The sequence below is a fragment of the Pieris rapae genome, chromosome 4, assembly GCF_905147795.1.
Source record: "Pieris rapae chromosome 4, ilPieRapa1.1, whole genome shotgun sequence".
NCBI lineage: Eukaryota > Metazoa > Arthropoda > Insecta > Lepidoptera > Pieridae > Pieris > Pieris rapae.
Window position 1 is genome coordinate 4295214 of NC_059512.1, and position 143830 is coordinate 4439043.

At 31.7% G+C, this 143830-nt stretch overlaps 1 protein-coding gene across 4 annotated transcripts; it reads right to left on the bottom strand.

The window, feature by feature from the left end:
• Window positions 1-46141: 46141 nt before the first annotated feature.
• Window positions 46142-110028, bottom strand: LOC111003415 (RING finger protein nhl-1). 4 transcript variants are annotated; one of them, XM_045634775.1, is made up of 12 exons: window positions 109969-110028; window positions 106104-106170; window positions 83115-83203; window positions 59410-59562; window positions 57331-58767; window positions 55896-57123; window positions 55627-55799; window positions 55325-55465; window positions 51607-51747; window positions 50762-50979; window positions 47986-48200; window positions 46142-47435 (listed from the first exon to the last, which is right to left on the bottom strand). In XM_045634775.1, the coding sequence occupies exons 4-11, from the start codon at window positions 59542-59544 to the stop codon at window positions 47987-47989; spliced, it is 3687 nt and encodes a 1228-aa protein (XP_045490731.1). In that variant the 5' UTR covers window positions 59545-59562; window positions 83115-83203; window positions 106104-106170; window positions 109969-110028; the 3' UTR covers window positions 46142-47435; window position 47986. The 4 variants fall into 4 exon arrangements, with proteins under 4 accessions (XP_045490731.1, XP_022129610.2, XP_022129609.2 ...); XM_022273918.2 differs by lacking the exons at window positions 83115-83203; window positions 106104-106170; window positions 109969-110028 and adding an exon at window positions 64769-64943 and having other exon boundaries at window positions 55896-56825; window positions 56913-57123; XM_022273917.2 differs by lacking the exons at window positions 83115-83203; window positions 106104-106170; window positions 109969-110028 and adding an exon at window positions 64810-64957.
• Window positions 110029-143830: the final 33802 nt, after the last annotated feature.

Below are 143830 nucleotides of genomic sequence, written 5' to 3' on the forward strand. Positions count from 1 at the left end.
TTCATTTTAGAAACTTGGAGAAATATAAAATCTCTGTATAAAAAAAATCGGTAAAAAGATTCTCTTTCTGGATTATTTTGCGTTCTCGGTGTTCTTAATTGTAAAATTGTCTTGTATTGTCTATTGCAATGTAACACTTTATGTGTTAAGGTTACACGTATTGAATTTGTTGGATTTTTTTGTATAATTAGTTCCGTAAAGTACGCTTATAGTCAAGATGCGTTGATTGGATTTCACAGCAATGATAAAAAAAATTCAAATTAAAAGTTTCATTCAATTAAACATAAAAAATTTAAGAAACTTTTGGGGCAATCATGCTTAATAATAATAATAACAATAAAAGCCCTTTATTTGCTGACCAATTTAACATACATGATATTCTTATTAAACACTAGTATTCTTAAATCGAATTTACATAGCGAAAATAATAATTTATGACCAACCACTTTAGTCAGGTTGTCTGTCGACAAAGGCCTCCCCCAATTGTTTCCACTTCTCTCTATCCTTTGCAGACCTTCTCGATTACATCTATGGGGGTAGATCGTCCTCCCATCTTTTTATTTGACCTCCTGGTTTTATTTTCCCGTTCCTTGGGTACCACTCTATTACAATCATGCTTACAGTGACTTCAATGGAAAAGGATTTTCCAAGGTACATATGTTACATAAAATCTATTTGAAAAATGTACAACATATTTATTTTAGTGACAAAATACACAAGTTTACTCTCAGTACGAGTCGTAATTGGCAATTATTGGATTTGCATATCAATTTGGATGTTTTTTATAAAACTTTCATATTACAGCTAGTACAATTTCGTTATTTTCATGAGCTTATGCCAGTATAAAATCTGATATCTCCCAACAATTAAATTTAAAAACGTATCCAGTTTGTTAGAGGCATTGTTGAGGCTTTAATTAGTCTTTATTTTAAAACGAGATATCTATGTATACGATAAACGCAAAAACATGTTATACAAAGCCTAATACTAACCTACGTATAAAAGTAGGTGATACATAAAACTAACCAACCGGAAGGTCTATCTATATAATTCATTAGAAAAAAATCCATTGGCAGCACAACCTTTTAAGGACATTCCTTAAAATTTGATTGCCTCAGATTTCTGTATCGGCTCCGTGATCACTATTATACTAATAGTAATAGGTAGCTTATGTGCATGTCATATGCCGTCAATTCTTTTGAGTCTAAAGCATACCGATTTCCTCAGAATGTTTTCTGTACCGTACGAGCCGACAACACGAGTGTTAAATGTACACAGACATATAATGCAGAGCCCAGGTTCACCTACAACTCTCAAAATCACATACTGAAAAGCCAAGGCTAACATTTTCAATGAATTTTTAGACGGCACGTTAAGCTCCAACAACACTGGTAGCTAATTATTCCGAGTTAAATATCCAGAGTTAAATATAGTTAAAGTACTAAACTTATTACTATAAATTAAAGGACTTAAGCAAGCTTTTAATTTCACTTATTCGTAAGTAAAAGTTTTATATAAATTTTAAGTTGTAGCTAAAGTAATTAATAAATTTTGTACGTATTAACTAAGAATTAGGGACATTATTTAAGCTTTAAATGTCACAGCTAGCTAATTATTGTATAAAGTTCAAAATAAACTGTTTATAAAATTACAGGACTTAAGGAAGTTATTAATTCTACTAATTAGAAAGTACAAGTTCTAGATTAATATAAAGTACACATTCAAAATTATATAAATAACTAATGAAGACATTTTGTACGTGTTAACTAAGAATGAAGACATTAATTGAGCTTTATATTAAAAATGTAAATCAAAATAAAATAGGTTAGTAATGAAAAAATCAAAATATACTAACTCATGTAACTAAAAGTACAGTTACGAACGTCAGAAAAAATATGGTTACAGTTCTCAAACCTAAACGAACTCGTAATAAACTCTCCGTCATTCTTAAATCACCAAGGTTTTTTCACGCACCTTCAACCTTTATATCATGCTAGTGATCACACATTTAACTAATTATGCTTAAACAATAATTCCCCTTTATCAGCAAAAACTAAAAATTCCGATGAAAATATAATACTTTTATCGTTTCAGTAATTTTGGAAATTATCTACTTTATATTTTTGAATAGGTTAAATGGTAATATTTTGATTTAAAAATACTAGTATTATGCAATGCAAATTTAACATAAACTGTTGAATCAAAGTATTAAAGTTATTACAATTTAACGGTTCATTAATAAAAATAATTGGATTGCTTCATTTTCGAAATTATCATACAAACGAGCAATATTTATGCATTTAAGATTAACATATTATCAAAATAGAAATTACTCGAGCTAAATACAAGGGTGCACTTATAAAACACAAATACCTTTTACACCTACGTTATATGAAAAATATCCTTAATATATCCGCAAGGCATTTATACATCTGATAAAGCATTTTTGATTTATATTCTGGCGTCTGAAGAGGGGAAAGATGTTTGTCACGGGGCAATCTTTAGGATATAGGGGAAGAGTGCGTCACACGTATAGGGTGGAATATGTTAAGATGTTTTTCTATCGTTATACAGATATCGCAGGCATTGTGTAAAAGGTTTTTAGAACGTATTACGTACTTGTATTTCAGGAATATAATAGTGTTGAAAGTAAGTAAGTTACGACGCCGTAGGAAGCCGGTACAGTGGTAGTAGTAAGCTGCGTGGTTAATTAAACTATTTGTGGTTTTGTATGTATGTTTTCACACAAAAATTACTGGACTAATTTCAAAAATTCTTTCACCATTAGAAAGCTGCATCATAACTGACATTATTTAATGACATTTTAAGAAAAGGGATTACTTAATAAAAATACAATATGCACCCAAGGCGTAAGAAAATCACCATAAAAAGTATTTTATCACGTGCGCCGTGCTACCAATACTTTTATTGTTTTCAAAGTAATCTCCGTTCCTCTCTACACATCGTCGCATTCGATGAAACCACTGAGAAAAGAAGTGGGTCCATGATTTCTTAGTTTGTCATGTTTCTTTCTTTTCTTTTTTCTTCTTTCTTTACCGCAACTTCAGTGCTCGTAAAGCGAATACCTCGAATTTTATCTTTTGTTCTTGGGAATACATGAAAGATGCAGGGCGCCAGGTCAGAACAGTTTGGCGGTTGATTTATTGTCTCGAAACCTGCCATGGTCATTCACCACGAGTATTTGAGTATTTACTCAAATACTCGTGGTGAAGGAGTACTCACGACCCTCGGCAAGAGATCGTCCATTGTCGGTGTCACTTATACATCGGATGAGCCGCCTAAGCATTTGGCCCCTGTTATAAAAAAAATCTACGCCCACTACGCGTGTAATTTGGAGGTTTTGATGAAAACAAAATGACGAATGAAACAGCACAGAAGGCGCGTATTTGTCCATAAGAATGATTAATGAAAAAAACGCCACATGGGGCCGACATGTTGGCGGGTGTCGATAGCTGACAATACAATATAACAGTCAAAGGTTTCCTAAGCTGTCAGAAATCTTACTATAGTATCTTATCAGCATGAAATATATGTGGTGATTAAAAGAATTAATTAATTTATAATTAACACTACATCTTTTAATCACCAATAATTATTAAATACCTGGATGACCGAGCTTTGCTCTTTGTACTTTTTTTATAAATTGTGTTTTTTGGAAATTATATTTAAGTACGAATTACATACTAATAAAATGATGAAATATAAATAATATAGAATAAATATGCTGTAATAGCTTTAGTGTTGTTGTGTCGTTAAAGCAATTTAAAAAAAATAGTATTATTATTCGCCGTTAGATGTCAGGAAGAGTCATTTTTCAGTTTAAATTGGGACTACTCAAACGCCACCTTTTTGTTATTTTTCTTCCAATAAAAAAAGTTAGTTTATGTTTAAGTTGATAAAACACGAATAAAATGACATTTTCTAGAAATAATTCCTAGATCGATTTCTCGCCCTCGAAACCCCCCGTTAACTAAATTTTATGAAAATTGTTGGAGCCGATTTCGAGATTCCTATTACTCGTAATATATATACAGGAATTGCTCGTTTAAAGATATAAGATAAGATAAATATAGCGATTAAAATATCACACATCAGACATGTAAAGCGTTGAGGTATTTAGTAATACCGGTATAATTATTATCAAAGTGATTTCTCAAAAGACTACCTTAATACCTGACCTTTGCGAATCTTCAAAACGCACGAAGATCCATGACAACACAAGGAGGTAATAATTTATTAGTAAGTAAAGATTTGCAGAACCGCAGTGTACCGGCAAAACTATTCCATACATAACGAATGCTAAGCGATTACATTTTTTTTAGGAGGTGACGTTGGTTACTATTTCGTTTTTATAGATAATAGTCGAATGACAACACGCAAATTTGTAGCAGAAATACTACATATTTGCGTGTTGTTCCTACGAGTATGTAAGTGCGTGCTCCTATTTCACCATGCCTCCCGGATAGAGCACTACTCTTTGTTTTTAATTTATTTTTTTATTCTTTATTACTCGAGATGTCATATGGAACATGGTGTAATGGTTGCGGCTCTCTTCCGTTCTACGCCCTTGATTTGAGAACTGGCAGTAAAAGTAAAATTAGAAGCATTTTATGTATATTTCTTTTTTTGCCGTTAATAAGTGTACATTAAGTTACCAACATGAATAAATTTTGATTTGAATTGAATTTATAACACGTATTTTAATATTATATCTCTCAATTGGAATATATACTTAATATTTACTGGAATATATATTTTATATTTAGGCTATACCAATCGGGGACATTTTCTGCATCTGTGTTAAATTTTCCTTAATGTCTGATCACATATCAGACTTCTGTTCCTCGTCTTGTTAATATTTGATTTTGAAGACAGCGGTTTTCTTCTAATTTATCACAGAATATTCGACTGTTTTGTTACTGGGCTACTGGGCTCACGCCGAATTTTTGGGTCCAAGGTAAAACGCCGGCCCTCACGATGTTTTGCTTCCTTCGAGCGAATATTAAATGCGAACATAGAAAGAAAGTCCATTGGTGCACAGCCGAGAATCGAACCTACAACCTCAGGGATTACGCTAATGCTTTTAACATTGATCTTAAACATAAATTGACGTTTATTAATGCTCCCCTAAGACGAATCATATGCAAACGCTAACTCCCAGTTAAGTACATCTACGTACATCAAAGTTAATACAGCGTAATTCAATCTTAATCTCACTTTGTAATTTACTCAGAACACGCCTTTGAATAGCAATTAATTTGAAGTACTTAACCCCAACGTGAGATTTAATATCGCTCAGTATAGAGAGCTTGACTTAGTAGACACAGAGAACGCATCTACTTAATTGATTTCTTATGTTAACTACATACGCACACATACTTACTTCCACACATGCATTCACATTAATTTTCATTGATTTCAAAGTTTGATTAGAAATAATATCTCATTAATTTTCATCATCTAGTTAATGTCAGGAGAGAAAAGAATGGGTGTTAGGACAGTTAGACTTTTACTTTAACATATAAAAAACTATGCTATTTAATTAATTTACCAGTAAAAGAGAATGTAAGTATCCTTATCCTTTTTCGTTAATTAGATTACACTAAAATTGTCTTAAAACCTACTTATTAGTCTGAAGTTAAGCTAGATAAATTAAATGATGCTTTTGTGCAGAGAAAATTTATAATAAAAATATGAAATAATTTGATACTATCATTAACAATTTGATACAAACAGATAGTGATAATTAAGAGAAAAAAATATTTTCAGAGGTATGTATGGATAAAGAAATGATAATATAATTGTAAAGGCGCCCAAATTGCATTAAGGTTAAATAATGATTTTTCGAATCAGTTTTCAGTTTTTCAGTTAAGAGTGAAGTTGCTTTGGCTACTGTTCTTACTAGTTTTTATGTATATCTTTAAAAATGGAATTCTATGTTTGAATTTATTAGAAAAACTTTAAACGGAAGCTGTGCAACAGCGCTAATATCCAACCGAAGCTTAGAGCACTTAAGACGATTACAGATTAAACTGTGACAGCGGTAACTCGTTTAACTTGATATTGTTTTGAAAAGTTAATTTAGATCTAAGTCTAGGAAGTCTAGTAGTCTAGAAGTTTAGTACTAAACTACCGACTATAGAAAGATAACTATGAATAGGATAAGTTTTTAATTATCTGATGTCACATGAAGCTTAGTGGAATGCATATAACTTAGATTATTATTACGATATACAAATTCAATAGTACCCTCATGCAAAGGTGAATAGGTGGTTAGCCTTCTGTCCGATACAAATATGCAATATGTATATATAGAATTATATATGGGACTAGTACTGGGCAGGCTACTTCTAATTAATTTTCTATATTTGTATTAAAATAAGTATTGCTCGATAATTTGCTTTTTTAAAAGAGTACCGAGAGTTTTTTTACGCCGGATTTTTCTCTCGGCCTACACCCTCTGTCTTCTTTGCCGATGAGCAGGGATGCCTACAGTTTAAAACTACAGTACAAATTTAATCACGTGAAATAAGTGATACCTGTCTATTTTATGTTCCATAATAACCGTATTGTATTTTTATTTTATACTTTCCCACATAGCAAAACCAGGAAGAAACTTCAGTTTTTTTTGGTGCCAACTAAGCTAAATGTCTCTTTAAATAGGCACATTTCCTAAAATGGGTTTTACTATTAAAATATTCAAAGTTTCTTATTTGCAAACATAACGTTTCACTTGTTCAAAGTTGCATTATTTCTTCTTCTGTTAAAAGGGATTTCGGAAAAGGCGTGAAAATTTCAATTTTCCAACTGAATACGTGGCCATTTTGTGTGTGTCCATTAACGGAGATGTTATGCAATTATTCCGTGGTCCAAATAAAACCCATTTGCTGGCTTTATATAAAAGCAAATAGCTATTTCGTTGTAATTACTTGATTATAAAATACGCGTAACAATTTTATTCTATAATTTCCGCAAACATTTGACTGTCTATAATAGTCAGCTAAACTCAACGTACAATTACTTATATGGCCAAAAAAAAATCAAGGATCGCCAATCTCCCTTGTTCTCTGACTTTGTCAACTTCGATTCGTTGATAATGATTACATATTGTGTGGAAGTCATCTTTATGCATTATGTCAATTTTTTTCTTGTTTTAAAAAAATAAAAATGTATTTATTCATCATAAGTTCATTATACATTGCAATGTGTGAGATGTGCAACAAACTTATTTATATTTATAATAATTTAATTACATGTTTTATTTTACTAATTTTTGTTTTAAATTTTTTCATCGCGCTTGAGTGCATGAGTGGGTGTAGAAGTGAAAATGAGTGAGTGAATGAATATTGACGTGGTTGGAGTTGCATATGATTTAAAGAGGTGAAACTGGATGGAGTTTTCTCTAAAAAATATATAGATATAAAAATAGCTGTGTATACTTTGTAAATAGTATTATTTCAAAAAATAAATGAGATTAAATAATTATTTTTTTTTTTTTTTTTTTTTTATATTTTTTTTTTTTTTTTTTTTATTGATAAAGATTGCCAACGCTCGGCACACTGATACATTCGTAAAAACAAACACAAAATACAATTTTGAATGTGATGAGCAATTAGAGGCAAACATGACATTCATTTTGAGCATTATTATTATGTAAGTACGTATTTTAAATATCAATATATTATTCATAGATAATTGATTTTAAATAATACGATACACAAATTGTTATTTATTTCACATCACACTCTTTGCAATACTAGCTTCAAGAAGATCTTCGAGGTCGATCTGTTTAGTTGATGTTTTTTTAATGATCAAAAGTTTCGTACTATCTTAATTGTGTGTACTTTTCATTGCGCCTCTAATGGATTTCTTTTGTCCATACTTTGTCTATATGTAATTGTACTTCTTGCCATCACCTTTTTTCTTTCTTTTCTTCACAGTGACTGGAACAGATCAGTTAAAAGCGATAAGGTATTTTATGATAACAATTTTAATTATACTGTATTTCTACGTTACTATGCTTTTATAATTTTTAAAAACATAGTATTCATAGCCGTTAAGAGTTAGCTGTGATTTCTTTCTATCTTGCCTGTTGTTATATTAAAATTCAAGACATATTTTTCAATTTTAAAGATAAACTAGAAACAGACCATTTGACCGCTAATCCTGTAACTTGTATCAGTAAATACATTAACAGTGTCTGTCCTATTCCCATTGTGCAGTCGGTCACAACCAGTTATAACCGGTGATAATTGTGTAGAGCTTTGTGCAGTCAGTTGTTTAGAAGCAAAGAATAGACGCAATAATCTAGTTGAATTGAATTTTACCGCAGATATGTATTCTGTAGGGATTAGAATTAGTGCATAGAAAACTACACAGGAGAGAAGAAATTTTTAAAACGTAGCTTACGTAGCTTAATTAAAGTACTCTTTATTTATTTTTATAAAAATAGCTATACTTAAATAAGAAGAAAACAGTGGTAATTTTTATATTACGCATGTATTAATTTTTTTATAACGCAATATTACAATAATAATGTATTCCGAATAATTTCTGAAATATCTTACTACAATTTTCATAAAATATTTTCAATGGCTATGTATATCAAATAATTTGAAAAGGTCAGCAATGAGCCTTAGATATTCCAATAAATTTAAGTTAATAAATCGCTGACACCCAAACTTTTATCAAGATCTCTGATTAAAAGTGCTATAAATAAAACTGTTTCTTGAATACTTTACGAGGAAAAGATTACAAAACAAAACAAGAGTGACAGATGAAACGACGTTGATTAAAAAGAATCGGCCGGATGTAAAGAATTTCGAAAGAAAATATACTTAACATTCAAAGTCAGATGAAATTTCTTATGCATGGAATTTATTAATACTAACACAAGTGACTTGTCATTCTAAATTAATTTTTAATAGTAAGAAGTTGCTTCATTGGGGTATGAGACTAACACACAACAGCGATATAGGTCTTTTAGAATCTCAAATACCGGCAATGGTAAGTGCCAAGCCTCCTGGTGTCGCAGAATACCTTCTCAAAAAAATCAACGCCATGTTTTTTTTTATTACTTTGGGAAATGTATTGCCGTATCGTGGTTCGACTGCTTGGTGCGGAAGGATTATGTGGAACTCGCGTGCATACCCACTAAAACCCCAAGGTGCCACCAGTAATCGCCTAAGGCAGTATTCGGTAATAGCAAAACCTTATCCGCTTTCCGACATGCGATGCGGCGGTTGCTTTCGCCGCTCCACGCCCATTGTTGGTTAGGGAAGATGAAGATGAAGTTGTTGTTTCAGGATACCAGGTCGTTCGCCTCCTCAAAAAATATCACCTCTGGCTTATACATGTACATTAACTAATAATACTTCTGCATTCTGTATCTGTTACCAGTGACACAAAAGTGTGAATGTCTCATCCGTATAAACACATATTTAATTCCACCTCTTGGAAACAAGGAGCCTTTTATGTTATCTATATTAGAGAAGCTAAACAAATACTTGAACTAAATAGGGTCAAATATAACGCATTACTTACACATAATGGTGTCACAACGGAGTATAATAAAGGTACAATGTAACACAGACACCTTGGATTATTAAATTGTACGTAGCGTTACCGTGCTCTGTTTACACGCTTACAAAAATTAACTGACTGGACAAAAATGGATTCAGATATGTTATTGGGTTTAGGCGTTAAGGGTGAGTAAGTCAAACATCAAGATGCTAAAACTATAGTACTTTCCAAACTATGCGCAAATAAAATAGTATGTTCTTATAAGATACAAACTTAAAATTAGCACTAAATATTATAATATATTCCTATAGACTCCCGTATTTCCCAATTTCTTGTATTTTTAATTTATTGTGAATACTATACAATCGTTGTGATTTTCAACGACCAGATTTCATGGACATTAAATAAACATGTATGTATGATGATTCATAAACTGTTCCACTCTGGTAGTAGAGATGACTAGCGCCAGTACCAGGCCGCGTTTAAACTTTGTATAATATCATGCGCGTATCTTATACTGTATAATGAGGGAAGCATTTTGGGGGAAATTGCAAGTAAGAGATACCTAATATTTTTCGATTTTATAACTTTCTGTGCTTTATTCACGATTACTTATAATAATAATGGCTTAAATAAATTAATTTACAAGAATACATGTATTTATAGCATTTGAATGATATTTTTTTCATATTGGTAAGTCGATGTACATTCTTGGATGAAAGAATCGGACGTTTGGTAAGATCATCAAAATTTAGGTAACTTACGATATTTTACTCGTCTTCCAAATTGTATAATCTATATAATTAACGAGCCCTAACGTCAAAAGCGACGCGACGTAACGATTATTATTTTGAATTTCCGTTATCCTCTTTTCTCCCTTGGGCTTCTGCTGATAATGGCGGCTTAAGTTCTATTGTATAAGCGTTGTCATGGCAACTAATTTGAATTATTTTCTAGATTCTATATTCAAAATAGATGTGATTCGTATGAGTCATAGTTCCCACAGTTGTTAGATATTTTTATCCTGATAAAATATGTCATCATTCAGAAACACAGGGACAATTTTATGACATCGATAAATATATACCCGATCACATAAGTCAGTACAATCACAGCCTTTGTAGTTCTAACCAGTATTCGGCAGTCACGATATTTTCTGGTCTTTAACAGACGACGTATCCTCTATTTGTATGTGACCGCCGGTTCCAGACCCTATATGCAAGGCAATCACTGCAATCCTATTTTCTTGTCTTCTCTATGGTTACTGGGCATAGGCGGACTATGATGACCAGGGTTAGATTATTGAATAAAAATAATTTTGAAGTTTTTCATCAAGCCTATTTTGCTTAGAACTTATTTGACCTCCGTTGCTTGACCAACATACAAAATATGCTTACCTTGCTATACTTCTGAATTAGGAACATTTCTTATTATTTTCATTTACATAAGTATTGAAAACTTAGTTTGGGATGAAATAGGAAAGAGAAGTTTAAATTAGACAGACCTATTAATGACAAAAGGCAGTTATGCTATAATTTTCCCTATAATGATGTAATCTTTAAAGCCACTTTAGTTCACCAAATTAAATTTTTTAAATATCCATTTAAAAAATTACACCAAAGATACACGAAAATATTTTTAAAATATCACATAAAATTAACGTCACTTATAATACCAGCCCACTCGATTTTAGGGATGTTACACATGAACGACAGTAAAACATCGTGATTAAAGATACATTTTTTTGGTTTCAGTCAAGCCAAAGCAAAGTAAAAGCAATCTACCAGGCAATATCAGTTTTCAACTCGACAGTGGTTTATCTACATATCATAAACATTATTTATCTTCGGTAATTTAGTAATTATTTGTAAGGTATTTTATGTGTCCATTTTCATTTTACAGTGAATATATTTTTGTAATAATGTTTATAGGTAAAGTATAGCTAAGAAAAATGATTTATCAAATTATTTCAAATTTATATAATATGCCATTTCAAGAAATAAGTTTCTCTGTTTGAATTTGTCGTTATTTGAGTTACAGATAAAAATTTCAAAGTAACAAATAGGTACTTTATACTAAGGGCCTGTTTCACAATGTATGGATAAAGTACGAAATAGCTATGAAACATATAAATTATTCGAAAGATAAAAGTTCCGAGTAAAATACTTCGCGTTTCATGACAAAAAGCTACCTGACAGGCAAAATAATGTTTATCCTACCAATAAGTAATTAATAGCTTATTTGGAACTTATCCGGTCAGTGTGAAACAGACCTTAGTTTACAGTATAGTATGTGTAACCGCTAAAATTATATTGATGTATTTTGATTTTTGTTACTTCTCAATTATTTATGTTTACAAAAATGAACAGAGAAAATAATACTTATTATATTTTCTGATTGCTTGCATTAATTATTAAATTATATAAATTAATGTAACTTATTTGGAAAAGACTATGATTGGACAATAAAATTCGCTCGTGTCTCTTAGTCCTTAACACTTGAATGAGTTCAAAAATTGTAGAGTGTGTTAAAGATTTAAAATATGTTTGACACATTAAAAAAGTGTTGAATTTTAATATTAACATGCTTGTTAGTTTGAGTATTAGATTTTGAATAGACACGTATTTTATCGCAAAACCCATTTATATACTTTAACACCTTTAAAGTATCATTTTACCGGATCAAACTGATATATTTAAAGAAATATCTAGTTTATTAATTAATTATTTTAAAATTGTTTTCACAATTACAAACAATTACGTTTTTAGTTAGTTAAAGGAAAGAGCTCCAAAACTCTGAACACTGATATTAATTTAAAGTTGTTTAGGTTTTTTCACATTTTATTTCGCATTTTTCGTAGGAGGCGCGACGGGACAGATAGTATTTCACTAACATTTATTCATAGTCTTGACACTGGATCTCACGTCTACAGCAATGTATTAAATTAATATTTATTTATGTATTACGTGTAAATATGTATGGAATAATCCTACGTATACTTCATTGCTACATATACTACGAATAAATTGTACTACTAGATGAACGTATGAATATGCAAATTATAGTAATGATAAAATGTTATGCCAGCATCTTAGTAACGTTTGATGAGTTTCTAAGCCGATCCGCAGTACAGCTTTCAAAATATACATAACTCAAGTATAAGCTCAGTACAGTTTCACTGCGTCTGTAGATGATATAGTTGGTCTCTAGATTTATTCAGCACCTACGGGTATTAAACTACACTCCATCTACAGTATGTATGTGTGTTTAATCGACTGTGTGCTATTGAATTTTTAGATAGGCTAACTTCCGTTCTTATAGTAAAGGAAAAGGAGGTGATATCAGCATATATGAGCAAAATCGATCATTCGTGTCAAAGCCGTAGTTGAGAAGCGTAGTCGATTTTGGTTTCTAATTCTCACACATGGACTATCAAGATCGTAAGATCGTCATTGTTAACATAAAATAGAAATAGTCATATATTATTTTAAGTTGTTGACGACTAGTTAAGACTAGACTGGCATTTATGGTACTTGTAAGACGTTTATATTATTTGATATTTTAAACGCAATTTCCGTAAGTTTCACGATCTATAATTACAATTCGCGAAAGTGATCACAAAGACGTAATCCATTCCGTATCTTCGCGCCTCATTTAACTTAAACAATATTCATAACTTTGAATGAAAAACTTGGGCGTCACAAAGAAAAATACTTTTGTAATATAATTTAGCTCTGTTATATTCAAAGTTTTATAAAGTGACAGCTTGGCAAACTTCGGAAAGTGATAAAAACACACCTAATCTTGAGAGGGACTCGATTTTCTTCAGATTTCTAAAAATGAAACGCTTAATTATATTTCTCATATAACACCAAAAAATAAAGTTAAATATTTCAAAATATAATATTATAAACAAAAATGTTAATTAATCAATAAACATAGGGACAGAAATGTTAGGAATGGTGTCAATTAATAATCGTAAGATAAATATTAGGATTTTAAACCTGTAAACTGTACTTAATTTTAAATGTAAAATTAGATATAATAATTTATATTATTAATAGAGTATGAGAGCAGTTTTAAATAACAAAAAAAGAGAACCGTAGACAATAAAGTAGGTCTGGTCGGTAGATAATAATAAAAAGATTTCTGTTGAATATAAATCAACTGTTTCACGGTTTCAGTGTTCAAAGCGTTGAATTGAAAGTACAAAAATCCGAATACCTGCCTTGCCGGAAATGGACCATGGATGAGATTTCTTTTTTCATTTTCTTTTTGCTTCGGATATTAAGCTTCAGGTCTATAAAGCTTTTAAAAATATTCTTATAAGCTTAAAAAAATATTCTATTAAATGGAATATGGAAGGTGGTGTGCTTAAATTATTTTTTACTTTAAATGACTAACTTATATCACGCTATCGTTTTGTCTTCCACTTACATTGCGTACTTATTCCCTTAACACACTGAATGCTATGGATAAAAAGTAATAGCCGGAACCCAAAATGTTTGACAATATGTATAATTGTATATAATTATTTTTAATAAAAAAAAACATTTTTGTGATCCAAGTGGTTGGCATACAGCACTTTGGGTGCCGCATACTCGTATCCGAGAGGTAGGGATAGCGATGGTAAAAAAATTAACAGTACGCTTTCACTGATCCGATTGGGCGGAACCGCTACTATGACACTGCATCAATTCGGATCCGAGAAAAATGCACTTCATAATAATATGGATTAGCTTAGAGGTCCCATGTATACATTATGCCTGTGTTATCCTAGTTGAATGTGACATTATCTACTCTAAGGACGAGCGTTTGAATCCCAGTTACAGCACAGGGTGTATTTGTAATTAGAAATATAATATAATAGTGTTATACTATAATAGTTGAATACAAACTTAATCTATAGTTATTCAGTTAGGAATACTAAACGATCGTTAAATTATCCAAAGATTTTAATGACAAATACTCTTTCAAACAAATGAGCATATCTGGCCTTTAATTATTTCCGGTAGCTAGAAAGCCTCGCTTTAATATTTTCACGTAAATTCATACAAATGTCTTATCATTGAATCTGTATAACTTCCATAGTGTTTTATATAGGGAATATTATTTTTAATGATATTTAACTTTGAGTCACAAGTTATGATAGTGCTAGCTGTAAATCACGCAGTTTTTCATTCGTTAAATATTTTTATTTAAATATATCAATTTTGCATGTAAAAAACACAACATTCCTATCCTAGTTTGTATCTATTTTTTTATAAAAATGACTTTACTTACAGTCAATTTAACATTTAAGCTAATATATAATATTTGTAACACAAAAAGGTATATCACTATACCCGTTTCTATGTCTGTACTAATAAAGAAAATTGGTAATCAATTAACAGCATTATCTCGTACATCCAACGGCGGATCCAGGAAGGGAGGGGGGTCATGGGAGTTTGAGTTGGTTCCAGGACTAAGATGGACCACTTATTGAACAGAATTTATTTATTTATTTTATTGAAGTAATCCTACAGCTCCTCATTAAACAAAATTCAAAGAATTATATTATACACAAAAGCCAAAAACGGAATACACATTCAATCATAAATATAAAGCACAGTTTTACCTATTACATAATTATTTTGTTTCAATATTTTGTTAGTATACAGATTTTATGCCATGGTGAGGCAATCAGCATTCTAACGAATAGACTTGTCATATGACGTCATCTTCCCAAGAAGTTGACGTCATGTGACAGGTTCAAAAGACCAATAAAATAATCCCTAAACAGATATAGAAACGGGGACTACTAAGGTTCTTGCGCTACAGTTTTTTAATGTATGTATAACTTAATCTCTGATACTTAAAAAGTAGCATCTGGTGTTCATTATTATACTTTCATGTGTAAAGGTACGCTTGTGACATTAATTTTATATGTACGCACCCATTTAGATCCATTAGAGACCTCTTGGGTGAAATTTAATCAGTCCTCCCGAAACATTCCCTTTGTTTCCGATCTATTAAGGTATACACTAAGAGATAGACATTACTTTTGTGTCAAAATATTTTCCTCTTATGGATATGGTATATATCATGATAAGAAGTCGTTTTATTCACTCACTCATACTCACTCCGTTGGTTCTGCGACGCAAAAATGTATTGGCCTTCGAAAAGTGAACCTTCCAGCGCTCTCTGCCATGTGTGGCACACACTCCTGCCAAATACTAGGATACAGCGACGGCAGAACCTTCGCCACTCTGTCAGTCATGCACCAGTAGCCAGTGAAGTCCACCGGTACACAGGTTGCCCCACTGCTTCGATCACTTCTAAACCTCTTCTTTTCGTTACAAAAATTTATACAATATCAGTAATGAATACTTTACATTTTCATATGCTTAGATCGATTATAACATAAAATTTGCATTTAAGAAACTTATCATAATATAAGAACAATTAATTGTATAACAGAACTTGGCTCTTACACTAAATACGCACTCTCTTTGGAAACACAATATGTATTATTTTATTAGGACCTACGCGTCTCAAGGATCAACTGAGAGAATTATTAGTAGTTCGGTATTGTAATCTAGGCTACAAAATAACTTCGGCTAATAATTAATAAGAAAGAAAACCTTAATAACGTTAAACTACATAATAATAAATAAATAGAGCACGCAAATAAATTTAACCGTTTTTGGCAGTGTAGCGTTAATGCTGGCAGTAATTCCTCACCGTATTGCGATACCTATTCGTTGAGAGAGGAATGCACCAACTCCGGTGGATTCCAGACGCCAACTTAAATCTTTAATTAGTGCCTGCGTACCCCACGGCCCAAGATTATCTAATAAAACGCAAATATATGAGTTTCAAAACTTAGTTTTCCATGGATTTATGATCTATTAAATATTTGTATCCTCTGAAGACTGAATGATAATAATCTGATATATAGTCAACAATATTATCTTCGGTTGTTTTTATGTATAATCTAACTGTCAAACAGCGCATTGTAGGATAGAATTAGTGTAGTGTGCTAGTTAAAAAAATATATAATACGTTTATTATGATAAAGAATGTTAATATGATAATGAATGTTTATAAGATATACAGGTATCACTTATTCCACGTCATAGGCATACCTACTTACTTATTGGCAAAGAAGACAGAGGGTGTAGGCCGAGAGAAAAAGCCGGCGAAAAAAGTCTCGGTACTCTTTTAAAAAAGCAAATCATCAACAAATATATCAAATTAATTAGAAGTTGCCTGCCCGGCACTAGGCCCAGGCCTTTTTAACAACTAGATAATCGCTAACTTTATAGTAAGCCTTTTTTTAGTTATAAAACGAACACAGACATACTTACTTTTTTGATACCTTGATTTTTGGTTACGATTTATTTACATACAAAATCTGTACAAGGTCATTAACGCTTTGTAAAATAATTTGATATTCCTCTGACTAAAATAATATTTACATTTCAAACACGTTTGAAGAACTAAAAGTTTTTCATACTCAGCGGAGTATTTCATATGAGCGGATAATTTAAATTCAGAGCTATAAAAACAAAAGCTCTCGATATACAAAACAAAGGAAACTAGAGTAAAGGTATTGTCACTATTGTCTAGCGCCGTAGTGTTCACAATAACTTTTGTGTTTGTTGTAATAACGTGTAAAATCAGACAGAGCAATAGAATTCAATTTTTAAATGTCATTATATGTGCAGCAGTATTCATTTACAAAAAATAATTTCAAATTTGATCTTTCGTGTTTATAAAACTGTGTATGTCTTGATAAGCGCATAAAATTATTAATAATAATTATAGTAGACTTCTATATTTAAAAATGAAATTGTATCTCCTGTAAATTTTATCCTGCTTTTAAAGGTAAATTATTAATTAGTATTTATGGGAAAAAATATCAGTTAATATTGTAAAGTTCTGTTCTCTTTCATCTGTAATCAATAATGATATTAACTAGGTGCGCTACAAATTTTTATATTTGGGCCTATGATTTTTGCATACTTCTCATGATTTTTTCCTTCACCGTACAAGCGAGTGTTAAATGCGCACATATTATACAGCAAGGCAATTGATGCACTGCCGCCTTTGAACCTGAAGCCTTTGGAACAACATTGCTCTATCTGTTTATATCTACAATTAAAATAATACATATTATATACAGTTTTAATTAACACAGACTTGATTAATTTAACGGCTTTCAGTTTTTTTTTTATAAAAAAACGTTTGGTGTAACGACATTTAGAGACATAAATGGCATCATAACTATATATTTTATATTTTTTTTTACATTTAGGAACACAAACAGAAAACAGATTGATAAGATACATATATAGTTATTACACACTAAACAACATTTGAAAACCTGAAATCCAATTACATCTGTACAGCATTTTACACTAAATATCAACCACATAAAATACAAATATTAAAATTAATGACAAAAAAATATATTAATTAATTAAAATAAAATAAAATTAGATGAATCTGTGGCATATAAAGAAGGGATGTGATAAGGTGAAAACGCTGTTTATTATATAATTATAAACCGTGCCAAGTAAAATTGGTTATTTTCATAAATAACAATCCTGTCCACTATAAATAAACACGGAGACAGTCTTCATTTCAAATCCAATTTAACACTATACCGAGGTAGTTAAACAGAGAATACAAAACAAACAAGTATTGGTAGTTTGCTAAGTTTGCTCCAAATCCGTACTGGTCAAGTAATTACACTTGAGAACAGCCGAGCTCCAACTTCGGAGCGTCTTCAAACTTATGAGAAGTGTCAATTAAATACATTTCTATGGACCTTGTTACATTAATCGCGACTAATTTTATTTATATTTGCCCTTACTTTGTTAACGGCTATCATTTAAAAAAATAGTGCTAGACAGTGAACCACATGTTTATACTTCGACATTTCAGCCTAACTGACCAAATCTTCGCGTTTTGCATCCAACGCCTTCCACCATAACAAATCATGCGTACTGTGTTCACCGGCATCTGTATAGTGGGTGGCCGTCCAACGCCTCGACGTTTGCAGTTTATATCTAGACTGGTCAAACTCTTGCGTGCATAAAACCTTTTTATCTATGAATCTTATTTTAATTTATGTCAAATGCGAAACCGTCACATTCAAATTACTGAGTTATGTAATATATTTAAAGAGCAGTGTTAGGTCAGTAATTAAAGATGGTGGATGATGGTGTTTAAAGATCGGGGCACAGATCAGTACACAACCTGCGGTTTGAACGCAATCGATTTGTCTTCTAAATGCGTTATGAATACTAATTTGTAATTAAAAGGATTTAAAGAATTAACGGATTGAAGTAATGTATTATTATAATTATTTAATTACTTAACACCGTGACCACGCACGCTGTAAAGCACGCGAAATGTCAGTTAAATTTAAAATTATGTTTAAATAATTATAATAATACATAACTTCAATCCGGTTCAACCGGAAAAAGGTGATTTTCTTTAAATGTGTAAAAGTTATGTTAATAAAAGACTTGGAGAATTGGAAAAAAAGGATTTTCAAATTTGCGATTCTCGAAAATGCTACAACTTCTAGTGGTGGGAAGGTGCAAAAAGAATTCCGATAGCAGAACAATTCATCACGTTCTGTTGGTTAAAGATGTTATTTTTATCAATTTCCTTTCTATATAAAAACATTAATTTCGGCATGTTATACAATCACCTTATATTAAACGCATAAAGGTAAGTAATGGTTTAATTAAAACGCTGAAAGTTTAAAAACAGGCCACCTCTGTTTAAGGTTCTTGTATGAAAGTTATACAATTTGCATGGAAATGCGTGCACCTGTCGGCAAATGCGGAAATGTTTAAGTTTTTAATGGACTTGTACTAAATATTCTCGTTGCTGCTATTGTGGGTATAATTGAATTTTGCCAAAATAGTTTAACAATTGTATATAAAATATTCGGGTGCAGGGTGCAACTTGGACGGGTGAGAAAGACAAAGTAGTGGGAGTAGGAGCAGTAACGCTACTGCTACAACTACTCCCTTACTGACGTCTCACCTGCCTGATTAGATAGGAAGTTATTATATTTAATATGCAGTATGAGTTATACTATCTAATCCGGCCATAAGTTCTGTTACAAATGTAAATTTATATTTTTTTATGGAGTAATGTAAAATTATTAAAATTTACACCAACATATTTCTATATGGAGGATTCAGCAAAAAAATCTATTCGAAGTGGCCATCATCTCTTGCTAAGGGAAATTTTATATATAAAAATATATACATAAAAGTATTTTATAAAAAATAATTAGTTAAGTCCCAATTAATTTTATAAATGTGACAGTATCCAGTATGTTTATGTGTAAATAAAGCGCAACTCTAATGATAAGCAACAATAAGCAGCTGAAAGTCACGTCTGCTAGACATAAAATGACAGAATTATATCGGTATAAATAAAATTTATTAAATATTTTCGAAAGTTAAACCGAAGTCTGGTGAGCATAAAACTCTAAAAGATGCACTTACAGGAAAATAAGTATGTAGCGCACATATTTCTCGCGAGAAAATATTTATAGAGAGGAAAATGAAATATTTATACCCAACGAAGAAAATGTTTCGGAAAGCCATACATTCCCAAAACACGGACGAGCTCTGAGAGATAGAAAATAGTAATTTCAAGTTTACGTGCATACGCTCTGAATTGCTTTGTTCAAAATACATAGAGTGAGCGAGTGAAAAATTTGAATTTTTTAAAACACCTATTTTCAATGCAAGCGTTTATGCACTAGCTGAAGCCACCGATTTCATCTGCATAGTTAGGATTGCGGTCAAGGGTTTTATCGAATTTACATTCGTAACTTTCAGTATACGTTAAGGGGAATTATTAAATTTACATTTCGTCATAAATATTTTGTTAATTTTGTAGACAAAAACTAAGAGAAAAAGATTATTAAAACATACAGAAATACTAAAAATAGGAATTACCCCAATTATAAAAACCCGTTTATGTATTACAAAATTACAATTTTTATTATGTAGTAGATTACTATGTCTGCCTTAATGTATCATCTGCTTTTCAAGAAGGGTGCTAATGTGTTGACTTTGCTTCTTAATGATACTAGCTGTGACGAATTTCCTCCCTATCGGAAAGTCGTCTGTATATATACATTTTTTTTTATTTCATATATAATCAGAATATAATAATAATGAGTATATTATCTCAGTTATTAGTTATATGTTCTTTCTTACACTTATCTTACATATTCGTTAAAACATTTATTTATAATAGTACATTCCGCTAGTTTATAAGATTTTCAAGTTTACCGTATTGTTGTGTCATAATTTTACTATTGATCATTTTTAATCTAAGTCAGTAGATGAGAAGTTATTACTTCCTTTATTATGTGACAAAAAAAAGTTAATTTTATTTAAATAGAAGACAAACCTAAAATACATTTGACCTAATAAATATGAAATAACTAACAAGCTGAGAGCATCAATCAAGCGTGATCGTTTGTGGTCAGGCAATAATTATGTTCACAAATCAAATTATTTTGTTGAATAAGCAGTTCTGTTTAATTACGTTACTGTCTCTATTAATTATATTTGAATCAAGTTTATTTCAATATTCTATACAAAATTAAATATATTTGTTTTTATGATACATATAAGAAGTTGTAATGTCGCGGTAGTAAAAAGATAACATATAACTTATTTTGTCGCCTAGAAGTAATGTTATTGGTCGCCGCGCCGCTTAGTATCAAAAGGCATTGTTGCAGAATTTTCTCATTGGTCACTGCCTGGTTTATTGGGAACACTCACTTCAGAACAAATATAAGCGCTTGAAAGGCGCTATTTTCTTTATGATTCTATGAAATAAGAGTCATTATGAAATAATCAAGTTAAGTAGAAACAATAGTAAATAATGATTTATTCCTTTCATCAATGAAACTGAATAGGTATAGAGTTTTAGACAGGCCGAGTAAGATCCAATTAAGAATTGCTTATTTAGACTGGGGGTATACCGGGCGAACAGTAAGTTGCATATGTACTTCAAATAATGTTATAGTGGAAAATAAAAACTTACATTTCATAGTAAAAGATTCTGATCCACTTCTAAAATTTTAACTATTATTATTTTAACGTATATTATTAAATACTTATAATATATTACGATCAATACTTAACATGGATTTAATTTGTGATGATAATTTACCGAGAAAATACAACTAGAAATAGAAGACTTTTGTGATCTATAGAATTTGAGTCCTGTGTAATACGATAAAGTACAGTAGGTCTAAATAAATACGAAATCGGAACGCAAAGACTTTACGAATAGCTAGTTGAAGTATATATATTTTTATATATGGGATCGGAGATGGGTCACTTATACTTAAGTTTACCACCGTTAAAGAACGCAACATCAGAAAGTAAAAAACTGCTTAATGTACAAAGTTGCCAATACTTTTATTGTTTTTCGAAGTAATCTCCTTTCTCTCCACACATCGTCGCATTCCATAGAACCAATGAGAAAAGCAGTGGGCCCATTCTTCCTTAGGGGTCTTTTCTATGGCAATTTCGTATGCTATCACCGCGTCTTCAGGGCTCGTAAAGCGAATACCTCGAATTTTTTCTTCAGCTCTTGGGAATAAATGAAAGTCGCTGGGTGCCAGGTCAGGACTGTATGGCGGATGACTCATTGTTTTGACACCTGCCATAGTCAAATATTTAACAGTCCGTTTTGCGGAGTGCGCTGAAGCATTGTTGTGGTGAAGGAGGATCCTGCTTCGAGGGCGCTGCTGTTAATTCGTTTTTAAGACAACAATCAAACAGCGATTGACATACCAGTTGGCCGATCCTCCAAAGGAAACACCAACTGACTATCTTCCTCTATCATGCGTCGCACAGCACTGATGGAATCTTCAGTAGTCGCTGTGTTCAAGAGTTTAAGATTTGCCGCCAATTTACAAAAACAAATGACAAATGAATGCAATATATATTAGGTTACCAAAGAGTTCAAAAATTGAAAACAAAACAACAGTTCTCATTAGCAATGTTTCATACTGGCTAGTTCTAAAAATTTTCAGCTTAAAACCCCAGATCTGCAAACCTGTGCCTAAATTGATAACGCTGAAGGCGCAATAAATTTCTTGAATTCGACTAACGGTTCCTACAAGCAAAGAGCGCACCAATTTTTGAAAGTCCGGCAATGCACTTGCACGCCTTCTGGCAAAGTCAGTGAGCACGGCGGCGGTATCACATAACACCAAAAGAGCCTCCTACCCTTTTGCTATTTACATAAAAAAATAAACAAGATCAAGCAAACTCCCAATAATCTGAATATTTTACAAGTCATTTTGTAATTTACCTATACTTAGAATCCTTAGTAGTTTTTTCTATTGCTGTTTTGCGATCCTAGAATTTTCTTTTTTAATACTTAACACAACTTCAGTGTACATAAAACATTAACAATTTCAAACTTGATTTCATTTCAACGTTGAAACCTGGCAGTAATTTCAAGTTGAAATCATATTGCAATCAGTATTGTATTACAAACTTTATAGTGCAGCCGAGCGGCCCAGTGTGAAAGCTCACAACTCATTAAGTGCAACAAACTGACTCAGCTTGCTCTAAATACTGGAGTAATGAAATATTAACGAACGTCTAGGGTAAACAGACTTTTTACTACTGTTTGTCTAGGCGAATATACTACTATATTAATATAATCATTATAATTAGTTGCACAATAACCACCATAGAGTCATTTTGCAGCTATGTATCGATTAAAAATAAATAAATAAAGATGGGTTGATAATGAATTATTGTGAAACAGTTAGATATTATTGGGGCAGTCCAAGTATTACGTAAATACTACAGAGACTTTGTTTTTCTTATTCATAAAATTATTTACTTTTTACACATATTACCCACACATTGTCTATTTCGTGGATTCATACCAATATACCATAATACGTTTATGTACTACTAGCAGACTCGGCCAAACATTGCTGTGGCTAAGGTTTTTGTTAAATTACATAGTAGTAAACTATTCAATGGAAACGGTAGGAGAACTTATGTGAAAGGTAGATAGCATATGTGAAACGTTAACACTTTTAACACAGCGCTTGTTAGAATTGTATCAAATAATAAAGAATATTTGCAATAAAATAATATTGCGGGTATAAATTAAGATGTAAGCTATCCTCTTTTAAGTTAGATCAAACTGGACACGGTGTGCAAATTGATATCGGTTCGGTAGTTTAGGAGTCCATCGCGGACAAACAACGTGACACATAATTAATATATATTAAGATTATTTTTTAGAGCTTTGCTTACTTTTGCTGACAGTAGAATTATTATTATTATCAGAGATAGGTATTGTATCTGTTTTGACATTTTTAAAACAACTGAACGCGCATATTATGTATGCTCATAGCTCAAAGACCCAGGCTCAAGGCCTTTAAAAATGTTCTGATTAGTTGCGATTATAATTTAGCAATTCAACATAAATGACTCAACAATACCATTCTAAAAATAAATATTTATGAAATTGAAGACTATATGAATTAATTCCAAATCCACGAAAACAAAGTTTATAAAGTAGCGAATTATAACTTTATCAACTGTTTTGAAAATAAGCTAAAATTTTGCGCGTTTGAATGTATTAATAATTCAATTAGAGAGTAAGTTTCCTATTTCGGCGATAAACTTGGAAGATCTCGAATTGCCGAAATGAGGATGGAAAATACCGCGCTAATTCATTATGAAACTTCCTAGTCGCTATCTTTCAACTTGTATACGATGTAAAAATTTATTTGTGTACGTGTGCTCTACCCTAATATGGAATACTCAACCAAAGCTTAAGTAGCCAGGATAATTTGTAGGCGTATTTGCGTGTTGTTCTCACGAGTATGTAAGTGCGTGCTCCTATTTCACCATGCCTTCTGCTGATAGAGGACAAATCTTTGTTTTTAATTTATTTTATTATTCTTTATTACTCAAGATGTCATATGGAACATGGTGTAATGGTTGCAGCTCCTTACAAACATCGTGTAATAAAAACTTGGCGATTAAAAAGAGTGGCGGAGAGTTTATTGCCAGTTCTTCTCTTCCGTTCTACGCCCTTGATTTGAGAACTGGCAGTAAATGTAAAATTAGAATCATTTAATGTATATTTATTTTTTTTGACATTTAAGTGTACATTATGTTACTTATATGAATAAATGATTTTTGATTTGATTTAATAATAATTTATTTGCAAGAATAGTGTACAAGAATATCACCGAGGTACAATGTAAACATCGCATAATGGCGTGCAAATATTCTTAAATTTTTTAAAGAAGAATTTTACATAGTCGTAGTGGTAGTTGTAAAATTCCATTAATACATTATTAGTAATATCATCATAGTCATTATTATATTATCACTACATGATCTATATTATTACAGTAAATTATATGTATTATTACAGTATCAAATCATTTACTCAAATAAACATGCCTCACTCACCAATGTCTTATGCCACGATTAATGGTATATAAAGAAACTACGTATTCTTTGTAATGAAGACTGCTTGGATTGATTAAAACAGCTAACTTACTTGGATAGTCCATAAATCTACGTATTCACAGAAACACATAAGAAAAGGTGACCTGCTATTGCCAAAGTCACTGTATATAATGAAAATATACCGACATATAAATATATTATATGCATAATATATATTGTTAGCAAAGGCATAATTATTTAAATTCCAGTAGACACCTGCAATACCGGAAGCTTGTGGTTAAGTTTCCAACAAAATCGTATTTATTCGAAAATAAAACAGACGTTCCAAATTGTTTATACGTATTTTATGTCATCATACAGGCAATTCAAAAATTTATAAGTATTCTAGCAGACTCGTATTATACAGTAGTAAACTATTCAAGGGAATATATGTGAAAGGTAGATAGCCTATGTGAAACGTTGGTGCTTTTAACACAGCGCCATCTGTTAGATTTGTATCAAATAATAAACAAATATTTGCAATAAAATAATATTGCGGGTATAAGTTGAGATGTAAGCTATCTTTTAAATTAGATCAAACTGCACACGGTTTGCAAATTTGATTGATATCGGTGCAGTAGTTAAGGAGTACATCGCGGACAAACAACGTTACACGTGATTTATATATTCTATGATATTTCAATGCCCTGTGGTAATAAATGTAATTGCTCGAGTCATTACTTATTTTATTAATACATTTAATTTACATTATTATCTGTTATTTGTGTTTGAAGTAGAACAACACCCCAAGCTATGTAAAATAATTATTGTTTATTTTTTTTGTACCTATTTAAATGATCTATACGCGTTGACTGTCAAATTATTGCCGGAATTCACGCGAGCGAATGCTACAAAAATAATACCTTGTTACTGCTAATCTAAATGTGCTAAAACCACTAAAGATTATTCGCTTATGTCAGGAATAATTTTATTTTATTTATTTAAGCATTCCTACAGCTAATCACTAAACAATATCCAAACAATTACATTACATACAAAAGCCAAAACCGAATACACATTGAAACAGAAACATACAGCACAGTTTTACAAAGCACAGTTGTAAGATTGATTGATTGGTATTATAAGTAAAAGATATCTGAGTTTTTAAAATATTTATTTAAGATTTTTTTAGTCACATTAAATATATCCATATGCTGGTAATTTATGTTGTAATCTGTAGGTATGCGATACATAACCGAGTTTAAGTTGTTTGTCGTGCCCTTTCATTAACGTATTACATTTATATTAAACACAATAATAAATCTCGTATACCTTAATAATGTACGAAATCGTTAAAAACGTTTAAAAATTAAGAAATATAAGATCAAAATGTTGTAACGAGGTGTCGACGGGAAATTCTGAAAAGAAATTATGTCCCTGTTTTTTTTTCATACAAAAGTAAAAACGCAAACTTCGCAAACGAGATTATCTGGACCCATTTATCTGCCTATAAAAGAAATTCCACCAACCCTTATTTCAATTTAAAAAAGTTATATGATAATCGGATATTGCGATTACGCGTTTCGAATGACAATGACAATTTCTTACAAGATTTTTTGAAATTGCTTTTTTTTGTCTATTAACGAGCAAGTCATCCCCGCCTTTGTATTTTTATTTCCGTATCATTCGTGTAAAAATTTAGAGGATGATTACTTATCTTTAACACGATAATAATCGATAGTAAATTCAGACATCTTTAAAAACCAACAATATGTTAAGAACATATATTTTATAAACACAAGCCAATAAATAAGTATAATACAGTATTTAATAATATTCCGTTGCATGTACCACGTATTTGTATAATTTATTTTTATTTCATTGACAAATATGTGATTGATTTTTTGATTCGACACATGGCAGTTTGCTAACAAGAAGCTCTGTTGCACGGCCGGGATCGAACCTACGGCCTAAGCGATGATAAGCCGCATTCAAAAGCCACTACAGCATCAGATACTGCTTAACTAATTTAAATACCACTAAAAATTATTATTGCTCATCATGGATTCAACATAGTGCAAAAATACTATATACATATGTTGTATATACAAAATTTATATAGTTTAATAGGTATTTATGAACAAACGATTGGTTCTATTGCCAAAACCAGAGATTTTTTAACGATAAGGGTCACTACTCTAAAACTTATCTTTCTTTGTAGCGTAAAAAGATTAGCATAAAGTATAAACAAACAAATATGTTAAATGCCGAGACACTATTTACGTACTTAAAATTATAAGTTTAGATTGTCCCTGGAGCGTGACTCGGCTTAGGCGAAATAAAATTAACGCTAAGAAATTGTATACCAAGAAAATTGTCTAGTTCAGAAATTTATTTAGTAGCTGGTCTTGAATTTTAGAGAAGCAATCCTAACAGACGCATTATCAAATCAATATACATTTATTAAGCTTAGAAGCGTCTTAGGGATGGCTTAAAATTATCAAGATTGTTTATAAAATTTGCGAAAGAGCAAGACTACTCTATCCGTTGGCAAAACTACCACGAGGCCTTGTTCTGAGAAGAACGGGCAAGAAACTCAGAGAGTTTTACCATTAATTACAATTTTTCAAAGGAAACTGTCAAAACCACGCCATTAAAGTTACATAAAAATATCTGTTCTGTGATTTACCACATTCACCATCAACACATATTCACAACACTTCAAAGATAACAAAACAAATTATAACAATATAACTTCAACTACTGCCACTCGTTTTTGTCAACCATGTATGTAGTCATTAACCATTACACATTCTTTTTTTTAATATGTGTTTTGAATCTGTTTAAATGCAGTACTATTATTTCATTCAGTAGGAATCATGTTATAGCAGCGTATACCTGGGCCTATAAACGAAGTGTTTATTTGCAACCTATAAGATGGCTGGAAAAGTTTTTCCTTATTTCTTGTATTCCTACTGTGAATGTCACTGTTCTTTAAAAGATAACTAATCCCTTCCAACCGCTTCTCCAATATTGGCTTTGATTTTAGGGCCGTGTGTAGACGCTCTTACAAAGATCTAGTAGGTTGATGCCGTAAAGTTTCTATGAAACTTTGAACCAAAACAAAAATTTATGCACTTACAGATTAATTATTTTAATGTTTTAAGATTGATATTAAACGAATAAATATAGTTAAGAATTATATGGTTAATTTCAATTTCCATGTTTATGTTACAGTTATACAAGTTGTTTTACAATTATACAAAGTTTGAACTAACCAAACTAAACAGAGCGTGGAATTGTTAGTGTTAATGCTAGAAAACATTTCCAAGTTGACTCCAAACTGATTTTATAAGCTAAAGCCCGACCGCACTAAATTGCTTCTAGCGTTTTGTTACAACTTTGTGGCATTGATTTTTGCGCTTATGTATTTGTTTTCTTATGTAAAATAGCTTGTTTACTTTCCTTATAGAATAAAGATGGCTGGTGTTATTTATTTTTAATTTTTCAATATGGAGCTAATTCAGTTTTTGTTACCACGGCAAAATGATTACTGGGCTTTTGTATCAATGATTGAAGTCCCAAAACTATTGAAAATTTATAGATTACTGAGTGAAGTATTTGCTATATTTATAGAAAGTAATAGAAAGAAAAATAAGTCGTGTCTTTCAACCTCAATGCCTTATTAAGGCCTGGATGTTCTTGACCATTAAAAGGATATATTTTATTTATTAATACTTAGAGCATTTTACAAAATGAATTGCCTTAGCATGCATAAAGCAAAGTTAACAGATTTTAAATTGAAAAGATAAGGAAAACTATATTAGAACCAAGCCTAAGCCATTAGTCAGAGACTTTTTTTATAGTGTTGATTTGTAAAATACATCGACTACGCCTGTTCACAGTGAATGTAATAGATTCCATTTCTCGGAGTTACTTGCAGTGCAAGTTACAAGAGATCTACAACTAAAATTATCTTACAACTTAATATTGTTTAGACCCAAAAATCGACTTATGTCAGCCAACACTGATTGCTGATTTAGAGATGAATTATGCCACTGAATTTACAAAAAACAAAGATGTAATTTCACAGTATTCTTTAGCCAAATAACTACTTTGGAAAGTAAACATTGAAACGATATATATAAAGTTACTTAGTAAAAATATCATCATGTCATTACATATCATCGTTAGCCTAGTGGCTTCGCTTGAACGGTGAGGGAAAACATCGTGAGCACACCAGCTTACCTTAGACCCAAGTCGACAGCGTGCGTCAGGCATAGAAGGCTGTAGCCCGATTGATTTATTTTTTTATTTATTGTAATACTTCATTTCTATTACCGCTCAAAAATAATGTATGTGGAATTTTAATTAGATTATTTTACAAAGACGTACAAAATTAAGTTGAAACTTTTAAAATATGACAATAAAGTTGAACAAATCTTCGAGCATTTATTTTTAGTCTCAATACATAATAAGCTAAATATTGCGTTCATTAGAGTGAAGTAATGTTAATAATATATCACTGTATTCAGGAGTGTACATTGTTGAACGCACCGTTTGTGGCTGACGCAGGGCGCATTTCATTGGTGTTCGCCTTAGAGCGGTGAATAATTCATGTTGCGCCTTCACTGAATAAACATAGAGCGCAAATAGTGAATTATTTTTACCTTTTAGCTTTCCTAAATGATCACTGACCTTGAAATTGTCTTGTAACTTGTTTTCGGTAAAGTTATTTTGGGTTTCGGAAATGGAATTGTGTTAATTTGTTTATACCTATATTTTTAACGTCGAAAAATTTTTATGAAGAATATTTTTTTATTACATTTTCTAGTTTTTAAGTTTACTTTTTGTGAAATAATTATGGTAAGTATTGAATAAGTTAGTCACTCAAGACTCAATATCTACCTTGTTAGTTCAATGTAATTAATTGTGAAAAATAAACCAATTTAAAAAAATATAGTAAAGATAACCAGAGATTTAGCGAGATACAGCCGACGTGGTCACTGATTGCTTGATAACTAATTATCATAGTTTTCGTTTCATAACGTAAATTACTCGTCTGCATTTCACAGATGCAAAAATTTCTTACATATATGTAATAACTACATCATAACGTGTCGTGTAAATCGATGGGCAATTGTCTTAAAATATATTATAGTATGCTTTGGTAGACGTATGTAAAATAGATTTTTTATTGAAAAAAATGATCTCAACTACAAAAAGACCTTTTTCAAGTACGGGCCTGGGTATGACAGGCAAAGAAAGATGCGGGTAGTTAGATTGTTATTGGTTTTTCAGACTGTTCGTGCTAAGATTTAGTTTTAAAATTTGGTATAGATTATTACCACATTTAATATTAGAATCATCTGTTTCATATATCTTTGCGTCTTTTGTGTTTATTCCTATTTTATTATAACTGGTATATATATATAGAAATACCTACATATCTTATAATTTTTAATCTTACATACCGGCTGGTGTTCAGAAATTAAGGACATTTAGATTATAAATAAAATTGTAGTCGTAAAACCTAGATGCATAGGTTTGTAGTCGTACTATAAGGAATCGAGACCTCAATAGCACTCCATTCCACAATACAACTAATGACTACCGTCACTTGTACGGTTAGCATATCCAATATGCAATTTTTATTACAAAGCTAACAGCCCCCGTGAACTTAATCTCTCCTTAATGTGATTTTATATAGCCTACCTTTTTAGTACATACCAACCTGGAGCATTTTGCTAATCTACCCCAGAGACTGTTCGGTTGTTTTTAACCACACTGTGTTAAATAACTATAAGTACCGTGTATATCTGGTGCGACTAAAAAGTGCGGGAGCACACCATTCTTTTATAGACTGAACGTCCTTTTACGGACTGATTGTCCGGTGTCCCTTACTCTTATGCATCACTTGAGATTCCTCTGCTTGTACCGCATCTCCAGACAGCGATGCGTCCTCGTCCTTGTAGTGACTAATTAATCTTAATGCTGATCAAATAATGTCTCTAGCACATGCATATCAGCCTTGTTGTTCTGGGTAAGAACTATCATCATCATCAACATCACCACCAACTGAAAATTACATTGACTGTTATAATAACATTAATTAACGTTACTTACATCGAAAGTAAGAACGCATCCATAGCTTTCGACACAACTTCAGTCGCATCCATTATTACATTCATTTCATACAGCAAGTATGACTTCATTATTGTACATCAGACTAAGCAAGCTCGAATAACATCAGGGAACCACTCGCTAGGCCAAGGCATCATATATGCAAGGACTATATATGTGTTCTTTCCATAAGACTCAGCCTAACAGTTGTCATATCAAGCTAAGCAACTCATATCAAGCTACCAATTAATAAATTAATAGTTGATATCCTGATGAATTTCCGTATACGGACGTTATATAGGTTTCGTTCGTTTAAGGGGAGTATTGTGTAAGTTCTGGAGTATTTTTTGTGAGATATACAAATGCTACTTATTTAATTGTGCTGATATTAACTTCGACTTTGACTCATGTACTCAAGACGTGTCTTAGGGCATTGTAATCGGTTACCAAATTAATAAATGTTTTGATTTTTTGCCTCATCACTTTTCATTAAATACCCAAGTTAAGTAAGTATGAATAAGGCTGACAATTTCTTATGTGCCAGAGAATATTGTAATCACTACTTGTGTTAGGTACATAAGTTTATGATTTAATTATTGAGTAGATTTAATTTAAGGAAAATAAACTTGTATAATATGTTAGTCTAAAATAGTTAACTAAAAACTTAGTTAGCTTAAAAGGCCAGCAAGGCACTAACGGTTTTCCAGCTTTTAATGTCTACGGACAATCACTTGGCGTCAGATTCCTGTCAGCATAAACTTCTGTATAAAAAAATAAAATTGTTTTGCAATCAGTACAATAAACGCAAGACAGCGGTAGGTGAGATGCAGCTTTTAACTCTATTGCTCGCGTAAAACGGAGAAGGTTGATTGTGAATGACGCACTAAATATTTCCTTATTTTTTATTTTCCTTCTTTTTATTTTACCACAGCTCTGTAGAAGATAATCGATAAAACATAATGTTCGGTACCTTACTCCTCCGAATCGGCACGACCGATCTTATGATTTATTTTGTATATTCAGTAAGTCTAGGCATTAAGATAAAACGAAGTTCGCGGGGGCAGCTAATATATTTGTAGATAGACTGAATAAAGTACTAAAATTTAAATCCGTATATAAGTGATTGCCTTTGCTTTAACACTGCTCTAAGAACACTAAAATTTAGTTATAGTTTTTTTATTCTAACGAAAAAAATATCGGGAATAGAACATATTTCAATGATGTCACGTACGAAGAACTAATATAATTATTTCATTCACATCCAATGCAATCAACTCACGGGCTATTTGAATCTTAGGTAAAATATATTTTGTGTAGCAAAACGAGGTTATAGGACCATATCGTACACTTTTATTCAAAATAAACGGTCATTAATCAAATAAACACGTTGGAATAATAGAATATGGCGCATAAATTGGAGGTAAGCTCGAAATGAAATTGTTGTTACCTTAACTTCGCCATTTACACTGTTTACACAAGCATTAACTGAAATTGATGTTTTATTAATGTGTTGAGTGTGTGATACAATATTGCGGCTTTTAGATTGCAGATTTCGTTCATTATTAATTGCGTTTTACATACTGCGTATTTTTTTCGGAACTTATAGGTGTATACAGTAGCACGTAGCCGGAGACTAAGATATAGATCTGAATTTTGGCATTATTCAATTTCACAATATATTGTCGGCTCTTATTGCAAGTTTAGGCATATTACAACACAATCTACGTCTAAGCATTTATAAATATAGTAGTAGTAATGATAAATAGATAATTCAGTGGCACTACAACCTCAGATTACTGAATTTGTTTCATGATAATTTTTCAATCTGATAGGCAAAGTAGGTGATCAGCCTCCAGTGCCTGACACACGCCGTCTTTATGGGTCTAAGACATGTTGGTTTCCTTATGATGTTTTCCTTTACCGTTCGAGCGAATGTTAAATACGCACATAGAGAGAAAGTCCATTGGTGCACAGTCGGGGATAGAACCTATGACCTCAGGGATGACAGTCGCAGACTGAAGCTACTAAGCCAGCACTGCTCAATTCTTAATTACCTATATTCATGTTAATGTTCGTAAGGATGATATCAGTGTCGGCACTAAAACCAACCATCTGACATAAAAAGTTTTATAGGGGGATTTTTCTCTTAGTTTCAAGTTCAGCTAGTACTGTATACAATATACATACCATCTTATAGCAGTTTCCAATACTATCGAAGACGTATAAGGGTTCTTTCAATACTAAAAAGATACATTAAAGGCGACAAATCAAGTTAAATTGCTAGAAACATAAATCTAGGTAGATTCGCTTCCGCCATCTACTATCAGTATAAAGGGACGGTCCTCTAGGGCTTTTGCTGCGATTAAACGGTTTAATAGCAGAGATAGGAAACAAACACGCCTTGAGGGAGATCGAACGAATTGTATGAACGGTTTAAAACCACAGCGGGATAGCAAAATTTGTAAAGATTAATACGACTCGGCTTCAAACAAACGCTACACAGTCGATTTCACACAAAGATAACTTTGCAGCTGAGCTTCATGATGGACGTCGAGGCAGAATACGAAGTTCCACCCGTATCACCTCGACGTCCGCCGTTCCACAATTGCGCGTTTTTCAAGGCAGTTTTTGCCACGCACTGCCACTTTGTGGAACCAGCTGCCCACTGAAGTATTTCCGAACCAATTCGACTTAGGGTCCTTCAAAAAAAGAGCGTACCAATTCTTAAAAGGCAACGCACTCGCGAGCCCTCTGGCATTCAGAGTGTCCATGGGCGGCGGTATCACTTAACATAAGATGAGCCTCCTGCCCGTTTGCCCCCTGTTCTATAAAAAAAAATCTAGGATAACACGATGGAACTATTCTTTGACAGTAAAAGTAAATCATAGATAACGATACAAAGACGAGTAGAGATTCCATGTCGGTAATAAGTCATTAACTGTATTCGGGTAGAGTTGTTGCTTAGTTTTTATGGTAATAATATTGAGGAGAATTCCCCTATATCACTCTTATCAAATACTACACTGAACATATATATATATATATATATATATTTATATATATATGTAATAATACTTGCTATCGTAAAAAGGTTCACTACAGTGTTAACATAAAGTAAACATTCATCTTTTTCTGACAATATGATAGATGTTGGCGACTCATAAATAGAAATATAAATATATTATAAGTTAGGTTTGAAAATTGTAACTCTATAGATAGAAATTATGTGCGAGTGTTAAGAGTTATAGGTTAGACAAAACATGTATACAGATTTAGGTGAGAAATATGTTATGAATGTAAATATATTAAATAAATAAATAGAATACTTCGCCGAATAAAAGGGTCACAGCTCTCGACGCGGTATACCGGCGCAAATGTATATAAGCGTAGCTCTCGTCGCGGTATACTCGTGGAGTACTTAAGCTCGGCGCGGGCGAGTCTCGAGGCAGTCGCGGTTCAGACTTGACACGGTGCACACGCGCAGTCTCGGTTCAGACGTGACATGGTGCAGACGCGCGTAGAGACTCGGGCTCTTTCCTCTATCCCGTGACAACGAGCTGTGATCCAAGAATAATCGGCGAAGCAAGAAATAAGAACAAGGCGCAGTTTCATTTCAAGACAACATCTACAATTACGCACTAGCAGGGGTGCGTGGGTCGAGGCGGTACCAGCGTTACGTCGAGCCGTCTTGACAAACGAGTACGAAGTCAAACCCCACCGGTATACAAAGCCGCACCGAGGTTACTTAGGTTACCGCACGGGTGTTATCAAACGAACACGATTAAACGTACTATACCGTGCGGGCCTGAGTATATCTGTGGTGGCGTGGGAGTTGGCTAACAATAGAGCTAAGATGAAAATGACAATGACAAAAAATCTAAGTATTTTAGGTAAGATGTTTTCCACAACATTCAACTTTTTATATTGTAAAAGTCTAAAAAGTTAGTTATTTTATGTAAAATCAATAAAATTTATTCAAAACCAATAACATAACCTATAAAAATATACCTAATAACTAACCTTAAAATCACCAATCGACATCACAGGAGAACTAAGAGCTGGCAGCTACATCGCACAAAGAATTAGTCTAGCTATTCAAAGGGTGCCTCTGCCAGTATCTTCAGAACCTTGCGTAAAGGGACTCCTTTTAATAAAGTCTACATACATATAAGACACTAAGGTAATGTATTCACAGATTTCAACTGATGTGAAATCCTTAATATTATATATGTAAAGATATCGACATATTTCTTAATAATATTTAACTAAAATACTCTTAAAGTCATTGTTGACAACTAGGTGTAAATAAAACTCCGTTTGCTGGGAGTAGTGTCGATGCGAGGGATTCTACCACCAAGTCCTTAATAATAAAACCTGCCATTACACATTCTTCACTCGCACTTCTCAACCCCTTTGTTGATTAACGTCACCTATTTGATATTCTACTAAGTTACAATACAAATAATATAACAGAGTGTTATCGTACATCGGTGTTTTATATATCGCAAACGATATAAAAGTATCTGTACTGCTATGAAGTCTCAGAAATAAACAGATTTGTATTCTGCGCACATTCTCAAAATAAAATGATGGATAGATTACGCACAGTGTATGAACTCTTACATGAGTCATATATTATACATTCAGCTTCAAGTTTTTTGGAAAATATTTTTTCGAATACTCTTCGATGCATCATACTTACATACTTATATAAAATATACACATATAAGAAAGAAAGAAAGAACTTTATTAGACACAAAATACATTAATGTTTCTATAAAGTAGAGTGCACTGGCCCTCACACTAGGATTCCCTGTGTTGTGGGCAGCCAGTCTCTTCCTTTTACATCTAAACTGTATTTCTTAATTAATTTTACTTAGCAAATTTATATCTATACTATTTTTGTACAATAAGAATGTTTTCTGTATCAGTATAGGACAGCTTAACAAGATATTGTTTGAGTTTTTTTTTTAGTAAAAGTATGTAATGTGATTTTTGTAATGATTAATGAATGGGCCTCGGAAGGAGAAAAAGCGTTGAGCGAAAGAAGTGCGATTTTTAGGTTGCTTATATATAGGTTTGCGTTTGGTTTGATTTGGTGTTGTGGGTGTTTGTTTCCAAAAAAGTCTGCATATTGCTATTAAGTATAATTGTCTCACAGTTAAGAGTTTTGTTTCATTGTACAATTTTGAAGTTGAGTAGCGGAAAGGTTTTCTATAGGATATCTTAAGAATCGCACGTTGGGTGCGCTCAATTTTCAGCATCGAAGACAATGCCGCTCCACCCCATATATATAGTTATGATTATTATTATATGGTACACGTTCCTATGAATTATCAGTCAAAAAACTTTGGCTTACATTAAAAAAATCGTTCTCAATAACGAAGGTCTCAGAATTTCTAAGTCTTTTTAAATCAAACCATACTTTCAATTTAGTATGATGTCTTCTTCTACTAAACTACTATTCGCTAATTGAAACCCACAGTATAGGTAAAGCTTTTTTATATATTTCAGCCAATATGGAAGTCAGTTAGCAACACCAACGAACTGACAGATTTGATATTTTCTTAAACTGTTAAAACTAGAGAAAGCAATCAAAATTTTATGGCGTGACCGCGCTTTGCCGTATTGACTATTGATTCCTTTACGAATACAATGTAACGAATAGCGTTTGAATCTTAACGTTGAAAACTAACATTGTCAAGAAAGTATTAATTGATAGTTGACCACTTTGGTTTAAGGTAAACATGCTGGTTAGTACTGTTAATATAATAATATGGTGCCCCCATAAGGGGACACCATACCACTTTGGTTGGAAAACTTCCATGGTCCGCTTGAATAGGCATAATCTTTTACAAAGTAGCGGGCTGTTGACCCCCAGTGGAAAGAGAACTTACTCCTGTATCAAACCCCAGCAACGCTTGCACTAAAATATGTGTCCTTACAACATCTAGAATTGTGATATTGCAGATAGTGTATAATGCAGTCTGTGATCATCAGAGTCCCGTTTTTAATTTTATTTTCATGATCCCATGTAAAAGTGGGAAGGTAATATAAGTGTAAATTTTAAAAAAGAAGCTAAGAGTGCATTATCAATTTATACTATGTTTGTACTTTTATCCCGACTATCCAAGGAAGCCGCTTTATATTTCCATTGTATGGTTTAAAAGATTTGAAAGAACAGATTGGGCAGTGACTTTGCCAACAAAGCACAAAAGAACACGAAAGCTAAAGCTGAAAAATCTTAAAGCTAATCCTGTTATTCTAGTTAAAAAAATATAACCTACAAACGGAATCACTAATACAATTTTTGATCTAAATTAGAATACCCGCAAATTAAAAATTCAGAGTAATTATTTTTCGAGTCGTGTAAATTGTACATTAAGAAAAGCAACGTTGATGTCTGTTTACTGCTTAGAATGAAAATTTACAAACATTTCATGTATAAAAATAGCAAAAATCTACCAGATTTGACAAATATTTATAGTGGCAGAAATAACAAAAAATGGCATTCATGACATGAAATAAGAGCATACTATGTTTTCCACATTAAACTCTTACAATTATTATATGCATTAACGAGAAGAACAAAACGGGCAGGATTGTCTGATATGTCACAGAACTCGCGAGTGCATTGCCGGCTTTTTAAGAACTGGTACGCTCTTTCCTTGAAGGAAGTTGCATTGACAAAAAAATACTTACACTGGGCAGCCGGCGTGTGTGTATAATTACAGATATAAAAGAGAGAAGAGAGAGAGCGAGAAGCCCATAAATTTCTGCATGAACTACTAGAGTCTTAGAGAGATTAGTGACGAAATCAATCTAGGGAGTTTTATTACAATATTTGTTAGTATTTTCTATGATGAAAATTATCATCAACAGTTTTCTGAAATACCAATTTTTTTTAGTCATCGTAGCGGTTGCAAATCCGGGTTTTCGCTCTTGTACAGAAATAATTAAACACTTTTTCTCCAAGGATACATTTTAATTTAGCCGAAAACACTTAATGTTAAGTGGAAAATCGTGTTTGGAAGGTTTTTCTTAATTTTTTCGCTCAAACTGACGCGGGCCGTATCGTGTTGCGGATAATTCCGAAACATTCGACAAACCCTCTTAAATGAAAATGTTTAAATTTTAAGCTAATTTCGAATTTATTTGTGGAGTGCCTTTTATTGTATCTCTCTGTGTATCTACAAATCTTTAAAGATTATGTTATCCATTAATTACTGTTGTTTTATCTCGTAGAAACCATAGTAATTAATCGATGGCTGACACTAGGCTCCCCTGATGTTAATTAATATCGCCCATGGACATTGCTAGAAGGGGCGCTAGTGTGTTGCTGGCCTTTTAAAAATTGGAACTGCATAGTTTTTGAGCTCAGTGTGGGAACTCCGGAATACGAAGGGAAGCCTGGGCATCCGCCAGCGGTTGCTGAGCGTCCCGGTAGATTATCACACGTACCTATTTCTTCGGCAGCTTCTATTTATTTATTTGTATTACAATAGCTTTTGTAGTTAAAGGTTACCAAACTGTCTTTACGCAACATGTCTAACTGGTACTTATAATGAAAATAAACTTAAACGATAATAAATTCAACGATATTAATTCACTGAAGTGCAAAATAAGTAAGGTACACAAACATGTTCAATATATGTTTATAATGTACGAGATACAAAACAAATTTTCTATACAATACTGCAAATTTAGCACTCATTACTGCGACTTGTCACTTTCACGACAACCAAAATTGCCCACGCTTGGCACATCCAATTTCTACTTTATTGAAAACGATAACGATTTGTTGAAGCGATACAATAGAATCGATGGCTCAGTGATTTAACACCGACGTTGTCAGGTGACAAATGTTCTTGCTGAATACGGTTTTTTCCTACCTTTGAAGCCCACTTGTGTACCGAGATTTGTATGAGGTCTCCACTTGAACATACAATAATATATTAAATTTAGCTTTTATATAATATATAATATTTTATTAACAAAAAGTAAATAGTATTTAACAAAAACTAATTTCGAAGAATTGTCATTCAATGTTATTTAATGACATTAATCGTAGGAAATTTATCAACTATCCGAGACTATAATTTGATTATTTTTAGTTTGTTTATGAATGTTAGAGATTAATATCAAAATATTTATTATTGTCTTCACATATAATTAATTAACACAGAAATAACATAATACATAAAAATATTGTAGTGATAATGTTAACTTTTGTTAATTGTAGTAACAAAAGTTAACATTATCACTTCAAATCTAACTTTTTATTAAGGATTCGGTTAAAAAGTTATTAAATTTATTTTTTATTAGAGACCACTAGAGATACTGAAAATTGGAGATGCATTAATCATAATTTGCCTTTTTATACATCAAAACATACAGGATTATTACCTGATGAGATACTGGCGTCCATGGACACTTTTGTACCAAAGGGCTAGGGTAACGTTTGTTCTTTTGAAAATTATTACGTAAAAGATGTTTCTAACAACAGAAGTGGTTCAAGCAATGATAATTTTGTGAATCTTGATTTGCAGGTTTATGTGAAAATTTATGTATTTATTTACTCACACTTCGTTGCATTAAAGAAAAAAAACAACTTATTTGCAATAAACAAAGACCAAACAATACAAACAGGGCAACAAACCTCGATGTAATGAAGGTATTTGCGAGCAAATTTCCTAATTTAATTCGGACGGAAAATTCCGGTGCCTGTTTTCGGTAGCAACTCGTTGACGTATTTTGTAAGTAACACTAAAATCATTGCGTGACTTGATTTCAAGTTATTAACTTAATTGAATAAATCCATATTTATTAAGAACTATACTTGTACGTGAACGAAGATCAAGTTAAATTTGTAAATGACTATGTCTACTTAGGACATTTAATATCTAATAAAGAATTCATGGGCCAAGAACTGGACCGTACTGTACAAATACTATAGGAAAAGATACTGGTTATTTTCGAAGTAATGAAAAACAAAATCTTGAAAATGAGTTACAAGAGAAAAGTATTTGATGCCGGTATAGTATGTCAGAATAGTACAGAAGTTTCTAGGTGGATAGAGTAAAACTAGAAGAAATAAAGGACATGCCAAAGTTTAGAAATCCTGTTAATTCTAGCAAAATTACATTATGGCAGAAGATAAAGGGACGAAGAAAGGAACGGAATGGCTTCCTCGCTATGACAAAGAAAACGAGGAAGGCAAATAAAAAGATGGGAAGATGATGTGCGAGGAAGAGCTGGCCCTTTGTGAGCTCTTAGAGGAGGCCTATGTCCAAGGACAAGCTGTATAACAGAAATTAACCGGCTTGCCTCTTACTTGTTTGTGATTTAATTTATTAGTATCATTTCTATGTACTAGTACATATAAGTAATAACAGCAATAAATTCTTTTATTATTAACATACACTTGTAATTTTTTCGTGTTTTACTCGATAAAAGAGTTTTGTATAATCTTTATGTGCAAAGTTCTTAAATTGTAATTATATATCAAATGTAAGTCAATACCATTTGACTGTGTGAAAAAATAAACTCTTATTGATTGTAATCTGTATAAAACACTAACTTAAATAGCAAGTTACTATACTTATGAAGTAAAGTAACTTATTAATAATTATTAATTTATCAAAAGAATCACCATCATCGTGCCTAGAGAAGCGTTTTGGCGAATTCTTGAAATTGTTAATTAATAATTATATTATAAACGTTTAATTAAAAATGTTAAAGTCAGTACGTCACAGAATAATTAAACATAATTGTATAGGTTCCATGGTTACTAATGAATGATCTGAAACAGTTTTAAATACCTTTAATAGCCCATTACAAAGAATGCTGGAACTCACGATCGCTATTCAACTTTTTTAAATCATGGGCCTAGTTGAAAATCTTTCGAATTAGCTAATTAATGTTTGTGCACATCAGTGTTAAGTGTTAATAGTAATATGTGAAACATATAGACTGAAGAGCATTGTTTTTCATGTTTGTTACGTGTTGTGTTTGGACACTTTCTTATGTTAAATATTTTACTAATAATAAATAGTCTAGACTTATAAATAACATATTTTTATATAGGCTGATGTTCATAGGAACAATTTATAAAAAAAAATTGTGGTGTGTTAGTCTGTAAGCAGTTAATTTAATATCTGTATTATGATTTCTTTTACGCATCCTAAGTACCTAATCTTTTATGATTTGGTTACCATTTTCAGTGCTACAAGTCCCTTTTTATTATCGTTACTTTTTATTGTTTATTTTTTTTAATTTTACTTTGTATGTGATGTGATGATGAGTGATCTAAAAACTTGTCGTAAATACTGTCGATACATGGAGTTGGTAAGGAAACCAATAAATACCGGTATTTTTATTTATTAAACCCTTTCGGTGTAATTGAACCTGTAGAAGATGATTTCCCTGGAGGTACCGATCCATTGAAGGGTCTAATATTTTTCTTCCACTTAATAGGCTTAGATGGGTAGAGATTTGATATATATAAATAAAGTAGGAAATGAAAATGCTTTAAGGTATATATACAACATTCTTTATTTTATGTTTGACATCTGGTAAATTCAATAAAACCATTGTATTTTTCTTTATAACCAAGTATACCAAGTGTTATGTTAGTAATGTGTACGTTAGTTTTTCCAAATTCACCTAAATTTTAAATTGAACTTTTAATCTTAACGGTGATTTTTGTTAGAAATCATACATTAATTATTTAAAATGTATGTTATCAATGTGATAACTCCAAAGCATTTGTTTTAAACAAAATTCATTTTTCTTACACCCTCTTCCACGATAGGATGCATTCTGTCAATATAACAAACGCCGTGAGCTTACATCAATAAAGTTGAAAGCTCTATGCACTGATAAAAATTGCTATCGTAACAAAAGTCAGGAATACTTAATATGGTGGCTAAGCATTCTTAAATTTTATAACTTTCCGCGAAATTCTCTTAATTTTGCGGTCAGCGGTTAACGCGTGATGCCGTGACCAAGGGAAATAGGGTTTCATTTTTATATATGTATATAGATTTGTTGAGTACATACTTTATAAAGAGTATAGTAAGATTTTAATGATAGTTTAACTTTTACCTAATAAAATGAAATATCTTCAATAATAAACTGCCCGTAGTATGTTTTTATTTGTAAATGGTCGTCACGTTTACATTCAGCTCAATAAATCAGTGTAGATGTGTTCTAGCCATTATCATTTATTACCTTTTAACACGGATAGAGCCTTCATAAGATTTGGGCCCTCAAGAATTTAGTTAAATAAATAAATAAAAAACGGTTGTTAGATACACAGTAAATTGTACTTTTTTATTTTCCACCTTTGTTTAAAATAAAACTTAATAAACATTAAATCTATCTATTAAGTATATTCATACTATAGCTGACCACGATTGCTGTTAAACAAAGGCACTCAAAACCAGTTCAGTAAATAATGTAATCATCTCCGTATATGAAATAATAAATTCTTTTAATGTTAACATTTTAAATTTGTACCCTTTCTTTTTCTTATTTCCGTTTGTTAAAACTGTTGCTGTTTATCTTCCGAGTAAAGTGTGGGATGCATATACCGTATATTATAATTGTTTTCAGGTCAACAAGACATAATAAAGATCACCGTAAATTATCTTTATCACTTTCATACAGCATAAATAATAGTATACTTTTAAATATTGCCTTAACTTAATTAAAAGGGCTCCAATATACGAAAGTACGTCTCTGTGTAGAGAAGCCAAGGTAACATCGCAAGTAATAGCATACTAACTCTCGTGGGCCTTTATCTGTTCTGATAGGCACTAAATTGTTTTATTACCATCCCCAACCATATCTCAGATAAGAGAATGGAGTGTTAGCGGCTCCAATTATTGGTTGGTTAAATTGTTACATGGATGATTTGTTGGATGATTGTGAATTGAATTAAAGATTTCGTGTAATTTAACTAAAGTTTTGATTTTTTTATAACACTTCATTTATTTACAAAAGGTTGAATAGTATGTATGGTGAGGTGAAATACACAAGTAAAACACAATCAAATCGAAAACAACACAACTACATCTTATAATACAATTTTATATTTGTTCTTATGTTAATGCTTAATAGATAGCTTAGATAATTTGATTAAACTCTAGATTTAATAATTTGATCACATTGGCACTTTGTGGGTTACATCTAATTCCAATAAAACCGTATAACTTTGCTAATAAAGAAGACCGATCACCTATCATCGATTGTTACAATAACAATGAATTAAGAAAACGAAGTTGCTAAATCAACAAGCGTTTAAAAACGAAATACGATAAGATCATTCAATTAATTTCCAAATCAATTGTAGTATTCTACAACCACTCCTATAACCTTATACCCTGAATCACACTAATAAAGTTATTCGGCCGCTAAGGAGGCCGGATAGTCTGTGGTTAGACTAGTCGAGGTCCCTGTAGGACGGAGAAAGAGCGACACCTTCTTTCCTATACATAGCATATTATTACGAAAAAATGAGTCGGGCACGGTCTAAAAATGTAGTTTTTTTGGTAAACAAAAAAAGTTAAATAAAGGTTATGTCCTAGAGGTCACCTTTATTGTATATAAATGTATAATAATACGTATCACGTTATACTGAAAGCGATGGTAAGTTATCCTAGAAACTAGATAAGATAAGCACAAGCACAGATTCAACAAAGTAGTAGTCACCATGATTAAATTATACTTAGGTCAATAAACAACATTAACGATAAGTATTTTAAACACCTTACAATTCTTTTCAAACAATTCTTAATCCACCAATGAATCGATATGATCCAAAGTTATTTTTATTATTATTATTGGACGCTGTATTAACGTAAACATAGATTGTTTACAATTATTTACAAAGGTTTTAATGTGAATTTTTGTCTTAGGTACTTCAAAAATTTCTATTTTACGTATATCTAGAATTGTGAGGGCACTTTTATTCTAGAAATTAAATTTAGATATACAAGTTAACCTATATAAGTTATTTTAAAATAATAATTAGTATATATGTACTTTTAATAAAATTGTAGTATCCTATGTTTTTTGTTTCAATCAGAAAACATAGGACACTGCAATGAAACACGAGGCTCGAGACCGAATGCGATGGAGACTCACTGTGGACGCCCTTTGCCCCATCTACGGGTTATAGGACATTAATTTAAGTCAAGTCATGTTTCTATCATCTTTTAATTGCTTACAACTAAGTTCGCGATTTCAAGCAAGCCAATATTTACTCATTAATGTAAAATCCAAATTCTTTTAACGATATTTTATCTAAGAATTATCTATAAACCGTGATTATAATTTATGGTTCTACTAAACAATTTATTCTGTGTCGATAGAACCACAATCAATATCTTGTCATAGCGAGTTGTGACATTGTGACGCGATTGATGAAGAGGCTTTTACTGAACTAAAGAGAGTCTTGATGCGTTAAGTCTTTATCTTATGCTTAATATTTTGCTCAAAGGGGTTGTTATAAGTAAAAAAATATGAAAATTTGTTGGGGAATGGAGTATGAAAAACAAAGTTTAAGAGAAGCACAAAACTCGTAACCAGAAGATTTTCAGTCATCAGTTGTTTATTATGTTAGTGGCCAATATTATTTTGATTTTAAAGATTTTAAATAACAGGGACGCTAAGGGTATACATTGACTTGCAATTTAAGACTTACAAAATATTCTTGTACTTGTAACATTGTCGGACCATACATTTCCTTTCTAGCAACGTCTCGTGCAAGTAAATTGGAACACTAAACGTGTCCTAGCCATCTCAATTTCACCAAGCAATTCCTCTCAATTTGTCTCATAGCTAACGTGAATAATAGCTTTCTAAAATAAAAACCTTCCCTCGATTTATCATTCTAAGAAGAATTAAGGTTTGATGTACAAATATAGGGGAGCGATATGACTTCGGATAACAGGATCGGAAGCGCTATGATCGTTACCCAAGAGTCATTATCGGTTTTATTTTTGTAAAAAAAAACACAAATTAACAAAATTATAAGCTAATAAGTAATTTATCAAGTGTTAGTCTCTCAAGTCAATTTGCGTATACTTATGTTATTCGTTTCTACATTTTTTTTTTAATAGAACAGGAGGCGATCGGGGAGGTTCACCTGATGTTAAGTGATACCGCCGCCCATGGACACTCTCAATACAGAGGGCTCGCGAGTGCGTTGGCGACCTTTTAAGAATTGGTACGCTCTTTTATTGAAGGGCCCGAAGTCGAATTGGTTCGAAAATACTTTAGTGGACAGCTAGTTCCACAAAGTGGTGCACGGCATAAACTGCCTTGAAATCGGGCAGTTGTGGAACGGCGGACGTCGAGGTGATACGGGAAACATTATATAAATATTCATAAAAATGTCATAGACAAAGAAACTATGTATTAAACTTATTGCAGCCCATTGAAATATACATTATTATCTGTATTTGGTGGAAGCGTACCTTTTCGTATGGCCTTTCATTATTGCGATGTCAAATATTGAATTTTTGAACGAATTTATTAGCTTGACGTTGATGTTTAGCTTACAAGGGACTTGAGACCGTGGGAACTATAGACGATATTAAATATCCGCTTTAGATTAATGGTTTTTCGCTTTTCATATTGAATAATATTTTATTACGTAGGGACTAGGTACAAAATTATTTTCTGAAGAAAGATTAGCAAGTGTATATTTTTTACATGGGTATTTGTTAACAGGCGTATATTTTTTTCGAAAAATCTTATATTTTTTAAGCTCCTCACAATGTTTGAATGCTTCAAATAACGAATACAAAGCTATTGAATATTTTGTCCTTCTCAAACGGCAAAGGTCAAACAGGAGTATATTTTTTTAACAGATACATAGTTCTCTGAAACAGTATTTAATTATTCATCTAGGCTATAAAATTCTAATAGAGTGGGGTACATTTGTTTCAAGAACGTTTTGAACAGGTATTTAAAATAAAACAACAGTATTGAAATAAACACAGTATATTTTAGAGAACATTACAAAGTTGCCTTACAGTAAACAATGCGTAAATAGTTTTAAGATAAGCATTAGAAAAAGTTGTACAGGCGAGACTTTGGCAAATTGAAAATTGGTATAATTATAAAATGACTAGATTATTTGACTACCTTAAATATAAAATAATGTTAAGTATTTGTTTACTATAAAACGATCACTAGGGCGGGGAAACGCGTGTAAATTAATGTTATTAAAACCCAATAAAATTCTAAGTGCCTATAAAGTGTAGAGAAGCATTTTAAAAGAATGTCAGTTTTTAAATAGGTCACCTTGCATCACAGTTGAGTGAATAACAAAATCTAGTTTTAAATTAATAATTTTGTTCTACACATTCGCAAATATCTTGAAAATATTTTTCTGGTGGTTGCTCACTTCATTCAGGTCACCGAACACAAGTTCTTTTTATAAATAAGAAATATATGGAAGCTTGATAAAGATCGTTTTGCATATTTTAAATTTGAGTTTAGTAAACGAATACGATCGTTAATATTATTTGTAAATAAGAAATATGCCAATTGTCAAAGTTAAGTAGTGAAAATTAAATATGTAAATTCATTACGGAGCGCTGATACTTCCTTTTAAGTCGGTAAGCAAATTTTCGTTAATGAAATTTTCTTTCCGGATAAAATTAAAATCTGATCCCTTTTAATTTAATTAAGAGGCTTCAAATGTTCATTTCGCTAAGATTCGATATCGGATTGCCAATTAGAACAAAATATCTATAGAGCGTTATACACAAATTATTGGTATAAATTTAATCCTGAACTATATATATTGTATGCTCGTCAGGATCATTATAGATCAATGATTTTATTCTAAAAACACATTTAAGCCACTTTAACTTAACTTTTAAACGTTGGCAATAAACAGTTAATAGGTCAGATCATCATTTTAACATCGTTTAGCACCGAATCGAAACATGCAATGCATATTTTTTAACAACAATAATTGATTCCCAATTTACGAGAATCTATTTTAATTTAAAACAATCGTAACCTGATAAGCCTTATTATATAAGTGCGATTAAAATGATTGATGGTTTTACTTTTGAATTAGTCATGGAAGCGATGTAACAGATTTATTTCAGGTTGTGTTATGGATGGTATTTGAAATAAAGGCAGCAGTGAGAAGGTACAGTAGAGCAGATAGAAAGAAACATTGTTAACAATTATAAGTGGTTATAATTATTTACAAGAAAATATAGAATTATTAAACACGATTCTTGAACTGTATCCTCGAAGAATCTGAAAAAAGAATAAGTTTTTAATCTCTTTTAGTACCTATAATAATAAGAAAAAGTCTTTATTCATTTTAAGTACATTTTCTTTTCAAGGTGTAAGATTTGGAAACCCTTTTAAGTAAAAATACCTGTGTTAGGGTTCCCAGCTCTTCCATAACAAACTTAATTACATAAAATAATGACATTATTTAACCGACTTTACGTACTATTGTTTAAATATTAATTGACAGTATCAATGGATACACTTAGTAACTTCTCTTAAATTGGCCCTTTTAATAAACAGTATCTTATACAGGTTTGCATGAATTACCAGAGTAGAATCATGATTTTTGCGACATTTTATACAAATCGTCTGAAAGAAATACAAAATCGTCCAGAAATTACATGGATAATAAATTTTAGTGAATTTATTATTTCCATCCATCTTGGAAATAACGGCCAGTAACACACTATCGATTGTAAAGAGTGACTGCGCAGACGGCACTTTCAGTTAACCTCAGATGAGGCTCCAGCGCGTTATAGTATTAAAATATATATTATTTGGTTGATCTCACCTCAAAACACTTGTACTCTATGATTCTCTCGGTCACATACTATAATGTTGCCATTTGACATAACAGCTATGCCTTCTAGACCCTTGAACTCTCCATCGCTTGAACCCCAAGAGCCAAAAGCACGAAGGAAGCTTCCGTCGGGATGGAAGATCTGAATCCGGTTGTTACCAGAATCTGCGACCACTATATAGCCTTGATCATCCACGGCCACACCCCTATAACAATATGTAATTATTAATTAATAAAAGTGTGAAGTCCTTGGCCAGGTCTTGGCCATTATCTTTCGTTACTTGCGTGTGTCAACAAGGATTAGGCAGTAGTCTAAAGAGAAGTTTGCTAATCAGACAATCGGGTTATAACAACACATGTATTGTTTTATGATGCCTGAATATATTAGCACTATATGTTTATTTATAAACATTCATTAGTAAACAGTAATAAATAACCTACAGAAGAAATGATCATGTGTTATCGTTGTATATTATGGTTTATTTAAAGTTTTAATACGAATAGAATGTAAGATCACGTAGAGACGTCGGTCAAGGTAAAAGTCTAAGAACTTCACGGTACTTTTGTTTTCTTTCAACGAGGATATTTCTTTTAACAATCGCGTCTTCCCTATACGTTCACTGCATATCAACTATATCTTATAGAATTATAAAGATAATTGTTTACACAAAATTTATGTAAACTGTATTTATAAGTCACGATTATTGTCCTATTTGCCTTTTTTCAGGAACAGAGGTCTAAAACGCCGCCCATGGACACCCTCAATGCCAGAGAGCTGGCTATTTAACACTTGCTACGCTCTTTCCTCCCAGGTGGAATTATTTCGGAAATAATTCAGTGGGCAGTTTCCATATAGTAGCAGTGAGCTGCAAAATTGCCTTCAAAAGACTCAGTTGTGGAACGACGGATATCGAGGTGATACGGGAATAACGTACTCTTTTTGCTCGACGTCTGATCATAAAACACACCTACAGGTATTAATCCGAACAAATGCTCTGAAGATACGTTTCACACTTCATACAATAATATTAAAAAAAAATTTTATTTTAAAACCATTTCATTTATCATATGAAAGACCTTGCATTTCGAATACAAATCGTGGAAGACGCTAAGGTAAACCCGGTTAAAATCGCTAGTCTACAATAATAGCACCAAACTTCCACCTGTCTAGTCACGCAATATCGATTGCTCGTTAACGGCTACCTATAACTTCGAAAGGGCCAAAGTGTAAGCCTATTATCATACCGCGTACTTACAAATAACCCCCAAAGTTTCCCATGACATAATGAAAGTCATGCTCAAATGAAGCTTAAAGGGGTACAGCAAATTCGACGTTTAAATTGTTTATAATTTAGCGAATACGTACTTCTAGTAAGCAGTATTTGAAAAAATTCCACAATCCTACTTAGGTATCTGGATTGGTCATTTCTGTGTAAATGTATTATGGATCTACAGGAAAAAGAAAAATGGGAAGACCACAAAAGTGATAGGCTAACGATATCATAAAGGGTTTCTTAGGAGAAATGGAAAACAAAGCAAAGAACAGACCCAGAAACGGAAAGTTCACAGGGAAATCTCTTCAACGCTCACAACCTTAACAACAGCAGAACAGAAATAAGGGATATACAAAGAACTAACGTAGACTCGACTAGTAAAACTAAAGTGGCTTTATAACTATGGGAGGGTTGAGTTATTTTATCCGTATTTCATATGGTGATGATCAATGCAGTTTGTTATTATTCTTATCTATTATTAATATTTAGGTATCCAAAAAGAAAGCACTGATTTCAATAGGTATTGCAAAGGTAATTAAAACAAAAACATTCAACCCATAAAATAAAATTATATTTCGAAAAAGATCGTTTAAAGAAAAATTTTTTGAAAAGTTTTTATAGAACAGGGGGCAAACGGGTAGGAGGCTCACCTGATGTTAAGTGATACCGCCGCCCATGGACACTCTTATTGTAATATAGATTATAATGTCAGTCGTCTTTTATTAAACTTTATATTATTATTTATTATGAAAAAAAATGTTATGATTAGCTGGATTAGTGTAGTCGCCGAGTGGTAGTAGTACCCGACTAGCAGGTCCGCAGAAATAAAGTGTGAACACGACGTTCGAACGCTAATAGTTTACACATTGTTTGACCTTATTAGTAATGTTTGTATAGTGCCCGACAATAATTTGATTCCAGCGAGTTTGATAAGTAGAAAACTTTGTTTACATTTGTTTTATAAAATTGTTTACGTATGATTTTTCAGTTTGTAACAGTTTTCAAAAAGTTTTTCTGAAGCAAAAGTTCATAATAAAAGTGAGATTTTTATGAACATTTTCATACTATACGGAATTTCAATCTGCTTAATGCATGGAAACAAATCTTTGGCCTTTTGTAAATTTTACGAACACGATGCATGTTTGCTACGTGAATGCGACAAGGAAAATTGGTTTTGAGATTTATAGTTCCAACTTGACCGATTCAATACCTGTACTTGAAAGAGTTTCGGTTGGAATGTAAGCCCAATATATGAAACTCATAATCACTTACTATGCATTGGTACATAATGTATTTCATAATATTATAAGCATAACAAAATCTTCAAAATCAACATCATCGCGAACCGATTTTATTCACATAATATCTCTGCTGTCCATAGTTAATATATTTATGCATGTAACAACATGCATTTGATCAAAACAAAATGAATAAGGTCTACACAAAACAATTAAATATAATGTATATAAATATGTTTTATAATATTTGGTTACCTTGGGAACTTGAACTGTCCATCCTCTGAGCCTTCCTCTCCAAACGAAGATAACACCCTTCCATTCACATCAAACACCTGGATTCTGTGGTTATTAGAATCGGAGACTAAGACTCGGTTGGTGTTCGATACTGCTATGTAGTGAGGGTGCTCCAACTGTCCCAGTTTGGAACCAAATGACCCAAATTTGCCCACGAATGTGCCATCGGATTGGAATACCTATAACATACATTTATATATCTATTTAAATATGTCAGAGATGTGAGTAAACTGCCATTCTAATAGACATTTTACTGGTTGTAAATTGTCAATAGATCCAAGTCAATTTGTATATATATATATATAAATATATAAAGCGGTGGCGCTATCACCTGTTTAGGTCTGGGCCTCAGATTTCTGTATCTGTTTCATGATCATTTGTTACTCTAATAAGCAAGAAGGTCATCAGCCTTCTGTGCCTGACGCACACCCTCGACTTTTTGGTTCTAACACACAGTCAAGTCACCGGTCTAAGTCTGCCCCTACTTTTTACATTTCCCAATTTTATTTTAGATTTAGGACACAATGGAGTGGATATAATAATACTCGTGAATTTAAATTACTAGTAGTAGAATAATTTAGAATTAAGCTTAACAAATGAAAATTACTGAGCATGTTAGATTAAAATAACATAGCACATTCGTTAAATCCGTTTGACAATATACAATTCTATATTAGTGAATTGTTTGTATTTGAAAGTTAATTTAATAATTTTATTATTTATTGATGTCATGTCAGGTTTTCGTTCGCTGTAAAATGTACGTAAACCTAAGTTTTTAAATAAAATAGAAATCTTTAAAAAAATACCTGGACTCTATGGTTTTCCTTGTCACAAACATAAATGAATCCGAGAGCGTCCGTGGTGATACCCCATGGGTAGTTAAACTTTCCATCCCCGGTACCCTGACTGCCGAATGACCTCAGGAACCGACCGGCTGGATCAAACACCTAGTGACAAATATCAAATCAAAATATATTCCAGAATATATATATAGTATCTGTGACAGTGTATATATTACATTTCATACGACATTTATGAATTTATTTAGTAAATATATAATAATTATTAAACACTGTCCGTGTTTAATAAAATAGTGAGTCTGTGGCTGTGCAAAATATAGACGATTTTGCGTGAGAATAATACATAAAGAAACTCATAACCATAGACTTTAATTACCCAATGATGAGTATTAAACGGTTACGGACCGTAATAAGGCTGTATTAACGCTCTCATTGTTAAATATATTCGGATAATACGATGTTATCATAACACGTTACTTGAATATTAATATGTTGCTGATTTTTGCTGAGGAATTATCGTTAAGTGCATTAAAATTGTAGATAAGAGAGATTTTTAAAGACAACAGTGAGATTAACACATATACAGCAATCGATAAGATATGTATAGGCTAAACTACAATATACAATGAGAATCAACCAAAACACCGAGTCATATTTTCTTTAAAGTTATCACCGTCGAAGTTATTCTAAATTTAAAACAGTTTGCAAGGCAAAATTATATCAAGGCAAATTTATCAGAACACGCAGATGCCCCAAATCTCACTGGATTAGACGGTACTTATTATAGTGAATTCATACATTATTACATCTCTAATCAGTGTTTAACCTCAATCAAGTTTACTAGCAAACGTGATGAATAGCAAGTCGTTTCAATTATGCCGAACTGAATACAAAATGTCTGTTGGGAAATGAATAGAGTGTAACGCGATCGCTCTGTTTCAGATGAGATTCTACTGGGATTTACGAGCGTCTAGAGCACTACAGACTAACCGACAATGATGTTGAGTTTTTCATACTAAGATATAAATTTATTAGTTATTTCGTCTGATAGTACCGTAATCTAAGATAGTGCGATAACGGCTGGCGAATTTCCTGCGTTGTTTTAATTACACTGGTTATTGGCCTTTTGCCTACCAAACCTTTTATGGTTTTGCTGGGAATCGTCCAGAACTAACGTCTACCGTAACTTTGGGTCGTAGTCGTGTTATGTGACATAATAGTGGTAGCTGACAGTAATGCGATAGTTTTGACATATTATATGTTATCAAAATTTCTTTGTTAATTCAAAGGTAGAACTAATAGTTTATATATAATTAGTTAGTCAATACCAAACAAACAAAGGCCTACTTTAATTAAATTATAGTATCAAACATTACATTTTTCGTTTTTATATTAAATACCATTTAAATAAACGAGAAATCCATATATAAATAAATTAAGTCACCTTTTGTAATAAAACATTGAAAAATATTTGAAAGAGAAAATCCGCGGCGACTCAGTATCTCTAAGTCAGGTAATTTATCAAAAATGGCAGTGAAAGTAATTGAGAACGTGGGGTGAAGTAGCATTTTAAACCAACTTCTAGATCCAAATAAATAATCGATCAACATTAACAGCTTAAAAATACCATTGCGTCACAAATGTTAGTACATTATCTAAACAAAATCACTGTAATGGCCTTAAAATAAGCAATATACAAATTCGGCTATCGTGATAATAATATTTTGAATGAATAACAAAATAAACGTTTTGTGGGTATTTCAAAAAAAGAATATGTATCGTTCGAATAGAACATGAGCAGTAAATTTTACAATTAGTACAGTAAGGCAAATCGTTCGATCTGTTACTGTTACTGTTATATACGTATAATATGTAATTACTTAACGAAACTATCGTAATGTTCGTGGTCAGGCCTTTGATACATTAAATTATGATATATTGCGTATTCCAGATAATCACGCTTTGGGACAGTATCATTAAGCCTCTGATAACTCGATACGCCTCAGTCTAACATGTGTGACGTTTACACAGATTTATGTGCAAATAATTTATAAAGGATGACATAATGCGAGATTCCATCCGCCCCGCAGCTCATATCGAAATTCTGCTAAAATTATTTTAGGCTGTGACGGAAATTAAATATTTCTTGCGTTTAGAATTTTGGGGGATTTTGCTCTAAGTGTTTTAAATACGGAAGATTGGAATATTTTGTTTAGATACAAGGAGACAATGTTTCAATTTCTTCGGAGAGATTAAGAATTATAAATTTAGATTCGGCGGTTAATGTTAGAACACCTATATACGTATATGTGATCGCGTGACATTAAATAGTTGTTTATAAGTATTATTCGTTTGCATTATGCAAATTAATATTTATATTTAGAGTTGTTATTAGTACGTTTGGCTACATGTTATAAATAAATATTGACATTATTTGTCAAAATGCTATAAAAGGGTTTCATTGTTGCTTCATTACACTTGAATTGTTGAACCAACCTTTTAACAATGCCAATACCTTTCACCAAGGTAACTTTTTAACAATAATAATAGAGTAAAAGGAAAGTGTCTTTTATTTATGTAATCCAATAATAATAATTGCAATATGGAAATATCTACAAAACGGTTATTATGTTTTAATAGAATGTGTTTGTACTAGTATTTCTGAGAAAATGAGAATTAAAAAACCTAAAAATTTTGAGTTAATAAACCTAGTGTAGTGAATATAAGTGCATGTGTGGTATCTCAGACACATGAACATAGTGTCAAAATATTAGAACTAGAACTATAACGATTAGAACACTAACACTAACTAAGACTTTAAGTAAATTAACTTAGTTTAAGTTATTAATTAGTATTGTAGGAAATTAGTGTAACATAATATTACTTATTAGGCATAATTATTGTATAGGCTAGAATGTAATGTAAAGTAATGTCATGTAAAGTCGTACTCTCTTTTGTGAACTTAATTGTAAGAAAAAATGTTTGAAATTATGAATTTATACGTAAGCTAGTATAGTAGTTAGTATAATTCTTGGTACCTATTATTAAAATCTTGTTGAAAAATGTTTAATCTAGTTTTTAAAAAATATTAATAATGTGATTTACTTTATTTATAAGCAGTTAATGTGCATACAAACTTTTTTCTCCTTCATGTATATAGTACAAAATATTTATATTATATAGAATCATATCATAAAGTTATTTACCGCAGATTCATTCCGCCAAGTTTGCGTACACGTCAAGCTGTCAGTCACATACTCAAAACTTTTCGCTTCAGTTTAAAATAATGCAAACTTTAGACGTGAACTCTTCCGTGTATGAACACGATGTAAAGCTTACGTATGAAGAGTTAAAAAAAATATGTGAATTAGTCTTCAAAGGAATGACCTTTTGAGACCCTGGGTTAGTAGAATTGATTAATTTTATAGTTTAAAGTATAAACACGATATTCTGATAAATATTATTTTTAACATTAAAAAATATACTGTTTTATATTACTTAATTAAAATATCGTTTAAAGTGTGGCGCGTTAAAAATACTCACAATTTAAATACATATTTATGTTTGAGTTTTATTAATATATATTCTGAGTAAGTACGTAAGTACGAATTGAGTACTGAGTAAGTATGTATTGGGTAAAAAAAATTAAATACGGTTGGCCTGTACAGTTTTGTAAAATAAATACTTTCGACTACATCATGATTCCTTACTATAGAATATTTACCTGTATCCGATGATTATATCTGTCAGCAATGATGTATTGCCCTATTCTGTTGACTGCCACGCCAGCCAGACAGTCAAATTCGCCTTCAGAACTTCCATATTGACCAAACTCCTTCACGAATATTCCATTTGAATCAAATACCTAATGAATAAAGAAAAACACATTTTATGAAGTAAATCTGAATTAACTTGCAAACATAAAATATAATTGTAACTATGGAACCATTCTTATAACATTTTTTTCCAAAACCGTTTAAAAGCTATAAAAATGCGCGTGACAAAATCACTAATTAAATCAGTTACCTGGACTCGATGGTTTGATGAATCAGCCACAACCATAGTATTGTCGGGACCCACAGCGATACCACGAGGCCAAGTAAAGTAGCCGGGTTCGCTCCCCCGACTCCCCACGCTGAATTGTAAACGGCGTTTCTGCAGATACTGGCTCCTAGGGGAGGAACCTGCTGCTGCGAAACCTGGGACATAATTAATCATTAGAATCCACTCTTACATAAGTCAGACTGAAACCTATCAAGCTTTAACTCTATGTACACGCCACTCTTATCTCTAACCTGCTACCGCTGCTGTAGCCGCCGTAGGGGAGATGGGGGAGCCTGCCGCGTTTTTTGAATCGTCATCAGAACTGGCAAGCTCATTTGCTGATCTTAATGGTAGCCCGAGAGACAGGCGACGGGAAGCACTCGATGATGAACCACTCGTATCGCGGTCTTTTCCCCGAGAACCATACTTGCTTTTTAAGTAGCGTGCCCATGAACTTAATGCTGCTCCATCTTTTTCGCCTGGTACAGGACGTTCAGGAGAGCTTTCCCTAGATTTAAGGGCATGTGATGATCGACTTCGAGACAACTCTGAACCACCTGTGCCGGTGCCGTATCGTGCCGCGAGGTAAGCAGAAGGTGAAGCTGTGGTAGGTGAAACTGGTTCGTCTTGATCATCATCGTCACCAGCACCGAAACCACTATGACTACTTTTACTTCGTGCTAGACGATTACGTCGCTCTTTCAATGCTAAATATCTAGATCGTGCAGTGGGATATTTAGATTCATCATCAAAGGATGATGTTGTTTCTTCTTCTTTAGGTTTGCTTCCATAACGGTTACTGTATGAGGAAGCAGAATTTCCGTAACGAGGTGTTTCTTCCTCAGCTGGTTGTGGTCGAGTACGATAGCGTGGTTGCGCAGGACTGTCTTTGTTTTTATTGTCTTGGGCATCACTTCTAGCGTTGTTGCTGCGAGCAAGTAATGGACCAATATCAGTGCGGGCCATCGCTTGGCTCTCGGGCTTTCGTTGGGGTGCAGGCTCCTCTTCACTCTCCTCTGACGAGTCAGTTTCCTCTTCTGAGCTAGAATCAGAGTCTTCTTGAGCCGGCTCGGCGGGTGCTGGAGCGGGCGTTGGTCGCTGTGCGCCTATAAATCTACTCTGGATACGTTGAGCACCACTGACAGTGCCATTTGTAGTTGCTGGTGTCGTTCTATCACCGCCTGCGGACAAAAAACGAGATCGTGGTTTTGGTGGAAGTCCGTCATTGCTATATTTAGCTTTTAATTCTTCAATCGATAATATAGCACCTGTATGTTTAACCGCCGAGCCGGAACTTTCTGTAGAAGCACTCGATTCAGTGCTAGCAGCTCTTGCAGGAACGCGATGAGAGGTGGGAGTCTCAGTGGCAGAAGTTCGACGTGGCGTTGGAACTGGTGTTTTTGTTGCTGTTGTTGTATTCTTGCGTTGATTTCTTTGCAGTGTACCAAGAGATTCATCTGATTCTCCATCACTGGATGCCTGAGAAATATATGTAAATTCGATTTTGTCACCAAAAATTCACGGTTATATTTTGTTGTATTGTGTTTATGTATTATAATTGTGAGTTAACATGGAGTGTGTAATTGGAATGCCCTAGTTTGCTCTGACGATTTCCTTGTTAGTAGCGGTGATAACTATCTAAATTGTATAGTGATTTCATCAATCTGTCTCATCCTCCCAACTCACCTCCCGGGCTGGTGTGGGTGGTTTTCGAGTAATCGAATTTCTTTCTTCTTCCGCAGCCCTTTGTGCAGCCCGCTCAGCTTCTTGAGATGATGTAGCTTTATTTTGCCTTTTAAGACGGGTTATTTCATCATCTTCACTTTGTTGTCGAGCAGGTGGTGGTCGACGCTGAGTTGGAGGTGTCGGCTGAACGGGTTTTGGTGGCGGTGGAGGTTCTTTCTTTTCTTTTTTCTTTCCACTGTCCACGTCCAATATTCTCTGCATAACTCGTGGGCAATCGCTTAAGCGGAATATACCACTCAGAGGCCCACGGGTAGCATCTTCGGTGTCAGTTACTTTTTCTTTTTCTTTCTCCTTATGTTCAGATTTTACACTGCGCGTAGCCTGTTCTGTATCAGAGTCATTATCTTGTTGATGACTTCTCACGAAACGCGATCTAAATCGACGAGAAGGACGATGTTCCGACTCATAGCCGCTATAGTCATCAGTTGCACCGTATTCCCTTGTGTGTTTTTCAGGCGGTGGGGGTCGACGCTCACCAAATTTACGTCCTCCAAGAATGGGTTCATCGTTATCATAATAGCTTTTAGTTTCTTCTTGTTGCCGGAATTGTGTAGCGAGACGGTGGTCACTTTTAGACCTAGTAAGACCTTGAGACGGTTGCAAATTACTTCCATACCCACTTGTGTGAGCAGGGTTGGTAATATTTAATTCGCCGTAACTAGCAACATGCATAACAAGTTGATTAGGATCGTGAGTCATAATAAACCGTATCCTACGATTATAATCACCAGCTTCATAATCAAAGTTCCTTAGAAATTCAACGGTCTTCAAAAATATTTCCTTAGTATCGACTAGTTCTGTGTCTTCCCATTCCACATCATCATTCATGTATTTATCGGCGACATCACAGTTGCTTTGTATGTTACTTAATTCTAATTCTAAATTATCTTTGAGGTGCGTTAGGTTTCTGAGTTCAGTCGCTAAATAACGGTCGATTTCATTACGCAAGAAATCTGTTCGATCTTTTAGCGCTTTAGCTAATCTCTTGTGTATTTCATCAACTTCTCCTGCTACTGCAGTGCAGTTTGTTTGGAGGTTTGATGTGTTTCGTTCGACTATACCAAGTATGTCTTGTAGCCTATGTACACCGCGTCGTATTTGGTTATTTATTCTAGTTATTTCTCTACGCAGGACTTCCATGTGCGCTGATTTACAATCTTCACACACTTTCTTGTCGCAATGAGCACAAGATGCACAATATGCCTTTTCTGAGCAAACATTGCATCTTTCCATAACCTGTCCTGCTGTGGGGTCAGGTAGTTCTCCAGCAATTTGAGCATGTAGTTCTAAGAACCGTTGTAGTGTAACATTTGTTGGAAATCCCTGGACTCCCTGGTAGGGAATACGGTGTTCGGCGCGGCATTCTGGACACTTGACCTATAAATGAAGAAATTATTTAATAATATTGATTATACAGATGCCAAGATATGTAAAAGCGTACCTGAAAGCTAAACCTACTTTAGGTTAGCTAAAGGAAATTGCATATTTTTATACATTTTAGTTGTTCTGTTAGATACACAATTACTTATATTTATACTAAAAAATAATATAAATGCTTGTTGATTATGAGAAAAAATTGCGTATGTCTCTAATAGAAATATATACAGTCAGAATAAATTATAACGACATCCAAGTGACTACTCATATTTGGTCGTAAAACCCGATAGTCGTAACAGCCGGTAAATAACTTTATTAAATTTCTAGTACTTTTACCCGCCGGGACTTTTGATTTTGGTATGTACTAAACGATGTCGTTGTAAACGTTTTGACTGAATTAAGAATCTAAAATATGAAAATCTTTGATTTGCTTAAACGCGAATTTATTACATTTACGTAATATGTCGCTTTCACTACAGCCGTGGTCAACAATAGCCTAAATGCCTAAATGTCGTAGTCATAGTCAGAGAGTTGAAGATATTGTCTCTTGAGTTGTAATACTTGCATAAGCAGTCATTGAAAGTATATCCCTTTTTACACTAAATTATGACAAAATGGTATAAGCTACACTATCTCGCTTACCTGTCTTCTAACGTAATCCACTAAGCCGTCCATACACGGCTCCATACAGAAGCTGTGCTGACATGGTAGGAGCTTTGGATTCCTGTATCGATCCAGGCACACACAGCATGTCAGCAGTGATTCAAACTGCTCCATTTTTCAGCTTTTATGTTACTGAAACAGAATACATAAAATAATTAGTTATTTTATTGTATGACTTAGTCTCAATTAAATTTCAGCATCACGACTTACAATTATACATATATGAACAATAGAAATACCTATTTTACTTAATGTTAGCAGTGTTTAAAATATATCCTCCATTACTAACTTCTTAGATACAGAAAAAAATTGACATAGTTAAATATATTATGATACACCAGCTATGTAAATATAATTAAAAAATATAGAATTAGTGAACGAGTCAAAACGATTCCTTCGTCTAAATTCCAATTATATTTGAATTATGAACTTTTTTTACTCACTTTATATAAGATTCGATAAATCTAAACCTAACCTAAGTTTATAAAAACAGGTCATTTAAAATTTCAAACATTATAACGAGAAATGTTTTTAAGTTCGATACACTCTGATTGGAAAAAGTTGGAAAGCCGGTCGATTCGTTGTCGGAGACAAATGATATTTTATGGTAGTTGAGGAGTTTTCAATAAAAAGACGCTAGGAACAATTCGATACCAAGCAAGTATCCTACGATTTCAGAAGTATTCTAGAATTGCTATAAATTAACTGCCTTCGTTCAATGGTAAACGAACATGATTTATAACCTATTGTAGTTTATGAGTCTTAGATTCGATTCTGGGCGACAGCAATTACTGTTATAAAAAAATGTAAGTGAAATGAGGTTTTCTGTCGAATAGTCCCAATGGTAGTACTCTTTATAATTTAAAGTTTAATATTTTTTTAAGAATATCCAGATTTAAACAGTTTAATTAAAACACAATTCCTGACTAGTTTATTTTCTTCAATAGGTACGTTTAAATTATTATTTTACATATGATGCATAGCTTCAATCCATTGAAAAAGTGTCTCTTTAAATGTGTAAAAGTTATGCTAATAAAAGACTATACTATTCTTCAATATGTTTAACCTAAAAATCATTGGTTCGATTCCCGGTCCAACAATAATGATTTCAGATCACCGACGGGTGACACTTAAATATGAATGAAGAATTATGTAATTAATCTAATTTCTATCAATTCTATTTTCACAACCTTGATAGCTCTATTCCTATACCTGATTCAGTGGCTTAATTTAGTTAAAGTATTTATAGATTAGTCTGGTATTTCACACGGCACAGATTATACAAGCCGTTTTAGAGTTCCCAATAACCAGCAACCCTACCTTAATATTGTATGCCGACTAACAAAAATTTAGATAAAAGTAAAATAAACTATGTAATTTATCAAAATAGAGAACTGTATGAATTGTAAATCTAAGTGTAGTTGTCATAAATTGATTACATAATATGGTTAAAATCAATTAAAACTGTGGTAAGCCGGATTTTTTTGTAAAATAATGCATGTATAAGAAGATATGAAATCTTGTAACTCCCAATAAAATACATCTCTGTGTCGTTCGTTGTGTTAAGGTATATATGTAAAAAGTCTTCACTAGAAATAGTTTCCCCGTGAATTAAACGCATAACATTTGAGCTATGTATGGGAATAAAACTCTCACCACTTAGATAAGTATATTCAAGCATGTATGTACTTTCTATGGCTTAGGCTAGCACTTACTACACATTTAATTAAAACTATGAACTAGTGACTACGAATTGTATAGATGGTTTTGTAAATAAAAAGAATGTTTTTGGTTTCGCTAGTATTATGAAAGTTATTTATTATCTTTATATTATAAGACAATAAAACGAACAGAAGATAAAAAAGTCTTATAAGATGTCACCTATTTAGAACGCTGAACAACGTATTTTCATACTAATTGGTTTTCTTCGTATTCTCATTGTCTCGTTAGCTTTTGGCTCGAACGAACAGTGATTCATTGTTACACGTGAGTAAATGTTCTTTTTAATAAAAGAAATTACGTCAACAAAATCACGTATACGTGAAATTTTCCCGGTTTTTGTTTTATATTTGTAAAAAAAAATAAAAAACCTTTTTATGGTATTAAATACGACATTGGCTATGTAGGGTGATGACGAATGATGTGATCATCGTGGTATGGAATAATAGTACGAATAATTAATGCTTTATTTACTGTAAGTCAAAATATACTGTATTCCTCATATCCATAGATTCTTTTTTAAGCTACAAAAACGTTATCCTAACAACGAAATCTAATTTAACACTTGACGTTTGACAATTGATAATTGTTTTTGACAATTAAGACGTACTTTTTGCCACGACGACGATGTTAACAACGTGGTTAATTACATAAATTTTCATATATCATGATATACGTATGGCGTTACAATACTTCTCTAATGACTCAAATTTTTGCATCTGCTTTATCAAACATGAATATTTAATAAGAAATCAATTCGTTTTAGAATTAAAGTTTTTATATAGATATATAAAAAATCTAGTCTAATTATACATACCTAAATATTGCCATTCACGTGCGTATAAATGATTTCCTTCGCCTACTCACGATCTGTCTTGGAACTTTGCCTATATTTTTACGGATGTTTGCATTTTCGTTTAAGAAAATGACGAGTATTTCGTATTAACTACCTAACGTCAGAACTATTTTCAACAATGTTGCGAAATATTTGGAATATTACGTAGAATAAAAAATGTATACCCCAAAGAACTAAGACAGTATCAGATATTATATGGACTAATTGTATGATTTAATGTGTTAAATTACTATAGGTTGCTATTTATTGCCTTTAAATATTCCAATAAAACAGATGCCAAAATATTTTAGAAACATGTCACATAATGTCATGTTGCGCTACATCCAGCAACTCCCTAGAGGATAACCATATTTGTGTCTGTTTCACTCATCATATCTGGCAAACAGAGATGAGTTTTCGAAGTAAGTCGGATTAATTTAAGTTTCATATTAATCTACTTAATACATAATAAACTAGACAAGAAAGCAAAACAATCTTCAAGCTTTCTGTTTTAGTTAATATACAAAGTAACTTACCAAATTGGCATAATTGTATGTAAATATGACTTATTCAAACAGGGAGGAACATACACCGAGAACTATAGGTTTCTACATTTTGCATGCTAAAATAAATGTTTAAAAAGATAATAAAAGTAATAATTCACTTGATATTCTCTTGGCGTCGACAGCAAATTGTATGCAAATTGTTTGTAACGACTCCCTGTTTGTTTTTAATTATATTTTTAATGATTTTGGACCTTTACGTAAATAGACTAAGGCTACAACGCTTTTGAACAAATTGTTTTATCTTATTATTGTAAAGTATGGCGTAGTCAACAAATTCTTTTTTAAGAACTACAAAAATAGCTTAGTAAATTTCATTATGGAGAAATGTGGTAATCGGATGTTTTTTCACGATTGTATGTAGAAATAATAAGTGATTAGAGTTAGAATGTTTATTTTTTATACTGCACTGATCTTTTTTGTATTAAGTTTATCTTATGATAATCAATTATATAAGAACACTACTGGTTCTACTATTACTACTGGAGTAGTTAGGTTAGCTTTAGAAATTTTCGTTTTATAAATATAAAAAAAAAACATTTTAGCAGGTTTATCTAAAGCGAAATAAATCAATCACTGATATTCACTTTGTACAAAAAATTCACATCACGCATGCACTGAAAACTCCCATTCGGCGGAAAATATTTTAAAACCCTTTCAAACATTCCATTAGTTCCTAACATTGCGAGTTATGACTGCATTCAGTTTGAGCAAGGTAATATACTACACCTGGTTTAATTGGTATAGAAGTATTTCTATATACCTTTAAAAATTATATATTTTGAGGCCATAGGAAAAATTGTATCATCGAAATATTTATTGTTAACAAATTTTGAACCAAAGAATATGCATTTTTCATGTCTTTCTTATCAAAAACTGACATTTCGTATACTCGTATATCAAGTACATTAGTTTACTAGTAAAACGAATGTTTTTATTCTTCAGCTAAGGGTAGTATATGGTAACTAAAATTATGCTTCACCCTAAGCAAATATTTAAAAAAAATAGTTTTCGCGGGATGGTTTCATGCAAATCTATTATTATAAAACTATAATGATATTGATTTTTTATAGGAAATAATGTAAATTTTACGTTTATATGTTTATTTATTTGTATATATAAGTGCCAAATCATGAACAAAGACTTTAACACAAAGGAAGTATGGAGCTTAGGTAGAGGCCGAAGTAACGTCACGTTTGCGTCACTGCCAAAAAGTCTGATATTTTTTACATATAATAGTGCTTTTGTAGTAGTGCTAAAAAGCAAAGGCTCTCAAGCCAGTGTGTTTAGGGTGTTTTATCCGCCATTAAAAATGTCTTGTGACAAGTATATATATTAAGCATCAGCAATCATTTCAAAAAAATTACAGTATTTGTACGGTACATTTATCAAAAACTAAACATTTCTGTAGTCTCACGAAGCCGTAATACATTTTTTAACTAAGTTAATAATTAAAGAAGTACAAGAAAGTTTAGAAAATGACTTTATTTACCTTTTTAATTTCAATCTAATATAAAGTACGGACATTGGTATAGCGCGTTTACGCAGTTTATCAATAATCTTGATAATTTAACTGCCAATAGCTGCTTGTAAGAATTTTTTTTATGGAGTATTAGTTTTTCCCTATTGTTTGCATCCTATATATTCCTAAGTAACATTGGGTGGATATAACTAAATAGAACTTTTTTTACAGTCAATCATTTACCTTATTTTAATTTTTCCTCTGCAAAACAGTCTATCTGAATTAACATTTCTGTTATTTTATGAACTGCCCTGTACCAAACATTCGTATGTTCGTTCTATATTTGAATTATTCAAACTGTCAGAAAACAAACCCTGCCGACGTCATAACAATTTGAAATGTATAAATATAGTTTCAATAAAAAACAATAATAATATTTAGTATTTCGAAAAAAGTTTACTAAATTAATTACACTCTTCTGGTTAGATTTATGTGTCTCAATTCAACACAAAATTAATGCTATTTGAAAGAAAGAGACAACTGAGTCTATACAGTATATACCATTTTATCTTTGGATGTAGCATTCATTTACTTATTCATAAACGAATTACGTCACTAACTAACTAGTTAAGAGAAAAAAGAAAATCACCTTCTTGAGGTTAATAACTTTGTTAGTACAATTGTATCACAACTTTCAATCAAATACGTTAGAAGGTAATTTGTGATCGGATTTTAATTATTAGTTGGATGTTTACTTACAGCGCATTAGCAAAATCCACTCAAAAATCAACACAAATTACTTATCATCTTGTGGCACAGGTTAGTCAGTACGTCCAGAAGATTTGCTACTGAAGGAACACGATACGGGAGAGTGTTGTGTTATTTTGGGAAGCGCGTGCGATCAGCGTTACTTTTGGTACGGGAAAGGTCGTTGGACAGTTTGAAACGCATTTTGTTTTGTGTAGGTTATAAAGGACCGACACAGGTTAGTAGGTATATGGGTAGATCTGTAACAATATAATAAACTATAGACGGAGATGCAAAGATTATGTTCATTACTTTAGCGTAAATAAAACTCCATCATTTTTTTTTGTATATGGAATATGGAACTCGTCTTGAGCGCTGCCTGTCAAAACTCAGGTCTAAACATACATTAAAGTTTGATGAACTATTATGGTATTCATTCTGATATTGATAAACGTATCAATTAGGTCCAACAGCGTTTTCTTCGCGGAAAATTCAACTGAATAAAAAATAAAATTCCATTGGGCACAGCCTGGCTTCGAATCCGTTATTTAGAATTTGTGAAGATATAAATAACAACTATTTTTATTACTTTATAAATAACAGTTAATACTCGGGCATCAATGACAATTCAGAATGTGTTTTCAGAAGTTATTTTAGTGATCCATATAGTGTTTATAGGTTCTTGTATATTCTGTAGTAGCTTCACTGAATTATCGAATTTATTTGGCTTTTACGTGGGTAACACTCAAAAATTATTTGTCATTTGTTTTTGTGCATTGACGGTAAAACTCTTGTTACACATGAAAATAAAAGGCGAGAAAATTTTCGGTCAATGATTTGTTATGACTTTCGTTGTGGGCTTACTCAACAACAAAGCTATGATAGGCTGCGATTAGCATTTCTTAATGAAACCCCATCTCGTGCCACTATTTACAATTGGTTTAACGAGTTTAAACGTGGACGTAGTGTTAAATACATAAATACATAATAATAATACATAACAACAATTTCAATGATAATCCGCGTGAGGAACGTCCTTTAACAACGACTACTGAAGATAACATGAGTGCTGTGCGAAGTATGACAGAGGAACATAAGAAAGTGACATATCAGCAGATACGGGCATGCCTAGGCATTGGAATGAGTCAAGTTAAAAAAAAATTACATGAACATTTAGGCGTCAGAAAGCTTCGTTTCAGATGGATTCCCCATAATTTAACTACGACTAGAAACACCTTCACGTGGACTGGTGTCGCCAAATGTTAGATAAGTTCAACGGCGGTTACTCAAATGCTCTATTTGACATCGTGGCAGGTGATGAAAGCTGGATAAATTGCTATGAACCAAAAACCAAAAGAAAACATTCGAGGTATTCGCTTTACGAGCCCTGATCTTCAGGGCTATCAGCGAGCGTACGAAAATGGCATAGAAGGCCCGGCCCATTCTTCCTTAGTTCCTTAGACCTCTAAGGGAGAATGGGCACTACTTTTCTCAGTGGTTTCATCGAATGCGACGATGTGTTGAAAGGAGATTGCTTCTAATAAAAGTATTGGGAACTCTCTACATTATGCCGTTTTTCATTTTCTAAACATTTTCAGTGTTACCTAGGTAATAGCAAAAAGCTGGAGAGATTTCTTATATACTAGAAAACGAGCACTTTTATTTGGTATCTAGCATCCGCTTTACATAGATTACGACAAAATGACACACTAAATGTTATTATTTGAAACTTATCAATCAACATTACTTTCGATCAATTAAATGTGTTTATTATGTGATTAGCTCAATGTACAAAGTGTTCCGCATTCTCTTAAAATAACCAACCCACTGTCCTTTTCAATAAATGCCACTGACTTCAATATAAATAGCGTGTCTAATTATAAACCTTATTGTAATGCGTACATTGCTTTGTTTTCGGCCACGCAAACTCCAGTTTTGCGTCATAGATTTCGTATCGCAATCTCCTGGAATATTTGGATACCATCAGGATACAATAACGTTAAACGCTTATACAATATCAACTTTACTAGAGCAGCAGGGTTCTACTAAAGACATTTTTGGTATAAAACACATAATAATTGGGGAATGGTGTCTCATTGATAATTTACATGTACATAGGTATCAGTGCCTCATATAAAATCGGAAATGTTAACATCAAAGGTATGGGGTGATATGATTAAAAATTCACGAAACAAAATATTTTTTTCACAAAACAACTGACCCCCTGAAGTTAGCTATCGTCAATATTTTAGTTTTTTTCTACTGTTAGTACGTAGAATAAGGCCAAAGATAAAATTTAAAAAAAAATCTAGTTACGCCAAAGAAGTAAAACTTGTAACGCGTGTACACAAGATCATATACTTATTTTACATAGAAAGCATTTTGTTAAAAATTAACGATATGCGTACATTTAACAAAGGGATAAAGGAAATATATAATATCCACATAGTCTCCAGGGATTGAATCCGACAGTTAGCTGTCGAAACTCCCCGGTCTAGATTCAGTTTAACAATTAGAACCTAAGATTAAATCAATGCTCAGTTTATAACTTAATTAAGCAGTTGGATAATAACGTGTGGTGGTGGTGGTGGTGTAAATCAATTTTCATGTTTCTCGCTTCACTTTATCAAAGTGAACTCACGAAGTTCATTTAAAACAAAGACTGCTATGCTAATTTTGGATGTAATGAAAAATTGCTAAGTGGATCTTTTGTGGCAAGCCGAAGGAAAGAACTTTCTTTTATCATTATATATATACTACGTGCACTATATTTTAAGATGATTTTATATGTGAAACGCAGAAGAGGCTCACCTGATGTTAAGTGATACTATCGCCCATGGACACTTTTACCAGAAGAATCGCAAAAGTGAATTGTTTTATTTGGCTTTAAGCAATTGGTACTCTTTTCTTAGGATCCTAAAATTTTGTGGGTAGTTGTAATAAGGAAGTGAACAGTTATTCTTATAATAATAATAATAATAATAATAGCCTTTATTTCCAAAAAACTTTAAAATTTAGGGATGATAAAACGTCATTCAGTTAAGTTTTGGATTGTCCACTGTTGGACATAGGCCTCCTCCTTCCGGTTCCACTCGCGTCTGTCGCGGGCCAGGCGCGGCATATTCATTTATCATATCTCTTATTTTTTTCAGTTATAATATAGTTATTCCTCTTTATCCCTGGTATTGTTGGTAACTTTTCGACACTGGTTTTAATTCGATGTATAATATTATTATATTGTTCTTGGATATTCTTAGATATTTCAGTGTGTTGAACCGAAAAAATATTCTTAAGTGTTTCTTGTTCTAGTGGGTTCAGTCCTGATTGTCTGCCTTTAAATTGTTTTCTACTTTTAATTTTTGCTGAAATTTTCACTGTTGCCCGAACCATACGGTTGTCTGTCTGTTATTCTTATAGTTAACTTTAACCCTACTTAAGGTGATTAACACTTGCCAGAATTTTTCTAAAATAAATGCAATATTAAGGAACATAAGCATCTAAACGGCGCTTATAGGCGTCCTTTATCAAGCAAATATCGTGATTAATTTAATAATTTAACTGATATGACCATAAAAACATATCTCATTTTTTGTTAAAAATTGTAATAAAAATCAAATTATAGGATATTGATAGCGCTGAATGTATTCGGATAGTTTCCTTTTTAAATTGACAGACCCTTTTCTAGGATTGTTCGAGAAGCTCGGGTGATATCTAGTACTTTGCACTTGTATAAAGTGAATATAAAATGTCCTTTTTACGTCGCCATCTGGGTAAACATTCACAAGGTTTTTTTTATGCAAATGGTGACATTCAAAAATATCTTGCACTCGGCACTAAGCCAGACATGAATCAGATCATTAAAAATGTTAACAATGCCCTTGTTTGAAGAAGTTAATAAATATATTATACTATATTAAACTATACTCAACATGTCATAGGTTTCTTTTTAAGATAATTTGCATTATGTTTTTGACATAGTATACATATTCATTCTTAGGTATGGCATCACGGATCGTATCTAGTCTTATTTGAGATAACATAAGCAAAAATTTTTTTTTGTAATCGTCTCTATTTTTCAATAGTCATGACATGAATAGTTCACAATTCAAATGTCTAGTTACATCAATAAAAAATCTCCTTCGAAAAATATGTAAAGTCAAGACTGCACTATTTTAATACCTTTGAGCAGACAGACGTACATATTTATGTCAATTATTTACATCTGCCCTTGACCGACATGTCCCCGTTTATTTTTACAGACATTCATAAACGTGCTGTTAAATCTTTGTGTGTATAAAGTGGTAGCCTTTTCTACGTATACTTTACTTAGGGTGAGTTCAAGTTTTACGTAACGTATTTGAGGGGGGGAAAAACGTTACGATGCGGGGTTGGGATTGAATTATGCATTATTGTTAATATTACCTTCGACTTTCCGATACTAAACCACATAAATGGCAACTTTATGGAGTAATAAGTAGTATTGTCTTTTTTTAACATAACTTTGAAAAATTAAAGAAAAACACAAGCCGTAGAAAATTACTATGCTATTCCTATATTAGATCGACTGTAGAACATTTTCTACAGCTGTGATACTTTTTTGACATTTAACACCTTTTGTCTTCAGTCACCGTGACCACGCACGCTGTAAAGCACGCGAAACGTTTTACTATTTGGTACAGAAGATTGTTACGGCGCGTTACATGGGGGAGGGGAGGGGGGGTTAGAATCTCCAAAAATTATATGACGTAATCCTTGAACGCTCCCTTACGCGCGGAAACTGTAACCAGAATACAAATAGTAATTATGACGAATCGCATTTTATATCGTGTAGATTGTTGAATTCACACGTAACCATTTTCTTCATTTTCATCATCTTCTTCATTATTATGCTATTCCTATATAAGATCGACTTTTGTGTATATATTGAAAATATTGTTAAAATACTGCACGATATTAAATGACTTCACATGAAATCACAACCATCAGCAAAATTCTGTTACATAGAAATTAATAAAAGAGTTTATATCAGTAGTGCATTATGCAATAACCGACAAAGCTTTCAGTCGTGAAGCTCGTGCTGTAAAAGTTAATTGCCCTTATCTTGGCGTACGAGTGATAATAATATAATAGTCAATTCAGACATAATACATGTCTGAATTGACTTTTTTGTAATTGAAATCCGTTTACTATAGTTCAAATAACGAGCTATTTTATACATATTTATGATATCCTAAGCCTTTATATTAACACATATATGCACAGAATAAGTTTTGTCGTTTTGGTGTCGTTGTTACAAGAAAATCGTTTAAACCTTTTTTTATTCCTTTGTTTACATTTCCACTAAATAATTGCTACTTCCATTGTACTATACTAAACTTAGCAGCAGACTTAGTGAAGCAGACATGTGTTTGCCCGTGATTTACGAAAAATGTTTTCGGTGTTAGGTTATTTCTGACCTAATTAGATTAATAATGTAGGTTTTTAAAATAAACATTTTATATTATAATAAACTCCTTTACGATATGCATTGGCGTATCGCATACTGCACCCACAGTTTACGATAACATAAAAGTTAAAACTGCCACAAACAGTTACTGCGGGTGTGATTTAAAATTTATAGCCGTGAATATTATGAACCTTGAACTTAGTTATAAATATAAGAATTTATATTGCTATGCCTGAATTTTTATGACTATAATATGTGTTCAGAAATAATCAAATCAAAATATCATTAGTCAACGTAATGTACAGTTTAGCCAGGAACAAAAAAAGTTTCTGAATTAAAAGATAACGGATAGTTCTACGTTAGAAAAACTGGCAATAAACTCTCTGTCACTTTTTATTCGCCTATTTCTAACACCTATAACCAAATATAAGAAAAAAAACATATGTATTCATCATTTGTTTGTATAAAATAATACAAATAAAGGTTCAAAGACCACAGTATTTATAACAAAAACGCGGTCTAAATGCACCTCCTTAACTTAGTTGGTTAGTACTTTACTACTCACCTGTCACTGTCCAATACAGCTTAAACACAATTTGACAGGAATAAACTTAATACTACTTTACGTGCAATTACACTGATTTAGTGTTTATAAATGAAGGCGTAAACCAGAAGCCTCAAACCCAGGTGAGGCTGTGTTTCATAGACAAAAATTACTTGATTTTTAGCTAACTGTCAAGGCAGTTTAATTAAATATAAACACATTAAAGATACTCCAACATACCACCATTTACACTTATAGTAGATAATATTAATAAGATTGTGTCACTAAACTCTTACACACAAAGTATGTAAAATACAAAGTATTTATAAGTTACTTAACTAATGGCAGCAGTCTGATACAAGAGAGCTTAACGTATGTTACATTTCTTGAGTTCACGAGAGAAATGACGCGTGAAACTTAGTTGGAAATCTCGGAAAAGTTTCTAGAATACAGGCGCCTCGTTTAAATAAATATAAACTTTTTGCGTTTATGAGCTATATTTGTATATAAACTGGTTGAATGAACTGAATGAATGAATAAAAAAAAATGAATTGCTGCTGTTGTATCGTTAAAACTGAAGAATGGCTAATGATCTTGAAATATTTGTGGAAGTTCAGGGACGGTTTAAACGGTGGAAATTTGCTAGCTGGCTGCTCTTAAATATTTGAGGTCTTTATTGAATATATATAAATATATTTGGAAGAGAATGTATTAAAAATAATATAATTAAAATTGAGTATCTTCAGACAGATCTAATCCCAGCTGACATACTCACAAAGTCTTTAAATTCTGAACAAAAAAAACATTATACATTTTTAGAATTGTTGGGAGTTCAACAAAAGTAAAAATTGTTACCTACTAATGTACATTTTGATTGTATATCAAAATCTGTACCATAGCGACATCTAGTTATGTTAACTGTATCTATGTAATTGTCTATGATAAAATATACAAATCTTCCAACGCAATCAGTTGTTTCAATTAAGAGTATTTATAGAAGTTATTTTTGTTCACTTGGTTGTCATATAGATTGTATAGATGCCTTTAGAAATGTGTGTTTCATAGCTGTAGTATAAGTTCCGATCACTTTAGTATATTTACAAGATTTGTATTAAGTTTTGACAAAAATATATGTAGGTGATACAAAGTGCGATAGTGTGATAGTCCTGTTTTAATTCTACACTTTTAAATGTCTGATTAAAATATTTCACGGTACTGAAGGTTTTTATTAAAGCTGATTCAAGAATAACACATTGAATTAGTATTTTCTTAACAAAATCCTTAATTTCATTATACACAAATGGATACTTTATTCTCAAGAGTTGTGTAGGTCCTAAGAGCCCTTTATGTAAATACAGTAAGAACTAATGCTGCCCGCATTAAGTATTCGAATGAGGCTTTCACGGTACGTTAGTGTCCCCATGAGACGTGAACATATACGCCATGCTACATTGCTTACTAAATGATACGACCACAGTCTTTATTAGTTTTGTTGCTTTTTGTGATTTCTATACTCGTTTTGTTGCTGATAAATCGCGTGCTTTATTTCTGCATTTTAAACATTGAAGGTTTTAATGGTTGTATGCAAGTTGTGTGAATATGTCTACCTTAACTTATTAAATTTGTTAAATATTTTATAGATATATATTGCTTATATACTGAAGTTGTTACAAGTTTCAACAATTTAACTCAGCCTTAAAGGTAGATATTATATAAAGGTAATATTGATACAAACACGTGCTTATTAGCATATACACAAACACTCTCTTCGCTTATCAAGTAAATTACATTTTAATTTCTTACGACAACATTTCTTTCAATTTATTATTGAATAAAATTCAAAGTAACACAATTATAATATAAAAATCTTTGATAGAAAATAAATATGACACTAACTCTACTGGATTTGTAATAAGAAATTGGAAAACGTACAGGGAATATAATCCTATATTAGAATCTGAAATTCCAAGAAATCTGTATTTTTTGATCTAGTCTTATCTCAAGATGTATCAACTTGTGATACTATATAAAATGTTTTTTGAACTTTCTTAGTTACTTATTTACTTTTAATTATTTGTTCGACTGCATCTGTAACTAATAACTTTTTTCATTAATATTATTATTAATTTTCTTAGGTTAAGAGTAATTTAAATAACCCATATCTGTATTGAAAATATTGTATGTTAATTAATAAATTGTAAGTAAATACAATTTATGTAATACCGTATGTTACGTTTGATAATTTTTTACTGTAGATTTATTATCAATACACAAAAATTTCATACCTTAATTTTAATATAACCTATATAACTGTACCTATTAATAAACCCTGTAAGAATTGCCGTTAGCTATAAAAATTTATTTACAATGTACGAATCTTTAGTAAATTCTGTAACTCTAGTCACATGGAGATAATTAAAATATTTTCTGAAGTTCTAACAAAAGCCGAGAACTCCGAAGAGCTGCGATGTAATTAATTACGTTATGTCGCGGCCGTGACTTCACATAGGGTAGGAGTGTAGTGGGAAGAAATACATATAATAAAAAAAACCATTTCTTTATAAATTTTTTGGCGGAGGGGAAATTCAGCTGACACTATGAACCAACATCTATGCATAGTTAACGCTGATGCAGGGTCGGTGGAATCACTTTTTTTTTATAGAACCGGGGGCAAACGGGCAGGAGGCTCACCTGATGTTAAGTGATACCGCCGCCCATGGACTAAGTATCTTATTTATCGTATCTATCCATGGCCCTAAGTATCTGTTTAGCCCTCTGGCATTGAGAGTCAATGGCTAAACAGATACTTAGGCGGTAACCCCGTCATGTGTCTAGATTGCGTAAGGCTTATCGCCTCTCCAGTCAAAACCCTAACGATAATGAAACCGAAAGAACATATAAAAAATATACTTGACGAGGCCCGTAAGGGGCTGTACAGCCATTGATGATGATAACATAAATTTACTTAAATATATTTTAAAATTTTCCTAATGCATAGTGGATCATTTAAAACATAATTTTTAAAGCATGCTTTGACAATATTTTTTTTATATCTGTGTGCATGTTATTGCTGAACAGACAGTAGTAAAAAGCAAATTATAAATTAAAATAAAGTATGAATACAAGAAATTTAGCTGTACTAAAAACAAATTAAAAAGATATACTTGGGTGTGAGCATTTCAAAGATTTACTTATATAGTCAAACATTACCTTATATTATCAAGTATAAGCTTTATCTTAGTTTCCCAGGGCCTAGGATATCTCAAGCATTTAAAGGGCTCTGTCGTGACGATCTGATTGGGATTTTCGTTAGGGGCGCTTGATTACGTGGACTTTTTGTTGGTATTATCTATACATATATCTAGAACTCAATAATATATTTCTTAATCATTGTTTAGGCAGAGTTATCGTTTGAACGCCTTTTTTTCTGAAAGCAAATCCGATCACATCAAAGACTTTTCAGTTTTTGGGTTACGTCTGTGACACTAACAAGTGGTAGAAACTTTTCAAAAATTCGTTTCTGTAGATCCAGAATCTACCACCACAATACCTTTACCTCTCTATTCTATAAGTATAATTAAAAAAAAAGCTATCATCGAAAAATAGAAACAAATTTTAGTTCGGTGTATCACAACCTTTAATTATAACACAAATAAGACTTAGTACACAAGACCGCATACGAATGTTACTTGTAAGTTATACTTTAACTGGGAAACTTCACTTTGTTATTGTGATGAGGAAATAACTTCCTATAAAGTTTGCGGTCAGAACAATTCTCTATTTATGAGTGCATAATTTATGTAGTAGCAGTTGCTGTGCCGAATATATACAGTAAGTTATTATGAGGACTAACAGAAATTTTAAAAATAGAACTTGTGTGTTTTACATTCAAGATACCTTTCGTATTTTGTAAAGAAAGTAGTTAGCGAGTTAAATAAATGCCACCGTAATTATTTGATTTTTTAATACATATATGCTGCACTTCAATGTATGTATGTAATCTCTTAATTAAATTTCTGAATCAATTTCTAATTTATTCGAAAATAAATAGTTTATATATTTTTTTCTAATATTAGGTTGATATCAATCATTTATAGTTCCGTTAACTACTTGGGGCAAATATTTTTATATTGTTTGTTTTAAATGCATGTAATTAATATTCAATAAGTTTTAAGCAATAACTGGACTTAAAAGTATTTCTTCTTTATTTTGATGATCTATTTATTATAGACACGTGTGCAGACGAACACAATTCTTGGGTACAAAAATTATAAAAGAAAATATAACTGTTTCATATTTTGTTTATACACTTCTACACAATCTATATAAGAAAAAATGTAATCAATTACAACTTTTAAAAATCTCATCATAGTAATTTACACACGTATTCCAACTTCATCAGTGTAATGAAAAATAAAAAAATTCACGCATTTTCATAAAGTTACAAATGAGAAAAGTTTGGTCCCGCTGTTAATTTTTGTCAACATAAATTATTTATGTACGCTCAGGTCAACGGACGTTTTGAGAGTGATAAAGTTCTCTTACATTACCTAAATTTATTTATCAAAGGGTTTATGAATTATGATGTAACCTAATTTAAATTAGGATTGACATATCCTAACAAAAGTATCGCAATAATACGAATTTTGCTGCCGGCGTTAAAGGTACACTGCCACAGTGACCAAATTTTTTAAATTTCTTTTTATTCATTTTAAATTATTTTCATTACTTGTATGTTGGTTAAAAAAAATGTAAATATAAACTTCTGATATATTAGATTATAGATTCGTGTTAGCCTGGAACCTTTTAATACTTGCAGATATCAATTTTGTTTCAATGTCATTGTAAAGGATCACATTCAGTTCTTGAATACAAGTGGTAGCACAGATAATGACTATATATATAGTTAAATAAATCTATGTTTATAATACCAGATTTGATAATTTATTTAATAGAATTATATTAGTGATGTGCAAATTTATAGTCGAAAGAATATCTTCAGCAATAATTCGGTTAACATTTCTAAAGAGCAGAACGTAGACGTAATTGAAATATTTAAGTATACTTCGCGAGGTTCTATTCAAAAATAAGTAAGATAAGGAGAACCTTAGTTACAATCCTGGTTTTATGGATCTTTAACCGTTTATAGCGGGCCTACAGTTTGCAACCAACGATTCAGAATTCGAATCTACTTACATCTACGATACGATTTTTAAATCACGGCCTATAATCTAAACGTTTCGTTAAGGAATCTATGAAATGTAAACTTTGTGGTATGGTGTTCCTTTAAATATATAACTTTTTCATTGTTACGTGTAATCAATTTCAGATATAAAGGAATATGTTTTTAAGCTCCGAAAATATTTATATAGTTATCGGAAATAGTTTATCGGATTTCCGTTCGAACAAATGCCTCCCAGCTATCGCCACGCTAGGAGAAGTGAATTCATGTACATGCTGAATTATCAAATATCGTGTATATTAAGATGGCATGTTATCGTAAACATTATCATTCATGTGCGAAGGTTTTGAATAGTTATGATTATAATCGGCGGTAACCAAACATATCGGAGACGTGTCGTGTCCTTTAAACGCCAAAGTTATGCAATCAAGACGCAGGTTTAGAGGGAAGGAGGACTTTATAGGTGATAAAACTTTGAAAACCCTCGCTCCATCAAAGTAAAATATACTTCTCCTAATAGATTTTTGTTGAATGATTTACATAAAGACGATTTGATAAATTTCACATTCTATAAACAAATACCAATGGCAATACAAAATTTAAGGTTTGGGCCTAAGTCCACTGTATCGTGAATTCGTCAATTGAAGCTGCTTCTGATACCTAGTATGTAATTACACAGTTTATTCATTCACTCACTGACTCACTCATTCACTCACTCACACATTTGCCCCCACACACTTACTCATGCACTCAGGCGTGTTGATAAAAGTTGAAAAAAATAAGGTGAAATAATGTAAATATTAAAAGGAATTTAGAATTAATTTTGTTTATGGAAGAGCTGGGAACACAGGTATTTTTTACTTAAAAGGGTTTCCAAAACTTACACCTAGGAATGAAACTGTACTTAAAATGAAAAAAAAACACTTTTTTATTTTATTTTATTTCTTTTATAAGCGAATAGGTGATGAAGGTGTGCCGATGTCCTTACAATATTTTCCTTCATCGTATGGGCTAGTGATATTGCGGACAGAGCAACAGAAAGTGCATTAGGACACAGTCGGACATCGAAGATACCTCAGCATGAGAGTCGCAACATTCTATAGATAACATAAAGTTGATGTTTCGCCTTAACGCGCTGACCATAGTAAATATGGTATAGGTAAATATGGTGGCAAGGCACTTTGTTGAATATAAGTTTTTTGGTGGTGTTTCAACATTTATTAATAGGTAAAATCAGTATTTTATGCTTTATTTGTCATGTGGTATGTGTATTGATCAATTCTATAAATTAAAATACAAATTATTTAAAATTTTACATACAAGTTATTAAAAAAAATATCTATATTTTCATCTAAAAACACATTTCATCAAACCCTTATTATTTTATTTAGGTAGATCAGAGTCTCGCAATACAAATAGTGTCTGGTCAAAGTAAAGACGAAATACAAGATATATATTAATAATCGTAACAACAGACCCTCAATAGCTTATTTTGAAATTGCCCTCGATTCTTAATCAAAAAAGGTAAGTTAGAAATAATATAATCTTTATTTTATCCCATTCTATATTTTGTATATATTTAAGTTATGATTACATTAAGGTATGGTACTTTTTTATTTGGTTTTACAGAAACCGATTTTCTGTAATGGTGTCGTCCAATTGTGAAACAGAACCGGTGGAGTAATTTGCTATAACGATCCAATTTACGTAAAAGATCCTAGAATCACTTACTTTTTCAAAGTGTGTATAGTCCTATATTTTTTTAGGTATTAGTTTAGAGACGCAAAATAGTAGCAATTACGTTTGATCAGGCTTTTTGTTGGGGATAGTAGTATTAGTTTTACTTAGAAAAGAACTATAAATACTTTTTTATAATATTAGAATGAAACGTCTGACGCGAATTAATAACATTAATTATGTGTTACGTTTTACGTTGAACGATTGCTAATAGCTTAAAAAAATATTTCCATTATAGAAGTTACCTTAAGTGTCGTACTCGCGATAAACAAAGCTGATCGATATGACAGGATTCCAATGGATTTTGTAATGGAGAGTATTTAGTAAAAATTTGTGATGATATATATGTAATTGTATATTTGTTGAATGCGCACTGTTTCCTGAACTAATTCGATAAAGTGCACTTCCAGATAGAAAATACTTAGAAGGCAATGACAGCTGAACACTACAGATAAGTAGCTTAGCTTCGTCTCCGCTATTTTTAAACCGGGCAAATCCCTAATGCGAAATTTGTATGTAGAGAGTTACACTCAAATCCTTCTGTTTCGTTTATTTATTTAGAAATGTTGTTTATATTGCTGACGTGGAGTTTCTTACGGTTTGTTACTGGAATATTTTTCTCAGTTAAGTTTGGTATACGGAATGATAAAATTAAAATTTCATTTGTATATATTGTTCAATAAGTCTATCTAGTGACTTTTTTTGATTTCTGACAAAACTATATTTGTTTCCTTTTGGCTAATAGTTAACGATAGCTATCCTAAATAGCTATCTAGCGTTAATGGGATAAAGATTCCTTACCTGAATTAGTTAGTTGTTCAAAATATTCTTAGAATAACATCTAGATACAATCAGTGGCTCTACAACCTCAAAATGGTAATTAGCCTTCTGTGCCTGACCCATGTAGACTATTTGGGTCTGGGGTAAGCCGGTTTGCTCACGATGTTTTCCTTCACCGTCCGAGCGAATGTTAAATGCGCTCATACAATCTCATCGGTAGCCGAGGATCTAATAACATCATATTAGTAAAATTAATTTATTCAACAACAACACGTGGTCCATAAACGAAAATATTACACGCCTCATTGAAAATGTATACTCAATTCACCAAGTGCTTTTCTAAATAAGAATCCTGATCTTCGCGCAAACCTTTAACACAGGTCTGTCATAAACATATATAACAGTAAAAGAGAATTGTTACGGCTGATGTTAATGTACCACGAAATTGAGTACGTGCTGTGCGTAAGTTTAAAATATCAATTTTGTATGCAAAATTGTATGTGTAATAAATTTTCTGATTTTGTTGGTCGTAGGGGATTGAGCCTCCACTGATTGGCTGTTTGTATTCAACGCTTTTAGTTAGCGAAGATACGTGAATTGTTTTCCTACGTGTATGTGTAATCAAGTATTCATTAAGGGTTATTGACATTGTAATGTTCTAGGTTTTAATTATGATTCCTCTTTTTAAATATTAATTATTAGTAAATGAAAAACAAACAATATTCTTATACTATAAAATTGTAAAAAGGCAGCAATGTACTAAATAATAACGAAGTTTATTGTAGTAAATTATTCACTACGATTTTAATTTTTATTTGTTTTCCATTGCTGATATGACTTCTATAGTCAATTTCCATTTTTACTTTTAATGGTAAAAAAGTATAAATAAATGGATTAGTGTAAAAGATCAACATAAAACGAACTCTGAAATGAAACCAATGGTTCCAGATAAGTATCTAACTTTTATAATATATAGAGTGGAAAAAATCAATTATTAATATATAAAAAATTAGGATATCACTGATAACTAAAATAAAAACTTTTAGAAATTATAGTAAAATTTAATCAGATATTTGGCAACGAAAACTCATGCATAAATGTATGCATCATACATAAACTTTAGCTGAATAAAAAGTAAGGTTGCTAATTTGCATTTAGACAATCTACATGAAAATTTCTTTGATAATGTATCCCATCCATTCTATGTAATGACTCTCACTAATGAGACGACTAACAAAATTCGCGCACGAAATTTTTACGTTGCGTAATCAGCAGTCGAGTTTTGGAATTTAATGAAAGACTAATTAATCGTTTCGACCTTGAAATAATATTTAACACAAATTTTTGTTACAAAGTTCTTCTTTCAGAAAGCTTTTATCGGTTCTCTAGCTTTGAAGCGAACGATAACAATTTATTTTTTTAAATGATTTACTCGATTGACGAATTATTTATTTAAATACGTAACGTCGTTAACTTATTTAAGTTAACGACGCTACGTTTTAAACTTACTAAATTGATGAATTTTGATGACCATATAAATGGAATAATCAATCAATATTTTATATAACAATAACTAGAAAAGTGGACCCTTTCCCTATGAAAACGCCGTTCTCTGAAATTTATACCAATTACTTAATAAATGATGTACCGAAAAACCCAATATTGAATTATCTTAATATGCGTAACTCTTATGCCACGAAATTAACTTATATGGTACGAAAGCTCTGATTAAATCAGAATTATATTGAAAATTACAATGTAGCAACACAGGTTCAGAAAACGTAAATTATTTGAAGCAAACACTTTTTTACCAGATTGCAGCTATGTATTATTGTAAACTTTTTTTAATTGTTTAACATAATTTTAAATTTATCCGACGTTTCGCGTGCTTTACACCGTGACCACACGTGAAATTTAAAATCATGTTTAATAATTATAAGTTTACAATAATACAAAGTTTCAATCCGGTAAAAAAGTGTTTTCTTTAAATGTGTAACAGCGGTGTTAATAAAAGACAATAATAAATGATGTATTCATTTATCTAGAAATAAATCAAATTTTTATTAATAATCTTAATATTAAACAAAGTTTGGTTCCTAAGCGGAAATTTTAGCCGTAATTAATAAGAACGATTTCAATAATCACGGTGTCATTATAAAACATAGCGTATCATAAAGTAGTATATTTTACGAGAGCTCGTTTAAGCGAAACGGTTTTATGGAGAAACATTTACAACAATGAAATGATGTTAACGATATGTTACAAAGTTGATAATGGGTGATAAAAATGATAAAGGTTAGCCAACATTATGCTTTTCGTTCTTGATATGTATGAGGATTTTTCAAATTGCTTCTATTGCCATAACGAAATCGTTGCTTAAACGATTAACGTTAACGAAGTCGATATTTGGGATTTCTGAGTAAGAAGAGAAAGACCCGAGCGATGGACCGATTTTGATGAAATTTATTAAGTGCGTTTAAGTTCAAGATGTTTTTTCTAATTTAAGACGTGTGTACAGTACAAGGTCTGTCGGGTCCGCTGTTCATATATAATCTACTAGATTCTTGTAGAAAAGAAACTAAATTCTAACATGAACCGTGATGAGGAAGTATATAAACGACTAGGAAAGAAAAATAGAGGCTGCCACTTAAAACCCTTGTAGACTTTATAACGATGAAAAACGTATATAACTATATCATAGGATCATCTCCAAAACATACATTTCAAAGTATATCCATTGCGTAGTCCAAATTTGTCATGAATTGATCTAATCTAATATTTAACGAATTATTTAAAAATCTCCAAGTTTTCTTTTCTGATTGTAATTCTTTTACGTATTGGACTATTTAATATTGTGAGCGTAACAGAGCGGAAACGTGCACTCGAATCGAAAGAATAAGAAAGTAGAAGACATTTTTAAATGGAAAGTGCGAGGGGTGTCCAATAAATAGTGAACACCCCTCTACATTCTTCACTTGGAAAGAAAAAAAACAATGTCAGGCATAGCCCAGACATTAGTAATCGATTCTTTTTTTTTTGAAACAAAATTTTTATTTGCGTCGAGTCTGAATAAAATGTAGTTCGCGCGGTAATAAATATTTCTGCTTGAAATATTTTATGAAGACAGACCAACTTTAAGGGTTTATGCTCCCCTATATTCGACGGTTTCGCGTAGGTTTGCTAAAATTAAGGAAGAAAGAACTTTTATTAACGACGACCTGTTGGAAACACTGTATTGGCGAAACCGTTACTGTTTGCTCTATAGCAGAAGAAAAGTAGATTACTATTGATTGTGTCCATAATATGACAACACAAATATTTGGTATTGTTAAAAAATATCAACGTGCTGTGTACCCAGAATCATTTCTTATGGGACTGAGAGTTTTACAAAACTATTTGGGTTTGTTTAAACAAAATCTTGACCGATTTTCGGTCTTTTATCAATTAATGTATTAACGAATTGACCTACAATCATTATATTAAGCATCTTACGTTTGTATCTATTTAAGCATTAAGCACGATAATTGTTATTTATATCACATTTCGGTTTCTAATGATGTATGCATGTAATAATTTTGCAGACGTAAATACCTTGCCGTATACCAGGGGTTCCCACCGATAGCATTGCCATTACTTGCTGTTTACTTGTGATTTTTTTTCTTTGCTAGTTTGTATTTTTTTAATACGGAACTGGACTATGATGATCCGAATCCTACAGTGCGATACCTGAGTATTTTTACAATGAAGGAATGAAACTCCAGCCAGCTGAATTATATGTTATAATTAAATTTATGAATAAAATTGGTGACGTCATATTTACTTATATTTTTTTATAAATAAATAAAATTATAAACTTGCTAGTATTTACTTCTTACTTTATAAGGAATTTTAGATTCGAAGAGAAAATCTAATTTGCCGCGAATAAAATAACACATTCAGAATGCACCCGAGCGTATGAAGTTATTGCAAAAGTCTGAATTTCGATAAAATCACAAGAGCATTTTCACTTAAGAACTAGCCGTCACCGAGAAACCTTGTAAAGTTACGATATTGAAACCCACAAGTTTCAATACAAGCCGCGGGACGTGATTTTAAAATTCAGTCTAGTGAGTTTTATTAAAATACCTTTGACTTAGTTGACCTTGTTAATGTTTTAACATGACCAGGTTGATATATTCAATATTTTATTAATTATATTGTAAAAATTATAAATTTGCTTCACATTTTTACTGAGATTATAGAAATATAAAATATATAAGGAAAATGTCTTGGATATCAGAAGATGTTTCGATTTTTATATAATTTTTACGTTATTTATTTTAGAATCAATCATTTCGATGTGCTACTAATGTATCCAGGATTTTCACTAAGATTATTATTACAACAGTACGTTGACCTCCTACTAATAGTGGTAAAGAACCTGTAACCTAAGCGACTGGGACGTGGGAAAGTGTACCATCTCCAGCATTGTTCGCCTAGTGGTTACGCATACAATTATTAATCCGCGTGATATGACCTTAGTGTTAAAAGTTGGACAAATATAAACAATTCAAATTCAGATAACCGCCTACTCGGATGGCCGCGGATGGTAACTTAATACATAAGTGTAAGTTTTTAAATAGCTATATCTTCATACGAAAAATTATAAACTTTTACTTGTCATTATTACCTTTTTAAACACAGCGGCGGGCCCGTCGCGTGGGCGGGCCCGCACTAACACTTGTTCTCCTACTCTCTTCTTGATAATTACTTCACTACCTGAAAAATAAAATATAATTTGGCATGACACTTGACAAGTAATTATTATGATTATTAAATTGTTCTAGCTCTAATTCATTCTTAATCCAAATAAGATAAATTTGTAAAGTAAATGATAAACATTTTTTGAGTATTATATTTAAAAATCCTTGTTAGAAGCTTTTTCTTAACTCACAAAGAAATTTGAGACTACAAATTAAGTTATGTCAGGAGCATACTTTTCTCTTGACAGGTTAGTATAAAAGCTTTGATGAAAATTTAAGGGATTATAAAGTGATGATATGGATAACAAACTGTTAGGTAAAAAGTAATTTAAGCACAAACATAATCTCACTGGTAACCTATAATTTAGAAGAACTATGTTTTATAATAAACTATCGTTTACTGTATTCAAATTTAAATTCAAAAATCATTTATTCATCTAGGTTACATAATGTACGTCTTATGAACATCAAAAAAGAATTAGAAGCATTTAATGTATAATATATATTTAATGTATAATGTATACATTAAATGCTTCTAATTTTACAATTACTGCCAGTTCTCAAATCAAGGGTGTAGAACGGAAGAGAAGAACTGGCAATAAACTCTCCGTCACTCTTCTTAATCGCCAAGTTTTTTCTTTTACACAACGTTTGTAAGGAATAAAGAATAATAAAATAAATTAAAAACAAAGATTTGTCCTCTATCAGCAGGAGGCATGGTGAAATAGGAGCACGCACTTACATACTCGTGAGAACAACACTCAAATACGTAGTAGAAACAACATATCGCCGTGGTCGTCAAGATTTATTAAAATATATATATATAATCAAAGAATATATACATCAAATTATACACTTCACTCTACGAGCGAGTGTTACGATAACTGAAAATAAAGTGTTGGTGAACAGAACCGAATTTTCTACGGAAGACAATGACAATGATGGCGCTTTTATGTGGGACACGCGCAAATAACAAATTAAATAATAAAAACTTGTAGATATATGAGTCGCGTCAAGCTACGGGACCTATCCATAACGCACGTCTTATACAAAGACATCTCGCGTGCATCTCAAAAACCTATTACTGGATAATCTTCACCGAGTATGTAACAAGTATGTTATGTACTGAATGGCTGCTTTTATTCCTTTTGTGTTCTATCTCGACTTCCGCAGGCAGCGGCGGTTGGCGTGTCGCCAGTTAGAATGTGGTTTAAGGTGCGGGCTTGGCGATTAGCCGATTGGACATAAACGTTTTATCAATTATTGGTTAAGTGGTTAGAACGACTCCAGATAATATTATGGAAAGCTGCTAGTGTGTGAAGATGCCGATAATGATGAATTCTCGTTATACTCGTATCGTATAAATACTTATCTCTGCAAATGTATTAGATATGTAAGAATGTGTAATCTATGTGTTGATAATTATTTATGTGTGTGCATATAACCGACTGGGTATTGTCCCACAAAACAATAATAAAATTTAAATTTTATTGTTGATTTTTGAGTTTATACTTATCTAACGATATATATCTTAACTAACAATGTAATAGAAAAATATTTTGATAAGTATTTACAAATGTGTTGAACGAACGTTCCGCTTCCCTTCATAAACTAAACCATACAATAAGAAATTTGTGTACATAATAATATGTAACTTGTCAGCGAGTTATAGAGTTCAAATTTAATAAATTTAACATTAAACTTATGAGGGTACCTTACATTTTGCCTGCATTTTGGATGCATTTGCATTTTTAAAGAGCTCATCCGCTCAAGCGAATGAATTTGCTTGAATATTAAATATTTAGTACGTTTTATGAACAATATTAAGTAGATTTAACAAGGTTTTTGTATGAAAATTTTAGTTTAATTAAAACTTTCCTCTTAGCTTTTGAATTTATTTGAGTAAATGAGTTATAACTTATTTCCACAGTGTTGTGATTTGTGGAATTTAGATTCTTTTCTAAATTAATGGAATATAACTGTATGCAAATTTCTATTCAATTATTCTTGTTTTTTATTCTATATTATTTATAGTAAAACAAACTTGCTATAAATGTTATTTGGTTCTCTTTTGCACAATGGAATTTCTTCTTTATATTTCTTCTATTTAATGTAAGTGTTATAACTTTAACACCATGTGGGGTCATCCAAATACAATTTTTAAATTATAACAATCTGATTTGGAGTATAAAATAATGTAAGGCCATCGTCGACATATTCAATCCATAAATTCATAAAACAATATTAAATAGAATCTCTATTAGTTTGGTTTACTATAAAAATACTTGAAAAAGATAAAATTCACGAAATAGGTCAATGTACAAAGGCTTTCTGAATTATTTGAATCGACTATATCAATAAAAGCTTGATTTAATGGAATGCTAATGGTTTCAATCGGGGATTTTATTGGATATGGTGTATTTATGGCCTTTTTAATTTGTGGCAATTCGCTGTTTGGAATTTTAATGTCCTAAAATTTTAATTACACACGGTTCTCGATTGATTATTCTGGCGATCATCTATTATCGCTAATATCAATCTTTCTTGTAACACTTTTAAGTAAGTCCTATATGATTCATGTTAACTTAACGTTTATCTTGGAAAGTGTTTAAGTTAAAGCAGATTCATAAATATTGGGCCTTTACATATGAAATTGCCTTTTGTATGGGAGAACAAAAAGTAGATTTAAAAAAAGTATAATATATTTAATTAGCCTAAGTATGCTATGTAATATATATAAGATGCCATTGCTATGTACGCACTTTTGCCATCTTCTATGTAATTTATTCATCCTGTTATTAAAAAAACCATTCGGACGGGAAACGATAAAATCTTTGAAGACTGTTTCGACTTCCCCAGCAGAGTTGAATTTTTTACCTTGCAACAAGTTATCCCAATTTTGAAAGTTATGGTATTCTGTTTAGCAGCAAGCTAAAGCATTCGGTAAGCAAGGTCCATGAATCATGGTTTTTGAAAAACAAATGCGCGAGTAAATAGTTGTAAATAAATTGACTTCCGAGTTCCTCATCAAAGAGGAGATTTATGAGGTAAAAGTGGCCAGTACGATAAAACGCTAATTTCATATGGACCTAATATTAATCTGTCTTATAACGCTTTTAAGTAAAGCCTGGGTTTTCATGTAAACTTAATATACATTTGAAAGTGATTAAATTGAAGCGGAGACGTAAATATAATCTATAAACTATAAATATGTAAATATAACTTATTTATTAAATTATAACACTGAGCGACGCACATAACATTTAAAAAAGACCATACAAATCATAAAAAGCTTAATTATATAAGCTTTATTATATTTATCTTTAGTATAATAAACGAGTGATATCGATAAAACATTCAAGAATGTAATGAATTTATGGTGATATGTTATTATTTTACAATTTTATTATGTTTATAATCAATATTTATAATTTACAGTATAGATTATATTTTGATGATTGTATTTGTTTAATATGTTTTACTCGATGTAAGTAAGTTGATTGATTCGATACCGACAGTTACGAACATAATGACGAGTCGTCTTGATATGATCTAAAATAAGTGAGGTTATTCGAACCGATCCGCTTGACCAAGACGGACCAAGCTGTGTGGTTGTTTATGGATATGAAGTGTTGGAAATATATAAAATTGTTGTAACAAAGCAGGCGTTTTATATTATACACCGAGAATCGAATTGAAGAGAATTCGAGAATTCATCATAAGAATAAGAAAATTACTGTAAAAGTCCATGAAAAAATAAAATAAATAGTTACTTAGTTGTGGAACGACGGACGTCAAGGTGATATTTTATATTCTGCCTTGACGACCGATGATGAAACTCAGCTGCAGGTATTAATCCGAACAACTCCTCAGAACATTCTCCATGGTAAATGCGATAAAAGATGCAGAGATATCCCACATATCTACGTAACGCCATTGGATTAAGCCGCTCAGAAAGTGACTGGTCGTCGAAGATTCGAATCGCTCTTCGTTGAATCCGGTCAAGCGGAAGGAGCTGGTACTGGGGGACTTACGCCCAGAGGTGAGAAGAGTAGTCCATATGGAGCCAAATTTGTGTTTTGTACCAAAAGCGATTGTGTTTTAACCAATCAAACGTTTCCATCTTAATCACAAAATAACCTATAAAAGACGGCAAATCTAAATATTGCAGAAATTTATAAACGATTTTTATAACTATGTTAATTAATTTAGTTTTACCTTTCAAATGTCAAGTCAACGAGAATTATAAATGTCGATTGGCATACATATTAATTAAAACACTTTATTGCATAACTTTAATCACGTTTGGCATATGCTAAAAAAAAGCATGAATTGTTAGAACACTTTATGTATTTGATATCAAGTTATTTAGTTCAATTACCAAAGATTTGCTTAATTACAAGACAATTTAAATACTAGTGAGGGTAAATCGTTTCTAACAAACCAATCAGCAATAAAGCTTGGTACCTCAACTCCCTTCTAACGACTTCCTAATTACCTTTTTATGTACACCTCCAGAAGAGCTTTCATCAATCGAATCCACTTATTGATATGCGATATTTATAATATCTACCCCTTGTAAATTATTATTTGTCGTCAAATTTTATTTACTCTTTAAAAATTGGCCAGGAAGAAAATATCGATATTTTTTTTATAAATCAGAAAGAAGGAATTTAGAAATATTCTTACGAGTTCTTTTTCTATGTCCTCGACTATTTGTTTACTTTGACTGGTAAAATGTGAGATTTTACTTTTGGTAAACTAAATTTCATTGGGATACAAAAATAGTAAATACAATAAAGCGAGTAGTATAGGCTGTATCAGACCTTTTTAAACTACCCGCTTCATGTGAAATAATTTATATAATAAAATAGATGCCGAAAGATGTCTCAATGTTAAACAGTTTTATATGATTTTATTTTGTAGGTTTCTTCACGTTTTTAAAAAATGCCCTTTCCGTATCGGTGTAACTGGAGGACGAACCCAATTTTTCTCGTGAAATAGCAAGCGAGATAAGGCTATCGACAGGAAATAGCCATGTCGTTGAAGGCTCTACAAACGAAATCGGATCCCTTTCCTTCCCGGGGTTTAATTCCCGCCCGCTTCTTTACGATAATTGTGATTGAAAAGTCTGTTTAGACATTAAACGTAGTAATGTAGATTAATATAAATGGAACAGATTGAGATGCTTAGACATTATTTAGGTATGTGAAACACATTAATTAACGATTTTGAGTTTTCTGAAATCCGCACAAATACCATTTAAGGCAACTTAATATTAACGCAACATATTATTATTATAATATTGCAGATGTAAATTAACGTTTATCAGAACATCTGTAGAATAAGTTTTTTTTCTGACACATACTAACATTATGTAGAACTAGCCTGTCAAGGCCTTTTAAAACCAATACTACCAAAATCAAAAATCGAAATTATAATTCGTTAATTCAGTTTAGATGCGTCACATGCGTACAAAATTCGCGAAAGAGCAAGACTACGCCATCCGAAAATTGAAAAACTACCAGGAGGCCTAGTTGTGAGAAGAACGGGCAAGAAACTCTCGATCTACATAAGAATTATTCAAAGAAATATGTCATAAACCACAACGTCATTAAAGTTACATAAGTAAAAAAATAAATAAAGATCTGTTCTGTGATATTACCACATTCAGCATTACATACATATTCACAACACTTCGTCAATTTCACCCTTTAAGAAATTTCCGTCATAATTTCTAAAAGGCTAACACACTTCTGACAGCGTGGTTGTCAATAGCACTGGTGTCACTTTACATCAGATGAGCCTCATGCCGTTTGCCCCTGTCTTGTAATAAAATATACGCGAGCGTTTTATCACGTTCATTGGTTAAATCTATTTCAGAGATTTTTTTTCTTATACAAATACAGTGGATTGGTTGCCAATCAGTTTTCAGAATTTTCTTAAATTGGAGTAATAAAAATTACACCTGAACCAGAGGTTTGACAAATCATTTTTTTTGTTTCTCAGAAATTGTAAGGAAATAATTAAAACTATACAAAAACTGATAATGGGTCGTTTCTATATTTTTTTATTTAAATTTTTTTAATTATTTCTCGTATATCTATTCAAAATAAAATTTATCACTTCCGTTGTTGTGTTATGTACCTATTTTAGTGATGTAAGTAGGTGATCCGCCTTTTATGCATTTCTGATTACCAGAAATAAAACCCAGACGAGTTCGACTAAGTCATGATAGTTTTAAAAACATTCAATTTAATAAATGTACAAACTCTATATACAAGCTGAAATTTCTACAAAGTTTAATCTTATAAAGGATTACGAGATAGTATGGAACAAATACAATCTTCGCGAATATGACGCTGAAACAATATCCTTAGATCAACACGTTATTATCTTGAAGACGAGCTTTCGTTTAATTTGTTAGTACTGCTATTATTCGAAGAACAAATATTTAATTTAAATTTTGTATAGTATGATGTAGTTAAGAAATCTAATGGAATTAAAGTTAGTTAACTTATTTTGACTCAATAATAGCTCTTTTAACTGCCCAAAAACAATATTGTTATTAAATAAAGTAGTGTATTGTATTTAAATAATTTGAACAACCTGTATTGATTTTCAAAAAAAGTGATTTACAATGCTTACATAGCATATGTAAGCTCTTTTAACTGCCCAAAAACTATACTGTTAATAAATAAAGTAGTGTATTGTATATAAATATTTTGAACAACTTTCATTGATTTTCAAAAAAAGTTATTTACAATCCTTACATAGCATATTATGTAAAGATTTAGTTAGTCACTTAGCAAATTATGTTGTTATTTTTCTTTTTTTTCAATAGTCTTCTAGGTCAATTCGTTTAATTAGTTAAAAAAAAAGAAAAATTAAGTTGAAGAAAACACAACGCAGTGTACGTAGTAGATACAGATGAGGCAAAATTTGTCAATATTAATTTGACTGGTGACCCAGTTTAATTAAACCTAGCTTAATAAAATATTTGGCAATAGGTATAGTAGGTACAAATGTGTATTTTTCTTATCCGTTACAAATAAATGTTCCACAATTTGAATTTGGAAACCAATCTTTTTTAATTCCCACCGGAAACAAAAAATACAGTACATGTTTTCGAAGCTAACCAACCGACGGATAGCAATATGTTTTAGATTTCCTTGGGGATAGGCTTTACCGCTCAAATTAACAGGGTCTATTAAACACTCGCTCTAAACAATTTTTTTCTAACAACATTAAAAATATTGTAAATACATAATGTTGGCATTAAGCATATATATTATATATACCTACATATATGTATCCACAATAATAATATTTAAGTCCATTGATCAAGATCTGTCAAGATGTTGTTTCATATCATGGTCTTTATTTTGATTCTGTGTTTCACTAAATTTTATCTGTGACTGTGTGATCTAAAGAACTAATATATTTTATACTTAATATTTCTTTCGACTCACTTAAAACAAACATCTTTTTTTACAAATTTAACTCGACTCAAATTCTACACTTTTAAGAACTTTTGCAAGAAACCTTGGGCCCGGCCGTATTCTAAATCGTCGGTTCAACTTAAAACTAGTTTACAGAGCTATAAAACTATTTTTTAATGTGTTAACTTAACAATTATCATATGTTAACAAACACGATATCGTGTTATATTCATAAAATCAATTATACAATAAACACTTGAAAGGAAAAACAAAATATTAGTCAATTATAAAGAGTAGGTGTTTGATCTTCATATTTAATAAAAAGTTTATTACTGATGTTAGATAAAATAATACAAATCGCATTTATACAAACGAACGTTCCCTACCAAATTTCTTATTTCGCTAAGTAAAGCCACTTTTGCTGATCCACGCAAAAAAACTTTCATTCTCACGAAATATTAGGAACATGAGAAAATTTGGCCAAACGTAAGAATAAAACCAAATGTGCTAACGCTCGGCTGGTTACGTCCAGGTTGAATAAGGACTTTGTATAACTTATTTATTGCCTTTAATCTAGGTCACAGGTAAACATACCTTATTTTTCGAATATGGCTACGAATTTAATAAATATAGCGAAGGAAATTTATAAAAAATAAAAATAAAGTATGCGCCCGTTTGAAGTAAGTGAACACAGGCGTGAACGGTTAAGTATTTCCCCACCTGTATTGTATCGAATTGCCGAGTGACGCAATAGCATGTTGAAAAAATCTTAAGAGAGCTATGTTAATGCTAATTATTTGGTATATTGTCACCCGATCATGATATTATTTATTTTAAAAGTAATTATTTATGGTCGAATTAGGTACAGGCGTGTGAACTATAGAAGTGTTTCTAGGGCTAGTTTTCGTGTTCGGTCAACACGATATACTGATAAGAAGATCTATAATAAATTATCCTAGAAGAATTACACACCCCTACGATAGTGGAAGTAAATAGAATACAATTTATTTTTCAGGTCTATGTACTAAACTGGGATCTGGGACAAACGATAATAAACAAGTGGACAACGCTTAAGAGAATTATTCTAGAAAGATACCACTGAGAATAAAGCCTACGCTAATAGGAGAAAGCAGCAGACCATACAATTCAAATCCGGGCCAGAAAATTTCATAAGCATAATAAAATAATCCTTTCCTGCGCCTTTCAGAGGTTTATCTCATTTAGACGATGTACCCGAAATATCAAAGGGTGACCCTGCACACGTTTATAGCATATTTCTATGAATCAGCGTTTTTGGATTTCTTTGAAGATTTTATTGTCTGTTCAATATATTGTATGAAAATAAGATTCCGTTTCTGTGGCTTTGATGATCCCTTGGATGACTATTAATTTTAGATAACAAGTGGAAAGAGCGGTTAAGTTATAGTAAAGAGAAAAAATCATCTAATTTATCAAGGAAGTTCTTCTTATTTTTCCCTTACAAATGTAAGCATTTATAATAATAGCATTTAAAACTAAGGTGTATTACGACTCACTATTTAGTGTTACTCAAAATAGTAGTCTTTGTTGAACATAAAAAAATGAAATCAATTTATTTTAAGCTAAATTAAGTTCATTAATCACTGATCTATTAACACAACCTATCAAGTACATGATTATATTGTTTATACATATTTTATTTATTTAATATTTTTTAACATTATCAACCTTGGCAACTTTGAAACATCCCATAAAGCTCTCAAATAATTCCAACCTACCCTCTGGCAAAAAATAAGCCTCCTTAAAATAACAGTAAGTTCACATAAAAAGCGAAACCTTATATATTGTAGTCATCATGTTCTCGACAAAATCTCCAGAGGTTTACGACTCAGATTATGAAGGACAAAAAACGTTATGCTGACACTGTGTTTTGCTCTTAAAGTTTTATGCAGGTAGCGAAAAACCGTGTTTAAAAGTATTTTGTTAAGATCTTTATAGACTAAATAGTGTATTGTCTAGCTAAGTGTAATACATTCAATTCCAGTAATAAGAATTTAATTGAGGTGTGTTCATAGAATAAATTCATGAATAATACTTGAAATACATTTCTATGTACACAAATATTAAATAATTAATTTTAAAGAATTCTTTATACATGAGTACGAGTTGGTCGGATAACAGTCGTAGTCAAAGTGCAGCAAAAAAAGAGACATTCTAGATGTGATGTCTGAGGTAATTGTTTCGGATTTGGATCGCAAAAAGAACCAACAAATCCATTCTCAACATACTAAAGAGAACCATAAGATTTACAAAAGGGCTAGCTTAGGCCATATGGCCTAAATTGGCAGGAAAAAACGGATTGGTGTTGTCAAACTGTTAGTTAATTGTATTAAATACTTTGTTTGTTTGTTCCCTTTTGTAAATCTTTTTATTAAAATGTATCATGTATTCCATCTGTGGCTATGTTCTCGGTGTATTTGTTTGCTATTATATGTATTTTGTGTTAGCTGTAGGAGTACAAAATAAATAAATAAATAAACTGGTAATGTCCGGTTAAGTTTCATGACAGGCACGATCTACAATAATTAAGACTGTGAAGAAGAAGAGATTTATAGATGAGAGGGATGGATCAGTAATATAAAACAATACATTTATTAAACTATACTATCTCGTTTCTTAAACTCGGTTTTCCTAACTTGTTTTTATAGAACTGGAGGAAAACGGGTATACCTGATGTTAAGTGATACCGCCGCCCATGGACACTCTCGATGCCAGATGGCTTGCGAATGCGTTGCCGGCCTTTTAAGAATGTAGTACGCTCTTTTATTGAAATTTTGTTTGACTCAGACCCTACTTTATACTTTCAACATAAACCACTCTCTCCACTACTGAGAACTATTAAATAAATTCTATAGAAAAATTTACATAAGTAAAGGAAAAAAATATATAAATATAGGATAAAGCTTAATAGTTGTACATAAATAGCGTATAAACTGAGTACATAAAGCAAGTTTAGCCGTAAAAGTTTGTTAAAGGCTTTCCGCTCTGTTGGTTGTTCTAGTTTTGCTTTGAACCTATAGGAAATTAATCTACAGGTAATAACTGAGGGATATTGAGTAATATATATTGTTGGAAATATCGTAACTGTATTAAAAATATTTATAAATAAAAAATAAAATAAATCAACAACGCTACAACCTTCTTGGATCTGGGCATCATATTTCTGTATCTGTTCAATTTGCTAATCATATTGGCAAGTAGGTGATTAGCCTTATGTGCCTGACGTACAGGACTGTTTGAGTATAAGGCAAGCCAGTTTCCTCACGATGTTTTCCTTCATCGTTCGAATGAAACTTAATTTCGCACATAGAAATGAAATCCATTGGTGCACAGCTGGAGATCGAACCTACGACATCATGGGATCAGAGTCACACGCTGAAGCCACTAAGCCAACACTGCATACTTAAAGTCAACATCTATATTAATACGACTTGTTATATTATGTTAGTTCACCACCAATTAAATGCACCAATGCATTTAAGTTTTAATAATAACTTAGATAAAGTGACAGTTATATTATAATTTTCCAATTGAACTTTGAACAACAGAGACAATCTGATTATTACTAAGGAAATATTTTATCCCAATTTTGGTTATACCTCTAAAGTAAGTGGGTCTTGATATCATTTTATAGCGGGTTTGGGTCAAGACAATAAAATTTCAAAGCGAGTGGAAGTAGCGGGGAGTAGTAAGTGCCGCAGTTGACTTATTTCTAGTAACTCAATTGGAACACATTCTCTGTGCGTCCTTGCCAGTTAATTTAGATTTATATGTCCATTCACTAGGCAATGTTTCATTGCCCTGACGCGACTAGCTCTTATTTTAAAACTAAATGACTGCCCGTGTGGGCCACGGATGCAATATATTCAATAAGTTATTCTACAGAACAAGACCTCCTGGTAGTCTTGCGAACGGATGGCGTAGTTTTGCTCTTTCGCGAATTTTGTAAACGTTTTTGACATTCATAAGCATGCCTTAAGTCGCATCTAAACTGAATAAATAAATTTTGATTGAAATTTTGATTGATTGAAAATTATGTCAATATAAAAGAGTTTTCGTAATAATAATACTAAAATAAATTTCTTTACTGTAAGTGTTAAAGGCTATTATGCCATTTAAACCTAGTACGATCGTCCTAACTGTTTTACGATATACGTGCCATTTGAAACTATTCCATGAAGAATAAAAGTTTCATACTGAATTGATCGATGGTAATATCAATTTGAGAAATTTATCTATCCATATACTCTCTCGAAATTATTTTATTTTTTAATCCATGCTTTTGCATGTTTTTTTAATTTCTTTTTTATACAAGAGTTAAACGTGTGGATTACTTAAAGTTAAGTCACCGCCCATAATAAATGCAACACCAGGTTTACAAGTACGTTGCAGGCCTAATAAGCATTAGGTATTTTTGTAACACCAATGTAAAAATCCACCAGCAAACATAGTTTTCTTGGTTCTAGGCTTTGACAATATTATGTATGTACCAAATAAAAACGATAAGCCTACGAATGAAAGCTAAATTGCTTTCCTAAGTTTTCACAGACAAATCCGCACGTTAATTTATTTTCTCGGATAAAAGTTATCTATCTCAGCAAGATTTAATCACCGCCATTGTAGTATCAAAAAGCATTACGATACAAACTCAGACTAAACTTCCTGAACACTTCAATAAATCTTCACAAAATGTTTCGAGTTCTTTGGAATATTGCGAATGAATTCTTGGGGCATTTGATTGTCAAATTGTGAAGCTAGGGTTGGTGTAAAGATTCTAAATATTTCCTTATTTTGCTTTTGGGGCCTTTAACCAACTAAACAAAACTGGGTATAAATTTTAATGCAAAAACATTTGATTGAACATTGATAGCACCCAACATCTCAATTATGCACTAACTTCTTATGATGTTTAATATGTAATATTATGACACAGCATAAAGATATTAATTAATATTATTATATTAATAAATACAGGCTTTTTTTCTCCAAGCCATGACCCTATTAATTGGAGTGGAACCCAGCACTTAGGGAAGCCGACTGTACCGATAGTGCAGTTCTCAGTTTTTAATTTTAATAGAAGTAACTTGATGAGCAACACGAAGAAATAGTGATCTTTGAGGCAAGGTGTGTCTTTCGCAAGTGGGAAGACCAGCTTGCAAAGTCAGCGATTTTACCTTAGGGAAATGTATGGACCGAACTTTGTAGTAGAAAAGTCAAAGAGGAGCGTTTTACTGCGCTCGTGCAATGGCCAGCTAAAATCCCAGACCCATACCAGCTTCATTGATGTCATTTCATTATTGAGTTTTACAGAGAATCTTCACTAGTCTTTCTTGAAGATAATATCGATTCCCGTCGCCTGTATTCCGTTGTTTGATGCTTTCCTATTTCCATACGAACCGTACTGGTTGTTATAAAACTATATTTAGGAATATTAACACCTACCAATTATATCAAAACTCCATACTGAAGTAATAGGAACGAATTCAGTATTTTTAAACCTAATTTTAACTGAATTAAAGGTAAAATGAAATGCCGGAAAAATAACACCGTTTTTTACACTTTTATAAATGTATTCATAATTTTTTATTAAACAAGCGCTGTTTTTGATTTATCGCAGAAACATTAGCGCCTTGATCTTAAGGCTCACCCAAATCCAATGCAAATGTAGTGGAAAGTTCACCCCTCAAAAATGTTCCTAATTTTTTCGGAAGTTAGTTATTGTTTATTTACAAATACAAAGGAGAATAAATTAAATAAGATTTATTACATTTAAATATAAAAGACATTTAAGTGTTTTGAAGTATTTATTAATTAAGTAAATTAATATTATGCTTTCTTACAAATGTATGTTTGACGTCTTTGACTTCTTAAGAGGCACCAACAGGGATGTAACTTTTTATACTATTTACAGTGGAACAAACGAGTCATAATTAAAATTTACACCAAATTTTTACTACTCAAAATAAAACTTATTATTTAAAATGAAACCAATTTAATAATTCTAGTGCAATAATTTTCTATCAGTCTATATATTATATGCTCGGTTGTTTGCAACGAAATGTTAAATAAATACAATTTTTTATTTACATACAATTCAAAACAAATAACATAATACATAAAAATATATCTAATATCTAACCTTAAAATTTAATTATTAAACAATATTATTAAAAGGAGTCCTTTAAATAATATTTTTAAATAATTATTAGAAAATTTAATTTAATTATTTAAATAATGAAATGTTAAGGTTAGTTATAAGATATATTTTTGTGTATTATGTTAAATGTTAAATAAATAAATGTTAATTTTAAATAACTTTGTATGAAGTTTAGTTGTATATTTGAAAGGTGACTTAAAATTTTAAGTAATGATGCAGTTTTGATCCAGTTTTCAGATCGTCATAAACTTCAAGCCAAAGAAAACTCGCCAGTTGAAATGTGATTAACTGCTTTTGCACTCTGAAACTTTCAGAGAAGTTTAATATAAGTATGGAAACCGTACATAATATAAAATTCTATATCCATGCTAACAAATAAAAATTTATCGCCCATGGCTTGCTTACAGTGAGTGAGTAAGTTAACATAAAGGGTTTTGCTTCGAACTTACAATGCCCATCTGCGATTGGGTCAGACGTGTAGCCAACTATCTCGGTGAATAACGGACGCGTACAGAATACGACAACTGTTTATAGGGATAAAAGCATTGCAAAAAACATGGTGCGTCCATATAAAATATGTATCAAAAATGAGTTTGACTCATGTTAGATACAGAAGTAAGAAAACGCCGAACACTATCAGAGGCTCATAGTATGTATTATAATATTATTTGAGTTTATCCCTAACTTACCTAATTACTTCTAAAGCAGAGATACTGAAATGAAATGAAAATCTTATCACTGACAATTCTGGTAGAATCGAATACGATAAAGGGAAATCAAACAGTTCATCGCAAATCCGGTGTAAATGGAAAAAACCTCTCTACCAAAGCTATCTAGACGGGAATAAAGTACGAGGCTACGGTAGTGATGGGCTTATTAGCTTGCTTTTATCGATATATTTATAAATTTAAGTAAATCACGTATTGTTGCTGATATTCCTTCTAGGAATAATATATTCTATTTGTATACTAATACGTAATACTCTTCGCATGAATTATATTTGTGTATGGCAAGCATATCGTGTTTGTTAGTAGTGTTTAAGTGATACAAATAATTTTCCACATATATATTTCAAATTGTTTAAGGAGAGTGATAATCTCTTATTACTATACAATTAGCTTCTTCAAATCTATATAGCTTTACCCAACGTATTTATTATTTGAATTCGATAAAAAATTTAATCAATCCCATCTCTAAACACCATTTTCCGAGTCGATAAGCATCTACGGCGGTGATAAACTCCGATCCACAATATACATCACCGGGTGTCTTTTAAACAAAACACATTTAATTATACCACTAATGGCCCATAAACTTTTGAAACAAATGAACCATTGTAACGTTTCGTTTCGTCGCGTAAACCTCCTAGTTGAGGATTCCCAAGTGTATAGGTACTTATCCTTATTTTAACTTCATGAATTACTTTTAATTAAAATATTGAATTAAAGTAACTTTTTTGTAATCGCTTATTATGTCATAATTTGATGGCAAAGTCAAATTTTGGTTCAGTCGCGAGGTCTTGTTTTTTTTTAAGAACAGGGGGCAAACGGGCAGGAGGCTCAGGTCAAGATATTTTCTTAGAAATTGTATAAACGAAAACTAATTACCGCTAAAGTTACGTGGAAACATATACGAGCTGATTGTTTCGACGTCATGGTATGAATAAGCGATGCATCTCAGTTGTTGGTTGTCAATATTCTCGCAATAATAGCTCATGGCAGGCCCCCTGTATAGTGTAGTACTATATACTAGACAACGGCACAAAGAACACGCACGTACATTTGTTACATAGAAAACATACAGTTTTGTGTTTTCCGAAAACGTTAAGTCAAGAGGAAAGGCGACGAGCCGCTAATATATAACGTATAATATAAGTATTTTAACTAATGTAAGAATCATTAAATATGATTTATCAGACGAATCTTGAATTGATATTAAAGTTCAACGGCAGGTTCAATAATTTAAATTTACGTTGGAATAGATGCGATAAAACGATTATTTAGCTACCAAATATGAGAAAAATTCTGTCTCCTAATCTTAAAAAGGAAAGACATTATTTGCAAAAAGCCGTCTATATTCACTAGGGAAATATAAGAATAAGACAAATTGCTGCCAGTCGCAATTGGGGTCAGATTTTTTACCTCACTGTTATATTTATCTAGTATATTTAATTGGCAATAGAAAAACAATAGAACGGAACATGCGTTCCTTGGATTAATTAAAACAGTATTTACTATCTTCAACTGTAGTAGAACTACGTAGGTACTGGAAGAAGAGTATTGTGGTTTTAAAAATATCCTTTGGTATATTTTTTTTAAATATAACATTTATATGCTTATAATACATTAGCTTTTACCTAAATAAACACGCGTATAGTCCAGCTTTGTGTGTATGGGCCCTTTGTTTTAAAGGTTTCAATTGAAATCGAATGTAGGCTAAGATTACATATTGTAATTCAATGTATGTTCATTACAATATTCCTTTGTAAGTGATGATTGAAATTTGAGGGAATCATAAATTAAAGGAATTGGAAACCTTTCAAATAAATAATATTCATATATGTTACTAGCAGACTCGGCCAAGCGTTGCTGTGGCTAAGGTTTTTGTTATATTACATGAGAATCGGTAGAACTTACGTGAAAGGTAGATGGCTTATGTGAAATGTTGGTACATTTAGCACAGCGCCATGTGTTAGATACAATATCAAATAATAAACAAACAATTTGCAATAAAATAAAATTGCGACTATAATTTGAGATTTAAACTATCCTATCTCTCAAGTTGGATCGAACTCCACATGGTGTGCGAATTTTATTATAATCGGTTAAGTGGTTTAGGAGTCCATTGAGGACAAACATTGTGACACGACATTTATATATATTAAGATATATATGCTATTATTTTATATATTTTAGAGTATACTTATATTTATTTATTTGATTGTGAAGACCAGTTTTTCCAATCCACGATGATGAATACTTAAATACATATAGCCGCACTCAGAGTCATTTATTACCCGTATAAATAGTTTGTAATTGTAGTTGACATATTGGAGATGGCCTAGTATGTATAATACGGGAATCATTTCAACTTGACTCTTAGGGTAGGAGTTCACGCTTATTTAAGTCATTCGGTAAAGGTAAGGTTATTAATATTATAGGTTATTATAATCAATTACTGATTCTGTTTACCGATAAACGCCTCCCAAATTTTCCAAGAGTTCCACTTTGTGACAAATCTCAAAATAAACAGCCTCGGGTCGCTGTTTTAGTCTCTTGAACAAAGAAATGACGGATGTTTATGATCACCTGTGAAATATTATTGTGTTGATTTTGTTGCTTACCGAAAGTAATAAATTAAATACGGACAACATGCCGCTTTACGAAACATAGAGGAAATAGTAGCATGTCACTACACTTTGACTAATGTCAGATGGTTCAAAAAAAATATACAGTTTACTGCAAAAGTGGTCAATGCATTGGTAGGTTCCAGTAAACCTTACACAGACATGGCATTGAACCAAATAAATAAGAAGAACTGTAACAAACAAAATTAAAAGAGATTTTCTTTGTAGGGTCATAGATTTATCAATATTTTTATATGGAAAAACATCATTTAAAAATAAGTGACGGTGCCAATATTATATGAATAGAAAGATTTCATAACTCATAGAATACAAAATTCAAGGTGCATTTCTATCTGTTATAGATAACAGAGCAGCAGGTTTAAATTTATTTAGTTTCTTGAATGTAAAAACCTATCCAACATTTCCTTTTGTTTTCTTAAGACCTGATATACCAACAGCATAAATCACTAACAGAAAAGTAACATGTCTCTGGTTATAAAATAAGGTAAAATCAAAAATGTATCTTACATATCATCTTCTTAAAAATATAATCTATTATTTAGCATATGATTTCAACATCTGAATAAGAAATCTAGTATATTATTCTATCTCATTGATGATAATATGTAATGGCTGTTTATGCCCTAAGATAATAAATATAAGACATATTATTTAATTTACACTTGTAATTAATGAAATTGTTATGATAAAATTACCCAAGTATTTTCCATAATGTGTGGTAAGGCCACAATTTCATTATCTACTAAAGTTTCTGTAATGCCAAACTAATAGGTACTTTTAACAATATAAATATTGCCACAAAACAAATTTGTGATAAGGTATGTTTTTTACAGCATTTTAAAACATTGCTTAAAGGTTGAGAACTACTTGGTTGCAAAATAGTTATATTACCAATTAAACGGTAAATTTTGGGATTCACATATCTGCTGTTTTTTATTCCAGCGTTATATATAAATATATTAAATTAACATCATTATAAGGTAAAATAATAATAAAATGGGACTGACGCTTATTACAGATTTATATGAAAAATATGCATATACAGATTTTATAATTTTAGAATATAAATTTGATGATGACTAAAACGCACGTCAAAGGGTACATAATCCAAACGAATTAGCTTTACATCGTTTGGCACTAAAATAAGGCAAATTGGCTCACGTAAGATACAGCGTGATAATTTTAAAGAAATATAAACTAAAGGAAGCTTTGAAATTTTCCAGTCGCGTATAAAGCATAAGGTGCTCGTTATTTATACGAGAGAGGGCAATATTGTAGATTGCTTTGCATAAAATAAACTTTCACTTCGCATTTTGATAGGCCTAAAATTTCCACATTGCCTAACTTCAATAAACTAAAATATTGGTTTCTTTGTGTGATTTAAGAAACTAAATTATACATTTAGTATAAACTATGATAGTATTTTGTTTTATTATATACAGTTTTTTTGTTTACTGTAACAGTCAAACGGATCTATTAGTGATTGTATAAAGATTAGGACAGTGGACTTGTCTTAAGCGTACCCACCCATTCCTGAGATCTCTCCTTTGATTTACGGCCCCAAAAGAATTTTCTTTCTATGTGCTCATTTAGCACCTTCTTCTATGGTTAATCAAGGGGAAAACCGGACACTGGCATTCCTTAAACGCAATAATCAATGACATATATCAGACAGAACGCTGATCCCCTATTTCGTTTATAAATAAATCGAAAGATAAATAAAGATTGAAGACACGGATGAAATCTGAGACCAAATCAGAAGTAATAGGTTTGTGGATAATTGTTTATAAGGATAATACTGCTTCATTATTTAATGACTTATAGCTTATGAAATTCAATAAAAGTTTACTAGAACCTAATAGATAAAAGGTGACATAAAAAAATCTTACTAATCTGTGGTCATACAAAATTAATGGCGCCAAAAGACTACAGATAAAAATTGTGGAAATTTACTTTAAACTTATGAATCGTAATGAAGCCTATTATTTAAATAACCTGTAATAATACTATTATATTTGGAATGAGGATCTAGATTATACATTTTCTGGTTATTAAATAAAATAATAGATAAATTATATTTTACTTTAAATTGAACGTGTTTTATAGAAGTAATTAATTTACTTTCTCATAGCCACCAACAAAAGCAATTCCTAAAACAATCAAGCAACTATGTCACTGCAGATAAAGAAATGGAGTCCAAAGCTTGATTATATTAAAGAAAAACTAAAATACAGACTGCAATACTGCAAAATACATGCCAAGATGCCAGACGTGGCTCGAATGAAGAAATCTATTATCTTCGTAGAATACTTTGACAGAGGATACGTGCAGTATATTTCTTTTGAAGTTTTTACAATAGTCATAATTAATATTCTTTTCAAAGAATCGCAACAAATAGACTTTGGTATTACATAAACTTAGTTGTTCTCTTGATATTAAATGATAATTTCAGATCTAACAATACGAGAAGTATTTTTTAAATCAAAATAATTGTAATTCAAACATGTATGGTGTTGAATCTGTTAATTCGCCTTAATTAAAGCCAAATTTAGTTAAAAAAATTGAATATTTGCTAAACGTCTGTTTATAAAATGGGCGTTTTAATCTACGTTATAATTATATGTTTTTTATGATTTATTATTATTTAACGATTTATACAGTCTCAAAGTTATACAAATATTTAAACGTAAACAGTGAAGAGTCATAGTGAAATTATTGCAATGAGTTTTCGATGGGAAGTGGCGTTGGTTGGAGTAGACCTCGCTTACTCAATAACAGTATGTTTGAGGTAAAATTGAGGAGGTTTGCGTGCTTGCTGTTATATTTGAATGGTATCTCGCTGTTGGCCTTAAGAGCCTAAAACTCGTACTGTATTTGTTTAGGCCGGAACAGAGTTTTTCGGTGACTGGCACAAGGGCGTCGCCTAATGTTAACAATACAAATTTGTAGTTGATAAAAAATTGTAATATTGTTTATTTGAAAATTATATGCTGTTGTTAATTATATAAATTATACCAAACATTAAACGCAATGGGACTCGGTGTGAAGAATGGCCACATAACGCCTGTAATAAACTCAAGGGGGTTTACTTGCAAGTTAAACACGTCTCAAACTTACTTTGATAGCCTACATTTACTTTTGTGCGCTTTTATGTAAGCGGTGATTAATGGATCCTTTAAGTAATTGATTATAAAAACTTTTCACGTAGCTTTGTCCACGTAACTGTGTGGTTTTTACTTAGTTTTTTCTACTAAATAGTATATAAAAATATAGATAGTTACATTAGAAAATCTATCTGTATCCGTATCTAAATATTATAATTATATTAATTTTAGAACCAAAAACACGATTCTATTTCTATCATTATTTGTTTTTTATTCTTAACGATTTCATTATTTGCATTGAGCAGTTGACTCTCGTACCGAAGGTCGCATGTTTAAGCCCCAGCTGTACACCAATGAACTTTCCGTCTATTAGCGCATCCACTCGCTTATACGAAAATCATCGAAAAGAAACCGGTAAGCCTAAGACCAAAAAATGAACAGCGTGTGTAAGAAGGCTGACCTCTTACCTCTTGAATAAGCCAAATGATAATGAAAATTCAAAAATCATCATTTCATTTAGGTAACTGAACGTACACTTATAAACGTCAATAAAGAAATACATATTAAATGCTTAATGCTTCTAATTTTACATTTACTGCCAGTTCTCAAATCAAGGACGTAGACTGGACGAGAAGAACAGGCAATAAACTCTCTGCCACTTCTTTTTAATTGCAAAATATTTTGTTTGACAAACAGTTTTTAAACGTTGTAAAGGAACTTTTAGTTGGAAGATATATTGGACTAACTATCGATCTAAAATTAAGAATGTCGGAAATCTTGTGAATATAAGTCCCGAGATTCAGATGTTATCAGCACGTCTTAAATAACAAGCAGGTGATGCGGAAGGTCCGAGTGCCAACTCTATATGAGTCAATAGAGCAGCTAAATATAGCAAATGTGTTGGTGTGTTTTGCTTTTCTCGTATTAAAGTTCTATATTGACGGAGCATGTAAACGTCTTCATATAATTATTTAATTCATGTATACAAATATTGTAATTCTTTTTTAAAAGAGTAAGTGTGATGTTTCTTGTCCAATCTTCACAACACGAAACTACCTTTTGGAAGAGGCAACTAGAATCATTTTCATATATTATTTAACGTACTAAAGTGCCATTTTAGGTGGTCTAACTGGAATAAATCATTTGATATTTAATATATATGACATTTGATCCTCCAAAAACAGAGCGTAAGAATTATTCTCCCTACATACAAACTATAACATGGTGGATTATAAAATCGGATTAGTTCAGAAGTTAAGTTTTTCTATGACAGATCCCGATACATATTGTCATAACCTATACCAGTACAAGTCAAAAATAATCAATTGACGTCTTGGTGTACACTACAGGAGTGTTGATAGTTCATATGTCATTATTTATATTGAAATAAATTTAAAAGTAAACAAGTTAATAGTTATTGGCAAAACGCTCGGTGTCTCGTCGACCTTACGTTTTGAAATATAAGAACGTCAAGTTCCGAGCATTCTATTCCACTCACTGCTTTCAACGAGTGATGAAGTTATAGATACTTGTTCATCATATTGACCGTTTGGGAATCCGGAAAAAATATACTGTTAACACTGTGTAATCTGTTATTGTAAATAAGTTTTTACTAAAACAGATTAGACAGTTTAAGTCTAAAATTAAATTAAAAAAATAAATAGGTTTTTGTTAAGGTTAGATATTTAATAATTTGCACAATATATGAACATAATAAAAATATATGAAAATAGAACACAACCGGTATAGCTTTAATTCTTTCAGGATTTCTGAACCTTTATGACTGCGTTATCGACAGCCATCATGATCTCAATAATGAGAAATTATTCAGTTCAATCCCGACATTGAATTAGATTATAATTGGTACTATTTACCAGGCACCAAATTAAATCTTTAATTATTATTTTATCATCAAATAAATATCTGATTCCTTCCCAATCTGGTGATAAGTATTAAATTACAATTCCAAAGTGTACTTCAATAAATTGAAGGTATTATGATAACTCTACCATTAACATAATCTAATATGAAATAGACAATGGTTCAGGCTTCGTTGTAGCTGAAGTACATTGTATAATATTTGTTTAACAGAACCGAGCAAGCATCCAAACCATTTATATTTCTTAATATTAGTGCACATATATCGGTATTTCATCAATATGTATTGAATATACTAAAAAGACGAATCCAAATTTGTATAAAGATCATTAAATACACTAAAACCAATGCATTTTTAGCGCGCTCAAACAAAAGTTTGTCTTTTAATCCCCGTTTCAATAAATAAAGAGCGTATGAGGCATTAATTAAAAGTGCAATTTCAGAGGAAATTACCTGCTACAATTTACCATTCGTTAAACGGCAAATTTATGCATTAAAAATAAGCGCTCAATCCTCATTACGAAGTGATATAATTTCACTATTTGTGTGGTCTTCTGATTAAACTCGTGGTAATTGTTTCAATTCTTTCAAAAGCTGCGTACATTGAATACAGATTGATAAATCTACAATACACTCTACAAACAGTTGACTAAGAAATAAAGTCTATGAATACGTACTTCGTTGGTAAATTTGGCTGGTAAAAGAAAAGCCTGCATGACTTATCAAAGCTTACTTAAGATTTATCGAAGCGATTCTAATACTTATTGTATATATATTTTTTGACTTAACGGCTTTGTTTAAGATATTATTTGAGTGTGAATAAATATAGCTATATTTTATTACATTAAGTGGCCTTTGGTGGATTAGTGGCGAGGAATTATTTACTGATTATTCAAGTGTTTGGTAAGTTTTAAAGAAAACACACTTACGGTTATTCCAGCCATGGCATTTCGAAGAATTTCTGGCATTTGCGCTTTTTGTTCCCTGGCTGCGAACCTGTAAAAAATTTCTTTAAATAAAGTGACTCATTTTTATTTTATACATGGTATGCATTGTACCAAACAATTTTAGGGGTTTTTCTATGGAGATTGTCATTTTATAATACTTTAGGGTTGGCCGTAGACATTGCGTGTCATGTTTTCGTCGAAAAAGCAGCATGCTGCGGTAGTAGTAGCAAAAGAAGTAGTACTGTGAGAGCTCGTGAATTTTTCTAAACTACATTTAACCTATTTGAATCGTGTAAAAAGTCGCAACTTCGAGAAATTTGTCCAAAAACTAATCGGGCCATATCTGTTATAAATGAAATTTTTTTTTGCTCCATACTTCAGATATTTTTTCGTGTTAAGATGCTCTTTACAAGACGATCGATCAAAATACCTTCTATCACGATTTGCAGGTGAAAAGCACAAATATCCTCTATTTCGATGAAAAAATGTTCATGAAGAACACTTATTCGCAAACCATTGGACTTGCATAAGGCACGAACTATCTAAGTCTGGCTTGAAACCAACGTTAGGGATTTTATAAGAGCTGAAGACTGGCCCTCATCTCAGACCTCAACCTGTTAGACTTCAAATTAGGGTCGGTTTTAGACGACATGGCCAGCTCTAAAGGACACGACAACAATGAGTCTCTTAAAAAGTCTTTAAAGCAAGCAGTGGCGAAATTTCCCTTGCAAACAGTGCGTAAATCCATATATCCATATCCATATTATATCAAATCCAAAGGTGGCCATTTGAAAAAAATATCTGAGACAATAATATGTAGGTAAAAAATTTAATAATAATAATATGTTGGTAATTACTTCATTTAAAAATGCATTTTCATTTGTAACAGACCTTATAGCTGGACTTATGTATCTTAAATGCCAACATAAGGTCGAAATAACGCATCTGAAACCAAAGGGTACAGAGAGTAAATAAAAGTCATTCCATAGACCAAAAGATCATTCAGACTGGTGGGATTATTATCTAATAAATATTTTAGTCACATTTTCCAGTAGCGCTTATGTAAATCATGGATTTGCATATACACTGTGCAACTGACAGTGTAATATTGAATATCATAGGAATATGCACATCTGTTTCTAAAACAGTGTTATAGAATTACTGTAGCGTATATCGTAATTGATGCAACAATAATATCTTAAACATGATACACGTCTACGTTCGTTAAATGTCTCAAAAATGTAAACAATAGCGGGATAAAACCATAATAAATAAAGCAGTGGCGCTACAAGCTTTTTTAAATCTGGGCCTCAAATTTCTGTATCTGTTTAATAATCATTTATCCATCTTAATAGAAAGTAGATGATCAGCCTGCTGTGCATGACACATGCCGTCGGCTTTTTGGGCCTAAGTCATCGGACGTCGAGATAGAATGCGAAATTCCACCCGTATCACCTCGACGTCCGCCGTTCCACTTCGTGGAATCAGCTGCCCACTGAAGTATTTCCAAACCAATCCGACTTAGGGTCATTCAAGAAAAGAGTGTACCAATTGTTAAAAGGCCGGCAACGCACCCGCGAGCTCTCTGGCGTTGAGCAAGAGCTTAATATCAGGTGAGCCTCCTGCCTGTTTGCCATCTGTTTTATAAAAAATGATTTTTTGAACGATGTTTTCCTTTACCGTTCGAGCGATTGTTAACTGCGCACATACAAAGAAGCTCTATTGGTGCTTAGCCAGGGGTCGTATCTACGACCTCAGGGGTGAGAGTCACACGCCGATCCCATTAGGCCAACACTGCTCTATAATATAATAGTAAATGCGATTTTATTTAAATCTATCTCAAAATATTTTTGTGGAGACAATTGTTATCCGTAACGAATTCTCACCATTAAATTAAATTCCTAGCAATAATTTCGCAGAGCTATCTTTCCCGAATTTTAAACTTATCATTTATATCTCAAGCTTTTAAAAGTTCAAGTTCTGTAACTCAGCTATTAGGTATAAATATTGCTACGTTTGCCTATTGTGCATTCAGTTTTTATTATTTTAAGATCGTGTGCCCAGATATAAACATTCATTGTAATGCCTGTTGGCAAACATTTTTAAATGAAACGCATTTTAATTTTGTCAGAGAATGCTATGCGGATCTATGTAGAACTAAAATTTTTAAATAGGTTCATATACAATGAGAAATAAGGTGGGTGCTACTAATCGTTTTCTCGATAAACTGATGATATAAACCTTCAAAATAAATGGTTTAGCTCATAAAATAAGATTATATTCAAGGAGGATCGTACTAATAAATTACACTATAACTTCATTAGTGGGGTTTGCCCAAGGAGAAATTAGTTGACCATAACTTTTACTAATAACTGAAGGATATTTGTTCTCAAGGGAAGAGGAGGGAAATATTTTACCCTGAATGAAGACATTTTATATTAAATGATCAAGGTGGTTAATTGTTTTAATATAAAAGGATGGTAGACGAGTTTAAGAATTAAAAAAAAAATTTTTTTGAAGTTCTTTTTCTTTGTTTTTTCGCACGTTAGGGAAAACTGATGAGAGTATTTTTTTAATATTGTATTTTTTTCTACAAACGTAGAATAAGGCGAAATTTAAAATTTTAGAAAAGATCTTGCTACCCCAAAGAAATATAATTTCTAACGCGTGTACATAAGTAGACACTTTTTTTTTATATATATTGTAAACGCCACTTTTCTACGTTTATCTACATATAGTAATGTTTTTTTGACTCTATATTCTATCTTATATATTTTATATTTTTTAAATGTAATGCAGAAGGCTCAGTTTATGGGGTAGCCCATGGAGACTCATACGCGTGGTCAACCTTGTAAGAATCGGTCCGCTCTCTTAAAGGACCCTAAGTTTAATTGATTGGTTAATACTTTAGTGTAACTTTATGTTATAAATTAAAGTGATGAAATCGCAATATTATAATTACATTTTTATAAAACATATTCTTTAATACGAAAACAAATATTATTTATAGGAATCGTATTTTAAAAGTGAAGCCGCGGGCTCCCGCAAAGCCTAAATAACACTTGCTCCAAATCCGTCCTTTCATAAAAATATCCTCAATTCCCAAGTCCATAAAATAATATCATTTTAACTTTTCTCAAACATATTATTCAATTCATGGACAGATTAATCTATTCCGTCTCTCGAGGTGTCCCTTCTGAGGGCGACTTTGAATATCAATTCGAGGTTATACCCTGTGGAAATAAAGAAATATTTCACGCAAAGCTCCGCTTTTTACGACAAAAGAAATGATACAGATAAAATATCCCATGAAAAATTTTAAATTGATATTCCACACATTAAAATCCTTTTCAATTCTTAAATTTTGCCATTGTTTCATCGGTCAGATGCTATTTGAATGATTGCTAATCTTAGATTTATTAGTAATTGACTTAGCAATTATGCACTAAATTTATTTTTGGTTTTGTAACTGTAGATTTTCATTACCTGGGACATAATCTATTTTAAAAACATTAAAATAATTTTTATGTATAATAACTATTTTAACATGTTATTAACGCTTTTCTTAAAGAATATAATTCACAGTTTCACAGAATTAATATTAATGCGATATGATCTTCAGATAAACCTCAAAAGCACAGGCCACTAATAAACGGCGTTTAAAAATAAAACACTCCAAATTTTCTGCCAAATATAAAAACTTCTTAAGACGGCTCACCTTCACCCAAATTTTTGTTCCTAATTTGAAAATTGAAAACACATTCTTACAGAACTCTTTACACGACACTATGGCAAAAGAGATTCGTCTCAAGAAGTTTTTATTAAATTAACATAATTTGACACTTACAGTAGTTCGCGCGCCTAACAAAACTATACTGTGTTAGATCGTCTTGTTCATTCGCTGAAATCTAAAAAAAGATAGCACAGCTCAGACGTGAGAAATTTGGGTGTAGGTATTCCAACGTCACAGAATATTTTGTTGTATTCTAAAACATTGGTAGATAAATATATGTGTATGAAATGTATAGCCACCCAAAGCGCAGTTTTTTGTTTCTTTTGTGGTTTTGTCATAAATGAACTCTTCGAGACCGCATGACACTCTCAACGCCAGAGGGCTCGCGAATGCGTTGTCGGCCTTGAAAGAATTGGTACGCTCTTTTCTTGAAGGACCCTAAGTCGAATTGGAATTGCATGCGCTCTATTTTACAAATTCGGTATAACGAGATTAGACTCTTGTCAGCATGAGCCATTTAACTATTACTATTGTACTCCGCCTGGTCCGGGATAATTTCTAATCGGCAAGTAGGTGATCGACCTTCTGTGCCTGACACAATGGTTGACGTTTTGGGTGTAAGACATGCCGGTTTCCTTCACCGTAATAGCGAGTGTTAAAGGAACTTCTGTTCATTTGAACAGAAGTCCATTGGTGCACAGCCCGGGAATGGAACCTACGACCATAGGGATGAGCCACTGTCTAGTGGTAGTAACACTACTGCTATATCTATAAATCGGACACATCTAAGAACAGATGTTTTGTATATCGAAAACCAAAGAGAATTTGGCCAACAATTCTTTGTATTTCCTTTATCAGAAAATTTTCCAATCTATGGAGTTTGTGGTATTGAAACTATGCAGATACAAACTAACAAATTAGATAAAAACTACTCTAGTTTAATTGGATTTCGAATCTACAGAGCCCTCACTGCATATCTTGACATGACTCTGAGCTTCCAAAAACTAACATAGACAGACACAATGCACACTTATAACAGCTTTACACTCGAATACATGAACACACTCACACATTCACTAATACTTAATATCTATAAGGCTTGTGTTTGATTAGTTATAACACTGAACTACTTTTTCCCAAAAAACCGTTTTAAACATGTATTATGGAATAATTGTTACCCAGATACTTACATCACCGGGACTACCGATACATTACACACAGAACTTTTAACCTTCCGACTCCCAGAACAAACATTGGGTTCCGCGAGCCTCTTCACAGGATGTGTTCTGCTTTGGATTCTGTCAAAAACATCGACCCTTTTTCGCACTCATCTACTGCTTTATTTAAAACTAGCTGACCCGGCGAACTTTGTTCCGCCTTAATGGCAATAAATAAGCAGTTTGGGTTTTTTTATTGGAAAAAATACAAAAAAATTAAATACCTACATTAATCATTCATTATTATTTCTGTATTTTAGTACATAGGTTGCTCTTCACTTAAGTACCTTGTGATACACATTTTTTCATTTTTTGTTTTATTATCAGGCGCAAAAACAAACAACGCTGATGGTCTTCCGACCCGTGAACATGCCACGTATAATTGACCATGGGAAAAACATGAATGTTCTAGATTTAAACCACAAACTTTTAAGGATTGGCCTTGTGATTTGTTGATGGTCATGGCAAATGCAAGACGTATCGGAAATTGAAGTCTTTTAAATTCAAACGGCATATCGGTTGGGATCATCGGGATCCTCGGAATAAGAACTTCCTCACCTTTGAATTTTCCTATCATTATCGTAGCGTAAATTACATTGTTCTTCAATTTTCTAACCACCAAACGCATACCATTATGTAGTTCAGGTCATCTACATCTTTATTCTTTTTCTTCTTTTTTATCAGTAAGCAATGTAACTCTCATGTTTGTTGTAAGCTGCAGTTTCGTCACATAGCGCCATAGATTTGACGATTTGAGGCAAGCGTTTATTTCGTCGACAGCCGTAGATCTTGGAATTACTGGCAGTATTTGGCGGAAATCGCCAGACAGTAAAATCATTGCTCCTCCAAAACATCTCGATTCATTGCGTAAATCTTTTAATGTTCGGTTAAGTGCTTCCAATGCACGTTTATGCGCCATTGTGCATTCGTCCCAGATGATGATTTTCGATGCCGCTAAAACTTTGGCCATTGCTGAGTGTTTTGCAATATTACACGTTGGTTCTCCAATAGTTTGAAGATTTAACGGTAATTTTAATTCTGAATGAGCCGTACGGCATCCTTCTAACAATGTGGCTGCTATTTCAGAAGAAGCAACTGCAACCGCTATGTTGGATCTCGCCCGAACAGTTGCTAAAACTAATGACATGAGGAATGTCTTGCCAGTTCCACCAAGGGCATCTAGGAAATATAAACCACCATTTTCATCATCGTTTGCCTTCATTAAAGTATCATAAACTTCCTTTTGTTGGTATTTCAACAGGGGTACATTCGTTTGAACTACTAAATCTAATTCCTGGTGATCATATTCACGTTCCCGTTCCAATACTCGATTAAATGCGTCATTCGACAACAACAACAAATAGAAACATTCATCATTCTTTGGATGAACTGTATACATACGACAATACCGAGTTTTATAGTTCTCTTCACTGTTTATACGAATGGGCAATAGCACTATCATTATAATTAAATTGTAAATTGTAAAAATAATTAAACGTATTTATTTAATAGAAATATTTTGAATATTGATTTCTTACAAATATCAAATTGTCATATATACGTCATTACATAGCTGTCATTATACGTCAATTACATAGCTATCATTTGCGTTTTATTATTCCAAGTCTGATTCTTATTTGTTATACCACTTTTTATAGTGACTGACGTTTCATGTCAAGTCCCACAGGAACGCTGTCGAACGGGATAAAAAGTATCCTATGTCCGTCTCCTGGCTCTAAGCTACCTCCATACCAATTTTCACTCAAATCTGTTCTTTCGTTCTTGAGTTATAAGTGGTGTAACTAACACGACTTTCTTTTATATATTTAAAATAATTTAAAACAACTGTTAATGTCCTAACTCTCACAGATATATTTTCGTTGTCCGGATTTATAAATTTTGTGTTGTCATGTTTTGTTTTGTTTTGCTTTACTATATATCATATTTTTATTAGTGAAACCTTTTGTGGATAAATCCAATGTGTTTATTTTTATCTTTTTTTATTGTAAAGATTTATCTGATTTGTTTCCAAATAAATAAATTAATTAATTTTGTCACTACCTTTACCACACATTTATTATTACCACACCACTACATTTATTTACTAGCTGCCCCGCGAACTTCGTTTCTCCTTAATGCCTAGCCTATCTTTTTAGTACATTTTTATTCTTTATTTTACAAAATACAATATATCACAAAATGTTACATTCGAAAACCACTGGTTTGTATTTATGTAACCATAACATACCAACATGGAACATTTTGCTATGCTACCAGAGACACTGTTAGGTTTTCCGGAATGACTTTTTTTTAGGTTTTTCTGTAATTTTTCTCTAAATAAACCTCAGAATTTAAGTAATAAGTTCTTACCTAACAAAAAAAGGAGAAGTATGGGATTGTGACACGAGAATTGTATATATATTAGATATATACTCCACCTATTTCCGATGAACTACAACAACTTAAACAATTAGACCATAATAATATCACAATATTCAAAAATAACAGAATAATGACCTGTCAGATAGTTATCTAAAATTTATTTGGCGGTAATAAGAGACTTGGCACGATTTTCATGTGGGCGACTTTTTAATGAAAATTACGTGGCACAGTTAAAATCTGTTGAAGGCATAGTAGCAACGGGAATAAGACGCTTCTCCTAGTGTTTAAACAGCTGTTTTAATAATAGTCACAGTAAGACGGGTAAAGGAATACTTACGGACGCTTAAAGGAATACTGGCACACAACCGTAAGCAGTAATTTTAGGAAAAGAATTATACTAAAAAGAAAATGTCATTCTTTTGACAGACGTTTTGGTCATAAATATTTGGGACAAAAATAAATACCTATAAGTGTAACTTTTTAAAGTAAATATACTTTTCTTACTATCTCATTATATGATAAATCATTTAATATCATAATTTTGTATGTATTTAAATTTATACTATTATTTTAAGTAGTTGTAGAATAAAATCATTTCGTTTCTTTACGTACTGCGTTAATCTGTGCCGTTACAGATATATAACACTTCTATTTGAAATTAACTCAGAGATGTTTGTGTATATTTTAACGTTTCTTTTAAATAAGTCATTCTTGAAGGTTAAAACTTTATAAGAGTATTTGAAATATAGTTGATATGATTTTATTAGTTCTATTCAGTTCTTATAGTTTAATTCTTTCATTTTCTATAATATATTACTGTACGCTACGCTAATCCAAAATTATGTTAACGATTTTTAAGTGTAACGATTTTTTGAGACTTTGAAGCTTTATAGAATTTTCTTATCACATACAAAACTTACCATTAGTTCGTAAATATTCTTCAAGAGACCTCGGGGTAATTGTAGATCAAAAACTAAATTTCAGAGAGCACACAGAAACAATTGCCAACAAGGCTAATAAGGCTAGGTTTCGTATTAAGGTACAGTAGTAAAGTTACTATTTACAAATCTCTTGTCCGTAGTATTTTAGAGTATGCTACTGTAATCTGGTCACCTCATTACAAAATGCACATAAATTCTATTGAAACTGTTCAAAAACGTTTCCTTAGAAAGCTTTGCAATCGCCTACACTTGCGTGGTGTTTTGCAAACGAATGAGGCTCGTTTGGAATATTTCAAGTTGGATACTCTAAAACTTCGACGTGACTTCTATGATCTAGTTTATTTATATAAAATATTTAACTTTAATTATGCACACTAATCTTCTTACAAAGTTTTCCTTTCTTTGTAATCCTAGAGTAACTCAAACTAAAAGTCTACTATACGTACCTACGGCTCGCTTATCATGTATCTGTATGTGCTTATCAATATCTTCTACTACTCCATCTGCGTTTTCTTTACTGTACGAGCATGGTCCGCATCGTAGTATATACGTATATATTGTATATTCTTACAGAGATATAGATATTTTTCATAATAAAATTTTTGATATACTTAAGGTATATTTTTGAAAACCAAACTAAAATAGTTGCATACAACTGTACAAAAAGCCTCGACGGGACCTTGAAAAGAAGATATAAATTAATAACATAAAGGAAAACAAAGACTATATACAACTGTATATTATTTTCAAGTGTGCGTATTTATTAGTTTAGCTTAAAATAAAACAATTGCAGTGTATTTATTTTACAGTAACATATGCTATATACAATCAATACCGTTTATGACGACAACGTTTTGATCAACATACCGGTTATATTGACCAAAATTAAAGGTCCCGGTTGAATTCTATTCTATTAGGTACTTAATAACAACGTCATCGGCTGTTACGACTGTCGGTTTTTACGACCAAATATGAGTGGACTACTCATATTACACTTAGATGTCGTTATAACAGATTTTGACTGTATTCTTAATATTATAAAACTAATAACAATGTTTGTTATTTCCCCTGTAACAAGTCAGTTATGTACAAAATACAATTTAAAATACTCGTAGCCTCTTCATTTTTCTTTTACTTCCGGTTTGGTTTCTGAAAACAAAATGTTGTTTCATCTTCTGCACTCAAAAACTCGGAACCTCTAAGAACTCACGAGGTCTGATCAAATGGAGATTTCCATAAATATGCTTACTTACCAATATCATTTTCCTCCGATTCGTTCCAAGGTTGTTTTTCAGATGTTGTGAATAAAATAAAGAAGAGATTGGTAAAGAAGTAGACAGCTGACGCTAAGAAGAATACTTTAGGTCATTCAGTTGGGTCCGACTGAAAAGTGACATTATGTACAAACAACTTTTTCTATGAAGACAGTGACATTCTCTTACAGCTATATTTTAATAAGTACGTACCCGCTGTACGTACTTTCAACCGATGCGTAAACTCTACAACCGGCTCTTTTTGCTTTTAAATTTAATTTGATGGTCCAGTGAATAGGCTATCTCGCTCTTACAACTATTACTAACTAACTTATTACAAACGCTGATGAAAATATTGATGTGTTTTACAACAGTCTACCAACATTCCGTAACTTTGTTTTGCAGGCTCTTAAATCTTAATGTGGTTTAAGTTTTGAATTTTTGTTTGTTTATTACTGTTATTTTATCTTTTTAGTTTTTATTTATGTTATTAGTTAATAGATATTAGTAATTTTTTTTGTTTATTTTGTGGCCGTTTCTTTAGTTTTTCTTTTGATATAGCTTAAGTTCTAATGTAATTGATGTGTATGTGTGTGTTAAATTTGTGATGTCATATTTCCTTGTATTTTTTAGGCATACACATTGTTTTAGAATGTATATATAAATAAATTTCATTTTGTTTAAAACTAATTTGTGTAAGAAATCATGTTTTTAACTATTTTATCTGCAACTATTATTGTGTTCTAAATAAAAGTGTTTTTTTTATTATAAATAAGAATGTTTAAGATACTTTAATACATTTTGTACAATAAATAATCAAAGCAAACAATTATTAATTAACAATTATGAAGTAAAGCCCCCATGGATGAAATAAATCAATTTTAACTAACGATATTAGAGAATTTATGAGTCCTCTGAGTTTAACTTTGGCACGATTTGGCATTGTCCGTACAATGCTATATTAAATTATAATAAAGTACTTGACACGGATTTGCATCCGTATTATATTATAATTCAGATATATATTTAATATCATATGTATGTAGGATAATTCTATCGAATTAGTAGTAGGTAACTTAAGATAAATAATGTAGTGGAATAAATAAATAAATTAATATATATACCAATACGCCATTCTACAACCAAATACTAAGATCTAAAACAACGAAAATAATTATGCATTGTCTATGGACACGTTATAAATCCAACCTGCTAAAAAATCAAAACTTAAACAAATGTAACGACAGTCGTGAATTGAAAATATAGTATATCTTTTCTCAGTACCAAACACTTTGAGTGGTTTAGCCATATAGAATCGGATGAATAAGTGGTTTACAAGTAGTTGGGTTGTGCCTTGTCCTACCTGGATCAAATTAAGTAAAAGAGACAAGTTAAAAGTACCCAAGTCAACAAGCATGCATGTTGAATGTTATGAAAATGGATGAAGGGTCTGTAAGGACCGTAGCATCTGCTTCCCTCTTCAAAATAAGACGTGATAGTCTAAATAAGAAAGAGAAACACAAAAAATATATAATGGTTTAACTATTAATGTATAATTATATTTAAAAAATCCAACAAATTTAAAAAGTTAATCCCTGTTTTAGTGTTCCTTTAATGTTGGCAGCAGTTCCTGTGTTCAATTTTACATACTTACACTATTACGCTAGATTGAAATATCAATATTATGATTATAATGAAGTTAGGCTCAGCACATTAGTGTTGGTACATTACGTTGCTGATCGCGATAGGGAGTGTCTCCGATGATGGATGCGAAATGTTATAACATCAGACGGAAATTAATATAAAGCTTGATATTTTTGTTTTAATTTTTGTTTAACTGTTCTAAAAAGTGATATGGTATCAATCTGTTCTTCAACAAGCATGTTCATAGTATTGTCTTTTATTAACATAACTTTTACTCATTTAAAGAAATACACTTTTTTAACGGATTGAAGTTATGTATTATTGTAAACTTATTTAAACATAATTTTAAATTTAACCGACGTTTCGCGTGCTGTACAGCGTGTGTGGTCACCGTGACCAATCCGTTAAAAAAGTGTTTTTCTTTAAGCATCTTCATTCTGATGTCTAGGACTACGTAGTATGAACTACGAAGTATTTGTAACCATCGACATTACGTGTATGCGAAATATAGACTCGGCTTGAAAGTGTCCCGTCAACGTCAAGTATATATCAATTTCGTGGTTAGCCACAGAGCTTGTTATCTGTAACGATTTTATTCAAATATTTATAATATTTACTAATAAACTAAAAGTCCCGACACGTTGTAAATACAAAAAATAATTTTATTCTACACCATTCTCCAATCCACTTGAACACACACAAACAATCTTAATAAAATCGGTCTAGGTGTTGAGGAGGAGGTTTATTACAAACTCGCGAACAGAAGATTTTTATGAATCATTTTTTATTTCTAAAAACAAAAGACAAACATTTCTAAAAACAAAGAAAATAGGAAAATTAAAATATGTTTGTATTTCACAAATATTTTAAAACTAGCACCAAACGAAAAATTATATATTAGTATTTCATACAACTTTTAGAACTGTTATACATAGAAATATTTGTGAATACGACTGTATACACATGCATTACCCTAAAGAAACATGACCTAACATTGGCATTTCTAGTGGAAGGTAAACCGACAACGTTGAAAGTAATGTGTTTACATTCTACTCGTATAAATTGACTGGAAAACGTGCACTATTTATTCTCTCCTGCATTTTATATTGAATCACGTGACTAAAAAGCCAAATACGTATTTTTACCGAATATAAATTTCATTAGAAATGTATTAAATTGAAGGTGTTAGGTGTTGGAGGAAATAGTATTAAATATCGCGTTATTTACAAGTACGAGTCCCACCGTGGCACCAGTGCTGCAAAAACGGCTCCAAAGATTAATGTTTATGGCGGCGGTGTCGCAAACGAAAACACAGTCCGGGAACGCAGTTCCGAGCCCGCTGCCAATGTGAGTGTTTATGGGCGGGAGTATCACTTAACATCAGGTCATCCTACTGCCCGTTAGTTTATAAGTTAATGTGCTGTAACCCCCAGGTGGGGCAGAGGGCGTGAGTCTCCATCGCGTTCGGTCTTGAGCCTCGTATTTCACCTCGCTCCAAGTCCTACCGGCTCTCCTTGCCTCGTCTGCTACTGTACGGCGCCAGGTTTGCTTGGGACGGCCACGCTTTCGGTTTCCTTGCGGGTTTCAATCAAGCGCCTGCTTGGGAATATGATTGGTAATCCCAATCACCACCACTTCGAAGGCATCCCAATTTGGGATGCCTTCGAAGTGCGTTATCCAATAATTTAATTTTTAATAACCAAAATTGTGTTTAAATATTTTAGCTTGTACGAGACTTGTTGGTGCATTGTAGGTAAAACGATTTTCCAAACTGCTAAAATCGGACTATAATTTAATTTGAGGCTAACAAATGCCCGTAGATTTTCATTTTCCTCGTGCACTGTTCAAAATTCAAAATTCTTTTTATCTTGTATCGTCTGAATCGTGTTTATGTTGAAGTATAACCATTTCTATTTACGTATATAATGGTGAAATAAACCGTACCGTAATTACAATAATTCACTATTAAAAAGTGAACATTTATTTATTTATTCCACTACATTTTTCTAGCTTAACAGTAACTACTAATTCGATAGCATTCCAAAATAATTCCCACACCAATTATCCTACATAAAAACATTAAAAAATTAAACTTATATTCCTAAATCTTATAACTAACAATATAGCAAGCAACTCTTGTGAACTCAGAACATGTTCTTAATATCTAGTTATATGCATATATCAATTTAAAACAAAAATAATATCTACACTAAAAACTATTTATTTTAGCGAAATTTTCATTTTGGCATTTAATATTCAATCTTTTAATACTTTAAATTATATTTTATATACTCTCACAATTTTGTACCTATTGGTGGTAACCAAATACAACAATAAACCAAATAACCAAAATCGAGATTTTTTTTAAAGTACAGCTCTTCCAGAAGAACCACCGTAGTTACTTTTAATCTCCACTAAATGACATTTCCAATTATTTGGTATTGGTGGTAGATTGTAACAAATAGGCACGATATAAACCTTGTATTAATGAGGGACTGGATTAATGAAATACAAATATTTTGTTGAATAAAACCATTTTACTCAACAATAAATAATTGTATAAACATTTACTTTACATATCAACGGTAAATAATAAAACATTTTCATAATATACAACGAATTATATAACGCAAATTTGTAGAAGCCATTTCTAATTAGTTCGTTAATAGCTATTAATTACCTAGCGTAAAAGTATATTTTATTCCTAATATACTTAATTAACGAATCTCTATATTTGTTTAAGTAATTAGTGTAATTTTCTTATATATCACAAAGGCTCGAATAATTTTTTCTTGATCTTTACAAATTTAGGAATGACAGACTTTTGTAGGCACACTTAATGAGCCTTGCGTGATGGATTATAGGTACAGGTTGTAACAAAAACCACGTGAGTAATGATGAAGGAAATAGTTATAAATAAGAACTACGAAGGTGAAGGTTATCTCTAGTTAAGTAGTCTTATTTTTGTTGCGCATACGGAAAATCTCGCATTCAACAATTAGGTAGGCGTAGGAAAGTACGCCATATCCGTTTTCAATGTTCTCATTAATTTTATAATTAGCATTGTTCTTAGTGTATATAGGTTATTATGTGTATTTTATGAATGTTCTATGTTATTTAAAAAGTTATCATGAAAATACTACCAATGGTATTGGATAACGCAAGTAACATTTGAATCAATTTTTATATAGGCGGTAGGTAAAAATTTTAACTTTTTATTTGTTCACTTTAATTGTAACGTATATTAGAATAAACAGATAGATTTTAAGGTTTAGTAGAAAATGTATTATATATGATGTTGTGTATTATCAATAAATAAAAATTCCAAATATGTACTATTATGTAATGTGTGTATGTAATAGTTTACATTATTAACTAGACTTTTCAAATGATTTTAGTTTATCTTGGTCAGTTAGCGAGACCTTCAATTGTGATGATTTTTCCGATCAGTTATATAATATACACGTTAATACACCTCCAAAAACATTATTAAAGACACTCAACTAAAAAAATCCGTTCAATCGAGTCGAATAATGAACTCACTCCATACTTCGTACTAATAAGATTTTCTTCTTCAAATTAAACTTACACCCAAAGCGCGTGTTCCGCATATGAACGTCTTTTTAATGCTTACATTCTGAAGAAGGCCTTCTAAGGGTACTTATTTACTGAACAACTTAGGAATACAAATTATCTAATAGTTTTTAACATACTTTTTATTTCATTTATATTATACGTCGTAATAAAATAATATTGATACAACTTGTATTCTATATAACTTTAAATTTTAAAGAAGGTTTCAAAACCTACACATATAAATGAAAATATGACGATTACAATGATAAATTTAATAATAAAATTATTGGTTAGCGATGGCTTAGAGGATTATAATGTTCAAAATGTTTTGTGCTTGAAAATTTAACAAGATTCACGTAGTTGATTTGCTTTATATATGTCGCAGATTCCAAGATATTGTTACCAACCACGTAGTTATCGCTGCCGTCTATCATGCTGTTTTTAAATAAACACAGTGAGCACGTCTGGTGCAGGAGCCGATGAGAAAGCAATTGAAACTCACCGATCGATTCAAGGCATTAACACAATGACATTGACAATTAAGAAACTGTCAACTGTCAAAATGTCTATGATATTGCTATTCTAAATTAGAGGATATCGGGGTCCCTAATGATATTATATCTAACATATAAATAACAAATCATAGGCAAAAAATTGAGCTTCTGCTCTTACACGTACTCTTTAAGTTTGCGGTTCAACGTAATGTTCAGTACTTTTATAGAAAGTACATGTATTTTTTTTCTACAATAGCATCTGACTAACATCCGATGTGAGAACTGGCTGTTTTTAAGCGCTGATTTTATTCTCATAGAGCGAAATGTATGAGCATTTTATAAAGTGTAAAATAAAACTATTTTCTGGGACGGTTCCGCTTTCAACGTTGCAAGATATAATTTCAGTGCACTTTTTGAAATCTGAACTGTTATATTCATACGAGTAAGTACGAATTTTCATGGCTGTTTCCGATAAAGTGATTTCTATTTTAAAACCTTGTTTACATTCACCAACATTAATATGTCTTAACTAACGTAAGAGGACCTTGCAGTATTAGTACAAACTTGGATAGAAGTATAAATACGACGTTACACTACCTGATATAAATTACATTATATGGCCTAAGTTAATATTTAAAAAAACTTTTTCTATTTTAATATTTTAGAAGTGCGATTTCCAAAAAATTGTCATATCACGGATTAACTTCTAAAATGCCTGGACTTCAATCCACTGGCTGCTATTACCCTAAATAAATGAAAATATAAAAAAAACGTAAAAAAACGAAAAAAGCATAAAGTAAAAAACAATAAAAGAATGTGAAAAATGTGCTCTTAATTAAAACCCGTTCAGTTCATTAATAGTGGCGTTTTAATAAGTCTTACAATATCGGCTGAAAATACAATGTCAATTATTATATTATACTACAGACACTGCTTTGTTCGATAACCCAAGTTATCTTATTACATGTATAATAGTAAACTCACAAAATAAGTTAATGTTTTTCCAGGAACTAACGGCGACAACGAAATACATTCAGTGTACTTTTCAGTTGGTTTTAGCCAGTTTAAACCAGATCTAACTGGTAAATACGGGTCCAACTAGCGTCGCTTTATGGAGGATTAGACTACGGTTTGGATTGCCGCTTTCGCTAGACTAAAAATAAAAGATAATATGCAGTAGAGAGTTGAATTTATTTGTCGAAAAGTAATGCTAGTCTATCTATGGCTTTGACTTTTTAAATAAAATATATTTTTTACAGCTATTCCAAAAGGAGTTTGGACTGGTCTTGATTATAGGATAACAATCTGGGAATTTTATTAAAAGGAAGAGTAAAAAACAGGTCTATGGCTTTGCGTGAGTGATTTCTTTTTTAAAAATCATCAGCAAAAAAGTGTTCAAATATGATTCAACAAAGAAACCAGCGTGTTCATTGGTAATTGAACCTGGATCTGTATAGTTTATCTAAGTTCTAAATCTAATACATTCCAAAAGGTAGTAACCTAACCGGAGTGACATCTGATTGAGGAACGGGCATATTTTCTTGACACCAAAGACACTTTGCCCGCAATTTATGACCCATTTCAGGGCAAACGCAATTTTGGCTTAATAACTGTCAACACTGAGGCCTAAGAATGTGCAATTCAACTTCCCTATTGATAGTTTAAGTTTGCTGTCAATCTTTGTAAAGGATATTTTTTGATTTTATTTTTATGTAACCACCGATTTATATCTGAATACGAATTAATTATTGTAGTCACAATGAAATCGTGACCTGTTTTTCTACGATTTAGAATAGAGAGAGAAAAGACTTATTTCATTCTTTTATATAATTATATTATATAAAAGAATGAAATTAATTTAAAAGCTAAATTTTATTATGTTCCGAGTACAATACAGACAGATAAGTCTGTGACTAGTAAGCCATACATATAGACAACAGTTTTAACCTTAAATCTATTTCCACAAAGCAGGTCTTGGTAACGCAAAGTTTCGAACTCCTTTATTTCCCTACATTACTTAGATTTCAGTAGTCTTGGGAATCGTTTAAAAGTTTCATACATTTAAATAAAAAACAAAATTGTGTTTTGAAAAATAAAAAATCAATTTATACTGCTTAGTAGTATTAACGAAGACGTCGCATGCAGATGTACACAAAAATGTAGTTTAATCAATAATCAATACAAGATCCGAGGCTTAACTTCTCAATAGGAGCCAGCGGCATTTCATTTAAATCCAGTAAATTACTTTCGCTGATACGGGCCAGATAAGACAGTTTAATTGTAGCTGAATGAATAAAGCACTAATCCGCTTAGCAGAATTAAAGCGATTTGTATGCGGTGACGAGCCGAGCGCCACTAATTAGACAGGGGAAATTGAGCCTTGCGGACGGCTGTTTCTTTGTGGTTTTCTCAGTAATGTTTCTTGTTTATTCTATCTGAAATAAAAAATTAATAGATTATTAATAATATATTTTTTTAGAATATACAGTTCAATCTATTTTAAATTGTACAGCCATTAATGACTATCTTCATATATATAAATCTCCTGTCACGATCTTTGTCCGCGATGGACTCCTAATCTACTTAACCGATTTTAAATTAAATTGGCACACCGTGAGCAGTCTGGTCCAACTTAAGAGATAGGATAGCTTAGATCTTTAATTATAGTCGCAATTTTATTTTATTGCAAATTATTTGTCTAATATTTGATCCAATTGTAACAGTTGGCGCTATGATAAAAGTACCAACGTTTCACATAAGTTCTCCTACCGTTTCCCTGGAATAGTTTACTACTATGTAATATAACAAAAACCTTAGCCACAGCAACGCTTGGCCGAGACTTCTAGTAGTATTATATTTGTTTGTGATGTTCAATTATTATATCTTTATATTTTAAATATAAGTAATTTTTTATAATCTCAGTTTTAAACATATATTGTAAACTAGCGACCTGCCCCGGGTTCGCACGGGTGCAATGCTGATACTAAACTGAAACTACAGAAAATCTGTGAACGTTGTATATAAAAATGTGGGTTATCCATAAGAGATAGCATCACGGACTTTTCTGTAGACCTTTTCAATGTGTACAATACTTAGTACATTATTTTGATAAAACTTGTAGGGTTCAGCCTGCGTTTGCAATGTAAGTGTAAAATGTAATTATTTACGACATCACATTAGAAACCTCAAAAATAACAGTACTTCTCCATTATTTAATGTATCACGCACTGGCACCATCTACTTAAAATATTGATTTGTGCAGATTTATGCTATGTATCAGAGATTGCGCTGTATGTGAAAAAAGATTTTCCCATTTTTCTGTTGAAATACTTCCTGAATTTTAATAAATAATATAAACCTCACGGAGCCCGAGACCTTTCCAACGAATGCAAAACCGTGGAAATCGGTTCGTGCGTTCTGAAGTTATAGCGTCAGGAAGGAAAACCCGACTTATTTTTATATAGTAGATTAAAAGAGACGACATAAAATAATATAATATAATATGTAATATATCCCTTATAATTTGTAAGCCAAATAAAAAATGTAGTATGTAATTTCGCAGAAAATATAATTTATTTGTCCTAAATATATTATTGGCGCGTTGCACTAGGGCCGCGAAGACCAATATATTTTTACAGATATTTCCATACCTTTGCGTCACCATTCACTTGAAAACTTACGCTTGAAATCACTTGTCCTATTTTGCCCAAAGGGTATTTTTATTTCAAAAGAAACCTTTGAAGTATCAATCACGTTGATTTCTTTGTATAGTTACAACTATCCAGTGTATAGGTTTTCATTTTATGATTAAAAAGGTTTAGTCATGCTTATGTCGCCCAATACTTCTTTGTTAATAAACATTATGCCTTACAATATGTAAAATATATCAACTAAAATGAGTCGAGTTTACACAACAATAAATTAATAGTTACTTTATGTTACCGTTTCTGTAAATTTTAATCATGATTTCTAGAGTATTAGAAGTACTAATTTTATTCTTATTGTTATTGACTGCTTTTGACTAATCTACAATAATAACATAAAATTATATTCTTTCTCACCAATTTACAATTTTAGTTCTCAATATAAGGCTAGCGAGAAGAAACAAATTTCAAGATTTTTTTTGGCTTTTTCTTTTTAAAGTGAAACTTTTTGATCTGTGTGGCGCATGTCGCGTGACGGTGGGCCGCGGAGAAGGGATAAAGTGGAAGGCGCTCGTCATAGCAGCCAAGGCCAATATGGCGGCGCACATTGTTCGCAGCAGCTGACCGCGTAGTATATAGACTATTATTTATTTGTGCCAGTGCTCCACGCTATTTTAATATGTGTATATAATCTAAATTCAATAAAAATATTAGTAGGAGACTTAGTCTACTTTTATTAGTCCCATTATCATTACAATTTTCCGAATATAAAATTAAGATTGATAAAGAGATTTTATACCCTTAATGGAATATTATTTAAAGTTATATATTTATTAAAGTTTCACTTTTACCGTGGTTTCATAAATCCACACAACATTTTCTTTTTCCGTATGCCATTGACATGGGCGTAAGTCCATTTGCTAGTAAAAGCTGTGTCGTATAGTAATAATGTGAATATATATTTATTATAGATCCTTCTTTAGCCTTCAATTATACTTCATAAAATAAGAAGAAATTCATCAACAATGAACTTAAAACATGGTTTCCGCGAACTTTAGGTCGTGACTTTTTTTGACTTCTCTCTCGCTCAACTACGTGATTCTTCTTCTGAGTGTTTCTTTACATTATTAATGTTTCTTGTTAAGTAACTCAAGTTTTTTAAAGTTTATTCTATAAATTTTTCCTATTTCAGTCGCAATTGCAATCGAGTTGGTTAAGCTAACATTGGAATAGTTTTAAATTCAACTGTTAGAACAAAACGTGTTTTAAAAGTGGTTTATATTTTCTAAACAATTGCTCCTAGAACTAAAAGCAAAGCAGTTTCCCATTTTCCACTCAACATATTGCAACATTCACCCAGTATCCGCTTATGTATTATTCATTGCGATACGGGACCATTTAAATCCATTAATTGATTGGACACCGGATTGAATTTTAAGAGCCTTCGAAAAAAGCTAAAGTGCCTTGAAGTTGTTTTAAAGCCTATATCAATATTACTTAAAACCAATTTTACTTAAGTAGCTTACAGTAGATGGTTTTGTACCTATTCTATTTTTACGTTTAAAGGACTATTGGATGGATGGATTGGAAAACATTTTAATTAAAAAAAGTATTAAAATTGCGGCTTCTTTATACATAGGCTTTAATTTTTTAGTTATTCATTGAGGTCCCTGGGTTCGAGTCTCGGTAATAAAAATATTTATTTAAATGAATAGCCACTGGTAAACGTCATTTAAAACTTAGTTACATAAATACAATATATGTCTTCGTAAAACATAATAGAACTGATTCTGTGAAAAGGTTCACCTTTTTCTATAAATTTTACTTTTCTTGTCAACCCAATAATATTTGTCTAACAGGCTGACACTATCTATGAGTTCTGTGATCAAGTTATAACTCCCGTCATAGTATTTAGTATGCATCATGCGAACCAGAGGCGAACTTGTTACAGACAAATCAATTAGCCAATTGGACCACCGAGGCACAATTACAATTCAACTTTGTACTGGCATTGCCACTTAACTTAACTACTTCGAGAACAAACCCTCATATAAGTTATAGAACAAGAAAATAGCGATTGTTTTAATGTGAATTTGCTTGAAACAACACAGTTGGTAGTTTTCTCGGTTACTTGCTTATTTAAAAAAAAATAAAAATAGAATAAGTATTGACTCTGAAGATAAAAATATCAAAAGAAACCCCGTATCGTCACAACCTTTATTATTTCGATATGATATCAGTTCCCTAAGTACCCATTCACTTAATGACAGCCCATTTGAGGGGCCTCTTGAAAAAAATTACTCGAACCTTTTTGTAACCAGCTGAGCCACCTTCAGACTGACGCAACTGTACATTACCATATATAGTATTAAAAGCATGAATTTTTAAATTTTTTACTGAAACCAACTTAAATATATCTTACGCGTTACAAACATAAGCATCGATCGAAAAGAACTTTGAAAATCTCTTAATTTGTAGCTGTCTTTGTTCTTGTAATTATACGTCATAATATTTTCAGAACTTTAATTTAGAGATATAGCTCAGTTACTATTTGCACTACGTCCAAGTCAGAAACGTCCATATAGTATAAAATTACAAATATATTCAATCATAGAGCCTCAGTTGATAACACTATTGACTAAATGATCTTGATTATACTGATTTTAAGTAGAGGTGAATTTTAAAACATCAGTAATTCCTCAAACTTAACACTAAAAATCTGAGCACACAAAGAGTAATACAGAACAAAGACGACGCAAGAAGAGGTGAAGAGACAGGTTATCCAAAGTGGGCCCTGCAGCGAGGATAAAAGAATTTTGGAGTGTGATGGGCGACTACAATAATTAATATATAATGATAGAAATAGCCGTAAAATATTGTAGATTAATATTGTAGATTGTAAATTAAATATATCCAGTTTCATTAGATACACTGTTTATTTATAAAAGAGACATAACACTCTTATAGCATAAAAGTTAACTATGTAATCAATTGACCCTTTTAAACTGTTAATTGTATCGAGGAAATGGATATTTTACAATATAACATTATCATCATTCTATCAGCATTAAGAACCAGTTAGGCGTAATCGCTCCTTTAATATAGTTAAACCTTTTTAGATAAAGCCCAACTATTGGATGTAATATCGCTTAGCTTCGGATGTAATTCTTGACTATCTTGGTCAGCATTTAAAAGACAAAAATTCTATGGAAATAAAAATAGTAAAATAGAGTTTTTTTAATTTATTTTGCATTATTCTAACTCAATTCACATTTTAATTAATAAATAGGTATTTGGAGTTACCTCTATAATAACATGGGACCCACAAATCTCTTGCCTTTAAGCCCATCGTTTTTTTCAGGTTTACGTAAATTCAAATAATTTCTATTAAAACACACAATTGTTACTTTATCAACACGAGTAAATGTACTTTACGCGCATCAAATACAATTAAGTATTTTTTATGTACAATGAATAATTTATAACTGCCGCCTTCCATATTAACAATAGATCTGATGGAGCAATACAGATAGAAAATCTAAAAAAGCGACGATCAAAATGAGGTTCATTGAGATTCAAGTGTATTGGGGAATAGCTCCCTCGATGTTAATAAATACAGATTGCCTAACTTGCCCTTTCTTCCAATCTCTAATACAATATTGAAATAGAAAAAGTCAGGATACGATGTGTTTAAGTATAGACTACTGGTTATGAAAACAAGGAAACGAGGTTATGTAGTTATATATCTGTTCCTGTTCAAACAATTTATATGACTCAAAACTTCGCGATTAAAAAGAGTGGCGGAGTTTCATGCCAGTTCTTCTTGTCCACTACGTATAGTGCGTAAAGGGCGTACCCTTGACTTGCGAACTCATAGTGAATCCTAAAAACCCAAGTCAATAATAACAGTATTATCAAAACAAAATAAATCGCTATTGCGAACAGTGTAAACGTAATTTAACAGAGAAAGACAAACGAGCCTTTTGTTAAAAGAGTACCTTTTTATTTATTCTTAGTACTTTATTTTTCTCATAAAGTATTTAACCGAAATACTAAAAGTAGAGCAAAATCTCTATTGAAATTTTTATTCAAACTGTTCATAAATATTAAGTGTCATCTCATAGTCATACATTTTATGTTCGATCACAAATGAAAAATGGAGTCACCACCGCTATTTCGCATATTTCTATGATAGTCACGACATACATTCTGCCTCATTGAAATATTTAGGTTCTAGGCTTAAATACTTACGTAGGTTACCACCCATCGTCATATGCCTTTAAAAACAAAATTGTTCCAAGTTGATGAAGAGACGGCAGTTCAAACTTCTTAAAAATAATGCAACCCCATTGCCCTATTGTCCCATACCGTACAATACATACGTACTACCGTCAATTTAGGATCTCTAAGACCAACTCCTTACCTCTAAAGAAAATTCAGTCAGATTGGATTGTACTCAAGTGAAACCAAGTGACTAAAGATGCAATTAACAGAAATTTCCAGCTCAGTGGTAAAGTATTACCAGAAAATTACAAAGCTTTCAACGTTAAAAACGTTTGGCATTGAAAATAATTATCATTCAAATTTCTTAAGATTTTAATAAAATAAACGAACGAATTTTAATCAAGGCACATAATAAGACACTGGTCTGAAAAAAGATAAAATGTGCCAATATGAGTCTAAGACATATGTAGGGTTGGATTATTATTAATTAAGCACCAGACGAAGCATGTTGAAACCAAATAATAGTTACCGCATAATTAACGTTCGGAGCGTCATATTTCTAAGGGAATTACAGGGGATTAGTGAATGCGAGGGATTTAGCCTGAAGTTACTGACTGACGGACCGTACTTAGATTGGTTGAGGCCCAAATAGTAATATAAAAATGTATTCTGCTCAGCTAAAAGGTAATCAACTTATAAAGTAAAAACAACTTAAACAACAACCAAATAAAAATTACATTAAGATAATTATTAAAGTACATACTAATATTTTATCGTTTTTAATTTAATTAAGTTAATTTACACAATAGTAAATAAAAATAATCGCCGTGTTCATCAAATTGTATTGATTTTGTTTTTTTCTCTGGTTTAGTAATAAAAATTAAACAAGTGTTTTGTCTTACTTTATTTCAAATTTCAAAACAAGATCAAGAAGTCAATTTGATTTTTAAGAAGAAGAGGCAAAGTTTTACTAACGTAACAGGAGTTAAGTTCGGTGGCGTTTGTTGGAGGGATGGTCAAATAATAATTGAACTGTATGTAATCGTTTAAAACACGAGCTTATAAGTAACATAAACATTCGTGGGGTTGCGATGGGTTCTTAAAAGTAATTGAACCTATGTCAGGTACCTTTTATTATACCATTATACCAACTACAAGATATGTCGTCCTATGGTGCATTCTCGGAAACAAGAATCTTATATTACAATGAATGATGAAGTATGAAATGATGAATGTAAGAAAATCCAAAGGGCTCATTTATCACTACCAATTGATTGGCTTCAAGTGTAAGATGATTGGTTAATTTTCGTTTGGGCTTTTTATTATTAAATAATATACATATTACTTAACTAATAATCGCTTACATAGGCCACTACACAAAGTAATATTTATTTTGTTTTGAAAAGCATTTTCTCGTGTGAAAGTAAATGCGACCCCGTAGAGAATAGACAAATGAATTCCAGTTTGTCGACATGTCAGTCTACCTCATTTTAAATTAATACGCGGTTGATTTAAGAAGCTCTAATGTTGAATGTCGTAAAACCGCAATTTCCCGGTTAGGTTTTTTTCTGCAAATACGAATTTATTATTCATAGCTTTAGTGCGTAGAACATATGTCCATAACACATACATTCAATGTTTCGAATGTTTGAGTTATTTTTTCATTCTTATATTGTATTTGATTTGTTTAATAATAATAATAATCAGTGGCACTACAACCTTTTTAGGTCTTAGCCTCAGATTTCTGAATCTGTTTCATGATCATTTTTTAAATCTAATAGGCAAGTAGTAGTCGTCGTCATTTTGGGTCTAAGACATGTCGGTTTCCTCACAACGTTTTCCTTCACCGTTCGATCAAATGATAAATGCGCACATAGAAAGAAAGTCCATTGGGATCGCCGGGGATCGAACCTACGACTTCAGGTATGAGAGTCGCACGCTGAAGCCACTAGGCCAACACTGCTCTGATGCGACTTATTTAGTGTGTCGATTTCTACATTTCTAAGTCTTCTCTTACTTTAAAGTTTTTTTGTTGTGGTAGAGTTAACGCATAACAATTAGTTTCTCTTTAAATTCGTTTATATAATTTTAGCACTAAATTTACCAGGTTTTTACTGAATAAATTTTTAATTCCTTCAATTACATTATTCACTGTATAATTTTTTCGCTTGTGTAAAATGTAAGTGCCTTGTAGTAACTAAAAATACTGTGTTTGATTTTTAACTACATACATAATATTAAAAAATAAATCATTCGCGCTTCAAAGTTTTTTCTGTATCTGTTTCATGTTCATTTTATCAATCTAACAGAGACAAGTAGATGACCAGCCTGCTGTGCCCGACACACTTCACCTTTTAGTTCTAAGGTAAGGCGGTTTCCTTACGATGTTCTCCTGCACCGTTTCAGCGATTATTAAATACGCACATAGAAAGAAAGCACATCGGGGCACATATGTGGAAGAACCTACGAACTCATGGATGATAGTCGCACGTTGAACCCATCAGACTAGAACTGCTATATTATTTACATCATGTAAGCCTGCCCTAATTGTGACCAAATAATATTCTTAAATCCCAGTAGATTCTAACATTTAACAACAGACATAGAAACTTTTTGTATTAAACTTTATTGTGCTAAGGTTTTACAGCACCATAATATAACCTAAAACTGACTATTACGTGCGCCTACTACTAACTTCATTTTGAACAGTTAAAATATTTCTGAGGGGCAGAACAAAATATTTCTACCCCTACTTGAGCTCAGCTGCTAAACCTATGTTCGAATCCTATTGTTATTGTTTTGGGAATAGACAATCATGATATGACGAAATATGAAATAATATATATTAATCATAAATAAATTATTTTTGAACTAGAGCCGACATGTCATTATATATGTCTAAACCTTAGGCGTTATTACTTTTTCAATCGAGATTTGATTGAGGTGATCGAAGGAAATTCTGTCAACTCGTGTTCGCTACTATACGGCGACAAATAGTCAAATAATACTCGGATATGTTTTAAAATATCTCTTACGTTTTAGCTACTAATCGTATATATGTAACGATACGAAAAGTGGTTTTCCTAACCCATTATAGCTGTCGTCGAACGTTAACTTTCAGTACTTTAAACTTGAAACGGTAAAAGTTAACCAGTTTCTGAAGATTTGCTTATGCTCAGCAGTTTAAAACTTTAATTTTTCATTTTTATATAATAGATAAATTTACTCGCAATCTACATACAAAGAATTTCAATTAGGAAAGAAAGAATTCTTTTTTATTGATACTTAGTATGAAGAAAGTTTTAAATAATTTGAGTATAGAAGGGGGCGTACAGATAAGAGGCTATTTTGATTGTTGAGTGATAATGGGTGGACCCATGCACACTAACAATGCCAGTGGGCTCGCGAGTGCGTAGACGGCCTTTTAAGAATTGGTACGCTATTTTCTTGAAGAACCCTCAGTTGAATTTGATCGAAAATACTTTAGTGGGCAGGTGGTTCCACTTAATGGTGCCTGGAAGTAATATAGAAGAAGCTTTCAAATTCCATTTTAATGGATCCCATGAATTAAACCCATTTGATCCAATCTATACCATATAAATATTGTAGAAAAATGTGAACTAAGACGAACAACATTTTGGAATTACACCCTTTAATCTACACTTTGTCCTTAATGAAAAAAAACTAACTAAACTAAAAAAACGGTAAATTGTAAATTTTATGTTCGTACATGCATGCATGAAAATATAATTATTAATATTAACTGTACACTTGTAAAATTCAAGTCACGCCCTTCGCGTAGGTGTTTAAACCGAGCTCAATAGTGCAATCAAAACCTCACCGAGTGAGCCCTAAAAGCATTCCGACTTAAGCCAGGTACATAGCAGTGCACTTAACCATTTACTTAGCTTTAAAGGAAAGTACTTATTATTTGTAGTTTCCGACTTTCGTAATAGTGGAGCTTTTTTTCTGTTATATTTGATTTCATAAGACAAAGTTATCAGTGGGGTGATAATTACAAACATTTCATCTTTTGTTTTTCTCATACCGTAATTATCGCACCAAGCCAACGTTATGGACTAAAAACGGATGCTCTATCAAAAATCTTTGACTTTCGGCTGGTATATCGTATGGAAAATGATGTGTGTTTCCAACAACAAACGTTGAGTGCACATTCGTATATTTGAGGTAATTTGAGGTAACTACAGAATAGCTAAACCTAGAAAAATTTATGATTTCACCCGCGCGTCTCACTCCGCCCGCTTGAAATTTGACTCAAACATTTCACGCCGTTCCTTTCTTTTAAAATACTATGTTACTTAAGAGTTATTAGTTTCTCGTTATTCTTCCGTTTGGCATCGTAAAAGTAGGGACGTCTTTTTTACATTTAAGTCGGTGTGATACCCATACGAGGCAAGTAATTTTAGAAAATCTTTGAATATAGAATTACTAACTTTTAATACTAACATAAAGTCTTCTTTCTGTAAAATACACTCTCTACGATATTTTACGCTTGTATACTACGCGGTTTGATTTGACATTTCATTGAATCTTTTTTTTAATTGATAGTTCCTACCTTTTATATATTCTTACTAATATTATAAATGCGTAAGTGTTAAAATTTGTATTCGGCAATGGCTTTTATTTTATTTGTGAAAATTAAAATTACATCGAACGCTGGCGCTAAGAAACGTAATGGTCTCGTCTCAATGGAGCGAGGGCGACTGACTTGTGACTACTAGACTGACTAACTGACTGACTAGTGAAACAAATGTATGCTTGAATTTTGAGTGAGATCAGACGAATAATACGGTGTTTCGCGAAACAAAAATGAAGTAATCGCCAAATGCTTTTTATTGAAATTATAAATAACTTGCAAAATATACAATATTTCATACATCGCTACTAACGGGTTTTGGTCAAACTAATATTCTGTAATTGAATTATATTTTAACTCCATAACGCTCGCCACGATTGAATAAATATGAAATTGAACGACGAAGGGAATTTATGACGTTTTTTGTATTGAGGAAATTATATTGAAATTATATTTATTATTATTCATTCAAACAAACTTATATCAAATCAAATCTACGATAACTAATTTTGGTTATTACCCACTGCTATGGGTCAAAAGTAATATTATCACTTGAGCTGTAAAATGTCTGTAATTAAACAAATCGTATAGATACGAGTACACATGTTGCGCTTAGAGCAGTATTGGCCTTGTACCTTCAGCGTTCGACTCTCATCCTTTAAGTCGTAGGCCAGTTATGCACCAAATTCTATGAACGCATTTAACAATCGCTCGTACGACGAAGGAAAACATCGTAAGGGCACATTAAAGTTTGACACATACACAGAGAGCTAATCAATTACTTGTTGTATTCGAAAACTCAAATGAAACGAAATAAATATCTGTAGCATTTGTTTCTGCTCTTATGTTTTTCTTATTCGTGTGTATGTATAAGTAAGTCAGTAAATATTCATCGAAATATACGTAAACCCGTCATTCAGAAATCTTCGAGAAAATTTAAGAAAAGAAAGTCACGTAACATATGACAGCCATTCATATTAGTACGTGGTCTGCTAAGGTTTGCATTTCCTGCTTTATCCATGTTATTTATTCTTCTTATTTATGAGACCCGGATTCTTATCAAGAAATAAAATATAAAGTAAACCCTCGATACAGAATATTGTGAACATGTGTATAATAAAAAATATATATTGTTTCATGTTCCTCAAATCAATACTAATTATGCAAATAACTCAGTTTTGTATCGCGCTGCCCGGACATACAATGACCACTATTTAGGCCTTGACTTGTTTAAGTTATCGCGGAATGTGGTTAAAAAGTGTATTAAGAATATCCATAGCGGAAAATCACCTACATCATCATGAGCACACGCCACATACACACCATCACGTACATATCCACACTTTTACACCATCACACAACACAACCAATTTAGGCTTAGTTAAATAAATTAAATCACAATTAGTTAAATGTATTAAATACTTTTTGTTTGTTTGTTCCCTCTTCTAAATCTTTTTCTAGTAAAATGTATCATGTGTATTTGTTCGTAATTATATATTATATATTCATGTTAGATCGTAGTAATCCTACGATTACTAAATAAATAAATATATTCTAGGCATTGCAGCGTATTCTGTACAATTAAATTATGTGTAGTATGCGAACACAATTATGAAATAGTTATCAAAACCTAAATTGGCAATATCAACATGCATAATTAGATCTTAATCTAGACAGATCTACTCACTTTCAGTCTGTGATATGACAAAAAAAATATAGGCTGTAAAGATAATGTGTAATAAATATTTTGTCCTTATTTTACACACTGTCATTAAAAGGGTGCAACAAGACTTCAATGTAGCAAGCTAAGCACACATGAAGTGGCCAGTTACTTTTTAAACAGTAATAGAGATACGAGAGTCCACTTACACTGAGTTCGAATTCAAACCAGAGATTATTCCTGCGTATTAAGCAAGTCTGGTTTTTCTATAATATTCTCTAAACTATTTTACGACAAAACACTAAGTGCACGCTACTTTCCAATATAAACATTTAAAAGTCCATTTCAGTGTTGGAGAGAGTTCACTTGACCAAATACAGCTAATACTTTCTGTCTCGTCGTCTCCCAACACCAGGAAACTGTTATAGCTTAAAAGCCTGTCCAAGTACATTATCGTGTACCTTACCATAGTACATGACACGTGTTGAAAACTATCAAAATATTGTTTACATTTCTTTTGGCAATCTGTTTTACTCTCCCTTCCTTAAATTCCTTTTTTAAATTGTAGGTATGGGTAAAATATTTTTTTAATATTATTTGGCCGCCTAAGACCGTCCTAACGATGTGAACCTACTATATAAACATGATCTTAAGTTTACAGATGAGAAATTTCGTACGGTGAAGTAAAACATCTTGAGAAAACTAGCATGTTTTAGACCCAAAAAAGTTGACGGTGTGTTACAGAAGGCTGGCTACTTGGCTGCTAAGAATAATAAATTATTACAAAAATCAAAGCCCAGATAGAAGCTTGTAGTTCAACTAGAATATCTTGTAATGATACAAGATATTCTAGTTACAAGCTTCTAGAAAAAAATAAAGAAGGCATGGCACGAGCCTAAATGCTTATTTTATTTTTACTTTCTTTTTTTTTGTAAATTAGACACAACTTTCATTAAAATGTAGCCTATATGTTATATAGGTTAAAATCAGCATAATAATATGTCTCTGATTGATTTTACTGTTTTGAACATTATTTTGAATTGTAAATTTATTTATGTTGTTAATACCGTAGAATAGACAAGATTAATTTCAACATTTGGTTCATCGATGTGGCAATGTCTTCCTAATGCGATTAGTACTCTAGGAAACAGGAATCAGGATATGTGAAGACATGATCACACTCATCAATTTTAGATGTCAGCGAACTAAACTGTTGATTTTGGAATTCGTTATAAAATGAACAACTGGGATGTAATACACTGTATTCTAACCTCTCGTGACTCTAAAGTCAAACAGCAGACCTTTTATATCGCTTTTCCGAGTTGTGCCTGGAATAAAGATATCTAGAAATATTTGGTGAAATGTATAAAGCTTTTATAAAAAGCGAGAAAACGTAATTACTTTGCTTACATATCGAGTAACACGAACTGTCATTTTCTTCATGAATACAATTTGTAGATTTAAGTTCATAGAAAAAAAAACAACTAAAACATATTTCAAACCTCTGACAGTAAACTTTGTTATAAATTACATCTATATACATTTATAGAAAATAGATAATCACACAACAATAAAGCCACTTAAAAATACCTCAGCAGCCATAAAATAAAGCAAATGCCGGCTTCCGTTAAACCAATGCAAGTTAAATTAAACCGAAGATAATCCCGGCTCAAAGAATAAAATTAAAATTGATAACAGTATAATTTCATTCCATACTGGGCGTTTTATTAACATTTTATATTGAAACCCAGATTAATTTTAAGCGTTGAAATTCAGGCACTAAGCTCATAGGACCGCGCTCAAATGCTATTTTTAATTAAATTCTAGCAATTCTCACAGCAAATGTCAATCAAAATGTTACATAAATTACATTCTCTTTACATATGTAACAAACAAGTAATACAAGGTAGATGAACAAACATTATATGTAAATTTGTTCAGCACAGGAAAAATAAGATTAAGCTCGTTGCAATACTATCGTTCAAAGGAAGTTATGTAATAAATGCTATTTTTAATTAAATTCTAGCAATTCTCACAGCAAATGTCAATCAAAATGTTACATAAATTACATTCCCTTTACAAATGTAACAAACAAGTAATACAACATACATTCTATGTATATTTGTTCAGCATAAGAAAAATGAGATTATGCTCGTTGCAATACTATCGTAATAAGAAAACTAATATTTTTTTTTCTGTAAAATGATATTAAAATTCTTTTAAAGCAAGAAAAAAATCTACTTACGAATGCGGACCATGTTCAAAGCTGGAATAAATAAATAAATTTATGACGGTGTTTGTCTTTCATTGAAAATTATTACGTTTTCCTTTCTTCAAGAATTAAGGTAATAAATACAATTACAACTCGCGCTATTTAGCTGAGGTTTTCTCTTAATGTAACAAATTGTCGAGAGAACAAAAAATATTTTTTGTTACACAATAGGGTGCGTGAATACTATGTAGACTGCAGAAATTCGAAACGAAATCAATTAATGTTCCGCGGATAGTCGAATGCGGCAATGTAGCAAAGACAATGTACTTTTTCATGTCAATTATTTACAATTAGAATAATATTTTGAAATTTATAACCCATTAAAAATTTAAAAATCTCTTCTCTATAATAATTTGATTAGCAGTAAAACCTCTAAATCAAATGAATAATGAGTATTTTATAAAATAAAGACGTACATGATACAGCATTAATGTTCAAACTAACCACAATCCTATATCTGGCTTCATTCCAATTCATATTGATTTGAAAATTATATATGAATTGTATTTCAATGCAGTTCAAAATATGCTTTATTAGGTACTTTGTTATGTAATTATTCTGTGCTGTGTGTGGATAAATACTTTCCGGAAAAACTAAATTTGCCTGTTATAAATGGAATATATTTTTCACTTAGCTTTAGCTTTCTTTTAGGTGTTGGCTCAAAGTAATCACTCATAAGTGATAAGTCCCGTACCATCTTTTAGATTTATTACCGGGTGTTCTTTGGTGTAAATAAGTGGGCCGCCATGGCCGAATGGGTCGGTTGGTGAACGGTGAACTGTTCTAACAATCCATTGTATATAATTCTCTGTGTTTGGTCAACAATATATATATTTAGACCATGTAACTATGAGAGTATTGTTGTTTCGAAATTGTGAGAGTGCTAACGCAGTAAGTTTGAACGACATTTTTCAAGATTAAACATAATCAAATACGCGAGAAATAGCTATCAAGAGTGAAACGTCTGCAACAGAATGCACTGTTTGTGACTACAAAAGATTTAATAAAGATAACTCGCAATGGACAACGCGTGCGGGATTCAAATAAGCTTTTATGATAAGCTCTGTTACTAACAACGCGATAGCTTTGTCTCATTTTTAATATGTATAACTCAAGTTAATCAGGGTTCTATGGTATTTATAGAAACGAATGATTCTTTAACCATTCCATAGGCATTGTTACATAAAGTAATCACAGACGTAAACATGTACAGAAATAAAAATATTAATTCAATATTTTTAACTTTGTTCGCCGTTACATAGAAAATACATCACATATTCACTTTTCAGGAGTAAGATGACGTATAAAAAAGTATATAATAACAGTTAATCAATTAAAATTAAAACAAAGTTACTTTCACAATAATATTCAGAATTTGGTGAAAGGTAAAATTTTAGTACCGTAAAAAAACCCTAAATCTTTCTAAACAAAGCGAGAACATATTTCACGAAAATATTGGGAAATAAATCTTTAGAACAAAAGTAGATGCTATATTTATTGATTAACTGCTGTTCATCAGCAAGTTGGCGTAGTATGCGACGTATAATAAATACGGATGATGATACGTAGGTACTAACGTATGTAGAGATTTTAGTGTAGGAGACAATGGACATACAAGTTTATTCAAACACAAAAAACTTTACTCGATCACAACTTGTAATTTTTTTGTTCTATTATTCTTGTCATAAAATTACCAAGGTATTGTAAGTTAAATTATTGTTAATCTAAGGTTCATACTTATATACGTTTTTTATTCAATGCACAATTGACAACAAAACAAATTCTTTGCTTGGTATTCACAAACTTTAATGACTAGCGTCATTCTAAAATATGAAAATTTATTCGTTTTTATAAAAAACACAAGTACTTGATAAAAGTATTAATAACTGTATGAAAGCAAAATATGCATCGTTCGAATATAACCCCTTTTAAAATATTTTAATGTAAAACAGATAGCTGCATAGAACGAGCGATTATGTGTAATTCTTTATTTTCTATAAAACAAATATTCTATAACACTTAATGCCATAAAGAAAGTTCTTGACAAAAAGTAGAAATGTACTATTTTCCTGTACAAAATTGCGTTAATATAAAAACTCCTGTCTACGCCTCATTAAGTATATCGATTCGGTATTCGGCTCCCGGTCTATAAAATTGCCTGGATCGCAAATTGAGCGTGGAAAACATACGTAACTATGTTTGTGTATAGGAAGCGAGAAACAAACATTGAATTGGATTAGAAACTTTGCGAAAATGACAGAATATTATTCGAATACACAGCTCATTCCATCTCGGCATTTGTTAGTATATAACATAGAACAAGTTTTATTTTTTAAGATTTAAGAATACATATCATAAATACGTAAAACTTTATTGGTGGCGTAAAAGAAATTTGTATCAAAAAAATATGCGGACGAATAACAGAATTAGTAATGGTACAATATATTGTAATAACGTGTATGAATAGTTCCGTCTTAGCTGTATAAAATTCACTTTGCATTGAGGTATGCAGATTTTATCAATTAAAAAGACCTGGTTAGTTTTTTTCAAAATAACTGTTTTGTCTTTGGCATTCGCCAAGGACATAATTTAAATTATAATACTTTGTGCATACGATACGTAAAAATAAGATTGAAGTAAATGACCTACATTGAAGAACAGAATAATCTATTCCACCCAATACGCTACACCATTCGTACTTCTACAACGTGAATAGAATTTCGTCTGTTCAAATTTCAACCTTATGCCTACGTCATAAGATAATGTGGTGTGCAGATAAAATATAAAATCCTCTTATAACCTGCCAGTTTCAATGAAATGGTTTGGCGGGAAATATAGTTTTTAAGGCTTAGCGTAAGGACTTCGTTGCAATAGATTTATTTCTTTCCATTGTTCATCTAGATAAATGAATTAATATATTATATTACATATATTTGTGTATGACTATTACTTAAGTAGTGTAGTTTCTAAATTTAAATCTTTTATAGTCCTTACAGTACATTAGACCCATTGTACGCTTATACTTAATGTTCTTAACGAGATCATATGAGCATTAACGATATAATTTTACATAATTTGTTATTGAGGAGCTACTGTGACCGCTAAATCAAAAAATATTATATATTTACGCGCTTAGTTCAATATAAAACAAAGCTTAAATTACAGCTAGTTGCTACAATTTATTATAATGTAAATGATTACTTGAACCGGTTATTTTAAAGAGAACAAACGTGTCGAGTATTTAAACACTAGCTTTCCACAATGTAAGAAATGTTACATTGCAAATATAAAACGCGGTATCTTCTATTGTGCACCACAAAGCTAGCAAAACGTGCGGTTACCATAACAACTGGTCGTACAACCGGCTTCCGAAGACTTGCAGTAATGATGTCTGATTGTCCTATATTATGCAGAGTAAAGCCTACGCCGCTCGGCGGAAATATTTCTAAGAAAAGTAATCGTTTCTATTCAAATAGAAAGCTTTTATATGGACGATGGACTCTCATAGACCGACAGTTACAAGTACGATTTGTATAATAAAGAATATAATAAAAACGCAAAACTTACTTTAGCTTTCAGCTAGGTATTTTTCATTTTACTCGACTTTAGTGGACTATTTACCGATCAAACATGGCCCTTATAGTACTTACGATCACCCAAGCCCTGAGGCTGTTTAAAAACAGGGGAGTGGAGGAGATTGTGTGACGTCACCAACATGATCTTTACGAATGAATAGCGTGACTGAAGAATTAAAAAATTATATAATAATGAAACTTTATTCATCAAAGAAGTATTGTGACAAAATTTATCTAGTCTTATCAGCCTTAGTGTTACATTTTCTCAAACAAAGGTAGGATATGAATTAATATAAAATATATGTAAGGCATCTGTTAAATCGTAATCCAAATCGGTTAATATGTTTTTATACGCTTTGTGAGTTAATATCTGGATAGTTTAACGAAATTCAGTTGTGTAAACTTATTTTCGATATTCTTTATTTATTCATATTATCATTACGACTCCTAAAGCAAAATATGAATTAATATATTCAAGGCTTCCATCCCACTATTTGAATAAATGGAAACTGAACTGACTAGCTAACTTTCTGAACCGACTAACTTTCATTTTGTTAACGACTTATTTAAATTAAAACTGAAATCTTCGTCATGAAAACTTATAAGGTTACAAGTGTGGTCCCGCCTTATACTAAGTGTCAATATACATGATATAATTTTGCTTAAAAAATATGATTCCTGCAACATTTTGCCTTTAGACATTTATCAGGTTTACTTACACTGATAAATAACTTAATAAAAGTGTAACTGAAACAAAACATGCAAGAGGTAATCCTTATTTTCAGACCGAGTACATTTCTAAATATTGAGTCCCATATGCATAAGGCCCTTGTTTTAATAGTCCGTTGAAAAGGGTCGACCGAATTTTTCGCTTGATAGCCTTTGTGCCTTGTAAGAGATGTGTGACTGCGATTTCATCGTAATTTTTCATAACGAACATAACAAACACATGTGGATATACACGTACAATGCAAGCCATTTTTTTGTAAAGAGTTAAAGATATCGCAGATAATTTATATTTTAAAGAATATGGACATTATTCTTAAAAACTTTATCTATTATGTTTATTTGAGTGTGTATTATGTACCGTATCATTAATTCTACTTCTAGATGTCTGATGCCTTTATCGTTCAGGCTCCAATCTAAATTACATACAAAAAAAAGATCTTGGTTGACCAGACGCCCGCGTCGTTCGAACGGATGTAGTTACTTAAGAGTCTCATGTTTTTAACTTATAAAATAGGAGAAAATTTGAACTTTTAACTTGCACCAAACGAAACGATAATACAGGCAAAGGGTAGGATACTTTCGCCATGGCTTTTGATATGATTTTATATTTCCAATTCGTAAAGGCAAACCTACTCTGAAAATTAAAGCGACCCTTATAATAAGGTTCTCATTTTTTTCCAATTGTTCTTGTTTGAAGAGACTATTATTTCTAGTGATCTACTATTGGGTGCCTAGAAATATAGTTTTAGGTTTGTATAGAGTTTAAATATACATAAGCACATTTGAAAGAATTAAACTAGGATTCAGTTTTCGACCACATTAATTTATTTTCTTAGCAATTCATTATTGCAATAGTTATACTATCTATACAATTATATTATATCTTTGCTTGTTTTAGTATTTAACACATTATTTGCAAATAATTTAAGACAAATAACATTTGAATTAGATATTTTTGTATCTAGCAACTAATAAAGTGTATAATTAACTCATTTGCTAATTAAAATATTTACGGGGTAATTACTGACAATAATCCTTTAATAAAAAAAATTTAAATACACAACTTATTAATTGTCTTTAATCAAATCTTTAATGAGGTAGTAATTTTCTAATGAGATGTTATACTTCTATATAATGTGATACTTTTAAAATCTTTTATCATTTAAGTAATACATTCGATACTGGAAACAACTGTTACCATTTAAAAACTGTGCAATTTTTCCTTCTAATAATGAACAGCACACAAGACACTAACACGAATTGTCGCTGCAATTCTGTAAGTTTCACAAACATCCATTTTACTTGCTGGCTCATAACAGTTATCGCAATCCAGTTGGTTTTCAGATTTGTAGAATTATAATGGAAACATTTCTAATAATGCTACATATAAAACTTATTATATTTTTTTTTCTCAGGTGCAAAAGTGGTTAGACAGCCATGAAAAATATTTTGTGAAGCCGTCAGCATCTGAAGCGAGATCCACTAGCTCCTTGATGCCAAATGTTTCACCTTTCATCGCTCATCAGAGTTATGGCCCACGACGTGTACAATACGGCATTACGGGAGATATACAGTACACAGATAAAGTTGTGAGACTACCCTACACGATGCAGCCGCCCTTTAGGGTATCTCCTGTGCAGGCTCCAAAGCCCTGATTATTTGTACTTAGCTTTATATCATGAAAAATAAACATTTTAAACTGTATACTTAGTCTTAATTTTTCAGCCTTTAAATTTAAATTGAATCCTTTTTAAAATCTAATAATTTC

Coding starts and splice junctions, on each gene's coding strand:
- LOC111003415 (XM_045634775.1), bottom strand. CDS start 59,544: ATGGAGCAGTTTGAATCACTGCTGACATGCTGTGTGTGCCTGGATCGA. Junction 55,466..55,626: donor CATCAAACCATCGAGTCCAG/GTAACTGATTTA, acceptor TTTATTCATTAG/GTATTTGATTCAAATGGAAT. Junction 50,980..51,606: donor AGGAAAACCATAGAGTCCAG/GTATTTTTTTAA, acceptor TGTATGTTATAG/GTATTCCAATCCGATGGCAC.